Raw genomic sequence first — 144,179 nt, forward strand, 5'->3', positions numbered from 1 at the left:
GTTAGACACAGGTTTGATCCCTGGGTTGGGAAGATCCCCTGGAGTAGGAAATGACAACCCACTCCAGTATTCTTGCCTGGAAAATTCCACAGACAGAGGACCTGATGGGCTACAGTCTGTGGGGTCACAAAGAGTTGGACATGACTGAGCATGCATGCGTACATCACAACAACAATGGCAGTTAGACAAAATAACTTATCATATCCTCCTAAACAAGGGTATTAAAAAATCAATTAAGTAAAATGTTTCTAAGGGATAAGTTAATTCTATTCACCTCTTAGACACACATGTTTTCCAAAATAAAAACAAACAAACAAACAAACAAAAAAAGATGAAACAGTGTATGGGTTATATACGGCAGATATGGAGACAACCTGGCTCCTTGTTGATATTTCTGAGCCACTGAGTCACTCAGCTCTGAAGCTTGTCCTTCTTAAAGATTCACTGTTATATACTACAATAAATTTTCAATTGGTTTGAAAAAAAATTATTTGAGACAAAATTTAGCAAGGATAGAAGTAGTATACTTTAGTCAAACCTGCTGACAAAGCAAACACAAAGTAGAAGGTATCCAGTATCTTCAATAACACCGTCTTAAATTACAAAAGTACATGACTTTAATGAAGTAAAATACTAACTGAGGGGTGACTTTTAACAACCACTTTAGTATTAATTTAAAGCTGAAAGTAAATAAGAGCACTGAACACATGCCAAACAAAATGTAATTAATATGTGGCTTGCATGAGAGGCAACTTGCACAATCACAGATGCAGTGAACATTAAAATATTGAAACACAATGTGTGAAATCAGTTGGTGAATAGTATATAATTATTACAATATGTTAAAATTATTTACTATTTCCGGTGCATACGAGTCATCTAGCACACAGAACTTGTTCTAAAATTCTAGTTTGAAAATTGGAGCACAAATTTTGGAATATATAAATATTTTGTGAGGTGTGGGGTATAGGGATAAGGATGCTGCAGATATTTTAATAATTCCAGATAGGTAGAGATGTCTCTATCTTGAAAAGCTCTTGGATGGAGAGGAAGGCTGTTCCACAGAGCTGAGGAAGGTTTATTGTGCACCTGCTCACACACAAATACAAAGAAATGAGGGGGGTTCAGGATGGGGAACACATGTACACCCATGGTGGATTCAAATCAATGTATGGCAAAACCAATACAATGTTGTAAAATAAATAAATTAATTATTTAAAAAAATACAAAGAAATGCTCAGCATTGTATGGACTCAGACCCTGACTGCAGAGGACCCAAGGATATTGAACGTTTATTATGTACAATGTACGTATGCAGAGACTTCATTAGGTAAGTTTGAAGTTCTTTTCTTATTGGAAAATTGTCCTTTTGTGGTGTTGGCAAGGGTGAGTGCAGGCCCTTGTGACTTATTGTGAGAAGGTCCGTGGAAGGGGAAACAGTACATTATATTCACGTTAACAGGTACACACCTCAACATACCTTGATGACCCTCCTCTCTTTCCCCCTCTTCCTGCAAGATCAAGGAACTTCCTCCATCTTACCAGCTCCCCTTCACTGGCTTGCTCCCTTCTGTGCCCTGAACAGTTAGCTTCAAGGAGAGCCCTTGAATTTTGACTCAGTCTTTCAGTAATGACTGCTTAAACTCTTTGGTACCTATCCCTCTTTTTTTCTTCTTTGTATTACTCTGGTTTAACAACAGATTCTCAGCCAACAACTGCCTCTGTGTGTGGAACCATTTACCGAATCAATCTGTGTAAGGCATGCATCTATCTTACTGCCTTGATAGAATCAGGTTAACAAGAGTCCACCTCCCAGAGTATTGGAAACAAAAGCAAAAATAAACAAATGGAACCTAATTAAACTTAAAAGCTTTTGCACAACAAAGGAAACTATAAGCAAGGTGAAAAGATAGCCCTCAGATTGGGAGAAAATAATAGCAAATGAAGCAACAAAGGATTAATCTCAAAAATATACAAGTAACTCCTGCAGCTCAATTCCAGAAAAGTAAATGACCCAATCAAAAAATGGGCCAAAGAACTAAACAGACATTTCTCCAAAGAAGACATACAGATGGCTAACAAACACATGAAAAGATGCTCAACATCACTCATTATCAGAGAAATGCAAATCAAAACTACAATGAGGTACCATTACACGCCAGTCAGGATGGCTACTATCCAAAAGTCTACAAGCAATCAATGCTGGAGAGGGTGTGGAGAAAAGGGAACCCTCTTACACTGTTGGTGGGAATGCAAACTAGTACAGCTGCTATGGAGAACAGTGTGGAGATTTCTTAAAAAACTGGAAATAGAACTGCCATACTACCCAGCAATACCACTTCTAGGCATACACACCGAGAAAACCAGATCTGAAAGAGACACGTGTACCCCAATGTTCATCAAAGCACTGTTTATAATAGCCAGGACATGGAAGCAACCTAGATGCCCATCAGCAGATGAATGGATAAGAAAGCTGTGGTACATATACACCATGGAATATTACTCAGCCATTATAAAGAATTCATTTGAATCAGTTCTAATGAGATGGATGAAACTGGAGCCCATTATACAGAGTGAAGTAAGCCAGAAAGATAAAGACCAATACAGTATACTAACTCATATATATGGAATTTAGAAAGATCGTAACGATAACCCTATATGCAAAACAGAAAAAGAGATACAGATGTACAGAACAGAATTTTGGACTCTGTGGGAGAAGGCGAGTGTGGGATGTTTCAAGAGAACAGCATCAAAACATGTATATTATTAAGGGTGAAACAGATCACCAGTCCAGGTTGGATGCCTGAGACAAGTGCTCAGAGCTGGTGCACTGGGAAGGCCCAGAGGGATGGGATGGGGAGGGAGAGGGGAGGGGGGATCGGGATGGGGAACACATGTAAATCCATGGCTGATTCATGTCAATGTATGACAAAAACCACTACAATATTGTAAAATAATTAGCCTCCAACTAATAAAAATAAATAGAAAAAAAAAAGTCAAACTCCTGGGTCTAGCAATTAGCTCAGTATATACCCACATACCTCTCATTCTCTCCTGGCTTCCTCCCCATCCGGTTTGTATGTTCTTCACCCTCTCTGTAGGCATGTAAGCAGTGCCCAGGTTAGGAGGTCCTGAGTGACGGTGGAGGGAAAAGGATCATGACAGAGGAGTAAAAGCACGGAGGCAAAGGGAAGACTAAGATGGTGAGCAGTGACTTCAGTGTCCTTTGGGATCTACCAAATAACTTGGTCACTAATGTCATTTAATGGAGAAAGCTTTGAAGGGACTAATATGGCTCCTTATCATATTAGGGCATCTTGATAGTTGTATACACAAAAATATCATATTGACAGAGTCAATTCCTAGGCAGGTTGATAAGTCTGGGGTCCTCGAGGAGGAGAAAGGGGTCTGGAATCTTCAAGGAGAGGAAAGGACAAACTGTGGGGTTTTTTTGTTTTTTTCCTTCTACATTCCTTAATCGCATAAAACATTTTTTTTTCTTTAAACCCAGAACTGATGATTACACAACAAACAACTCAGTTTAAACTCTGTACTAGGGATTATATAGCATCAATGTATCCTGCTTGAGGACAGTTTCTCCTTCCTGAAAACCTTCTGACTAATCCTGATATCTTAGAATGTATCTTATGGGAGTGGGTCTGGTAGGATCTTTCTGTTGTTAAATTCTGATACTGTTATCCTAAAATGTAAATTGTGGAACTGTGTCTGGTAAATTTTCACAAGTTGAGACATTGTTTTGGTTTATTGTAATAACTAATTTAAAAAGTATATAACACCCTTGCTAACAGTAGCAAGGGCAGCACTCTCCGTCCCCCTTCTGATGTCTATCAGAAGCTTTCTCTGTCCCTTTCATACATTAATAAAACTCTGCTACACAAAAGTTCTTGAGTGATCAAGCTGGTCCCTGGTCCTGAAGCTAAATCTTTGGAGATCAAGAATCTGATGCCATTCACCATAAGCTATCAATATCACAACTTCTATAAATCAATAGATGATTGAAAGTTACTACAAAAAATTAGAATAAATTGATTTGTGACACAACTTGTTGTTACACATTAAACTAAAAGTGCAGTCTATTTCTAAAATTATAGTTTAATTCAGTAGCAAGAGTTATGGTTGTTATATCTTGACTCAGATATTTATAGTATTGATTATAAAACATTATAATTTTTATCCATGTACTTAAGTGAGTGTTTACAAAAAGTTTTTTGACTTGGACCTGGATCTGTTCAGTTCAATTGCTCAGTTCTGTCCAATTCTTTGAGACCCCATGGACTGCAACACTCCAGGCTTTCCTGTCCATCAGCTTTCCTGGAGCTTACTCAGATTCATGTCCATCGAATTGGTGATGCCATCCAACCATCTCATCTTCTGTCATCCACTTCTCTTCCTGCCTTCAATCTTCCCCAGCATCAGGATATTTTCCAATGAGTCAGTTCTTCACATCAGGTGGCCAAAGTATTGGAGTTTCAACTTTAGTATCAGTCCTTCCAATGACTATTCAGGACTGATTTCTTTTAGGATGGATTGGTTGGATTTCCTTGCAGTCCATGGGACTCTCAAGAGGCTTCTCCAACACCACAGTTCAAAAGCATCAATTCTTTGGCACTCAGCTTTCTTTATAGTCCAACTCTCCCATCTGTACATGACTACTGGAAAAAGCATAGCATTGACTAGACAGACCTTTGTTGGCAAAGTAGTGTCTCTGCTTTAAATATGCTGTCTAGGTTGGTCATAACTTTTCTTCCAAGGAGCAATTGTCTTTTAACTTCATGGCTGAAGTAACCATCTGCAATGATTTTGGAACCCAAAAAAATGAAGTCTGCCACTGTTTCTATTGTTTCCCCATCTATTTGCCATGAAGTGATGGAACTCAACATTTCTGAATGTTGAGTTTTAAGCCAACTTTTTCACTCTTCTCTTTCACTTTCATAAAGAGGCTCTTTAGTTCTTCTTTGCTTTCTGCCCCAAGGGTTGTGTCATCTGCATGTCTGAGGTCGTTGATATTTCTCCCTGCAATCTTGATTCCAGCTTGTCCTTCATCCAGCCTGGCATTTCTCATGATGTACTTTGCATATAAGTTAAATAAGCAGGGTGATAATATACAGCCTTGATATACTCCTTTCCTTGATTTGGAACCAGTCTATTGTTCCATATCCGGTTCTAACTGTTTCTTCTTGATCTGCATACAGATTTCTCTGGAGGCAGGTCAGGTGGTCTGGTATTCCCATCTCTTTAAGAATTTTCCACAGTTTGTTGTGATACACACAGTCAAAGGTTTTGACGTAGTCAATAAAGCAGAAGTAGATATTTTTCTGGAACTCTCTTGTTTTCTTGATGATCCAGCGGATGTTGGCAATTTGATCTCTGAAACCTCTGACCTTTCTAAATCTAGCTTGAATATCTGAAAGTTCACAGTTCACATACTATTGAACCCTGGCTTGGAGAATTTTGAGCATTACTCTGCTAGTGTGTGAGATGAGTGCAGTTGCCTAGTAGTTTGAATATTCTTTGGCATTGCCTTTCTTTGGGATTGGAATGAAAGCTGACATTTTCCAGTCCTATGGCCACTGCTGAGTTTTTCAAATTTGCTGGCATATTGAGTGCAGCACTTTCACAGTACTATCTTTTAGGATTTGAAATAGCTTAACTGGAACTCCATCACCTCCGCTAGCTTTGTTTGTAGTGATGCTTCCTAAGGTCCATTTGCCTTTGTATTCCAGGATTTCTGGGCTCTAGGTGAGTAATCACACCATCATGGTTATCTGTGCCATGTTCTTTTTTGTATAATTCTTGTTAGGTAGTTAAAATAGGAAACAGGAGTCCAAAATGGCGGTGGCTAAAAGACAAGGAAGGGAGAAGCCCGTGAAAATAGAACAAAGGAAGGTCCAAGGACCTGAGTGAGGATCTCAGGGAGAACAAACAGCACTCCTGGCTACCCCAATTTATGTATAGCAGGCCCAGAGGGGAGGAAAAAACATATAAAAAGAGGAGCCAGAGGGCTCTCTCTGTCTCTCTCTCTCTCTCCCCTACGTGCTGGTTCACGTCTTTGGATTGGCATGCCCTCATGCCTGGAGGATGGATTCTCCTGCCATTTTCTAAATAAAATAGAGCTGTAACACCGATTTGTCTAAGAGCTATAACACGGTCTTTTCGAGACCTGAGAGCTATAACACGGTCTGTCCAAGACCCGAGAGCTGTGACGCACTGAGGGCTTTAATGTCCATCACTTCAAATCTTTGTAGTGACAAGACAGAACTGAGGAGCATACACCCGCCTGACAGTTCTTCTGTGTATTCTTGCCACCTCTTCTTAATATTTTCTGCTTCTGTCAGGTCCATACCATTTCTGTCCTTTATTGAGCCCATCTTTGCATGAAATGTTCCCTTGGTATCTCTAATTTTTTTAAAGAGATCTCTAATCTTTCCCATTCTATTGTTTTCCTCTATTTCTTTGCTTGATCATTGAGGAAGGCTTTCTTATCTCTCCTTGCTATTCTTTGGAACTCTGCATTCAAATGGGTATCTTTCCTTTTCTCCTTTGCCTTTTGCTTCTCTTCACAGCTATTTGTAAGGCCGCCTCAGACAACCATTTTGCCTTTTTGCATTTCTTTTTCTTTTTGAATGGTCTTGATCACTGCCTCCTCTACAGTGTCACGAACCTTCATCCATAGTCATCAGGCACTCTTTCAGATCTAATCCCTGGATCTGTTAACAATTTCTAAAGGCATAGACAAAATTGAAATGGCTAGAAATGTTTCCATTACCGTATATAAATTTGAAATCATTCCAGTAATCTTGGAATGTCCAGGTTAAAAGTGAACTAACATTCTTTATCTAATAAGTTTCTTTATGACTAGTTTCCAATTTACTCTATAAAAGGTGATAATAATTTAGTAATGTATTCTTTATGAAATGGCAGGTATGAGCATCCGTGTATTTATTGATGTCCACTGAATTTATAAAAATGCTTTTCTCAGGACAGAATGTAATCAACAGATCTTAATTTCTTTAGATGATGAAAAAAGATATTTATAAACAAAGAATGGAAGTAATTTGGCACTAGCTTTGTCTTTGTTTACTCTTTTAATATTGTGTCATTTTGTTCTCATTTCTGGCTTATATGGTACATTTTAAAACTGAAAGAGACAGGAAAATAAATTGATATAGCTGTAACCACATATGGAAGGTCAATTATCTAGAGAGTTTTAGGATGGGATGGTACTTGTATTTGTCTGTATCTCAATTTTTCTTTTAACCTCAAAGTTTCATTTCGGTGTACACTCAAGGGAGAGGTCAATTCTTGATTGAATACTTCTCTGAAATAGATTGATCTTAGGTCACCCATTGTTCAAGGATTCCTAGAGAATTTATTTTTGTCTGTTATGAAGTCTTGTTCTGTTTTTATGGTGAAGGCACCACATTTCACCTCACATCAGACACAGGCGAGCTTTCTAGGACTCATTCCTCATGCCATAGATTTTGCTTCTTGCCACCTTTATCTTAAGACTATAAACCCAGCAATCTCCCAATGGACTTTCTGGTAACAGACCACTTCATGTTCCCCATCTCTCACTTAAAGAAAAATTTCAATTTCCTGAACCTTCCCTAAGTTTCAAAAGGCTGCCTCAAGGGTTAATGATTAGAGGAATGAGAACATGCAGAGGCAAAGAACTGCAGTCGGGCCGGAGAAGTGGTAACAATTTAAGCAACACATAAGCCGCACAGCAGAGTCACAAGATCATTAGTCTTTCCCTAAAAAAGCCTAGATAACATTTTGCAATGCACATATCTCAGTTTCTACAAAAACAACACTCCCACCAGATGAAAACTGCTGACCACAGGCACGCTGACCTCAGTCTGGTTAGAACCAGAAGGTTGATGATCAAGATCCCTGAAATATCACTGTTGCCTCAGTTCAGTTCAGTCGCTCAGTCTTGTCCGACTCTTTGCAACCCCATGGACTGCAGTATGCCAGGCTTCCCCATCCATCACCAACTCCTGGAGTTTACTCAAACTCATGTCCATCAAGTCTGTGATGTCAACCAATCATCTCATCCCATGTTGCCCCCTTCTTCTCCCGCCTTCAATCTTTCCCACTGTTACCTTACCATCAACCAATCTGAAAATTAAGCACAAGCTGATCAAACACCCTGATGCCTTTCCCTCACACCATCTTTAAAAACCTTTTCCTGAGTGCCATTGTGGAGTTCAGAACTCTTGAGCATGAGATAACCATTCTACTTGCTTGGTACCTTGCTATAAACACTATTTTCCTTCGTTGCAACCTTGAGTCAGTAGACTGACTTTGCTGCATGTCAAGTGAGTGGATCCAAGAGTGGTTTGGTAATACTAGGATGGGTTATTTGGTCAATGCTGCCATGAGACCTTGCTCCTTTTTTCTAGACCATTTAAATTGTTTGGCATGATTGCATGTTTAGTGTTCAGTCCAACCACCAAAGTGAAGTCAGTGTTTGTGATGTGAAGTTCTCTGCAATAAGCATTTTATATGCATTAACAAACTCATTTAATTCTTTTATGTGGTATTTTAGCAAATGAAGAAACTGAGTAAAGAAGTTAATAGCCCGTTGTGGAACTAAGTGGTGGACTTGGGTTGTCTTTTCCAGAGCCAACAGTCTTAGTCTCCAGTTGACACTGGCTCTGATCCTGAATAGTCAGCTTCAAGGGTTAAGGCCCACTATTCTTGCATTGTATCCCAGTATATAGCACAGGATGTATACTTAGCATTAATCAAGCAGTTGTTAAATGAATCAGTGAATGTTATTTTCACATTTTACTGGGATAAGTACAACCAGTATTAAACATTTTGAGCTCCTAGGTAAAATGCTGTGGAGCAGTCTAAAAAAGATGCTTGCTCCTTGGAAGAAAAGCTATGACCAACTTAGATAGCATATTAAAAAGCAGAGACATTACTTTGCTGACAAAGGTCCATCAGGTCAAAGTTATGGGTTTTCCAGTAGTCATGTATGGATAGGAGAATTGGACCTTAAAGAAAGATGAGCACCAAAGAATTGATGCTTTTGAACTGTGGTGTTGGAGAAGACTCTTGAGAGTCCCATGGACTGCAAGGAGTCAATTGCAACCAGTCAATCCTAAAGGAAATTCATCCTAAATATTTACTGGAAGGACTGATGCTAAAGCTGAAACTCCAATACTTAGGCTACCTGATGTTAAGAACTGACTCACTGGAAAAGATCCCGATGCTGGGAAGATTGAAGGCAGGAGGAGAAGGGAATGATGGAGGATGAGATGGTTGGGTGGCATCACTGGCTTGATGGACATGAGTTTGAGCAAGCTCTGAGTTTTGGTGATGGGCAAGAAGCCTTGCATGTTGCAGTCCACGGGGTTGCAAAGAGTCATACACGACTGAACGACTGAACTGAACTGAGTCTAGAAAAGTAGTTAAGAGTAAAGGATTAAGAATCATGATGCCAGGGATGGTACTTGCATTTTGCAGTCAACAGTCTTGTGATCTTATGTAGTTTGCCTATCTATTAATACATCCAGTGTCTCATATGTAACACTGGCATGAAGACATAAATAGAACTTGAGAGAGTTCTAGAGAGCATATAGAGCTAGAGACATATAGAGCTAGAGACTGTATTAACATACAGTTTAAAACAGAATTTGTCCTCAATTATAGTTAATTATTTATTAATACCATAAAAGTTCATTATTTTTTGAAGTAAAATGCTTAAGCAAAATATTTAAATAGAGTGAGGCTTAGGACTGTCTTTAAATATTGCATGTGTGTATTAGTTATTGAGTCATATCTGACTCTTTGTGATCCCACGGACTGTAGCCCTCCAGGCTCCTCTGTCCATGGAGTTCTCCAGGCAGGAATACTGGAGTGGGTTGTCGTTTCCTCCTCCAAGGGATTTTCCTGACCCATGGATTGAACCTGGTCTCCTGCATTGTGGGCAGATTCTTTACCGTCTGAGCCACCAGGGAAGCCCCCTTTAAATCTTAGAAAAAGCAAAAGCATTTTTTGGTTATCGTAGAAAAATGGAAGTTCCTACCAAAAAAAGTTTGTGGGTATCGAATGCAATCCTTTATCCATTTCATCTGCAGATATTTATTAATCACTTATTATAATTGTAGATATTTTGGTAGTTATTGAAATACTAGTGAGAGAGAAGTGTCACTTATGATTCATACAGTCTAATAAGAAGACAAAATCAGACATAGGACATAAGAAGTACGGGGCAGTGTGAAACCAGTAAATGATTTATTAGATGACTGAAATATATCTGAAAATGCACTGAAACAATAGTATACTTGTATTCATTTCCAGATTCTAACATAGAAAGAAGAAGAATAATTCAAGATAAAGAGCTAGAAGAAGGCAGGGCCTGATTACTGCACTCTTGAAATTCTTGTGGACATTCTTTACATGTCATGAACATTCTTAAATGTTCATCTCTTACTAAAAGATGCTAAATCAGGGAGGAAATTGTGACACATTGAATATGTCAAACTTTCCCTGGCTTTCATGTTAACATTAGGTACATTCCACTAACAGAACAAAAATCTATGCCCCATATAGTTGAATTGACAATGAAGTATAGCTGTGTTTCTCTAAGTTGTCCATTGTCTTTTTTTTTTTTTTTTTTTTGAAAGGTCTAATTTGAATTGAATGCATGCTTTCAGACAATTCTATGAAGATATCTACATGCCTGTACTATTTTCTACACATCCCAAATCTGTCATAGTATTATCTATACCAATGAATGGACCTCCACCAATTCCTCTTTTCCAAGTGCTCAGCATTTCAATCTCCAGTTCTCCAGGCCACATTGCCAGTATGAATTCTCATGTCTGCATTGTAAATCAAGTTTCTCTCTGTATTTTGACCTCTTCTCAATTCAGTGTCCAGTGGTTCAGTGGTTCTATTATTCCTTCTGAATTCTCCCACTGCAAATCCAGTTGTTCTCCTAGATTTGTTACACTGAGCAATTTTGCTCTGCTTCAGTATCTTTTAAATACTTGCATATTCACAACCATCACTGCACTCAGCAAAGGAAGAGCCCTCTTATTTCTAGCACTGGCCCCTTAGAAACTAGTTTAAGTTATGTCACGATTTGTTGTACACACACACTCACACAAAATATTCTGATGTTATTGTTCATTTAGCCAAAATAAATGTATTTTATATAATTATAAAATAAGATTATTTTCTTGTTAATAAAATGACCTTTATTTCATATAATTATTTGGGCTGTTACATTTACATAAGCTTTATATTTTAATCTCAAAGCAGACAGATGACTTTTTGTGTGTATGTAAACTCTTAGGACACTGTAACATAGGTATTTGTGAGAATAGATTTGTTTAAGCTATTATAACAGAAGTGATCAAAAGTAGCTGCAGGGATTGAGCACAGACAACTAGACAGGTACTACTTTGGAGTAGCCTTTGCCTACAATGGGGTAAATAGTCCGACCGATTACACTCTTCTTAATAGTTTATTCTGGACCTAACTATGGATTACAGATTCTTGTTGTTAAGACATTTCAAAGAAGACTTGTTTTAAGTTCAAGAAGTGTTTTGCTGAATTAATATCAGCCCTAGAATATTAAATTAATATCAGCATTAGAATATAAAAAAAGTGCAGGTTTCATCTAGGGAGTCCTGAAAAGAGATACATAGAATTAACTATAAAGCGGATGCCCCATTAATTCAAACAACTATCATTCCAGATACCCAGAGAGACAGAGACAATTATTTTAGAAATATCAAATTTTGAAATTTACTCAACCTACAGTAAAAGCAAAAATGAGAAACTCATTTCCCAGAGGAAGCCCAGAACTTGTGAACATTTTAATTTTTATCACTATCTCTCTATAACAGAAAGAGCATTTTAAACAATGGTAAAGGATTCTGAGCAATCTTACCCTTTGGAAAATAAAAATGCTCATATTGCTCCCATCATCAAGCAAACACAACCCAGAAAGCTTGAATAAGCCCTTTTGCCCTCAGTTGACATATCATTTCCTTCACCTCTAAGCTTTATAATGGTGTAACATTTTAAAATCCATTTCTTAATCTTTCCATTCACTCCTAAGTTTATTATTACTTAAATGTTTTTATCTAAAAATTCCAATAATGAACTTGCTGTCAAATTCAGTAAATAATATTGTTCTTTATGTAACTTATCTCTTTCTGAAAATTTTCATATTAATCTATTTCTTTCTCCTTGAAATTCTCTCTTCCTTATGGTACAACTTTCTTCTGGTCATTCTCTTCATATCTGTAGCTTCTCTTTTTCACTGAATTCCTTATTTTAATTTTCTTTTCACAAATTTTAGTATTTCTATAGAAATCAGTCCTTTGTCAGTTGTTCTCATTCTGCAGCATCCCAAAGTAAATATTAACTCAGCCACTATCCATATTAATCTCCAGATTCTCATTCTTTTCAAGTATATAGACCTTTTCACTTGATGCAATAACATCTGCACCCTAATTTAGGCAACATCAGCCATTTCTCAAAGTATTGATATAATCAGTTCAGTTCAGTTGCTCAGTCATCTCCGACTCTTTGCGACCCCATGAACCTCAGCACGCCAGGCCTCCCTGTCCATCACCAACTCCCGAAGTCCACCCAAACCCATGTCCATTGAGTTGGTGATGCCATCCAGCCATCTCATCCTCTGCCGTCCCCTTCTCTTCCTGTCCTCAATCTTTCCCAGCATCAGGGTTTTTTCAAATGAGTCAGCTCTTCGCATCAGGTGGCCAAAGTATTAAGAGTTTCAGCTTCTACATCAGTCCTTCCAATGAGCTCCCAGGACTGATCTGCTTTAGGATGGACTGGTTGGATCTCCTTGCAGTCCATGGGACTCTCAAGAGTCTTCTCCAACACCACAGTTCAAAAACATCAATTCTTTGGTGCTCAGCTTTCTTTATAGTCCAACTCTCACATCCATAGATAACCACTAGAAAAACCATAGTCTTGACTAGAAGGACTTTGGTGACAAAGCAATGTCTCTGCTTTTTAATATGCTGTCTAGGTTGATTATAACTTTCCTTCCAAGGAGCAAGCGTCTTCTAATTTCATGGCTGCAATCACCATCTGCAGTGATTTTGGAGCCCACAAAAATAAAGTCAGCCACTGTTTCCACTGTTCCCTGATCTATTTGCCATGAAGTGATGAGACCAGATGCCATGATCTTAGTTTCTGAATGTTGAGCTTTAAGCCAACTTTTTCACTCTCCTCTTTCACCTTCATCTAGAGGCTCTTTAGTTCTTCTTCACTTTCTGCCATAAGGGTGGTGTCATCTGTATACCTGAGGTTATTGATATTTCTCCTGGCAATCTTGATTCCAGCTTGTGCTTCCTCCAGCCCAGCGTTTCTCATGATGTACTCTGCATATAAGTTAAATAAGCAGGGTGACAATATACAGCCTTGATATACTCCTTTTCCTATTTGGAACCAGTCTGTTGTTCCATGTCCAGTTCTAACTGTTGTTTTCTGAGCTGCATACAGATTTCTCAAGAGGCAGATCAGGTGGTCTTGTATTCCCATCTCTTTCAGAATTTTCCACAGTTTACTGTGATCCACACAGTCAAAGGCTTTGGCATAGTCAATAAAGCAGAAATAGATGTTTTTCTGGAACTCTCTTGCTTTTTTGATGATCCAGCAGATGTTGGCAATTTGATCTCTGGTTCCTCTGCCTTTTCTAAAACCAGCTTGAACATCTGGAAATTCACGGTTCACGTATTGCCGAAGCCTGGCTTGTAGAATTTTGGGCATTACTCTGCTAGCGTGTGAGATGAGTGCAAATGATATGCTACCACCATTATAGTCAATCCAGGGCATCTTCTATCGAGTCATAAAAGAATTGTTTTGTGAATTGCAAATTAGTTGCTCAAAATTCTTTAGAATTTCATGCTCTTCCAGCAACGTGGCTAACTCTTCTCATCTGTATATATAAAGTCCAGGCTCTTTTTACCAGTTCTGTATAATTTTCTTAATAATAAAATGTTTAACTAATCACATGAAAATGTTCCCTGATTATATAGCATTATTCAGTCTTAAATTGAGAATCTTCTTTAGCATCTGGACCTGAAAAGAGAAATAAGATGTAAATTCTTCAATTTGGGAGTTCTCAATTTACCAGAGTGAAGATGCTAAATTCAGAGTTAATTATAATAAAAAGCAATGAATATTATAATAATAGATGTACATCTAATATATTTAGGAGGAAGACCTATTTCAGACTGATCTGGCTTCTAAGAGGAGAAAAGTCTTAAAGAATTTGAAATATTCAGGTAAAAAAATCAAGATAAAAATGAGATACTTAGGATCACTTTTTTTTTTTATTGCTTTTAAAAGTAGCTACCTATAGCTATATATGTCACTCTCAAAATTTTATCTCTAGCCTAACACTTCCCCTGAGCTATGACTTTTGTGTTATCTACCTTCTCAATATCTCTACACAAGGTTTAATAGTTATCTAATATATATTAATGTCTAATACTTACTAATATCTAGTATTAATCTCTAAAACCAATGGTCCCTCTATGTTCCTATGTCCTCCTTATAATTTTCTCTTTACTCATTCTCTCCCTTCTCAAAATAAATGGGAATCCCATTCTTATAGTTGCATAGGAACAAAACGTTTAAATCACCTTGATTTCTTGTCTTCTCTTGTCCCTATATCCAGTCTACTGGCCCTTTTCTCCATCTGGAAAGTATTTTCCCCACCTTACTGTTTACTGCCTCACCTTCAGATTGTTTGCACAGATGTTCTTGCCGTCTTTTGAAACCTACCATAATTCCTTGCATTTTAAACTGCAAATAGTTTCTAGCCATCTTTGTTCTTCTGTTCCTGCTTTACATACTTTGCAGGACTCTACACATCTTATGGTACATATTTACAACTTGTTTGCTTATTATATATTTTCTCCTACTAAAATGTATTCTATATGAGAGTCAAAGTTCTTGTCTATTCGGTTACCTTCAGTATAGCTAGAGCTTAGGGAGTTCCTTGCACACACTAGGTGTTAAATAAATATTTGGTAATTGAGACAATAAACATGTGAATTCAGTGTTGGAATATATTATAAACAGCTTGAAATTAAATGAACTGTACAAAAGTATTAATATATGCTCATTGTATTCTAAAATAATTAAATCAAATTTATAATGGTCCTGTGATGATAAGTCTTTGGGATCTTGTACTTTTTCATTGGCATAAATGATAAATGGTCTTTATCATCATACTTTTATCATCATATATATCATCATATTTTTGTGCCTTTTAAATGTTTTAAATGGGTACTCTGCTGAACATTTTTACATATCTTCACATTTAATTTTTGCAACCAACCTATGAGATAAAGTAGATTATTTGACTTGATTAAGATTTAGAGTTTAAGAATATGGCTAAATGGGAAGAGTAATTTGAACCCAGGCACTCTTATCCCTGATACATGTTTGAGCTACTTTCCTTTATATGGTTTGATGGATATAAAAGAATAGCTGTAATTAATAGAACTTTTATTTTTTCTTCATAAAATTAAAATATTTTGGATTCTTCCAAAGTCCCAGGCTATAGAAAATATCTTGGTATCCATATATTTTTAAAGACATAAGTAAATCTCCTTTGACATCAGGGAAAATGATAACAAGTTTTATATAACAAAATCCTCTACATTTTTATTATTTGTGCATATTCATTAGAAATATCTGTATATAACATCAATCCTCTTTGTTTTCTTTGTTAATATTATATAAGGATATATTGTTTATCTATTAAAAGACCATTTTCTAATAAGTAAACTATCTCCTTCATTTAATTTTCCTCAGTAATTTGTACGAGTTCTTTGCTACCACATCTGTTATGAATTAAAATGCCTCTGGTCATGTTCAACCTCTAGTTTTTAGTTAAAGAAGTTTTAATGGATTGAATTTAAAAATTACTCTATAAAAATATTCAACATCTCTTTTTCACTTTTTCTTTGTACTTCACCTTCAAAAAACACTTTGATAATCTCTGATGGTAAACTCTGTGTAGGTCTATTTATTTCTAACTTTCTTTCAAAGAGATGAGCTGGTAGTCTCCTCTAACCCAGATTTAATTAAATACAGGTAGAATTTCTAATTTTCCATCAAGTTGGTTTAGCAGTTTATATTCCTCTAGGGCAGTATGGCTTCTTTTTGTTTCTGTTGTTTTTATTTGACAGCTTATGTCAAAATTTATTCTGATTCCAAACAGAAGGAATTTTCTCCTTTATCCAGTGTTCTTAACTATCGAAAGACCCACAATTGACAAGATGCAGCTAATTCTTGCTTCTGATGTTTCTTGTCTTAGACATTTCAGACATCAAAGTTCCCTCCTGAGAAAATTATGTTCAGTCACTATAACCTCTAAGTAAATGTATTTGCCTTCAAATGTGGTGGGATCTTTTTTTTCTTCTTTGTGAACAGCAGATTATTCTCCTTTGTACTAAATTGATATCTGAGGGAAATGAATGTCAGAAATTTGGCCCATACAATATTCCATTTCCTTGTCAATGTCTACCAGGTCTTTTTGGCAGAAACAAAAAGGAATAGAAAGCCACTTTGAATAAAATGTGCTGTATTAATCAAAGGGAAACACCAACACATTAATTTTGCTTCTACACTGTTAAATTATAGTCATGACAAAATATGCACTTAAAACACTGCTTTCTAATAATGACTTCAATAGGGCAAGTGCTTTACCAAAATATCATATACCTCATGTTTGTAATTAAGCTGGCATATTGCAATGAGTTACTCTAAATTATTCATTTATAAGCAGTACAGACTTTATGTAACATCTATTGAGTTTTCCCAAAGAAGAAAAAAATGTGCAGGCAGATGGTGAAGCTTATTTTTGAAGCCAGGGTATGAGTTTTGAATGGCCTAAATGTTCTTTGTTTGTTTGTTTGTTTGTTTTTTGCAGCAATTGGTATTGGCATACAACATATACTCTGGTGGAAGGACAGGTTCATCATCTCCTTGTGGACTAGCTCCATTTTTCCTGAAGCAGGGACAAGTATTGGGGGAAGGAGGATTTTCTTTTCACTTCACTAGTTCTCACTGTTGATTCAGTTTAAGGTATTTTTTGAAGGTTTTAATCCATTGGAAAAGGGGTCATGCTTTCAAGGTAGATAAGAAGGATTGAGAAACCTTGAGGCCAGCACAGGAAACTATCAGCAAAATGCCCTCAACTCACAGATTTCACATAAATTCTGAACATGGGTAATGAATGATTGCACACTTGAATGGAACAGAAAAACTCCCTGAATTGATTCGTCTTCTATTAACTATTTGGTAGCTCTTGAGACACAAAACCACTACAGGTCTTAGTAGCTTAAAACAATACACGTTCAGATTACAATTCTGAGAGTTAGTACTTTGGGCTGGGCTTCTAGGTGGGTCACATGGTCTCCATTTTGCTCACTCATTTTTGTGCACTCACCAGGCCTATTCATCTGAGCCTAATCTAGAATGACCTCCCTCTTCACCCTGGATATTCATCCAACTGGGTGGTTTATTTATCTATTAATTGTATTACCAAGCAAAAACAATAAGCACCAAGGCACAAACATTCTTCAGACTTTGGGTTACATCATATTTGCCAATGTCCCATTGGCCAAAAAAAGCCCTATGGCCAAATCATAGAAATATGAGCACTTCTGTAATCTGTCAGCTAGGCTATAGATTAATTGAATCTATAATCCATTAGCATTTCTATAATCTATCAGCCAGGTCATAGATTAATTTAAACCTTGCTGTTCTCCATGAGAAATATTTATCAGTTCCTTCAAAGATAATCCTATGACTAACTCTAGTCCTCCAAATCCTTTATGTTTGCTTTTCTAACCACTTTTTTTTAAAATATACCATATAGTTATCCTGATGTGCATTCTCTCTTGCTATAATTAGCTAATAAAATTTAATTGGTTTGACAAATGGCATCTTCCTTGTGGTTTTTGATCAGAAGGCTTTATTAGCATATGTTGGACCTTTATCAAGTATTAGACTGATGAACAGAGGAGCCTGGTGGGCTCCTGTCTGTGGGGTTGCAAACAGTAGGACACAACTTAGTGACTAAACAACCACAAAAAATGTGTTAGATGATAGTGTACAAACATACATAAGGATGGTCTCCATTTTTAAGGATTTGATAGTCTACTCAGCAAGACTGTCCTAAAATTTAAACTATGAATAATATGGATAAGATGCTTATGTGGTCCAGAAATATGTGTTTTATAGAAATCATTTTTTCATCCTTAACCAGATAATTTTTAACGAAGATCTCATCCCTTCCTTATGAAGAAAGAGTCAAAAAAAAAAAAAATGGCATGGAATCAAGGAATATTTTTGTCTGTATACTCATAGTATAAATTATTACCTAAGAATCCACAATTTTCCAATTTTAGTGGATCCTCTCCCAAAAGCATTACTAGATCCATATAATACAGTTTAAAGTCTCTCAATGCAGTTAAGAATAGCTAGGAGAAGATACTTTCACATTCCAAGACTAAAAGCTTCTACCATTTTATATCAAGAAACAGCATTTTAAAACATAGTAGATAATCTAATGCTTTAAGTACCACGTTTATTTGCAGAATGTTTATTTTTTTTTTAATATAATCCCTCTAAAGTTAACATTTGGGGATATTAGATAACATTAAATGAAAATGCCACACACATTAAATTCTATTTTCCATTACTAAATACTACTTTATCTACCTCTTTCTTTAAAAAGTATTTTATTTTCATTCATTTTCAGGCCCCAGAAGGAGATACATTGTTCTTTTATTCTAAAACAAAGTCTTTCTTCTTTATCCCTTCTCTCTTGTCTCTGGATTGTCTTGGGTCATGATTCATCAATTAGCTTTTTTTCATTTCTTTGTATTTTTAGCCTTGCCCTACCTGTGAGAACTTTCCCTTTTGTGACACCCCCAACCAAACAAAAGAAAAGAAAACTCAAAAGAACAGACACTTTTAGGTGTTGATGGGCTCAGTTGCTCAGTCATGGCCTGCTCTTTGTGACCCCATGGACTGTAGCTCACCTGGCTCCTCTGTCCATGGAGTTTTCCAGGCAAGATTACTGGTGTGGGTCACCATTTCCTTCTCCATTTAGGTGTTGATATCTTTGATAAATCTTCCCTTGATACCATTTCAAACTGTCATTAGATATTTATTCTCCCTGTGTTTGAAAAAGGCAGTTCTAGTTAGGAACAAGCTTCATACAAATCCTTCTACTACTGCCTATATTTTACATCTTTAAACATACTATTTGAAATTTTAATGCCCTTATTTCATTAAAAACAGCTAAGACACAAAGTTTTAGTCATTTGGCCCTGGTTATCAGAAATCCCATACCACTCTGCATTCTTCACTCTTCTCTTTAATGAGAGGAGAAAGCAGGGGTTGCAGATGGTAGTCAGAGTGAGGATTAGTTTATCCTAGTTTCTAGCAGGAAGGGGTATCTTTTGTTATCTTCTCAGGTGAGTCTTACTCTCCTTCTTATGAGTTAGGTTGCCTTTAAGGGACATGCTACTCTTTTGATTCTTATTTTACAGTACTTTAAATTGTTATCTTGTGTGCATTTTCCCTAAATTACTACCTTATATTAAGCAAAGACTTATACATTATGCTACTTTGTTTTGCTAGTACTTCCCACAGGATCCTAAACCTTTCAGATGACCAGTAACTTTGGTGGTTATTGGTAAGTCAAGAATAGCAACATCCGGGTGTGTGGAGAGTTATGTAGAACAAGGTGTGAAATGGCAGACAGGAATGGGGAAACGGAGTTTGGTAATTTTAATACATCAGCATTTCCTTATTGTACTTTTTAGTTTTGTTCTAGAGATAGACAAAGAGCAAATATTATATTTTAGCACGTCCCTTCCCTTTTTTCCATTTTCTTCTAAATAACTGAGCTGTTTGTAGACAAGCAGTATGCTACATCTTTCTGATTCTTGTAGAAGCAAATCAGAAACATAATGGAGGAAACATGAATTTGAGAAAGGGCTCCTTTTTCTTGAGCTTTCCAGTTCCTTCTAAGCAACCAAAAGTGTTTAACCTTTCTATTGTTTTCAGTTGTGGCAAAGTCAAAGTCAATATAGTATGAATGAATATGGATTTCTTTGATGGAAAAGTGAGGTTATGAGACAAAATAAACAAGATTGTATTCTAAACAAAATACTTTAGTACCTCTAGTTCCATACTCTACGATATGTTCTTAAGCCCTTGGAAAGATTCAGCTGACAATCCAATTTCTATTTCAAAGCAGGCACAATAAAATCCTAAAGTAGAAACTCTGTGACTTGCCTTGATTTGTTCTTTAAAACCAGAATAAGCATGAAAGAAGATGGATCAGTTCAGGTGAAGAAGAATATAAATAATTTTTATTGCAATAATAATAGTATGGTATAATTCAACACAGAGGTAATATCTGATAATATTTCTTGATTTAAAGGACCTGTTTCATTTCATTCAGATACTATTTGGAATTAATTATATATCCTAATCAGGAAACATTTTGAAGTAGTTATAAACTAGTTTAATATGTTAAGTGTTGAAGATAAATGCTGCAATAAGAGTTAAAGTAATAGGTGTATTCAAAAAATACAGTCCATTCAGCATAAAATGTGAATCTATGCATGTATGGCAGAATAGCTGGTGGGTAAATCTGACCTGTTACTAGAAATAGCTGGTTTGAAAGCTAATACCAGAGCTTGGTAATGCTCTTTCCTCAAAGCATAATGCAGATTTATCATGCTTTTCCTTTGGAGTAGATGAAGTGCTGACATAACAATTCATTGTGAAAATCAGTATGTTTAAATCCAAAAGGACAAACTACTTCAGAATCACTTTGCCTCTTTAAAGACAATTTTCAGAACTGCTGTTACCCTAGAACTTTGTCCAAACTATTTCCTCCTCTGAGAGCTCTAAATAAATCTATCCTGTGAGCTTCAATCCTCATCCCCTCCAGTATGTATAGCTTGTTATTAAAAGAGAAAAAATATCTCCTTTTTTACTTAAAACTTGTATATATGTTTACCATAGCTACCTAATTATACTTTCTAATCACCTGTCTAAAGTTACTTTGCATATGACCTCTTTTGGAAAACAGAGAAAAACATTCAGTTGTCTCTGTTCCATGGAGAAAGAGAGATTATTTCCAAAGTTTACACACACACATATGTTAATACAGGCACATACATATTTGCATGCAAGCACATGTGTACGCACACACACACACCCACACATGGTACTTTAAAAGTATTCCCTGCAGAGTTCAAAAGTCTGTTCTGTATTTCTGTGCCTCTTTTTCTGTTTTGCATATAGGGTTATCGTTACCATCTTTCTAAATTCCATATATATGTGTTAGTATGCTGTAATGTTCTTTATCTTTCTGGCTTACTTCACTCTGTATAAGGGGCTCCAGTTTCAAAAGAACAGCATGTATACTATCTATGGTGAAACAGATCACCAGCCCAGGTGGGATGCATGAGACAAGTGCTCGGACCTGGTGCACTGGGAAGACCCAGAGGAATCGGGTGGAGAGGGAGGTGGGAGGGGGGATCGGGATGGGGAATACGTGTAAATCTATGGCTGATTCATATCAATGTATGACAAAAAAAAATAATAATAATAAAAAAAAGCAAAAAAAAAAGAAAGAAAGAAAAAAAATAAAAAAAATAAATAAAAAATAAAAGTATTCCCTGTGACATTGTCCCATGCTCAGCCAGCATTTCATTTCCCTACCCTGAAGCTGGTGACTACAACTTCTTGTCTTGTCTTTATTGTTGTTGTTTAATCCTAAATCATGTCTGACTCTTTTGTGACCCCACTGACTATAGCCCACCAGGCTCCTTTGTCCCTGGGATTTCCCAGGCAAGAATACTGGAGTAAGTTGTCATCCTTCTCCAGGGTATCTTCCCATCCCAGGGACTGAACTCACATCTGTGTTGGCAGGCAGATTCTTTACCACTGATACACCAGGGAAGCCCTTGTCTTGTATTTCAGTTCAGTTCAGTCACTCATTTGTGTCCAACTCTTTGCAACTCCATGGATTAGAGTATGCCAGGCCTCCCTGTCCATAACCAACTCCCACAGCTTGCTTAAACTCATGTTCATCGAGTTGGTGATGCCAGCCAACCATCTCATCCTCTGTTGACCCTTCTCCTACAAACTTTCCCAGCATCAGGGTCTTTTCCAATGAGTCAGTTCTTCATATCAGCTGGCCAACGTGTTAGAGCTTCAGCTTCTGTCCTTCCAATAAATGTTCAGGACTGATTTCCTTTAGAATTGGCTGGCTTGATCTCCATGCAGTCCAAGGGACTCTCAAGAGTCTTCTGCAGCACCACAGTTTGAAATCATCAATTCGTCAGTAGTTAACCTTCTTTAAGGCCCAGCTCTCACATCCATACATGACTACTTGGAAAAGCCATAGCTTTGACTATATGGACCTTTGTAGGCGAAGTAATGTCTTTGCTTTTAAATACTCTGTCTAGGTTTGTCATAGCTTTTCTTGAAGGACCAGGCATCTTTTAATTTATGGCTATAGTCACCATCAATAGTGATTTTGTAGCTCAGAAAATAAAATCTGCCACTATTGCTATTTTTTCCCCATCTGTTTGCCATGAAGTGATGGGACCAGATGCCACGATCTTTGCTTTTTGAATGTTGAGTTTTAAGCCAGCCCTTTCATGCTCTTCTTTCTCCTTCATCAAGAGGCTTTTTAGTTCCTCTTCATTTTCTGCCATTAGGGTGGTATCATCTGCATATCTCAGGTTGTTGATATTTCTCCCCCAATGTGGATTATAGCTTGTGATTCATCCAGCCCTGCATTTTGAATGATGTACTCTGCATATAAGTTAAATAAACAGGGTGATAATATGCATACTTGACATATTCTTAAATGTTAGAAAATAGATATGTGAAAGAAAAGTGAATTTCTTTTAATGAGGAACTTTTGTACTCACAATTAATACCTATTTAACTTTTAATTTTTTTTTGGAAAGATGCCTAAGATTTAGCTGTCTTTAGGATTTTCTATACACTAAAATATCTAGGCACTTCTGGCCTTTGATATTAATGTAAACCTAAATAGCCAAATCAATTTTAAAAATGCATTTTAAGTTTTCCAGCAATTAGACAAAAATCAGTTTTCTTAAATCTCTTAAATCTACTGTTTTAATAATAGCATAAATTTTAATACATTTATTAAAATTTGAAAGTTGGGCATTATTTGTAATCATCCTTGAAGCAACAAGGCACCCAAATGTCTATGAACTAAAATAATTTTTCTTTATTTGTTGGAGGAAGAAGACATTTTTAGTGAAATATTTGATTAGACCATCTGCATTTCTGTTTGAAAGCAATTTTTATGTATGAACTCAAAATCTTTCTTCTCTGTCCATAGTACTGCAGATTGTGCAATGGTTAGATCAATTATCTTTGATTCCCACCTTAGTTGAACATATTATTTTACTCTAAATGCAATATTTTGAAGCTTAAGTAGTGTCACATTCACAAGTATTTTATTTTATATTTAAATTTAACATTTTGACTGTTGAATGTTGGGATAAATTTAACATGAGTGATCTATTATATATAGTTGACAGTTATCTAAAATTTTAAGTTTTATTTAAAGTCTATGCATAAACATCATTATCTAACAAATATTACTTTTCTTGATTAGTGAAATAATCTTGTTATTACTTATTAGAATCACAGTTTTGTTGTCTTAAATTCTAGAGTTTAAGGAAGTCAAATTAGCCTATGTAGTGAGTCTTTTGTTCACAGTTAGTATAATTTTTTCCATTTTTATAGACAGTTCTGTACTGTCAAACCCCAATGGTTATATGATAAAACTGCAATTTTTGATGGATGTTCCACTGTGGGTACAAACCTTGTCATTATGTTAAATAATCTGTGCACATTTTCTTTTCCATCATTTCTTCTTTGAAATTCAAAAATTATTTCAGATATTACGATGTTTCCAAACCATCCGCAGGGATCGCTCTTCTTATTGTCAATACTTTCTGAAAAGGGAAAAGGAAATCATTATGGAAAAGCTTTGCCAGCTGAGTGCTGTTATTTTGTCTTCTATGTAGCAGAACATTGAATCTATCATTTCTAAAACTGTTCTGAGAATTTTATAATTGAAGCACTTAGATTTAAGAGGCATAATTTATTGCCATTTTGTTTGTGATTGCTGTAGTATTTCAAATTCAAAAGTACTTTTCTAATTTCATTTCTGAAGGTTATGTTGACCTTTCCTTTTTGTTGAATAAATAATCCTAAGTTTATCTTTCATTTGGTAAATCTAGTATATGCTATAAAGAAAATTGTTTGCATTTTTTTGGAAAATGTATTAATGTATTGTTGTTTGAGAAAATATATTCTATTTATTAGTTCTTTTAGCATGAGGTACACCATGAAAGAACCACTTCCTATGACCCCTTTTTCCTTAATATATTTTGGTAACTCTTGAAACACTTTCAAGTTTAAACAAGCTAGATTTTAATAAGCTTATGTTGTCTGTACTTGTCTAGATAAAGGTTTAGTTACATACATGGAAACTGTCTTTATGGCTTTGCACAAGTTAACCGCTGATGCACAGATTCACAGAGATATGTGCTTCCAGGTGTACGTTGTTAACATTGTGTGTTCATTGCCACATAACATTATAGACTCAGATGTGCTTGCAATTGTTGATGGACTAGTTCCCTTTCAAGCAAAAAAAAAAAAAAAAGATCAGGTGTAAATCCTATTGTACATTTCTTTTGTTTATGTATAGTCAAGCATTGTAGTTTTTTAAGGACCCACCTGCTAATGCAGGAGACATAAGAGATGTGAGTTCAATCCCTGGATTGGGAAGATTCCCTAGAGGAGGAAATGGTAACTCACTCCAGTATTCTTGCCTGGAAAATCCCATGGACAGAGGAGCCTGGTGGGCTACAGTCCATGGGGTCATAAAGAGCTGGACACAACTGAAGTGACTGAATACATATGCACGTACCTTTTAGCAATTTGCATACAATTTATGAATTAAATTGGATTTACAGATAGCTTCCAAGGGATTAAAGAAACTTCCAAAATGATTTGGCTATCTACTTGTACAGTTTATCATATTCTTCCTTTCATTTTCAGCCTCCTAAACAATACCTTCATAGTTCTAGTCCAGATGGATTTTCTTTGCCACACCTATAAGATTAACTATTACAGGCCCTTAAAATTAGCTCTGATCATGTGATCACACTACCCAGAGCATTAATATTCATCAATGCCTATCATTTAAGGAATTCCATATTCTGATACTGTCTAGCTTTACAAAATTGTAATTCATTTGTTTTCTCTATATTCTCTATACCAGTACCAAAGTGACGGTATCAAAGTGTTTATTACATGTACTTGAGGAGATTAAAAGTTTGCACCATCAGAATGCAAATCAGAATACTTTATAAAGCATTCCCTCTCTCTCTCTCTACACACACACACACACACACACACACACACACACACATATAATGGAAGTTAAACTTCCATTATATTTCCATAGCAAGGTTTTCCTGATAAAGGAAGTAGTGCATTGCTTTACATGCTAAACAAACTCCTTATTTCTTCATGGCAGTTACAGTTCCTGGATCAGTACTACTCCATGGATGACACTTTTATTAATAGTTATTCTGCTTGTACTCTAGATTTATACATGTCTACCCAAGGCTTTTCTAATTCCCCTAGGACAATTCTACCTATATAATTTGGCTTGTTGCTACTTTCTTGTTTAAAAAGGATCTATGTTTTGTTCAAAATGTATGCCTGGTCTAAAATGCCAGTGAGAATTATCTTATTCCCGCTTTGAATGATTTAATCATCCTATAATTTCATAGTTTTCTAAGAACATTGCTAAATTTAGGAGATTTAGAAGGAATTGCCATATTTCTCTGGCTGAAAAATTTCACTTGTTTATATCTGTGAGCATGAGTGAGGCTTAAATTTATGAAAACTTAAAATTGCTATTAGCCAAGAGAGAAATAATTTTCATTACTTGAGTGTGCATGTATGTATTTGTTATTATTGTGGACATGACTGGACAATTATAATATTTTGACATAATAATCCATATAAGGGTATCTCAAGGAAGGAATATAATTATTTATTATTTTCTAATTATATGAAAAAGGTACAAGAATGACTGTCTAAGTCTTAGGGAATATCCAAGGGACACATATGGAGCAGTGTTTAAAGAAATGTTGTCTATGTGCCACAATCATTATTTATTAGAAGATGATATTTTATAATGAACATGGGCATAAATAATTTTGAAAAGTGATTAAAAGTAGATCTTTAAATGTAAAGAAATTTTAGGAAATCCATAACCATTTATTTCAAAAGTAGTTTTCCTTAAATGTATGCACAATTATATAAACATTTAATGTATTCCAGAAATAGTTTGAAGGCATTTTATATCACTTAACTAAATCAATACCTTTACCAAAACCCTGCAAGTTTTACAGATAGTATTAATGTGAAAATGCATGGATTATTAACTGTGAGGCTCCTAGAACAATGTCTGGCCCATATAAAATATTAGTACAGTTATTTCCAAGTCAGAGATGAGTGTTTTTTTTTTTTTTTTCATTTATTTTTATTCGTTGGAGGCTAATTACTTTACAGTATTGCAGTGGTTTTTGCCATACATTGGCATGAATCAGCCATGGATTTACATGTGTTCCCCATCCCGATCCCCCCTCCCACCTCCCTCTCCATCCCATCCCTCTGGGCCTTCCCAGTGCACCAGCCCTGAGCACCCATCTCATGCATCCAACCTGGGCTGGTGATCTGTTTCACCCTTGATAGTATACTTGTTTCAATGCTATTCTCTCTGAACATCCCACCCTCACGTTCTCCCACAGAGTCTAAAAGTCTGTTCTGTACATCTGTGGCTCTTTTTCTGTTTTGCATATAGGGTTATCATTACCATCTTTCTAAATTCCATATATATGCGTTAGTATACTGTATTGGTCTTTATCTTTCTGGCTTACTTCACTCTGTATAATGGGCTCCAGTTTCATCCATCTCATTAGAACTGATTCAAATGCATTCTTTTTAATGGCTGAGTAATATTCCATAGTGTATATGTATCACAGTTTTCTTATCCATTCGTCTGCTGATGGGCATCTAGGTTGCTTCCATGTCCTGGCTATTATAAACAGTGCTTTGATGAACATTGGGGTACACATGTATCTTTCAGATCTGGTTCCTTGGTGTGTATGCCCAGGAGTGGGATTGCTGGGTAGTATGGCAGTTCTATTTCCAGTTTTTTAAGAAATCTCCACACTGTTCTCCATAGCGGCTGTACTAGTTTGCATTCCCACCAACAGTGTAAGAGGGTTCTCTTTTCTCCACACCCTCTCCAGCATTTATTGCTTGTAGACTTTTGGATAGCAGCCATCCTGACTGGCATGTAATGGTACCTCATTGAGGTTTTGATTTGCATTTCTCTGATAATGAGTGATGTTGAGCATCTTTTCATGTGTTTGTTAGCCATCTGTATGTCTTCTTTGGAGAAATGTCTGTTTAGTTGTTTGGCCCATTTTTTGATTGGGTCATTTATTTTTTTGAAATTGAGCTTCAGGAGTTGCTTGTATATTTTTGAGATTAATCCTTTTTCTGTTGCTTTATTTGCTATTATTTTCTCCCATTATGAGGGCTGTCTTTTCACCTTGCTTATAGTTTCCTTTGTTGTGCAAAAGCTTTTAAGTTTAATTAGGTCCCATTTGTTTATTTTTGCTTTTATTTCCAATATTCTGGGAGGTGTGTCATAGAGGATCTTGCTGTGATTTATGTCAGAGAGTGTTTTGCCTATAATATACCATGTTCATGGATTGGAAGAATCAATATTGTGAAAATGAGTATACTATCCAAAGCAATCTATAGATTCAATGCAATCCCTATCAAGCTACCAATGGTATTCTTCACAGAACTAGAGCAAATAATTTCACAATTTGTATGGAAATACAAAAAATCTCAAATAGCCAAAGCAATCTTGTGAAGGAAGAGTGGAACTGGAGGAATCAACCTGCCTGACTTCAGACTCTACTACAAAGCCGCAGTCATTAAGACAGTATGGTACTGGCACAAAGACAGAAATAATAGATCAATGGAACAAAATAGAAAGCCCAGAGATACATCCACGTACCTACAGACACCTTATCTTCGACAAAGGAGGCAAGAATATGCAATGGAAAAAAGACAACCTCTTTAATAAGTGGTGCTGGGAAAACTGGTCAACCACTTGTAAAAGAATGAAACTAGAACACTTTCTAATACCACACACAAAAATAAACTCAAAATGGATTAAATATCTAAATGTAAGACTAGAAACAGAGATGAGTTTGAAACAGTGAGGTTAGTTAATGCTTTAAGTCACAGATAGCTCATGTAAACTTAGCATTAGACCACAAATATTCTAATTTGGGGGCTTCCTTGATAGCTCAGTTGGTAAAGAATCCGCCTGCAATGCAGGAAACCCCAGTTCAATTACTGGGTCAAGAAGATCCACTGGAGAAGGGATAGGCTACCCACTACAATATTCTTGGGTTTCCCTCATGACTCAGCTTGTAAAGAATCTGCTTGCAGTGTGGGAGACCTGGGTTCGATCCCTGGGTTAGGAGAATGCCCTGGAGAAAAGAATGGCTACCAATTCCAGTATTCTGGCTTGGAGAATTCCATAGACTGTACTGTCCTTGGTGTCCCAAAATGTTGGACATGACTGAGTGAATTTCACTTTCATTCTAATTTTTAATTTTTATCCATCTAGCCTAGAATTAACCAATAGTCAATACCTTCCTGTGTAAGGGATGAATAATTAAACAACCATGTACAATAAAACATGTAGGCAAAAGTGTCCTTGAACAGTTTTGATAGAGGTACGCAGCACACGCTGTAAAAAATTCTGAGAATTACCTTCATAGACTTTGGAAAACAGCAGGGATGGCTTCTGGTAGGAAGGACTGTCAAGGGCAAATTTTGAAACAGGAATAAAGTTTAGATAAAGGCTTGATGTTGACAATAATAGAAGAGGTTTTCTCAACAGTATTCATCCTATAACACTGAGCCACTTGATTACCTCATTTTCACTACTCTGTCCACAAACATGCTGGACAAACTTCCACTTCAAGGCCTACGTATTTGTTCTCTTTGCCCAGAAGGTACTTGCCCAAAACAGCCATATGGGTTAAAACTTTATCCATTTCAGATTTTTATTTAAAAATCATATCTGTGAAATATTCTCTGGGTAATCTATTAAAAACTGATTTTCACAAAAATAATACTTTCTCCACTCTTTATTTTTCTTCTTAGTATTTATCACTATTTATTTGCATTGATTATGAGAAAGGCTACTTTATATCTCCTTGTTATTCTTTGGAACTCTGCATTCAGATGATTATATCTTCCCTTTTTTCCTTAGCCTTTAGCTTCTCTTCTTTTCTTAGCTATCTATAAGGAGAGTGGAGGTGATAGAATTCCAGCTGAGCTATTTCAAGTTCTAAAAGATGATGCTATTAAAGTGCTACACTAAATATGCCAGCACATTTGGAAAATTCAGCAGTGGCCACAGGACTGGAAAGGTTAGTTTTCATTCCAATACCAAAGAAAGGCAATGCCAAAGCATATCTGAACTACTGCACAATTGCACTTATCTCACATGCTAGCAAAGTAATGCTCAAAATTCTCCAAATGAGGCTTCAACAGTATAGGAACCAAGAACTTCCAGATGTTCAAGGTGGATTTAGAAAAGGCAGAGGAACCAGAAATCAAATTGCCAATATCCAGTGAATCATAAAAAATGCAAGAGAGTTCCAGAAAAACATCTACTTCTGCTTTATTTACTGCACCAAGGCCTCTGACTGTTTGTATCACAACTGTGGAAAAATCTGAAAGAGATGGGAATACCAGACCACCTTGCCTGCCTCCTGAGAAACGTGTATGCAAGTCCAAAAGCAAGAGTTAGAAGTGGACATGGAACAATGGACTGGTTCAAAATTGGTAAAGGAATATGTCAAGACTATATTGTCACCCTGCTTATTTAATTTATATGCAGATTGTGTGTGAGTTAGTCGTTTAGTCGTGTTGAATTCTGTGCGATCCCATGGACTGTATCCCGCCAGGCTCCTCTGTCCATGTGATTTCCCAGGCAAGAAAGTTGGAGTGCATTGCCATTTCCTTCTGTGGTGCAGTACTCTATATGCAGAGTACATCGTGTGAAATGCTGGGCTGGTGAAACACAAGCTGAAATCAAGATTGCTGGGAGAAATATCAATAACCTCAGATATGCAGATGACGTCACTGTTATGGCAGAAGGCGAAGAGGAAATGAAGAGCCTCTTGATGAAAATGAAAGAGGAGAGTGAAAAAGCTGGCTTAAAACTCAATATTCAAAAATCTAAGATCGTGGCATCCAGTTCCATCACTTCATGGAAAATAGATGGGGAAATAGTGGAAACAGTGGCAGGCTTTCTTTTCTTGAGCTCCAAACCACTGCAGATAGTGACTGCAGCCATGAAATCCAAAGACTCCTGCACCTTGAAAGAAGAGCTGTGACCAATCTAGACAGCATATTAAAAAGCAGAGGTTTTACTTTGCCTACAAAAGTCCGTCTAGTCAAAGCAATGGCTTTTCCCGTAGTCTTGTGTGGATGTGAGAGTTGGGTCATAAAGAAAGCTGAGCGCTGAAGAATCGATGCTTTGGAACTGTGGTGTTGGAGAAGACTCTTGACAGTCCCTTGGACTGCAGGATCAAACCAGTCAATTCTACAAGAAATCTTTCCTGAATATTCACTGGATGGACTGATGCTGAAGCTGAAATTCCAATACTTTGGTCACCTGATACAACGAACTGACTCGTTGGAAAAGACCCTGATGCTGGGAAGATTGAAGGCAGGAGGGAAAGGGGATGACAGAGGATGAGATGGTTGGATGGCATCACCTACTCAATGGACATGAGTTTAAACAGCTCTGGGAGTCCGTGTTGGACAGGGAAGTCTGGCGTGCTGCAGTCCATGAGGTCGCCAAGAGTCGGACATGACTGAATGACTGAACTGACTTAATGTATCATTATGTATTTTAATTTTTTTTTAGCCTCCTCCATTAAAGTGTAAAAGAATAAGGGCAGATATTTTTCTGTCTTCTACAGCAGTATTCCCAGTGAATGATGGATCTGTGTGTGGCTCATGTTGCTTGATAATTAAAATCGTATCAAAGTCTCTCTCTTGTCTGTTTGTGTAGTACTGGGAGTGGGTGGAGATCATTTTAAGCTGGTATGCAAAGACCATGGTCAGGTATGCTGTGCTAAAATGTGTGAACTCTATTGTTTTGGTTATAGATCTGGTGGGCTACAGTTCATGGGGTCACAAAGATTTGGACATGACTGAAATGACTTAGTATGCACACACGTAATATAAATTATATGTGGTATTTTATAACTTACAGAGATAATTTCTTACTCAGTCATAAGGAAACATTTCTCCAGAGCTATGGTGTTGGAGAAGACTCTTGAGAGTCCCTTGGACTGCAAGGAGATCCAACCAGTCCATCCTAAAGGAGATCAGTCCTGGGTGTTCATTGGAAGGACTGATGCTGAAGCTGAAACTCCAATACTTTGGTCACCTCATGCAAAAAGTTGACTCATTGGAAAAGGCCGTGAGACCGGGAGGGATTGGGGGCAGGAGGAGAAGGGGACGACAGAAGATGAGATGGCTGGATGGCATCATCGACTCGATGGGCTTGAGTTTGAGTAAACTCCGGGAGTTTGTGATGGACAGGGAGGCCTGGCGTGCTGCGATTCATGGGGTCCAAAGAGTCGGACACGACTGAGCAACTGAACTGAACTGATCCCTTGTTAGCTGGGCTCCCAGGAAAACATCTGGCTTTCTGCATAGATTGATAGGCATAAGCAGCCCTTGTTGACTACAAAACTTGGCCCACAGCCCTTTCCCAGCCCAATCCCTATTATGAGGGAAGGAGTGAGGGACAGGAGCTCTCCTAACCATTAGCAGAGATATAACAAATAATATCCTATCAAACAACTGCAACATCAAAAGGTAGGTCCCAGTCCTTGGATTGTACACAGGTGGAACTGATGTTGGATTGGCAGAATAGGGCTAGAGCCAAGATTTTACATGTTATGTTTTAGAACTGACCCCTGATGACACCAGAAATGCATTCCCAGATCATGTGGCTTCAAAGCCCCACAGTCAAAAGATGGGACTCCTTTTTAAGCTCTCTAAGTGTGATGTCTGGCCCTACCAGATAGTTGTACAGTGTCTCAAAGGATGACATGTACTGGTGACCTATACATCCGCCCCTGATATTGCTTCCGGGAGGTATCCTAGTTCCAGGCTGTAACAACAGCCCCAGGCTCAGGACTGTTTAGCTATTTGCTCCACTTGACATGTCGCATACCATATGTAATTAAAGATTCATCACTTACTTACTAGAAAAGATGTAAATGCAAGAAAATTTTAGTTAAATCATAATTGAAAAGAATATATCATTTTATGCAAAAAGATAAGGGCAAATAGGGTTTTACACAATGAAAGATTTAGCATCTAGTATATTTTTAAGTAAACGTAAATGTCTGAAAAATACTTCAGCTGAAGTGGAAATATATCTTAAGCTAAAGTATAAATGTATCTTAATCTGATATAAGGAAAAATTTTATAAACATCAGTTCAGTCACTCAGTCATGTCTGACTCTTTGCGACGCCATGGACGGCAGCATGCCAGGCCTCCCTGTCCATCACCAATTCCTGGGGTTTACCTAAACTCATCTCCATTGAGTTGGTGATGCCATCCAACCATCCCATCCTCTGTTGTCCCCTTCTCCTGCCCTCAATCTTTCCCAGCATCAGGGTCTTTTCAAATGAATCAGCTATTCAAATCAGGTGGCCAAAGCATTGGAGTTTCAGCTTCAACACCAGTCCTTCCAATGAACACCCAGGACTGATCTCCTTTAGGATGGACTGGTTGGAACTCCTTGCAGTCCAAGGGACTCTCAAGAGTCTTCTCCAACACCACAGTTCAAGAGCATCAATTCTTCGGTGCTCAGCCATCTTTATAGTCCAACTCTCACATCCATACATGACCACTGGAAAAACCATAGCCTTCACTAGATGGATCTTTATTGACAAAGTTATGTCTCTGCTTTTTAATATGCTGTCTAGGTTGGTCATAACTTTCTTTCCAAGGAGTATGTGTCTTTTAATTTCATGGCTACAGTCACCATCTGCAGTGATTTTGGAGTCCCAAAAACTAAAGTCAGCCACTCTTTCCACTATTTCCCCATCTATTTGCCATCAAGTGACAGGACTAGATGCCATGATCTTAGTTTTCTGAATGTTGAGCTTTAAGCCAACTTTTTCACTCTCCTCTTTCACCTTCATCTAGAGGCTCTTTAGTTCCTCTTCACTTTCTGCCATAACGGTGGTGTTATCTGTATATCTGAGGTTATTGATATTTCTCCCAGCAATCTTGATTCCAACTTGTGCTTCATCCAGCCCAACGTTTCTCATGATGTACTCTGCATACAAGTGAAATAAGCGAGGTGACAATATATAGCCTCGACATACTCCTTTCATGGTTTGGAACCAGTTTGTTGTTCCATGTCCAGTTCTAACTGTTGCTTGCTGAGCTGCATACAGATTTCTCAAGAGGCAGATCAGGTGGTCTGGTATTCCCATCTCTTTCAGAATTTTCCACAAGTTTATTGTGATCCACATAGTCAAACCTTGACATAGTCAATAAAGCAGAAATAGATGTTTTTCTGGAACTCTCTTGCTTTTTTGATGATCCAGCAGATGTTGGCAATTTGATCTCTGGTTCCTCTGCCTTTTCTAAAACCAGCTTGAACATCTGGAAGTTCATGGTTCACGTACTGTCGAAACCTAGCTTGGAGAGTTTTGAGCATTACTTTACTAGCATATGAGATGAGTGCAATTGTGCGGTAGTTTATAAAGATAAATTGGTAGAATTGCTTTAAAATTAAGTATAAATTTTGGGAAATTGATTGAGCCTTGTATTTTTCTAGTACCATTTAATCAGTAATCTTTGCTAAATACATATAATACAAAAAGGTGAATGAGTCAGAAAAAGAATGATGGAGATGAAACAGCCAGGCTTCCCTTAGCTTATGTTCAACAGCAAGCTGGGAAAGACATCATTTTGTACCAATAAATTTAGTTTAACACAGGAACCTATCCACTTGGGAATTCTCTCATCTCTTCCTATACTCATTTAGAAGGAGTACTATGTGGAAATGTCAGTATTTTAAATATTTTTCTCTCAAATCTCACCATGTCTGTTATTTCCACCCAAATTCTCTAAATGTGTTTGAAATGTGTTTCCCAGGCAGGTACTGTCAAGACCCAGTTTTGCATCTGTAGTCATTTTCACTTAGCAACTGGTACAAAGCTAATGTGAAATGGAAAATGCCATCTTTATAAATGCATTCTCACTTAGAAATTTCACATGCTTCATGTGCCCTGTCCCAACAGTGGTTATACTAATCCCATAATGCAAAAATGTCTAGTTAGAACCAATTTGATAAGCAGTCAGTTATCTGCATTAAACATATGTGTTACTATTCATTGTACAAGTAAACCTATTATTTCCAAGAGAAATCAGAGTCATTAGATCATAAAGGCTTACAGAAATGGAACTCTGCTAAGCAAAATTAAGGATTTCTATTTTAGAAGAAAACATACATATCATTTCAAAGTAAATGACACATTAATAGACATAATTAGCACTATAAAGTGTTCAAGTGTCTTGAGAAAATTAATATGAGTATTGAGTTTGAATGTGGTAGATTGCTTCAGAAGCCATCTACATATTCTATTATGAACAGGTTTTAAGCATGTTAATGCTTTAAACAGGATTAGGAAGTAACAGATATTCTTTCAAGTAAGAAACTGGGAAATGAATATAAGGAGAGAATTGAAGTCCACAAATAATCAGAGATTCCTTCTCAACTAAACTTCCTCCTTTTTGATCTTCGTGACCACCTACTGACACATGGCATCAGAAAGTAATTCCTCTTCTGAAACTGAGCTCTATAACCATACCTCACTGCTTCTCAATTTCATGCATGCACATTCATTCAGTATCATGCAGGGATTTACATTTCTCATAGTAAGATTTCAATGGAAGAATACAATTTCAATAATAACTACAGTTTTTACAGCGTTATTCACACTTCCACTGATAGTTAATGGGTACTATTTTAGCATCTTAATTGCTTCCTGAATTAACTGGTTTAAGCTACTTATCCTTATGAGGCTTAAAATAATATTTCATTTTCAGACGATGCAATTGCTGTCCATGGGGCTTTCAGGATAAAGTTCAAACTCATTAGACAAGCTAGTACTTAAGATATTTCAGTATCACTGTTTTCATTTCTGTTGTAATTTCTTCTGTCTTTCAAGTTCCCAAGGCCTACCTATTTCAGTTCTGAAATTCTTATAGATTGAGATTCAGGGTTTTCCTACATCTCTGCCTTACCCTTTCATCTTCATTTGATTTCCTTTTATTCATCCTGAGGATTCAACTCAGCCAAATTTTCCAGTTTTATTTCATTGAAGAACTCGAGTTCTTTCGATGCTCTTTCTTTGTTCTGATTTTGCTTTCTGTTTACCCTGTTAAGACAGTGATCATACCAGTATAATTCCTCATTGACATATTAGTCTCTGCTTCTGTTGTTGTTGCTGCTGTGTAGTCTTTCAGTCATGCCTGACTCTTCGTGACCCCATGGACTGCAGCAGGCCAGGCTTTCCTGTCCTTTCTCAAACTCATGTCCATTGAGTTGGTGATGCCATCCAACCATCTCGTCCTCTGTTGTTCCCTTTTCCGCCTGCCTTCAATTTTTCCCAGCATCAGAGTCTTTTCTAATAAGTTGACTCTTCTCATCAGGTGGCCAAAGTATTGGAGCTTCAGCTTCAGCATCAGTCCTTCCAATGAACATTCAGGACTGATTTCCTTTAGGATCGATTGGTTCGATCTCCTTGCAGATCAAACTTCTAGTCTCTATTTCTATGTTTCAGTATCTCCCAAAACCAGGTGGCTGCTTATCTAACTTTGCACACAGTATTTAACATAGTTCTTGTAGGCATACTGATTTTTTTTTAATGACTTGGTCAATATTACTAGATCAATTATACAAAAATGCCAAATGACGTCAACATAGGGAATCAAGTCAATGGAGTACTCATCTTAAGTCTCCCCTTCTCATTTGAAATAAAGGCATACGGTTCACATCCATGTCAGGCTTATTGATTGATTATTCATTCACTCAATAGTATTAACTGAAAGCCTGCTATGTGCCTGTTACTTTTGTGTGAAGCACTATTTAAACTTGATAAACAGTAATATCCAGTGTTAGCCAACATACTACTCGAGAATGTAAATAATAATGAAAAAGTCAATCAAATAAATAAAGTTGCATATATTGAAGTTTTATATGAGTGAACTGTATGCTGTCAATACAGACTATGATGTGCCAATGATGCATTAATAATGTAAGATTTCCAGGGAAGAATGTTGGTACTGTTCCCATATCTCTGTCAGGAGTTTTCACTGAGTTAATTGCTTTGTGTATTGTTTCCCTATAGGCCTTGCTTTCCTCTGTTAGACTAGACAACAAACTTCCAAGCAAGTTATCCTTAAACTTTACACCACAGTTTTATCCTGTGTTTCACTCCTCAGGATCCAGTTCTTCATCCAGCTGAGCAGGGATTCTATGTCCTTTTATTTATTTTTTTAAGGGATGAAATTTTTAAATATTTTATTTATCTATTTAGCTGTGTCAGTCTTAGTTGCAGCACATGGGATATTCATTGAGTCATGTGGAATCTTTTGTTGTCATGCATGGACTCTCTAGTTGCAGCACATATGGGATCTGAGTTCCCTGGCTGGAGATTGAACCTGCATCCTCTGCATTGCAAGGCAGATTCTTAACCACTAGACCACCAGGGGAGTCCTGTATGTCCTTTTCTTAAAGGACCTGATATCTTCTAAAGCACTTGAAAAGATGTATTAAATTATATATGTTAAAAGAATAATCAACTCACTAAAGTGAAAAAAAAAAAATCCCACAAAACATTGGTAGGTGGTTGGTAGTGAAGGAAGAGATAACCAAGAAAGGCATAAATATGGAATAATTATACTAAAAGTTTGAACTGTTTTTACCCTGTACTATTTCCCAGATATTGTGCCTATTGTATAATCAAAACTCCTCAATAAAGGGGGAAAATGTAGCATTCCCATAGAAAATGTCAGAATTCTTCACTTATTTGGAAAAAGAAATATAAAAAATTTTCAGTAGGCTAGTTAATAAAGCCAGATATTTAGCACAGTATCTCATTAACAGAAAAGATCCCCTGAAGAAGGGAATGGCTACCCACTCCAATATTCTTGCCTTGAAAATTCCATGGACTGAGGAGCCTGGTGGGCTACAGTCCATGGAGTCACAAAGAATCAGACATGACTTAGTGACTAACTCTTTCTTTCACTTTCTCAATTATTCCCTGTTTGTTTCTCCCTGGGTTTGGAAAAATTATTTGATTTTTTTTCAAATATGAACTGAATTATATACTAAACTGAGCCTCTTTACCTAAATGCAAATTATGATTTACTCCCTTCCCCATTTTTGATGTTATTCTAGTACTTTTCTTAAGATTTTCTATAGCAACCAAATCTGTATGCATTCTAGGTCTCCAAATATAACTAGAATTTACAGATATTACGTTAAATGTCATATTAATAGTAAAATATCAATCCAAATTTCCAAGGTAAACATGCCATTGCATGTCAATGATTAACCTTGACAGATTATAATTGGAATTTTTAAAAATTTGATTTACTAATTGTCATGCTAAAATATCAGTAAAATATCAGCAAGCACTTTACGGAACTTTAACTTAAATGGAAACATATTAAACATATTAGACAACACTCAAGTTGTCAAACCAGAGAAATTCTGAATTGGGACATGTGAGATAGTTTCTTTAGTAAAGTTGATTTCTTTAGAAAATATATTTTCCAACTAATCTTGAAAAGAACACTCCCCAAGTGAGGCAAAAAAATTAATAGTGAAAAGGTTATTCTTAATGCAATTGAGTTGACAAATGATCATGTTTCTAAGTTGAAAGGTACAAGAGGTGGCCTATAAAGTGATTTATAAAAACACTCTAAGTAAACCCTACACACACACACACACACATATATATATAGTCCATTTTAATAAAAGACTATTTTTCCCTTTTCCAAAACCTATTGATTTTTCTTAGAGATAGTTTCTGTATGATATTAAGAAAAAGAGGAGGTGTTAGCTTTTGTTGCTTCTAATGCATTGAAAAAATACCAAATGAGAGTTAAAAGTTATAAATTTTTCATCAACATTCACTATAGGACATATGAAGTTCAAGGAAAATGACTTTTTGATTATTATTATAGCAATATAACAATAGTAATATATAATTATATATGCTATAGTATATAATGACATTGTAATTATATTATTATATACTTATATTATATACTTAAGTATTATATACTTCCTTGAGTATCAGGTAGATTTTTAGCAAATACCACTAGCATTTTCAAGTGACATTTGCAATCAAAATTGCCTAATATTTATCTACCTATACTATTTATTTAGAAAGCTGAAAACTATAATATGGTTACACTCTCACTATCTTTCTGTTTAAGGTAGGAAATTCCTCACACTTGTAGAAAATGACTTTTATTGATTTTTTTCCACCTGAAATCTCAGTTTAGTATTTTTTTTTTTAATCTAGTCCAGATTAGGATAATAGAAATGTCAACAATTTAGTCTACTGACTTGATGGGGATTAAAATCAAATTTGCAACTCAGTGACACAGTGACAATCAGTTATTGCTTTATTTTTTTTTTCCATTTATTTTTATTAGTTGGAGGCTAATTACTTTACAGTATTGCAGTGATTTTTGTCATACACTGACATGAATCAGCCATGGATTTACATGTGTTCCCCATCCGATCCCCCCTCCCATCTCCCTCTCCACCCGATTCCTCTGGGTCTTCCCAGTGCACCAGGCCCGAGCACTTGTGTCATGCATCCAGCCTGGGCTGGTGATCTGTTTCACCCTTAATAATATACATGTTTTGATGCTGTTCTCTTGAAACATCCCACCCTCGCCTTCTCCCACAGAGTCTAAAAGTCTGTTCTGTACATCTGTATCTCTTTTTCTGTTTTGCATATAGGGTTATCGTTACCATCTTTCTAAATTCCATATATATGCGTTAGTATACTGTATTGGTCTTTATCTTTCTGGCTTACTTCACTCTGTATGATGGGCTCCAGTTTCATCCCTCTCATTAGAACTGATTCAAATGCATTCTTTTTAATAGCCAAGTAATATTCCTTTGTGGATATGTACCACAGCTTCCTTATCCATTCATCTGCTGATGGACATCTAGGTTGCTTCCATGTCCTGGCTATTATAAACAGTGCTGCGATGAACATTGGGGTGCATCTCTCTCTTTCAGATCTGGTTTCCTCAGTGTGTATGCCCAGAAGTGGGATTGCTGGGTCATATGGCAGTTCTAGTTCCAGTTTTTTAAGAAATCTCCACTCTGTTCTCCATAGTGGCTGTACTAGTTTGCATTCCCACCAACAGTGTAAGAGGGTTCCCTTTTCTCCTCCACACCCTCTCCAGCATTGATTGCTTGTAGACTGGATAGCAGCCATCCTGACTGGCGTGTAATGGTACCTCATTGTGGTTTTGATTTGCATTTCTCTAATAATGAGTGATGTTGAGCATCTTTTCATGTATTTGTTAGCCACCTATATGTCTTCTTTGGAGAAATATCTGTTTAGTTCTTTGGCCCATTTTTTGATTGGGTCATTTATTTTTCTGGAGTTGAGCTGCAGGAGTTGCTTGTATATTTTTGAGATTAATCCTTTGTCTGTTGTTTCATTTGCAGTTATTGCTTTAGAAATTGCCCTTGATGCCAATATGTTTACAGGATGTTATATACTAGGGATCTAAATTCTAAAACCATGTTGTACCAACATCACTACCCTTTTTTTTTTTCTGAATTTTGCAGTCATTCTCTATATTAGATGAATGCCTATGGCTACATTTAGTTTATTATTTTGCAATATATGCTTTATGATCTGCAAGACAGATCTCTGTAATTTACAACAGGCCATCAGCAGCAACTCATGTTCCTTATTTGTCTTTTTCCTGGATGGAATTAAGTTTCATCCACTTACATATAAAAAGGGATTTCTAGCCTCCTGATCTCTGGATCCCTTACCACTGGAGTCCAGTCAACTGAATGGTAATGTGTTATTTTGCAAATGTTTTTCTGGTAGTAAAGATGTAAAACAGTAAGGGATTGTGTAAAAATTACTGATATCACTATGCCTGGGTGTCCAGCATTATGTCTTTCACCAGGAAGATGATAAAAGAGAACAGATTTCTAGGAAAAGTGTTTAATTCACTCTTTGAGTTTCTGAATATGAGTAGGCTATAAGATAAATGGGCCAAGGTTCTTGATAGGCAAGGCGATATGTAGACATGTATCTCAAATAGTGATCTGGGCTGATTAAATGATTTTAAAGACCATTACCTCACAGTAGTGATAGAAGTCATGGAAGCACATTATTCCACATAAGAAAATTCTTTCTGAACATCATCATAAGCATTTTGAGATTGTCAGTGTAAGGTAGAATCTAAAATCTCACCACTGACCAATATTCTAAGGTATTTTTACTCAACAAATCACCGCCAAAGCAGTGGCATAAGACATCCATCCTTTAGGATACCATTCTTCTTGTCAGCAGGCTGGCCTGAGCTCAGCTAGGCTGCTCTGATTATGGCTGTGTTCACTCAAGTGACTACAGTCAGCTACTCGATGGGCTAGAGGCAGAATGATCTGGACTGGTTTCATATGTGATGGATTCTCTGCTTGGTGTGGTTTCTCAACTTCTAGAAGGCTACCTGAGGTATCAGCAATGCAGGTGCAAAGCCCCAAAGAGGGAGATCTAGATTCAGAACTTGTACAACTTCATCACTGCTGTATTCTGTTAGTTAAGGCAACTGATAAAGCCAGTCCAGATTCAAGAAGTGAGGAAACAGACTCTACTTATTGATGGAAGAAACAACTAAATCAAATTGCAAAGGATATAGAAAGATAGTGACATTTTTACAAATAAGCTGTTATAAAAGTGAAAGAATAGAAATACCTGGAAAAGGAATACCAGATAATCATCTGTGCCCTAAAATTGACTAGAAGAATAAATAAAATTAATGAATTAAGAATTCATGTGAAATGGTAATATTATCATGTATTACCATTCTAAACACTGACGCTTTTGCTTCTAATAATGTGCAAAGATAAACCGCTGGTAGATAGCAGAGGTGTTTGTAATCAGTTCCAAAAAAGTGATTTTGAGAATACTTTTCTGCATGCTTCACTTTAAGTACACTTTAAAAATATCCAGTGTTGGGAAGACCCAGAGGGATGGGATGGGGAGGGAGGCGGGAGGGGGGATTGGGATGGGGAACACATGTAAATCCATGGCTGATTCATGTCAATGTATGGCAAAACCCACTACAATATTGTAAAGTAATTAGCCTCCAACTAATAAAAATAAATGAAAAATAAATAAATAAATAAAATAAAAATATCCAGCATATAAATATCCAGTGTATATGTGTACATATATATATATATAAAATTATCACTTGAGAAGAACTATTGGGTGGGGCTTTTTAAATTAATTAAATTATTACTATTTTTTTCTTATGTCAGTCTTAGTTGCAGCACATGGGATCTTTAGTTGTAACATGCAGAATCTTAGTTGCAGCATGTGGAATCTAATTCCCTGACCAGGGATCAAACCTAGGAGGACCACGGATTCTTAGCTACTGGACCAACAGGGAAGTGGGTGGGATTATTTTTATGCTGGGTTGATGTCTGAACTACAGAGACGATTCCTTATAATATTCAGTTACATGAATATTGACAGCCAGAAAAATAAATAAATAAAAGGTTATGTCTGTTCACCTACTCAACCATGGAGCGAAAGTAAAGGAAAAAATTAAAATGAGAAAGGAACTCCGTAGCGAGAAGTATACTGTTCCCAAATGATTTCCAGGAAATGGTTGAATTAAATACAGATGACCACAATGTCAAAAGTGCATGTTGTATACTATACAAGAGGGTTGCAGAGAATATATCATCAAGAAGTAATTTATATCAGCCCCTGATTTTAAGCCACATAAGAGAGATGTATTTTTTTCATTCTTGTGTATCCAGTGCTTAACTGTGTAACTTCTAAATGGTAAATATTTAATAAATATATGTTAAATGAATGAATACATGCAAGAATAACTGAATAGCATAGCTTGTTATGATTAGGGTAATTAAATTTGTAAAATGCCATCAATGTGTTAAAAAGTATATAACCTCCATTGACCAGTGTAGAAATAGTGTAAAATATCTGAATAGGGGATATATTTTTAACCTTTATGATGTAATTGTTTAACAAATTATTCTGATTTAGAGTTATAATTTTCTGATTATATTTATTACCTTACTCACAGTTTCTGTACTTTTTGCCTTTTCATTTCAAGTAGAAAATCTCCTTTCTACTTTTTCGTAAGGTAGAGTTGGTGGCAGTGAATTCCTTGTTTTTGTTTGTTTAAGAAAGACTTTCCCCTTCATATCTGAAAGATAACTTTGCTGGATAGAGGGTTCTTGGAGAATAGATTTTATCTTTCAATGTTTTTAGCATGTCTTTCTGTATTCTCCTCCTCTCCTGTTCTTAGCGTTTCAACTGTAAGTCAGGGTATAGCCTAATTGGGTTTCTCCTGTAAGTTCTGATTCCCCCCACCACTGACTGTTTTTAAAATTCTTTTTGTCATTGACAACTTAAATAGAAAGTGTCTTGGAGGGATCTTTTTGCATTGGGATAATTAGGTATTCTCTTATCTTCATAGACTTGTATATTCAGTCGCTTCCATGTTTGAGTTCTCAGCGGTTATTTCTTTAAATAAACTCTGTTCCCTTCTCCCTCTTTTCTTCCAAGATACCCATTACCTTCATGTTGCCTTTTCTAATGGAGAGAATAGTTCTTGGAGAATTATTTCACTTTTTAAAAATCTTAGTTCTCTTTCCCCTTTTACCCAAATTATATCTAAAGCTTATATTTTTTAAAAAAAATTATTGAGATCTAGTTGATTTACAATGTGGTGGTGGTTTCAGGTGTAGAGCAAAGTGAATCATTTGTGTGTATATATGTGTGTGTGTGTGTGTGTGTGTGTGTGTATCTCCACTCTTTTTTAGATTATTTTCCCATTTAGACCATTACAGAGTATTGAGTAGATTTCTCTGTGCTATACAGTAGGTTCTTATTAGTTACCTACTTTATATTTTATAGTGTATATATATCAATGCCAATTTCCCAGTTTTCACTGACTCTCTCTTCCATATTGTCTGCTCTGTTTGCAATGCTTCCTAATGCTGCTTTTTTTTTTTTAAACTATACTCATAGGGGACTCATGAATGCAAAGCACCATTGGCTATTAGAACTAGGTGATTTGGGGACCCATACCTCATGTGATGGGCTTCCCTGGTAGCTGAGCTGGTAAAGAATCCACCTGCATTGCAGGAGACCCCGGTTCTATTCCTGGGTTGGGAAGATCCCCTGGAGAAGGGATAGGTTATCGACTCCAGTCTTCTTGGGCTTCCCTGGTGGTTCAGATGGTAAAGAATCCACTTGCAATGCAGGAGACCGGGTTCAATCCCTGGGTTGGGAAGGTCCCCTGGAGGAGGGAATGGCAATCTACTCCAGTATTCTTTCTTGGAGAGTTCCCATGGACCAAGGAGCCTGGTGGGCTACGGTCCATGGGGTCATAAAACTTCGGACATAACTGAGCGACTGGGCGCAGCAAGCATCTCAGGTGATAACTTGAAAATTGTGTCTTTGGATGGGTAGTCCAGACCCTTACTTCCTCAGAGAGAAGCTGGGAGTTTGATGTTACCTCCTGATTAAAAGGCACTGTACAAGGAATGGGGTTTTTAGGAAGAATGAGTCTCAGTCTTTCCTGTTTGTTTTGATGCGGTTAGTTTCACAGTTACTCAATATATAGGAGTCACTCCACTAGTTTCTAAATTTCTCTTAAAGGAAGGTGATCCATGTGAACCTGTGTATTTAGTGTGTTCTTAGGAGGAGGGAATGTCAGAAGCCTTCTGTGCCACCATCTTGATCTGAAGTTTTTATAGAAGCTCTTTTAGTTGATTGAGAGAATCTATGAAGCCACCCATAAATACTCCAGAGGAAGGGTGTGTGTGTGTATCTGAACTGTACTTAGACACCTTCAAAATTTAATGACATTAAACTAACATTTTTTACTCATAGTTTATGAGAACTTAGCAAAGGTTTCTAAAATCACATGCTCAATTTGCCACATGCTTTGAGCTATGTTTTGGGGGCATTGTCCTAAATTTATCTTTGCTCAAAACAATTTCTCAATTTTAACACCATTTGATGTCTGTAGAGGATGAGGATTTTTCAAATCATGAAGTCCTGATTTTTTCATGTTTAAATTCCTTCCTTTAGTGTAATCTTCTCTTCTCATATATTATAAGCAATAAGAAGAAAGAAGATAACATTTTCAACACCTTGACCAGAAATTTTCTTCGCAAAATCATTCAGTTCTTTAGGTATTTATTTTCTACTTTCCACAATACTGCAGATTTTATTTATTTCTTTATTGCCAAGAACATTATTGTGGAGGTATGAATAAACATGGGAAGTATTTTTCTGACAAAAATAACTCCACATGGAAATAGAAAGTCATGGAAATAGAAGTTAGTCCTGACATTTCCCAGATCTTCTTTCATACCCCTTCTCCGATCTTAACACATTGGGCTTAACCAAAAGTCTCTGTTAGAGATGCATCTATTCCTTGCAGAGGAAAACAGGTGTTTATCAGGACAGGCCTGCGCCTGTTCCTACCTTTATGAAGCAGTTCCAAAAATAGCATCTTCTGCACTTTGTGGATCCTTCTGAGTTTCTACAGTTTGACTTAAACCCAAGAAGGTTTGAAGTGACTTTGAATATAATTCCAATTTTTCCATCCCCAGATCTTGGAATGCTCCTGGAGAGTATTTTACTACTATTTTCTTCCCCTTACTATTTTGTAAAAAATAGCTATTTAAGGGTTGTATTTTATAGTGAAATTATATCACAACTATATACTAATAATATTATGGCAGTAATACATAAATGCCCCAAACATAATCCTTTCAAATTAATAAATAGTGAAATATCAGTCAAAACATACTATTTACTTGACAATATATGTTAATATTCCAGTGCTCAAATATTTAAGTTGGTGTCAAAAGGAATTAAATCCATAATTTACCCACACAGCTGCGTATGATAGCACAGTCCCGATGCCTTTTAACCAAGTGTTCCTTCAGTAAAGCAAATAACTGTGACTTGTGGTTGCAGTGGAAGGGGCAGCTGTGTAGTACTGCCTGTGAATGAATGTTTTTTTTTTTTTTTTTTAATTACTAGATTATTGTGGCAGCACATGTGTTTCATGTACCCAATCCAGTTTTTATCAGAAATAAAATGTTCCACATCTAACTTGTATTTATTCTTTCTCAATTGGCTCTCAACGTATATAATCCCAGTATACATGTCTGAGTCACACCTTTTACATAACTGGGATGAGAATAAGCACTTTGGGCATTGAATTGATCTTGCTTCTAGTGTTATACATTTGCTTTGTTGGAGGAATCTAGTCTTCTGTTGATGAAGACACTAAGATGAACTAGGTATTCCGTTATAGGTTATCACAATGTCAGAGAATTTATTGTTTTTTACTGTCATTCACTAGCTGAGTAGTGTCCGACTCCTTGTGACCTCATGTACTACAGCACACTCAGTTCCTCTGACCTCCACTGTCTCCCAGAGTTTGCTCAAATTCATTTCCAATGAGTTGATGATGCTGTCCAACAATCTCATCCTCTGCCACCCTCCTCCTTTTGCCTTCAATCCTTCCCAGTATCAGGGCCAGGGAATTAAGAGATCAACAAATAACCACTTTAATGTTTCTATTTTTAGATCCTGAAAATATTTTAAACTTAATAGAAAGAGGTAAATCTGACTGTGAGAATTCAAAAACAGATTATATTTATCAGTTAAAATAATTGATATGTAGCAAATGAAATTACTCTGATTGGACCTACCACAGAAGTTATGCTGCCTACTGGTATAACCTGCTTCTCTCATTTATAAAAGACTAGAAAGAATAAGAATATATCAATTTCAAAAAGAAATTAGATTATTCCTATAAGTATCGGTTCAATAGGATGAGACATTAACTTCACTTAGGAGTAGATTAATTCATCCAAAGAACATTTAATAATTTTTATTAATAATTTACTCAGACAGCTTTTATAGTCATTCATGATGCACATTTCCTCTCTTGTAATCTACAGTTGAATATATCTAAGTAATTTAAACAAATATAACTTATTTTTATTAGTCTAAGATGGTATAAAATACATGCTATCTACTTACTTATGTGCAGGCTAATGAGTTTTATTCACTGAATAAGTAATCAATACTGCATATTCAATTCTGTCCAGCCTTTCTGGTGAAAATTAAGTAGTGCTGTTCAAATTATTTAGTCCTTTTCCTCTCAAAATCTCATTTTCTTTAATAGAAAAACTGTCCATGGGCATGATTTTCACAGCTACCTGGGAGATTATCATCATAAATGATGTGATAGAAGCTTTAGATTGAACCGTAACTCAAAGATAATGTTTTTATTTTATTCTGCAATAGATAATTTGTATCTTGACTCTTTTGGGAGGAGCTGGCTTAATGATCAATGTATTAGTATTGTACACATTTCACTGTTATGCCTTTCTAGTTTTTTAATGTATGAAATTATTAATCATCATTTATATTTTTCAGCAAAGTAATCAATACTAGCTAATGCAGTGTTAAACTTGGAATTAATCACTTTTCAGAGATAGTATCTTTCTCATCTTACAATTTAAATTCTAATGTGAAAGTGAAGTCGCTCAGTCGTGACCGACTCTTTGCAATCCTATGGAGTGTAGCCTACCAGGCTTCTCCATCCACAGGATTTTCCAGGCAAGAGTACTGGAGTGGGTTGCCATTTCCTTCTCCAGGGGATCTTCCCAACCCAGGGATTGAACCTGGGTCTCCCGGATTGTAGGCAGACGCTTTACCATCTGAGCCATGAGGGAAGTCCATATTTGAATGTCATTCCTATTTAACAAGCATATTAAATACTGCTTCTGTATTTATGAAATATTTATTTTGCTTTTCTACCAAATCATTTGAGGAAGCAATGTCTAGAAAACCAACTCTCACAGCCACATCAGTTAAAATCATAAGGTGCTAATAAAGAAAATTTTGGCTGGTTATGAAGACTTTTTTATGTTAGAAGGTATAACACACTGCATATCCACCTGCCAATAATTGCGTAACACTTGCTCAAGGTGCACTTGTAATCCGTGCGCATTTTCTTGTGCAGTTCAAGCAACATGCTAGCTCACATTACTTTTATACATCAAAATTTACTGTACGTGCAGTGTATAACCCACTGTGGAACTTTAGAATAGAAAAAATATATATACAGAATTTTTGAGATGGGTCGTCTTTTCCTGATTCTGTCTTATACATCAAAATTTGCTGTATGTGCAGTGTATAGCCCACTGTGGAACTTTAGAATAGAAAAAATATATATACCTAGAATTTTTGAGATGGGTCGTCTTTTCCTGATTCTGTCGGAATAGCCAGTTTTGTGCTTTTCATTCACTTTCAAGAGAGATTTTTCTACCGTGGTGCAGAACTAATGGTGCTGGGGAGCTTAAGTCTTCATTTAAAGGCCTACAGATGCATTGAATCTTGATCATTAAAATGATTTTTCTTGCTCATATAAAGTAATTTCTGTTCACAGCATTTAGCAGAGTCATTGTCTCAGAGAAGACATTAAAAATATTGCTTTAATAAAATTTAGTTTAAAAAATAGCCAAAACAGAAGAAAAGCAGTAGGCATTTATTTCTGAGAGAGATGGATTTGAGGGGATAAATCTTCAAATATATAGAGGGTTAATAAAATAGAGGTTAGGGTATGTCTTTATAGATAGATAGATAGTATATACCTAGGATTAATGAAAGTCTGCCAGGCTCCTGTGTCCATGGAATTCTCCAGGCAAGAACTCATGCAATGGGTTGCCATTTCCTCCTACAGGGGATCTTACCAAACCAGGGATCAAACAAGCATCTCTTATGTCTCCTGCATTGGCAGGCAGATTTTTTTTTTTTTTTTCTTTTTAACCACTGAGTCACCTGGGAAGCCCTATAGCAAACACAGTGTATCCTACTCACTAAAGTAAAAGGCCATCAAAAGACCATTGCAGTTAGAGGCAGAGCAATATGAGAGAGAAGAATTTAGATTCTGGAGTCTCACTCCCTGGATTCCAAAATGAGCTCTAATTCTTACTAAGTCTCATATTGGACATTAATAGCCTGATATTTCTAGGTGTTAATTTTCTGACAAAAGTTGAATAGTACTTATTTTTATGAGAGTCAAATGATACGATGTTCATAAAATTCTTGGACTTCCCAGGTGGCACTAGTGGTAAAGAGTCCACCTGCCAATACAGGAAACATGTGCTAAATAAAAAATCAATGTTAATAGTTTGACATTAAATATGAATAATATTTACCTCATGGTATCTTCAAATATCAATTTGAGTCACAAAAATTTTCAGTTGAGCTCATTAGAAAATTTAGTGGGATATTTAATAAAATCACTCTACTCCCTTTGTTGAAAAACTTCCTCAAACACTGACCTTTAGTTTGGAGTTAGCATTTAAACATTTAAATATCCATTTATGTATAAGTTTATCCCCCAAGTTTGATAGGTTGAAATTTTATTTCTATTCAGTTCTACCTATTTTATAAATGTTTTTATGATTTATCCTTTAACCTGTGAATTACTTGGAGGTATATAATTAAGTTTTTAAATATTTGAGTGGTTTCTAGATTTCTTGTTTTCATTGACTTTAATTTTTATTCTATTTTAGTAAAAAAAAAAAAAAAAAAACTTTGTACCATTTAATCCTGTAAAAGTTCTTCAAATTTTGCTTTTATGGCTCAATAAATGGTATAAATTAACAACAACATCAACAAAAAAAAAAAACCATGAATTTTCAAAAATGTATATATTTGTAATCAATAGTTGTTGTTGTTCAGTCATCAGTCGTGTTGTACTCTTTGTGACCCCATGGACTGCAACATGCCAGGCTTTCCTGTCATTCACCATCTCCCAGAGCTTGCTCAAACTCATGTCCATTGAGTCAGTGATGCCATCCAACCATCTCATGCTCTGTCATCACTTTCTCATTCTGCCTTCAATCTTTCCCAGCATCAAAGTCTTTTCTAATGAGTCAACTCTTTGCATCAGGTGGCCAAAGTATTGGAGCTTTAGCATCAGTCCTCCCAATGAGTATTCAGGATTGGTTTCCTTTAGGATTGACTGATTTGATCTCCTTGCAGTCCAAGGGACTCTCAAGAGTCTTCTCTAACATGACAGTTCAAAAGCACCAATTCTTTGTCATTCAGCCTTCTTTATGGTTCAACTCTCATAGCTTTTCTTCTGAGGAGCAATTGCTTTTTAATTTCATGGCTGCAGTCACCATCTGCTGTGATTTTAGAGCCCCAGAAAATAAAGCCTGTCGCTGTTTCCAGTGTTTTCCCATCTATTTGCCTTGAACTGATGGGATTGGATGCCATGATCCTGGTTTTTGAATGCTGAGTTTTAAGCCAGCTTTTTCACTCTTCTCTTTCACATTCATCAACCAGTTCTTTAGTTCCTTTTCGTTTTCTGCAGTTAGGGTGGTGTCATCTGCATATCTGAAGTAACTGATAATTCTCCCAGCAATATTGATTCAAGCTTGTGTTTCACTGAGCCCAGCATTCCTCATGATGTACTCTGCATGTAAGTTAAATAAGCAGGGTGACAATACACAGCCTTGATGTACTCGTTTCCCAATTTTGAACCAGTCTGTTGTTTCATGTCCAGTTCTAACTGTTGCTTCTTGATCTTCATACAGGTTTCTAAGGAAGCAGGTAAGGTGGTCTGATATTCCCGTCCCTTCTCTTTTAAGAATTTTCCACAGTTTTTTGTGATCACCACAGTCAGGCTTTAACATAGTCAATGAAGAAGATGCTTCTCTTGCTTCTATGATCCAGCAAATGTTGGCAATTTGATCTCTTGTTCCTCTGCCTTTTCTAAATACAACTTGAACATCTGGAAGTTCATGTACTGTTGAAGCCTGGCTTGGAGAATTTTGAGTGTTACTTTGCTAGTGTGTGAGATGAGTGCAATTGTGCAGTAGTTTGAACATTCTTTGGCATTGCCTTTCTTTGGGATTGGAATAAAACTGAACTTTTCCAGTCCTGTGGCCACTGCTGAATTTTCCAAATTTGCTGGCATATTGAGTGGAGCACTTTAAGAGCATCATCTTTTAGTACTGAAATTGCTCAGCTGGAATTCTATCACCTCCACTAGCTTTGCTCATAGTGATGCTAAGACCCACCTGACTTCAAACTCCAAGATGTCTGGCTTTAAGTGAGTGATTACACAAGTCAATAGTAGTGCTACATTAACTACCAATATGTCGAGTATAGCTGTTAGATGTTTCATATCTCATGACAATTTTGTTTTATTTAGTAGTATTATTTTCTTGTAGAAAGGTATTATATTCTCCATTTATGAATGTGAAATAGTAAGTAGCCCATGTAATTAGTGTAAGGTGAGTGAACAGAAAAAGGGAGCAACCCAGGCAGTCAGGCAAAAAAGGGAAATTTATTAGAGGGAAAAGAGTGTGACACTCCTAAGAAGAACCAGCATCCTCCCTTTCTGACAGGGTCCTTCTTATACCCCACCAATGAAAACTTCTCCAAACGGATGGTCACGTAGTCAGAAAAAATAGATGCCAGTGAGATAACAGGATGCCATTTGGGAAATTTGGTCAGTCTCAAGGATCACTGTGATTTATTCTTTGTTTGCGAGGAGACATCTTATCAGTGAGATCCCATGTGTACCCTATCAATTAGACTTCACATATTTATGTGTTCTTAAGAAATGACCCACGTATTACAAAGGCTATAACTCAGAAACCACCAAAAGTAAGAAATGCATAGGGTCAGGCATGTGGGAAGGAAGGTGGCCCTTCCATCCCTCTCTGCCACAGCCCCAGCCCTTTAAGTGTTTGCCAACCCAGAAGCTCTCTCAGCCCCTTTAGTTAGGGCTTGTTATGGAGATTTGCTTATGTAAGTGTGAAAGATTAAATCAATACCTGTTAGTGATCAGTTCCACCTCCAGCCCCTGTCCATCAACAGAGGATGGAGAGAAGGGCTGAAAACTTCAACCCTCTATCTATATAATTGTTTCCCCCGGCAACCATTCCCCCATCCTGTAGCTACGCAGCAGCCCCCTTCAAGCCCCACTCAGTCATCTCATTAGCATAAGAAGACACATTACTTGAGAAATTCCAAGGGTTTTAGAAGCTGTATGCAAGGAAACAAGGACATAGATGAAATATACATTTCTTTTGTCACAAGGGGACTCTCAGTTACAGCGCTGGATAAGGAACTATGGCTGTGTTCTCCAGGAGGAGGTAAATGCTGTAAATCAGCATCAAATATTTGGTGCTGTTTCTCCCTTAAGTTTAGGAACCAAGGGGCAAAAATGAGAACAGCACCACTTACTATCTGGTTAGTGACTCACTTGCAAATGTGCACTTCTTGTCCTTGCAACCTTAACTCTGCTGGTCTCGGGGTCTTAGTTCCAAAAGGAAGGATGTTTCTGCCAGGAGACACAACAATGATTTATTGAACTGAAAATTAACTGCCACTCAGCCTCTATTGAGCTTCTCATGCCTCCAAATCAATGGGAATAAAGGGAGTATCATGCGGACTTGGATGATTAATTCTGACTACCAAAGGGAAATCAGGCTACTACCCAACAGTAGAACTAAGGAAGAATATAATACAGAAGACCCAAGGTGTCTGTTAGCCTTACTGCATCCTTGATTGCAGATGCACACAGAAGTAAGCAGCAGCTGGAAGCAAGATGTTAGTTTCCTGGACTGAGAGTCCTAACCACTGAACCACAAGGGCCAGTTAGGCTAGAGCCCCTAGTCCTTGCCTGCCTAAGTCAAGAACAAATTCAGAAGGTACTGAGAGGTAAGTTAGTTGAAAAGAAAAGTACATGCAGAAAGGTGCACTGGCAAGCTCAGAGAGAGAATTGCACCTTTGGAAAAATTAAATCCATTATAAGTGGGTAGTTTTCCTTTATCTTCCCTCAGGCAAATCATCTTGCTTTGTCCCTCACTGGTAAGTTGGTCTCAGGACCCTCTTCTGAGGTCCTGCACATGCACTCTTCAGCCAAGATGGATCTCGAAGTGAAGGCTTCTGGGAAAAGCAAGACTCATTTGGCCTGGACTTATCCCCTGACTTTTGATCCCGAGGAGCCTCTCTGTGCATGCATAGCGTCTCTCTTTTCCCAAAAAAGGCAGGAAGTGGGGTTCCCTTAATCCTTTACTAAAACAGGGTTTTGACCTTCTTTATCCTTGCCATGACTATTAACTTGACTATTGCCATGACTATTACCTTGAGATGTATACAAGAGACAAAGACTGGCTCTTTACTCAGTTTCTGTGTTTACTTCCATTCTGGAGAGTAAGAAGGAGGCTGATTGTAAATTCCTCAACTCAAGCCCACCTATATGTTGTCTCAGAAAGTGCAAACAGGAGGCTAGTGGTAAGTATTCAATGTGAGGTCCATTTCTTCCTTCCCAATGAAATATGAATAATAGGCCAGTTATTAATGTCTAACCTAGAGCCCATCTATCTACTGCCTCACTGTGTGATTAAAAACTACAGCACACAATCCGGACTGGACTACCAATGTCCCAGACTCTTCAGGGGTGAAGGTTTGGGTCACCTCACCAGGTGAAGAACTGTGACTAGTTGAAATGCTTCCTTAAGGCAAAGAGAATATGGAATGGCTATTGGAAAAAGTTAGTTATGAATACCAGCTATGACTGTGTTAGGGGAAGCACACTGATTGAAACCGCCCACCCTGGTCAGGTACCATAGTAACCATTTGCATGAGTTGTTTTATGGCAGGAGATCCTGATAAGGAATACGGAACTAATAGGCCACCACCAGCCGGAAGAGTTCGGGAAAGATCGAGAGGAGACACTACCTGTCCGTCCACTTCCCAGAATCCTTCCTGCTAGCATCCATCTTGGCTGAGCGATGCGTGCGCCACCAGGAAAGACTCTGAATTAGAATGATTGGCCAAAGACCACCCGGAAACTAATCCCATCACCATAAAACCCAAGACTGCGAGCCACGCGGCAGAGCAGTTCTCCTGGGTTCCCTTACCCTCCTGCTCTCCACCCGGGTGCCCTTTCCCAATAAAATCTCTTGCTTTGTCAGCACGTGTCTCCTCGGACAATTCTTTTCCGAGTGTTAGACAAGAGCCCAGTTTCAGACCCTGGAAGGGGGTCCCCTTTCCTGCAACAAATGGCGACCACGAAGGGACATCTTCTTCGCTGAGACTGACATCCTGACCACTCGGGGTTCTCAGGGGCCAGCTTGCCTGCCAATGGACCAGACCCAGCGGCCGCAACTGGGACCCTTTTGTCCCTGGTCTCCTCCTGACGCGGACAACTGGCCAGAGTGCCCCGACCGGTAAGGAACAAGAGACTTTATTGACCTCCCTCCTCTTCCCTCTCTCTTTCCTCTCCTTAGCCCTTCCTATCCTTCCTGTTTTTCTAGTCCCCCAGTCCTGGACGCAGGAATCTGGTCGAAGGGCCTCAGCTTAAGCTGAGGATTGGAGACTGATCACCTCCTCTTGGCAGAGAACTCGAATTCTGGTTCTGGTAGGGCCGAGTTCCAGTCCTCCCTTCTCTGGAAGCCCAGGGAAAAGTCCCGTAACGCCTGGGTGTCTGCAGGTGGCAGGAGACGTCTGTAAGGCCACCCCTTTTTCTCTTTCTCTCCCCCACTCCTAGACCTTCTGTCTCGTCCCACTCCTTTTCTCTCAACCTGGCCCTCTTCCCTCTCTTTGAAGACCCAAGTTATTTCCGCTTACTCTGTCTGTCAATACTTGGACCTGAATTTCTGGGTCTTTGTAAGAGATTTTCAGAGAGGCTACGCCCTCTGCTCCCCATCAACTGTGCTTTCTGTTCCTGGGGAGACGATCAGGCGTTAGAAGCCCTCCATCGGGTGCCCTGTTTCTATAAATTCAGCCATTTAATTGTGCATTTGGCTGAGTGCTTCCACGTGGAAGTGATTGACGGGGTTAAGTATAGTCGCACCTGGTCTTGGGTGAAAATTAACACCCTAGATACATCCTTAGGGGTTAATTTACCTTTTGGGACCAGCCCTACAGCCCCATTGATTGTGCTTACTACCGAACATTTCCTTTGGCGCTTATACAATCAGGCCCTTTGGGACCAGGAGAGAGCTTACAATCTCTCTAGAGTCAGATATAGAGGCATCCGCCCCAGTACTGGTCCCTTGGGAACGAGATATAGGCTATACCATCGCTAAAATGGGAAATAAGCCTAGCTTCCCTCTAGACACTCCGCTCGGTTGTCTTTTGGCCAACTGGGAGGGACACCAACTGGGAGGGTTAAAAAAGAAAAAACTTATCAAATACTGTACTCAGTACTGGCCTACTTACTCCCTGGGAGGAGGGGAAAAATGGCCCCAGTCAGGATCACTGGGACACAACACCATTTTACAGCTCAGTCTATACTGCAAACATGTGGGTAAATACAAGGAAGTTCCCTATGTTCAGGCCTTTATGGCCCTCTACCAGGATTCTGAAAAAAAGGGAAAATATAAGCTTGAGGACTTCGATAAATGCTCTTCCAAAATCCTTTTAGCAAGGCCTGAAACAGAAGATCCCCTTGACCTTCTCTTGACCTCCCCTGCTTCAGCAGAGAGGCCACGAGGAAGGGAGGGTCAGACACGCCCGGAAGTCAGGAGCCCGGGCCCGGAAGACATGAGATCAGAAGGGGAGTCACTCCCAGTCGCCTCGGCTCCTCCTCCATATGTCCCCTCCCCCATGGGGTTACGATCAGGAAGTAAGCTTTGTCCTCTACAGAAGGAAAGGTCATCCTCAGACAAAATCTGCCCCCTAAGAGAGGTACCAGATGGGGAGGGGGGAACTATGCACGTTCATGTTCCGTTCTCTATGCAAGACATTACCCAATGCAAGGAACAATTGGGTTCATATTCCGAGAACCCCCAAAAATTTAAGGATAAATTTGAGCGTCTTAGCCTTAACTTCTCCCTCACCTGGAGGGATATAATGGTCATCCTCACCCGGTGTTGTAATGATGAGAAAAAGCTCGAATCCTAGATCAGGCTAGAAAAGTGGCTGATGAAAGACAGCGAGTAGATGTCAGTCTGGCCCCTGCCGAAGAGGCAATTCCCTCGACAGAGCCAGACTGAGATCCTAATACAAGGGCAGAAAAAGAATCCTTAAGACACCTCATTACTTGCCTACTACAGGGAATGACCCAGGGTGTGCGAAAGGTTGTTAATTATAATAAGATAAAAGAGGTTACACAGGGAGAAAATGAAAATCCAGCTCTTTTCTTGGGCAGACTCACAGAAGCCTTTAAAAACTTTACCGAGACAGATTTAACAAGTATGGAAGGACGAGTCCTGTTGGCCCATTCCTTCATAACCCAGGCAGCCCCAGACATAAGGAGAAAATTACAAAAACTAGGAAAAGGACCAGAGACCCCAATTTCCGATTTGATGGAGGAGGCAAATAGGGTGTTTTTGAACAGGGACCGGGAGGAGGAGGCAAGAAGGGAGCAAAAAGAAGTCCGAAAAGATAGGAGAATAGAGAGGCAGACCCAGGCCTTGGCCCAACAACAGGCTAAAATCCTGGCCTTGATTCATCCTGCCACTATGCGAGAGTCCCGGGGAGAGCAAGGAAGAAAAAAAGATCTTAACAATCCACCGCGGCTGAGCCGCACCCAATGTGCCTACTGCAGAGAAGATGGACATTGGAAAAGGGAGTGTCCATATCGCCCTAAGGGAAGGCGTATGGCGACCCCTACACCTGCTCCCTCTGTGTTAGTTCTGGGCGACCAGGACTGACGGTGCCCAGCGGCTCGAGAAACCCCCGCGAATGGTGAGATCCAGATCACTCCTCTCGACCCTTGGGTGACTCTACAAATAGAAGGTAAGGATGTGAACTTTCTTCTAGACACGGGGGCTGCCTTCTCCGTTCTTCCTTTCCGATTAGGACCTTTAGACTCCCAGACTAAAATGGTGATAGGGGTAGATGAAAAACCCCAAAGCCGAAATTTTACTAAGCCCCTCCATTGTAAGGTGGGAAATTGGCAAGAAACCCACCCCTTCTTATACATCCCTGGTTGCCCTGCTCCCCTACTGGGGAGAGACCTTCTTTGCCGCCTCCAAACCAAAGTGACTTGGGGAAAGGTAGAAGTCGATAATTTTCTTTGCCTAGTGTCTAAATATTTACAGTCAGAGGTAAAAAAGGAAAAGTCTGTCCCTTTCCTAGATGAGGTCAATCCCCAGGTGTGGGATGTCTCCAGCCCTGGTTTAGCCATAAATGTTCCACCGGTAAAGATTTCTCTGAGGCCAAATGCTCCCTACCCCTGGAAAAGACAATATCCCTTAAAACCAGAAGCTCTTAAGGGTCTTAGACCGTTAGTTAACAAATACCGAGATACTGGAATTCTAATCAGCTGTGAGTCCCCCTGCAATACTCCAATCTTGCCCGTTAAAAAACCAGATGGATCTTATCGATTCGTCCAGGATCTAAGAGCTGTTAATGAAGCTGTGGTTCCCATCCACCCCATAGTCCCAAACCCGTATACCCTCCTATCCCAAGTCCCAGAAAAAGCCAAGTACTTCTCAGTCTTGGATCTTAAAGATGCTTTCTTTTGCATTCCTCTCCATCCTGAATCCCAAAAACTCTTTGCTTTTGAGTGGCGGGACTTGAAAACGAGGGAAACCATACAACTCTGCTGGACTCGACTACCACAAGGGTTTAGGGATAGCCCTCATATCTTTGGGACTTCCTTGGGGAGAAAACTAAGGAAATTAACTTTAACGAACAGTAGTCTAATACAATATGTGGATGACTTGCTCATAGCTAGTCCAGATTTTACCAGCTCTCAAATGGACACTATTAAAACTCTAAATTTCCTATATAAAAAGGGTTATCGAGTATCCCCCAAGAAGGCTCAGATTAGCTTAACCCAAGTAAAATACCTTAGATTTATAATTACAGAGGGAAAAAAAATGCTTGACCCCGAGAAGAAATCCCTCATCTTAAATACCCCGTACCCCCAAACAAAAAAACAGCTTAGGGGATTTTTAAAAATGACCGGGTTTTGCAGGATCTGGATTCCTAATTATGGCAATCTGGCCAAACCCCTATATGAAAAGTTAAGGGAGAAAGAGAAAGAGCCACTCGACTGGGATGAGACCTGCAAGGTGGCCTTTAATGCCCTAAAAGAGTCCATCACTACAGCCCCAGCTTTAGGCCTCCCAAACCTGGAGAAGCCTTTTAGACTCTATGTTTCTGAAAGGATAGAAACTGCTCTTGGGATGTTAGGGCAGATGATGGGGCCCGTATTACAACCCGTGGCTTATCTCTCAAAACAACTAGATGAGGTGGCCAGAGGGTGGCCCACTTGCCTCCGGGCAGTAGCAGCCACCGCTCTTACGATTAAGGAGGCATCTAGGCTGACCCTGGGTCAGCCCACCACAGTGTATACGCCTCACCAGGTGCAAGCAGTCTTGAAAACTAAAGGAGACAGGTAGATGACAGGGGGAAGGATCACCCAATACCAAGCCCTCCTCCTTGACACTCCAGAAATAAGGTTGAGGGTCTGCCAGACTTTAAATCCAGCAACCTTACTGCCAGATCCCCCTACTTCCCCTCTGGATCACCAATGCATACAAATCATAGACGAGTTATACTCTTCTCGCCCAGACCTATCAGAGACACCTTTATCTGACCCAGAGGAAAACTGGTACACATATGGCAGCAGTTTTGTAAAAAAAGGAGAGAGGAAAGCAGGATATGCAGTAGTGAGCCTAGAAAAAACTAAAGAAAGTGGATCTCTTCCCCCAGACACCTCAGCCCAGAAAGCTGAACTTTTTGCCCTGACAAGAGCTTTGGAGTTAGGAGAAGGAAAGAGGATTAATGTGTATACGGACTCTAAGTATGCTTTCCTCATTCTGCATGCCCATGCAGCAATTTGGAAAGAAAGAGGGATGCTCAGTGCCCGAAGCTCTCCTATTAAACACAAAGAGCTCATTCTCAGGCTCCTGGAGGCAGTCAAACTTCCTGCAAAATTAGCTGTCATCCACTGCAAGAGTCACCAAAAGGGGCAAGAAAAAGAGGCCCAGGAAAATAGGAAAGCTGATCAAGAGGCAAAACGAGCTGCCAAGAAAGCTACCTCTGCCACTGCTATCTGCCCCCTTTTCCCCAAGGAAACCCTGACTCCAGATTATACCCCAGAGGAACATTCCCGATATGCTGAGCGGGGGTGGGAGATTGGGTCACATGGGTGGTTTCAGACTGATCAGGCCCAAATAATACTCCCTGATTCTCAGGTTTGGAAAATTACTAACTCCTTACATAAGAGCACCCATTTTGGAAGAGATAATCTAGAAATCTTGCTTAAGTCTATTCTCTACCATCCCCAGTTAGCTAAGGTTGTTAGACAGGTCACACAGAATTGTGATACCTGTCTAAGAAATAATCCAAAAACCAGACCCTTGCCACCTCCTCTAATTAAACCTGTCCAACATAGGGGATCATACCCAGGAGAGGACTGGCAAGTAGATTTTACAGCCATGCCAAAGACCCAAGGGTTTTCTTATTTGCTAGTCTTTATTGACACATTCACAGGATGAATCGAAGCGTTCCCTACTAAGACAGAGAGAGCTACAGAAGTCTGTAAGGCTCTGCTGAAGGAGATAGTGCCTAGGTTTGGGCTGCCTCGGTCACTTCAGAGTGACAATGGGCCCTCATTTACAGCCACGATATCCCCAAACCTAGCCGCATGCTTAGGCATAAAATACCGGCTCCACTCATCCTGGAGGCCTCAAGCTTCAGAAAAGGTAGAGAGAGACTTCTGCTCTGCTAGGCAGGCCTACGCCCCAACACAGCAGGAAGAAGTTACAGAAGAAAGAGACCTCCGCCCCAATTCCCAAGAAGCATCTTGAGTATGAAGTCTCTCAGGGGGGAGTTGTTAGGGGAAGCACACTGATTGAAACCGCCCATCCTGGTCAGGTACCATAGTAACCATTTGCATGAGCTGTTTTATGGCAGGAGATCCTGATAAGGAATACGGAACTAATAGGCCACCACCAGCCGGAAGAGTTCGGGAAAGATCGAGAGGAGACACTACCTGTCCGTCCACTTCCCAGAATCCCTCCTGCTAGCATCCATCTTGGCTGAGCGATGCGTGCGCCACCAGGAAAGACTCTGAATTAGAATGATTGGCCAAAGACCACCCGGAAACTAATCCCATCACCATAAAACCCAAGACTGCGAGCCATGCGGCAGAGCAGTTCTCCTGGGTTCCCTTACCCTCCTGCTCTCCACCCGGGTGCCCTTTCCCAATAAAATCTCTTGCTTTGTCAGCACGTGTCTCCTCGGACAATTCTTTTCCGAGTGTTAGACAAGAGCCCAGTTTCAGACCCTGGAAGGGGGTCCCCTTTCCTGCAACAACTACATGGCCAGTTACAGAAACAAGGAATGTAATTGTCATGAAGAAGTCCTCCTAAATTTGTCTAGAATATGTTCATTCCAATGCAAAAGAAGAGCAGTGCCAAGCAATGTTCTAACTACTGTGCAATCGCACTCATTTCACATGCTAGCAAGGTAATGCTCAAAATCTTTCAAGCTAGACTTCAACAGTTCATAAACCAAGAACTTCCAGATGTAAAAGCTAGGTTTAGAAAAAGCAGAGGAACCAGAGATCAAATTGCCAACACACAATGGATCATAGAAAAAGAAAGGGAATTCCAGGGGAAAAAAACACCTATTTCTGCTTCATTGACTATTCAAAAGCCTTTGACTGTGTGAATCACAACAAACTGTGGAAAATTCTTAAAGAGATGGGACTACCAGACCACCTTACCTGCCTCCTGAGAAGCCTGTATGCAAGTCAGGAGGCAACAGTTAGAACTGGACATGGAACAATGAACTGATTCAAAATTGGGAAAGGAGTATGTCAAGTCTTTATATTGTCATCCTGCTTATTTAACTTACATGCAGAGAATATGTCATGAGAAATGCTGGGCTTGATGAATCACAAGCTGGAATCAAGATTACTGAGAGAAATGTCAATAACCTCAGATATGCAGATGATAACACCCTAATGGCAGGAAGCAGAGAGGGACTAAAGAGCCTCTTGATGAAAGTGAAAGAGGAGAGTGAAAAAGATGGCTTGAAAATCAACAGTCAAAAAATGAAGATACTGAAATTTAGTCCCATCACTTCATGGCAAATAATGGGGGGAAAGTGGAAGCAGTAACAGATTTTCTTTTGTCAGGTTCCAAAATCACTGCTCCTTGGATGAATGCTATCATAAAAGTAGACAGCATATTAAAAAGCAGAGACATTACTTTGCCAACAAAATATAGTCAAAGCTATTGTTTTTCCAGTAGTCATGTATGGATGTTAGAGTTGGACTGGAAAGAAGGCTGAGTGCTGAAGAACTGATGTTTTCAAACTGTGATGCTGGAGAAGATTCTTGAGAGTTGCTTGGACTGCCAGGAGATCAAACCAGTCAATCCTAAAGGAAATCAACCCTGAATATTCACTGGGAGGACTGATACTGAAGCTCTAATACTTTGGCCACCTGATGCAAAGGACCAACTTACTGGAAAAGACCCTGATTCTGGGAAAGATTGAGGGCAGGAGGAAAAGAGGTGACAGAGAATGAGATGGTGGGATAGTATCATCAACTCAATGGACATGAGCTTGAGCAAACTCAGGGAGATAGTGAAGAACAGGGAAGCCTGCATGTTGCAGTTCATAGCACCACAGGGAGTCAGATATGATTTAGCAGTTAAACAACAAAAACAAATATGTATGGAAAATTATTTTTCTTATCCCCTTATCATGTAACATAAAATATATTGACTTTATATATAGTACTTAAGTTTTGGGATGTCAGAGAGGCAACCTCAGTTAAGAACTTTGTCTCTTATTCTGGGGAAGAGCAAAATCATTTTTAGTTGTACGCAGGATAGTTGTATCATGTCAGGTGGAAGTATGACCTTGTCATTATTTTTATTTGGAGATTAAATACACTTTAAGGAGATGTATATGGGTGCCAAGTTGTCAAGGGATATACTTGTGATGGTTAATTTTGTGTGTCAAGTTGACTGGTCCGTACATTGCTTAGCTACTTGGTCAAACATTATTCTGGATTTTTTTGTGAGAGTGTTCTCAGATGAGATTAACATTAAAAAAAAAAGTTAAAACCTATTAAAGAGGGATGATAAATAGCTGACATTAAGGATGCAGTCAAGCTCTATAGTAAGTAAGGTCTTCAAATACTTAAACAACGCAATTGCTATTTTGGAAAGAATGGTTTTAACAAAAGAAGTTTTTAGATCAATGTTAGGAGTTTGAATTGTTGTGTTTGTTGGAACTCTCCATGAAATGTCTTGCACTGAGCAGGATTTAAGAAATATTGGCCCATGTCATCTCACTAAGATAAAGAGAAAGCCATGGTTCAAATTTCCCCTGTTGGTAACTTTTAATCTCCAAAAAATTTAGATCATTCAGTTATCCCCCAAATCTTGAGATTTAAATCAGAATTTGAGTAAAGCCTGAACCCACCATAATGTGGGTAAACCTCATCCAATCAGCTGAAGCCCTGAATAGGACAAAAAACCAGCATCCTGAACATTAAAGAAAATTCTCCCAAGAGACTGGTGATGACTGCAAGAGATGAAGGATGTGAAAAGGTACAAGCTTCTAGTCATAAAAAGGTAAGGGGTGTACAGCATGGTAACTATAGTTAATAATACTTTATTGCATATTTGAAAGTTGCACATAGAGTAAATATTAAAAGTCCTCATCATAAGAAAAAAAATTGAAACATCCATATGTTTATGAATGTTAACTAGACTTATTGTGATGATAATTTCACAATATATAAATACAAATATTGAATCACTATGTTGGGCACTTGAAAGTAATATAATGTTGTATGTCAATTATACCTCACTGAAATAAAAGAAAAAATTCTCCAGTAGATTGGATTTCCTTAAGCTTTTCCTGATTATCCAGTAAACTGGCTAGAAAGAAGACAATACATATGCATGCATGGCTGTAGAACTGATACTATCTCAATCTAGGGCATGGGGTAGGCATTTTATATGTGTTAGGGGCACTGACCTTCCATGCAGTGGAAAATTCACATATAACTTTACAGTTGGCCCTCTATACCTACAGTTTCACATCCTCAGATTCAATCATTTATGGACAGCGTAGTACTGTACAAAGTATTTATAGAAAATATCTGCATATAAGTGGACCCACACAGTCTAAATCTGTGTTGTTCAAGGTTGATTGCATATTAATATCTCTTATCAAAGTAACTAATTTGCCATAAACATCTTGTTTATCTTAAAACATCAGTTTTATTATTCTTTTTTTTTCTCTCTGAAGTGGGCCATGCATTTCATGCTTAGGAAAGAAAAGTACATATCTTTGTTAATGTATCATTTACTGAAAAAAGAAAAAAAAGTTTAAAATCTATTCTCAATAAAGAAAAAAATGATGAAGTTAATTCTTTGGGCATATTTCATTAATGAAATCAACCCAGTATTCCTTTTATCATAATCCATTATTATATCTTTTCAGTTGCCTTTTACAAAATTCTGTCAGAAATGATGATTTTTACTCAAGACAATTTTCTCCTAGTAGTGAAATTTCCCATTTATGATGTTTTCATGGGCAATCTTGTTAATTCCTTTTCAAAATATTTTCTTATAGATATAATCTTTTGAAATTTTTACAGCTAATCATTTACATGTTAATAATGTAAGTAATTATAATAAAAGCTTATGCTAACCTTTCCTAAAATAGTAAAAAATCTATGGTTGGATGTTTAGGCTATTTCAGAGTAGATTAACTTTTTAGATAAACAAACTGATAAACTTTTGCAGTGACCCCTGAAGCAGCATAGTATACTCTGGCATCAAATTTTTAAGTGGATTTGCATTTGTTGAAATGAATACCAAAGGAACAATATATGGGATATCAATTAAAGGGAAATAAATATTTCAAGATAATTTATAATTATGGAATATATAATTTTTCATCCATCCATTTGCTTTGAATTTTTCATCCATTTGCTTTCCAGTGTAAGAACATTGACTTTGCAAGTTTTTTAGGTAGTAGAAAAGAGTGTTTCTTGGGGGGAGGGTTGTTTTTTCTTTTTGCAACACTGAGGAAAATAGAGCAATTTAGAAAAGGCTGTACAAGCAGTAGTCTACAGTTACATGAACTTGGAAAAACCACCTCAAATATCTGAATCTCTGCTTCTTCACACATAACATGAAAATAATTATGCCTACCCAGCAGATTGTTCTAAAGTTTAATAATAAATCATATGCATATCTGCACCATGTCTGTAAACTTGGTTTATATTTAGCATGTAATTTCACACTATGAAGTGCAACTCTACAAATCCTCAAAAGAGAGTGAAATATGACTAGAGATAAACAATAAAATACTCCATGTTCCTTCAATACATATCTAACCTCTCTGTTTAGTTAAGCAGTAGAGGGACCATGTAAAATCAACCACTTAAATTTATGTGTTTCACCTATCAAGGAGTTACATGTTGCCTAATATTGAGACAAATATTTAAAATTTTATGAAAAATTCTATCTGAAATACTGTGAAAAATGTATAAGTAACCTTTTTCCAACTTGGAATAGTAAGATTTAGAGAAAGTTACTGTTAGTAGCTTTTGTGTGTTTATGATACACTAAGGTAGCCAAATTTCAGTAAGAAAAACTAAGGCCCGTAAGCAAAGAGAAGGCAAAGGTGAGAGATGGATATGGAATTCCACCAACATCTGACACATTGGTTCTAGTGTTATCACAGACCCAAGTATATCACTGGGATATATTATGCTTTTACATTTCTTTGGCTCCTCAGGTCACACTAGTGGTAAAGAACCCACCTGCCAATGCAGGAGATTTAAGAGATGCGGGTACAATCCCTGAGTTGGGAAGATCCCCTGGAGGAGGGAGCATCAACCCACTCCAGTATTCTTGCCTGGAGAATCCCACGGACAAAGGAGCCTGATGGGCTACCACCCACAGGATCACAAAGAGTTGGACATGACTGAAGTGACTTACCTTGGCACAAGTAACAAATTATTTTTCTCAAAGCTATGAATGCTAAGGAGGATGTATGATCTTATATATTGCTCTACTGAATGGATCGATAACTCACACACATACACACTCACACACAAATGTTTATTTTCCTCTATTGAAAGTACAGACATCAGAAACATATTACAGATTTGACATTTAGGGATATGCATGGAAAAGCAGATGCTGGATGTTTCCCTGTCAAGTCCAAACCATGCAAATTTCTAAGATGTTAGTTCTGTTGTGTTTTTGTTTTTGGTTCTCAATTATTTGCCTTTATAGTAGTTGATAAGGAAATCTCACACTGAATTTCAAAGCACTCCAAGTTGGAGACATCTCTTCTTTACTATATCTCCAAAACATTAACACAATACATGGCAAATATTAAGATTTCAGAATATATTTACTGCAAACATAGTGAATACTGATATGTGGTGTGGAAAGGTGTTAATGCATCAATGGATAGGCAATGTAGGATAGGCTATATGGGATCAAAAACTAGATTGGAAATTTGATTATCCTTCCTATTCCCAGAATGTTTGAATAAATGCATTGTGATCTATGTCTTTCTAGAGTAACCTCAATGGTAAAAAATGTATGGTTGTCTCAACTCCTACTGTTAATTGGTTACAAAGATGTTAGCAGTCTTTACCCTAAGATGAATAATCCTCAAAAAAATCAAGCTTGTTGGTGATCTCTCTTCTTTCATTACCAAGGAATATCTGATGTGTAACACTAAGCCTCAGGATAGCATATAGAGAATCCCCTGGTGGTGGTGGTTTAGTTCCCTAGGTAAGCTTTAATGTCTAGTTAAAAGAACTCCTGGGCATCTTGGTAAACAGTTCATCAGCGATTAAGTCACACTAACAGATGTTATGTAATTATTCCTTGGGGCAAAGCGCATGTGGAACTAATACATGCTAACCTAATTTTTTTTTTTAATTTTGAAAATATAACTATATATTTTACATTATTACAAACAATGAACACCTGTCATGGAAATGTGCAAAATTCCTCAACATATCATCATTTTCACTAATGAGGTAACACATGTCATGTAAGTAAATATTAAATATGAAATTCACTCTCATTTAATTGTCTTAGCTCAAATGTTTCAAGTAAGTGGTGAATATGCAAGATTTCCATTACATAATTTCAAATTTCACTTTTTAGTACATTGTTCATTTGAGGTTTTCTTAAATTCTGAACTGATTTTGAGATCTCCGTCAAGTTCTGAAATGTTCCCTTATTACTGAAGTTCAAACTCTTATTTTTCAACCCACATCTTTATTTTTCCTCTTAGTTGTTTTCTATCAACACTACAAAATACAGATGACTTCATCTAATATCTGTATTAATCCAGTAAAGTTGATTATCATCTCATTCTTTTCTTTTACAGTTTTGCAAATTAATGGAGTCTGCCTCTAAAATAAACTTTTCATGTCTTATATCACTTTTGGAATGTGGTAGAAAATACTAAATTTATAAATTCTTAGCTATATACAGAAAAAATTATAATTTTCAAAATGTTGGCCTTTTCTCTAAGGACTCAGTGAAAAACTGTCTTAGTAGAGAGATCCATGTGAACACAAGTAACACTTTTGAACTGTGATGTTGGAGAAAACTCTTGAGAATCCCTTAGACTGCAAGGAGATCCAACCAGTCCATCCTAAAGGAGATCAGTCCTGGGTGTTCATTGGAAGGACTGATGTTGAAGCTGAAACTCCAATGCTTTGGTCACCTGATGCGAAGAGCTGACTCATTTGAAAAGACCCTGATGCTGGGAAAGATTGAAGACAGGAGGAGAAGGGGACGACAGAGGAAGTGATGGTTGGATGGCATCACTGACTCAATGGACATGGGTTTGGGTGGACTCCGGGAGTTGGTGATGAACAGGGAGGCCTGGCGTGCTGCAGTTCATGGGGTTGCAAAGAGTTGGACACAACTGAGCAACTGAATTGAACTGAACTGAATCTCTCATAAATGATTTTGAGCTTCCCAATACCTATTTTTTCTTTAATTTTTACTTGTTTTCCAAAAAATACATATAATATGTCTTGACTTTTATATTATCTTGCCAGATTGCCTGAGAATTATTTAGCTGATTGGTCTTATTTTGGCAGTTTCTTAAATTTATCTTTTGGGCACCCATTGGTCATCATCAAAATTTCATTAAATCCAAATGTCAGAGTTGGCTGCGTATTTAGAGTAAGAAAGAGATGATGTGAATCTGAAGAATATATCAGTTTGTACTTTGTGTGAAGGAGAAGGTAAAAATTAAAAACATTCACCCAGGCAAATGCAGCTCTGAGTTCAACTGATTATTGTTGAAAGGCATATCTACAAAGCTTTAAGGGTATTTTGTATCACTTTTTTAAGGTAGAGGAAGAACTTTATCTTGTGATTTAGGATACTTACTCTGTTTATCTCTGTCTTAATGCCAGAAAGTGAGACCTTCTCTACACATTTCAGTATTATTTACATGGGGAATACAGAACAGTGCATAGGTAAATAACTTATTTAGAATTGTTATCACAAATATACACAGCTCAAAGTACACCAACTACATTCTCCTTGTTCATCCATTGTAAACACATTGAAACAAACTTTTATAACTCACAGAGGTAGTGAATGGATTAGAATATTAAAACAATATAGTGAAAAATCAAACATTTGTGTGAACTTGACTTTCTTGAAAGAATAAAAATATATAAATTTTTTGAGATAGGACATGATGAAGACTTTACTATATTACCATCCTATCCCTGGAATACATCAGGAAAAATAATCATTAAGAAAGGAGTACTCCTTGTGATGGACTTTTAGGTAAGATATTTAAGCTGCATGTCATAGATTGTACATGTTCTATCTGTCCAACAAAGTTCTGACAAGCACAGGATGAAATAATATCTTTAAATGTAGATATTTTACTTTAGATGTATTAAGAAGTATCAGGATATATTTATTGATCTAACATAGAATTCATAGCCATACTACCTTGAAATACTGTTTAGTATCATTATGGTTCTCTAGACCTTGTCCCTGTTAGGTGTCTTACCAACTCTTCCCCGTACCCTCAGCCCCTCCATACATACTGACTTGGCTTCCTTAGGATCTCTTAGATTAAACTTAAGGTTTAAGTCCTGATACTCAAGTTTTATTTATTTTGAAATTTTACAGAAATCATTGACAACAAAGCCTCTGAGTTACTAAGTGCTTCGGTAATTGTATAGACCCAGCTAAATACACTCATACGTGACCTTTTCAAAAATCAGTGGTTCCCCCAACACTAACTCAGCCCCAGTCCTTTTCCCTCATCACCTGAATGACTTCAGAGATGATTTTTTAAATTGGCATTTGTCTGATTCTTCTGTTGATCAAAAAATAATAATTTTTCTAGATAAAAAGGAGTTAAACATATCTAACAGAAAGCTTTATATTGTGATTAGAAAGACTGTAAATTCCTTTGGAAGTTGGAAAAACTATCCTGTTTTGAGAAAAAAGAAGACAAAAATTATCTTTTTTTTTTAAGCAGGGTAGAATAATTCTTAACAGGGAAACAGTGTTTTTATATTTAAACTGTTATCTGGAAATTACTTCATTTTCTAAATTATTTTGTTGTATGGCAAATTGTACTGTAATAGAATGAGATTATTATTGCCTGTGCTTAGAATGAGCTGTGGGGTGTTCATGGAACTCAGTGTAATTAAAAATTCTGTTAAACTTACAACTTTTTGTATGTGAAGTCAGGTTGTAAATTTGTAGAAAATGATACTGAAAAGTTTGCTAAATACTATATTAAAATTTGTTGAGTCCTCGTAAGATAGTATAGTATAGGTAGGTTATTTTTTTTCAGTTATTTTGAAAAGCTATTTCAGTGATTCTAAATTACCTGTAAGAGTAACAGAGGCCAGTAAAACTTTGAAGAAATGATGATGATGCTTAGTGAAGATGCTAGCTCTTCAGGATAGGCAAGCCATTCATCAGCAAACAGAAAGGGCAGAGGTTAATTAAACCTCTGGTTTAGAAAAAATAAATAAATAAAAGTTATTTACAGTGTTAATTTAGTCACCTAGGTTATCTCTTTTGGTACTGGTAGTAAATTCTCAGTCAGATGCTCAAAGGAGTCAGAATTATAGTGTCAGGGATAACACTTACTCATTTATTAAAATGGAACTAAAATAAAATTCCCTGCTGCTGTAGCATTCTAATTAGTAATCCAAAAGAATCTTGTGAAGAGTAAAATGACTTCTTCTCCATTCAACTCTTTCCTATTTGTAAGCAAAAAGTTGACCACCAAGGTAAAAATACAATAAAAAATTAATTTCTGCTGCCCATGTTTACTGGAATAGCATTAGAATGAACTAAAAATGAAGATTTATTTTTTTCCTTTAAATTGCAGTAAAGAATTTCTGTATGTACTAGCACAAGCAGATTGGGACAGAACCAAAAATTAATCAAAAGCTCTTATGTCTATGAGAAAAAACTATTTCTCATCTTTGTCTTTAAACCAATGAAAACTCATGGAAGTATAGAATTAAAACCATCTAGATCAGCCACCAACCCTGACAAGTGTGAAATGCCTGTGAATCCTTTACAATAGCTGCAATCACTGTGGTTCTGTAGTCAGCTATCATTCTTACAAAGGTTGCAGTCTTCTGTTTAGCAAGTTTTTTCTAAGGTGCTTTTTTAAAAAATATTTGTCTACTTACATTTACCAACTTTTGACCTAAATTCTACTCCAGAAGACAGAATAAAGTGAGCCTTCCAACTAGACAAAAATAATTATAGTATGAAATGAAGAGCTATTTCAGAAACATATTGAGTGTCAAAATACCAGTAGAAATATTTTTTCAGTAACCTATGATCCACATTTATGAAATTACATAAAGTGCATCTTTCTGATCTAATCCAATTGATTTTTTAAAATTTTTGGATCTTATCTTGGAGATAAGATCCATGAGCCCTTGGAGCTCATGGAACAGATAAATAAATTGAAAATAAATTAACAGTATTCAATTATGTGAACATAGCATACTTTGTATAACAACACTTTTATTTTTGAGTATTTTAAAGATATACTGTTGATGCAAATGAACACCTTTTGCCATCCAGTCATTCACATTTCTCTCACTATAATCTATACATAAATTCTACAAAAAAGAAAATAACTCAAGGAAAATTAGGGGTATTTTGATGTAGACCACCAAATTAATTTCTAGCATATAAATTGTGAACAGAAACAATTTATGTTCTAATGCTATTTTACTACTGCCTATATTGGATGAGGCTGTCCATTGTTTTCATCCCTAATAACAACTTTTAATTGAAAATTTTCTTTTTTTTTTTGAAATAGAAGATGTTATACTTTTATTTATGTTTTTCCTTCCATTATTCTTAAGCTGGAATATATATGTGACTTTATACACACACACAAATATCATAAAATGACACTTGGTACACCAACATTAGAATGTAAGCTTGATGACAGCAAGGAATTAGTCTCTCTTGTTCTTCCTCTATCTGTGGAAAATATAGTTGTGCTTCATGTTGCACATAGATATTAAGAAATGTTTAAATAATGAAGGAGGAAAACAAAGCTTGAGTAATGAACTTATTCGCTTAAAAAGTTAAAATGATCATTAAGAAATCAATAATGCAGAAGTGGACTTGTTATGATTAGCAATATTCTCTCAATTAGAAATACCCCTTAATCAAATGAACTAGCCATCTGTACATGTGATGTGTTAAATTATGATAAAAATATAATGAGTTTGTTTATTCCAAAGGCATAAATCACAGTATGAACATTGCTACATCAAGTAGTATTAACTCACATTTGGGGACAGTGCCAGAGAAAAGAAACAAAGGCTGAACTGTTAGCAAAATGGCCCCTTGTATGTTTGAAGAGGTGAACCAATTTGAATTAATCATTCTGTTTGCCATCAGTAGTTTGGCAAACAACTCCACTGTTCTTGCACAGAAAACTCCATGGACAGAGGAGCCTGGCCAGCTACAGGCAAAGGATCACAAACAGTAGGAAACGACTGAGCAACTGAGCATGCGTGCGTGTACACCAGTGCAAGCGGGCACACACACACACACACACACACACACACACACACAAACAGAACCAAAAATACTTGTTGGAAAACAAAAAATTCAGATTCTAGACCACAAAGCACGCCTGCAAAATATATATTGGACTGAAGTGTCAGAAATATGCTCGCCGCTACCATACACATAGATGACTTGAAAACTAGGTAGCGGTGTGCTTTATTGATTACACCAAAGCCTTTGACTGTGTAAATCACAAGCTGCGGAAAATTCTCCAAGAGATGGGAATAACAGACTACCTTACCTGCCTCCTGAGAAATCTGTATGCAGGTCAAGAAGCAACAGGTAGAACCTGATATGAAACAACAGACCGGTTTCAGATAGGGAAAGGAGTACGTTAAGGCTGTATATCGTCACCCCGATTACTTAACTTATATGTGGGGTACATCATGTGAAATGGCTGGCTGGCTGAAGCACAAGCTGGAATCAAGATTGCCAGGAGAAATATCAATAACCTCAGATATGCAAGGATGAAGGCAATGGCAACCCAGTCCAGAGCTCTTGCCTGGGAAATCCCGTGGACGGAAGAGCCTGTTGGGCTGCCCTCTGTGGGGCGTACAGAGTCGGACACGACTGACACTACTTAGCAGCAGCAACAGGAGCAGATATACAGATGACACCCTCTTTATAGCAGAAAGCAAAGAAATAAAGAGTCACATGATAAAAGAGGATTGTGAAAAAGCTAGCTTAAAACTCAACTTTCAAAAAACTTTAAGATGGCATCCATCTCAACAGTTCAGTCCAGTTCAGTTCAGTCATTGGCTCTTGTCCGACTCTTTGTGACCCCATGGACTGCAGCAGGCCAGGCCTCCCTGTCCATCGCCAACATCCAGAATGTACTCAAACTCATGGCCATTGAGTCGGTGATGCCAACCAACCATCTCATTCTCTGTCGTCCCCTTCTCCTCCTGCCTTCAATATTTCCCAGTATCAGGCTCTTTTCAAATGAGTCAGTTCTTTGCATCAGTTCAGTTCATCTCAGTCACTCAGTCTTGTCCGACTCTTTGTGACCCCATCAACTGCAGCACGCCAGGCCTCCCTGTCTACCACCAACTCCCTGAGTGCACCCAAATCCATGTCCATTAAGTCGGTGATGCCATCCAACCATCACATCCTATGTTGTCTCCTTCTCCTCCCACTCTCATTCTTTCCCAGCATCGCGGTCTTTTCAAATGTCAGTTCTTCACAGCAGGTGGCCAAAGTATTGGAAATTCAGGTTCAAAATCAAACCTTCCAATGAATGTTCAGGACTGATTTCATTTAGGATGGACTGGTTTGATCTCCTTGCAGTCCAAGGGACTCTCAAGAGTCGTCTCCAACACCACAGTTCAAAAGCATCTATTCTTCAGCGCTCAACTTTCTTTATAATCCAACTCTCAAATGCATACATGATTACTGGAAAAATCATAGCTTTGACTAGATAGACCTTGTTGGCAAAGTAATGTCTCTGCTTTTTAATATGTTGCCTAGGTTGGTCATAACTTTTCCAAGGAGCAAGTGTCTCTTAATTTCATGGCTTCAATCACCATCTGCAGTGATTTTGGAGCCCCCCAAAATGAAGTCTGTCACTGTTTCAATCGTTTCCCCATCTATTTGCCATGAAGTGATGGGATCAGATGCCATGATCTTAGTTTTCAGAATACTGAGTTTTAAGTCAACTTTTTCACTCTCTCTTCCACTTTGATCAAGAGGCTCTTTGGTTTTTCTTTGCTATCTGCCATAAGGATGGTGTTATCTGTGTACTTGAGGTTATTGATATTTCTCTCAGAAATCTTGATTCCAGCTTTTGCTTCATCTAACCCAGTATTTTACAGCCTTGATGTACTCCTTTCCCTATTTGGAAACAGTCCTTTGTTGTATGTCCAGTTCTAACTGTTGCTTCCTGACATGCATACAGATTTCTCAAGAGGCAGGTCAGGTGGTCTGGTATTCCCATCTCTTTCAGAATTTTCCAGGGTTTATTGTGATCCACACAGTCAAAGATTTTGGCATAGTCAATAAAGCAGAAGTTTTATTGGAACTCCTTTTGAACTAAGATGTTTTTCTGCAACTCATTTGCTTTTTTGATAATCCAATAGATTTTAGCAATTTGATCTGTGGTGGATTTTCTAAATCAGCTTGAACATCTGGAAGTTCACAGTTCATGTATTGTTGAAACCTGGCTTGGAGAATTGTGAGCATTACTTTACTAGTATGTGAGGTGAGTTCAATTGGGCAGTAGTTTGAGTACTCTTTGACATTGCCTTTCTTTGGGATTGGAATGAAAACTGACCTTTTCCAGTCCTATGGCCACTGCTGACTTTTCCAAATTTGCTGGCATATTGACTGCAGCACTTTCACAGCATCATCTTTTAGGATTTGAAATAGCTCAACTGGAATTCCATTGTCTCCATTAGTTCTGTTCATAGTGATGTTTCCTAAGGCCCACTTGACGTCCCATTCCAGGATGTCTGGCTCTAGGTGAGTTATCATGCTGTCATGATTATCTGCATCGTGAAGATCTTTTTTGTATAGTTCTTCTGTGTATTCTTGCCACCTATTCTTAATATCTTCTTCTTCTGTTAGGTCCATACTATTCTGTCCTTTATTGAGCCCATCTTTGCATGAAATATTCCCTTGGTATCTCTAATTTTCTTAAAGAGATCTCTAGTCTTTCCTATTCTATGGTTTTCCTCTATTTTTTTCATTGATAACTGGGGAAGACTTTCTTATGTCTCCTTGCTATTCTTTGGAACTCTGCATTCAGATAGGCATATCTTTCCTTTTCTCTATTGCCTTTCACTTCTTCTCTTTTCACAGCTGTTTTTAAGGCCTCCTCCGATAACCTTTTTGCATTTCTTTTTCTTGGGTATGGCCTTGATCCTTGCCTCCTGTACAATGCCATGAACCTCCATCCATTTCTTTTGGCACTCTGTCTATAAGATCTAATCTTTTGAATCTATTTGTCACTCCCACTGTATAGTCATAAGGGGTTTGATTTAGGTCATACCTGAATGGTCTAGTGGTTTTCCCTACTTTCTTCAGTTTAAGTCTAAGTTGGCAATAAAGAGTTCATGGTCTCAGCTATAGTCAGCTCCTGGTCTTGTTTCTGCTGACTATATAGAACTTCTCCATCTTTGGTTGCAAAGAATATAATCACTCTGATTTCAGTATTGACCATCTGTTGATGTCCAGGTGTAGAGTCTTCTCTTGTGTTTCTGGAAGAGGGCGTTTGCTATGAACAGTACATTTTCTTGGCAAAACTCTATTAGCCTTTGCCCTGCTTTATTCTGTACTCCAAAGCCAAATTTGCCTGTTACTCCGGGTATCTCTTGACTTCCTATTTTTGCATTCCAGCCCCCTATAATGAAAAGGGTATCTTTTGGGGTATTAGTTCTAGAAGGTCTTATAGGTCTTCATAGAACACTTCAACTTCAGCTTCTTCAGCATTACTGGTCAGGGTATAGACTTGGATTACTGTGATATTGAATGACTTGCCTGGGAAACAGAGATCACTCTGTCGTTTTTGAGACTGCATCCAAGTACTGCATTTCGGACTCTTTTGTTGACCATGAGGGCTTCTTCTTTTCTTCTAAGGGATTCTTGCTCACAATAGTAGATATAATGGTCATCTGAATTAAATTCACCTATTACAGTCTACTTTATTTTGCTAATTCCTACAATGTCAATGTTCACTCTTAGCATCTCCTGTTTGACCACTTGCAATTTACCTTGAATCATGGACCTAACATTCCTGGTTACAATACAATATTGCTCTTTACAGCATCAAACTTTACTTCCATCACCAGTCACATCCACAGGTGGGTGTTGTTTTTGCTTTGACTCTATCTCTTCATTCTTTCTGGAGTTATTTATCCACTGATCTCTACTGATTTCTCCAGTAGCATATTGGGTACCTACTGACCCAGTGAGTTCATCTTTCAGTGTCCTATCTTTTTGCATTTTCATAATGTTTATGGGGTTCTCAAGGCAAGAATACTGAAGTGGTTTCCCATTCCCTTCTCCAGTGGGCCACGTTTTGTCAGAACTCTACACCATGACATGTCCATCTTGGGTCGCCCTACATGGCATGGCTCACAGTTTCATTGAGTTACACAACAAATAAAATAAAACTACAAAACATAGTTTTGGAAGGTTTAGCCACAGCAATCAGAGAAGAAAAGGGAATAAAAGGAATCCAGATTTTAAAAGAAGTAGTAAAACTCTGTTTGCAGATGCCATGATCCTCTACATAGAAAAATGCTAAAGACACCACCAGAAAATTACTAGAGCTAATCAATAAATATAGTAAACTTGCAGGATATAAAACTAACACACAGAAATCCCTTGCATTCCTATACACTAACAATGAGAAACCAGAAAGACAAATTAAGGAAACAATTCTATTCACCACTGTAATGAAATAATAAAATACTTAGGAATAAATCTACTTAAAGAAAAGACCTATATATAGAAAACTATAAAACACTGATAAAGAAATCAAAGAGGACACAAATAGATGGAGAAATATACCATGTTCGTGGATCAGAAGAATCAATACAGTGAAAATGAGTATACTACAAAAAGCAATCTATAGATTCAATGCAATCCTTATCAAGCTACTAATGGTATTTTTCAGAGAACTAGAACAAATAATTTCAGAATTTTTATGGAAATACAAAATAACCTTGAATAGCCAATGAAATCTTGAGAAACAAGAATGAAACTAGAGGAATCAACCTGCCTGAGTTCAGACTATACTACAAAGCCACAGCCATCAAGACAGTATGGTACTGGCACAAAGACAGAAGTATAGATCAATGGAACAAACTAGAAAGCCCAGAGATAAATCCACACACTTATGGACACCTTATCTTTGACAAAGGAGGCAAAAATATACAATGGAAAAAAGACAACCTCTTTAACAAGTGGTTCTGGGAAAACTGGTCAACCACTTGTAAAAAATGAAACTAGAACACTTTCTGACACCATACACAAAAATAAACTCAAATGGATTAAAGATCTAAATGTAAGGCCAGAAACTACAAAACTCCTATAGGAAAACAAAGGCAAAACACTCTCTGACATAAACCACAGCAGGATCATCTATGACCCACCTCCCAGAGTAATGGAAATAAAAACAAAAATAAACAAATGGGACCTAATTAAACTTAAAAGTTTTTGCACAATGAAGGAAACTATAAACAAGGTGAAATGAAAGTCTTAAGAATGGGAGTGAATAATAGCAAATGAAGCAACTGACAATGAATTAAATCTCAAAAATATACAAGCATCTCATGCAGCTCAATTCCTGAAAAATAAATGACCCAATCAAAAATGGGCGAAAGAACTAAACAGACGTTTCTCCAATGAAGACATACAGATGGCTATCAAATACATGAAAAGATGCTCAACATCACTCATTATCAGAGAAATGCAAATCAAAACCACAATGAGGTGCTATCTCATGCCAGTCAGAATGGCTACTATCAAAAATTCTACAAGCAATAAATGCTGGAGAGGGTGTGGGGAAAAGGGAACCCTCTTACACTGTTGGTGGGAATGCAAACTAGTACAGCCACTATGGAGAACAGTGTGGAGATTCCTTATAAAGCTGGAAATAGAACTGACATATGGCCCAGCAATCCCACTGTGGAGCATACCCACCGAGGAAACCAGAATTGAAAGAGACTCATGTACCCCAATGTTCATTGCAGCACTGTTTACAGTAGCTAGGACATGGAAGCAACCTAGATGTCCATCAGCAGATGAATGGATAAGAAAGCTGTGATACATATCCACAATGGAATATTACTTGGCTATTAAAGAGAATGCATTTGAATCAGTTCTAATGAGGTGGATGAAACTGGAGCCTATTATACAGAGTGAAGTAAGTCAGAAAGAAAACACCAATACAGTAAATAAATGCATATATATGGAATTTAGAAAGATGGTAACAATGACCCTATACATGAGACAGCAAAAGAGACACAGATGTAAAGAACAGACTTCTGTGGGAGAAGGCAAGGGTGGGATGATTTGAGAGATAACATTGAAACTTGTGTTACCATATGAGAAATAGATTGCCAGTCCAGGTTCAGTGCATGAGGACAGGACTCTCAGGGCCAGTGCACTGGGACGACCCAGTGAGGGATGGGATGGGGAGGGGGGTGGGAGGGGTTTCAGATTGGGGAATACATGTACTCCCATGGCTGATTTATGTCAATGTATGGCAAAAACCACTACAATATTGTAAAGTAATTAGCCTCCAAATAAAATTAATTAATTTACAAAAAAATAAACTTGTTCTGCTCTTTAGTAGCAAATATATTTTATAGCTGAGATTAATAAAAGAGTTCAGTGACTGATAAATCTGTTGAAGACTGAAATCTAACAGCCATTCAGTCAACTCAAATGTTAGTGCTAGTAAACAAAAGGGCACAGATGTTCCAAAGACAATGAAAAAATTCAATGTGTATTTTTATTATTAACATTATTATTAAGGCAATACATATTTAAATTATTCACATTGAATTATGGGTGTACCTGACATTTGAGGAATTAAAGAATTTCTAACTAAAGAAGGATGCCACATGAAGTCAAATACAGGAAGCCATGGGAAAGTACTCCGAGAGGTAATGTCTCCATGTTAGGGATGAGGAATACTTTCCATTCTGTTCTCTCTTCACATCCATTTGTTCACCTGACCCTTGCGAGCTTCAAGAACTTGAGTGTGATAAGGGAATAAGTTGGTTCTATTTTGAAGTGTACTTTGGGGAGCCAAGGCACCATGCCAATTGAAGAACTCTCTCCAGTGTCTATTGACTCCTGAGGTGGCCAGGTGCTCTTGCTAAAGCTTCTGGCAACTCCTGCTTTTCACATTTTTTTTTTCTCTCTTACACATCATTTCATCACAAACTGAAGGGGAAACAATGGAAACAGTGACAGACTTTATTTTTGGAGGGCTCCAAATCATTGCAGATGGTGGCTGCAGCCTTGAAAGTAAAAGATGCTGCTCCTTGGAAGAAAAGATATGACCATTTTAGACAGCATATTAAAAAACAGAGACATTACTTTGCCTACAAAGGTCCATTATCATCAAAGCTATGGTTTTTTCAGTAGTCATATGTGGATGTGAGAGTTGGACTATAAAGAAAGCTGAGTGCTGAAGAATTGATGCTTTTGAAGTGTGGTTTTGGAGAAGACTCTTGAGAGTCCCTTGGACTGCAAGGAGATCAAACCAGTCCATCCTAAAGGAAATCAGTCCTGAATAGTCATTGGAAGGACTGATGCTGATGCAATACTTTGGCTACCTAATGGAAAGAACTGACTCATTTGAAAAGACCCTGATGCTGGGAAAGACTGAAGGCAGGAGGAGAAGAGGATGACAGAGAATGAGATGGTTGAATGACATCACTGACTCAATGAACATGAGTTTGAGCAAGCTCTGGGAGTTGGTGATAGACAGGGAAGCCTGGAATGCTGCAGTCCATAGGGTCGCAAAGAGTGGACATGACTGAGTGAACTTAACTGATGTCACTAAAGAAGATTTTACAAATAAGAACAAAGTTAATTTGAAAAAAAAAAAAAAGTGTACCATCTATAATTTACCTCATATAAAATAAAGCCAGTTTCCCTAAGTAATAAAAGACACGTGGTACCCCCAGGAGGGGTGAGGCACTATTTCCAGTCATACAGAGTAACATAAGTAACTGTGGTGGTTTGGTCACTAAGTCATATCCACTTCTTTGTGACCCCACCAAGCTCCCCTGTCTATGGGATCTTCTAGGCAAGAATACTGGTGTGGGTTGCTGTTTCCTTCTCCAGGGGATCTTTCCAACCCAAAGGTTGAACCCACATCTCCTGCATTGCAGGAAGATTCTTTAACAACTGAGTTACCAGGTGTAACTAGAGTCCAATATATAACAGAGCTGCAAAATGTGTGGGGTTCCCACGGTTTGGTGGATACCTCTTCATTCATAGACCAAGATAGATGAGCTAAGCAAAGATAGATGCAGGACTGGACCTGTATCTCTGAACATGACTAATGACAGTGTTAACAGGAAGGGAAAATTTGAATTTTCAGAAAATTTTCATGACCTTAGGAGTAGATCCCAGCTTGGTACAAAAGGGCAGCACTTGTTGAATACCTAGCAGGTCTGTAGGGGTAAGAAGATTGGAAGATTAGAATCATGGTGCCTAAGAAACTTCTCAAATTACATATACTTACACAGCACCCATATCTCTAGGGCACAGTGATCTCAAACATTTTGTGCGTAAGAGTCAGAGGAGAACCTATAAAAATGCAGAGTTCTAGAAATTTTCTTTTAGTTAGTCTGGGGTGGGCTTCTGAGTTTTATCACATGAAGTAAAGTGTGTTCCAGGCACAGCTGTAAGATTTCTGAGCCCTCATGGAGCCTATATTCTAGCAGGAGGTAAGGTAGAACTCTGAAGAATAAACAAATTATGTATTGTTAAAAGTTAATACAGACTATGAAAAAATAACTATAACATGGAAAACTGGAGCTTGAAAATCAAAGCAGTAAAAGCTACAGTAAGAAATGTGGTTATGGTAGATGCTGAAAAGTGATATTTGAGCAATTTGAATAACAGTCAAGTATGGCAAATGTAAGTGGTCATGGAAGACTCTCTTTGTGGAGTTGGGAAGGGAGAATCTTTATTTTTAACCAGGAAATTCTCATAAGCTTATCCACCCTCCTCTCAGCATTTGCCTGCTGACCTCAGAACTCCAAGGATGTTATTTAATGAGACAGTGGACCAATGAATAAGTTTATTACAAAAGATAGTGTGAACATTCCTTACAAAAGTGTTTCATATAGAGATTAGAAAGAAATTTTCAAAAAAGATTTTCAAATCCATAGTGAAATATAATGTATAAATTTAAAATGTATTTAAGAGATTGAGAAAAATAATTGGAGAAAAGATAATTCAACATATAATCAGGTAGAAGAAAATAAAATTTTATTAACAAATCAAAAAATATCTAGAAAGCAGAATTGAAGGGTAGTGTAGAAACCAAAATTGAGATGCTTTCAAAGACATTGAAAAAAGGGAGAATGAAATGAAAATATGAAATATATGATATATAGTACATATAATATGCTAAAACTAATTTATATACACTATGACTAATGTGTGTGTGTGTGTGTGTGTGTGTGTGTGTGCATGTGTTAGCTGCTCAGTCATGTTTAACTCTTTGTGACCCCATGGACTGTAGTCTGCCAGGCTCCTCTGTCCATGACATTCTCCAGGCAAGAATCTTGTAGTGGGTAGCTGTTCCCTTCTCCAGGAGATCTTCCTTACCCAGGGATTTAACCCAAGTCCCCTGCATTGCAGGCAAATTGTTTTACCACTGAGCCACCAGGGAATGTAATAATATACAACTTTTAAAGTTTTACAATAATTTATTACATTTAAAACTACAAATATGTTTTTAAAAACACATACAACCTACAAAATAATTAACATGTGTAAGATTGCAAATCTCAAAAATTAATTACTTCATAGTTTTATTGATGGGTTAAAATAAGCTTGTTAGAGCAACTAGAATAAAATACTAGTAAAACAAATACAAGAATAAGATGCTTGGAAAATCCAGAACAACCAAGTGAAACTAATATAAAGTATGTTTTGTTATAGTATGTATTTGTTAATTTTTTAAAGTAGTTTAATTAAATTCTAGTAATAAGCAGTTAAAATCATAATGACAGGCAGTCTTATTAATTCACAAGTAAACAGTAGCTAGGATTAAATTGATTAAGAATTTCTGTGATCTAGTTAGATATATACATACATACATACGTGTATATATATGCATAAATATATAGACAAATTTGGTACAGTTCTATTTTTCTATTAAATTTATGTTTATTCTTAAAATATGTTTATGTGTTTTTTCTAGATGTATATAGGCATTGCTTTGTTATATTGTATATATATCTTTGAATTAATAAACTGAATGTCTATTTTTACAAGCAGGAAATTTCAAATAACCCATATGTTCCCAGAAAAAGAAGGGAACCAACCATAAACATGAATTATTAATGAATACCAGAAATAAACAACAAATAGTACTCAGACCAATGTTTCAGAATGATAGGTTACACTACCAGAGTTCTCCAGAAGAAAGCTAACTGAACTCCAACTCAAGTATTCTGAGACACCTCGACTTCTGAAAGGGCAGATCCTATTACTTCTTTTATTATTCTGTATGGAAGATTAGTAGGGTTCTGGCAAAAAATAAATGGCAAATACAGACTGGTAATAGACTTTAGTAAAGACACTACAAATGTATAAACAATTTAAGAAATTAACAAAGGAGGGTGATAATCCAATATTAATAGGAAAGCTCTGTGAGATAGAATTGTAATCAAATAATTCTGTTTGTAGTCAAACTGTCAGTCATCTATAAAGGCAGCATTAAACATTTCAGGACAAAATTCTTAAAAATACATCACATAAAATATAGGAAGAAGCCTTACGTATGCTATATAAAACTAGATTTGTTAAAAATATTCAAGGATGAATATGCCACAAACAATATAACTAATTTCACCCCAAATCTAAGAAATTTATATTCAAACAAAAAGTGAATTGCTATTAATTTAACAAGAATATTTATAGAAGTTCTAAAATATTGGTCATGATATTGTTTGAAAAACTCTTACTACAATTGCATAAAATATTATATATGTTATATAAAGTTTTTAAAACATTTATTTTTAAATATTGTATTATAATATGCCCTCATGTTACTTTTCAATATATTATATACTCATATTTTTCTCTTTAATATAATTATTTGTCTCACTGTTCATTAAATATTTTAGCCATTCCTATGACCTCATAATATTATTTATATTCTTGGGTTTCTGAGTGTTATATTCTGCTTCCTAAGTTTCGTTATTATAGAGATCCTTATTCATTAAAAAATAATGGCTGCATATATAGAAAATTTGAAAGAACATATGCCTACAGGATTATGCATTTAAAATATTTTTCTCTATGGTGTTTGTATATTTAAAAATTATTTTTCAGTGTGTGTATTTTATTCCAAACTCTTTTTAAAAGCATTTACAAATTCTAATAATTATACTACTTTAATAATTATACCTAATGGTGTTTGTAAAATAAAGTGTCTGTAAAAGAAAATCTATTTAATAAGTACTCAGATATTTCATTCCACTTTTTTTAAAAAACCCTCTATGGGTGCTTGCATGGGAGAAAGATTTATACTGTAGCTTACAAACTCCTTTACCTCTGTATTGTTTTATTTGAGGATGTGATATAATTTTAGTAACTCAGGCAAGGTGAATTTGGTGAAATTCCAAAATGTAAATGCAAGATTTTTCTCATGTATTGATAGCAATGCTCCTTCACCTCTGTTAGGGGAGTCAGGCATTTATTGGCCAAATTTTCCACGTAAAAACACAGCTTTTCATCTTATGGATCTCAGTAGTAAGGTCTCTCCCTTTTCACGTTACTGTAACAGAATTACCCCAGATGCCAGGTCCATGTGCCAATTACATTAGTTTACTCTTGTTTATGAGTTTCTTATGTTTGGAAACTGTTCATTTATTCAACTCATAAGACTGATGAATTAAATCTGTGATTACACCCTTATAACTTGAAAATCTTCTCATTTCTAAACTTACAGTGATATTACTAATTAAATTTTATGATACATTGTAGCTTCAGAAATCCTAAGATACATAACACACACACAAAAAAAAACTTAGATAATGTTAAAAACAATAAAAATTACAAATCTAGTTCTGCAGAATTATAGTCCTAAATCAAGTGATAGTAAGTAAATTAATTTTCATTGTAATCCCAAAATATAATTCCTTTTTCTTTCTTTAGACATTAATAAAAACATATATTGCCCTCTGAAAACTAGAAACCTCTGTACATTGGTAAAATGAGGTGGTTGGTTGTGACCAGTTCTAACTGGACAGGGCTCTGTTGTTTAACATTTGCCATTATGATTGGCATTAATAGGTTCCTTGGCTGGCAGCACTGTCAGACAAAGGAAAAATTGTGTGAGACAGATGCATGAACTTCCATTCCTCCACAGAACTGAGCATTTGTATCCAGGAATTGGAAATGTAAGTGAAGCACAGGAAGGCGTCACCTAAGTATTTAATACTGTGCTGGTCCTATAACTAGAGAATCAATTTTCTGTTAGTCTTCTCACTTGAGACTTCCAAGTTTCTTTTTGAAAACTGCACAATATTAAGGTTGCTTTCCAGTGTATGAGAACAATATCTCTCTAGTGCAATGACAGATGTCTCAAGTTAGGCTGTGATAAATACTGATGGGAATGCTATTTCATTAAATAAAAATTCAGGATTGTTGCAGTATGTATCATTTTAAAAACACAAGCATTTAGCCTAAGTAAAAATCACAGTTAGAGGTGATAACTGTGCCCTGTATATAAGCAATATAAGCACTCTTTATCCTCTTGTAATATTTTTCTAGAAAACGGAAAATACACTTTCAGTCATTCTGAATGCAGGTAGTTTGCTATTTTGGTCAGTGCCTTCCTCTATTTCTCTCTGGGAAATTATCTCTCTGGCCCTATCTTTTTCCCCTTGATTTAAGCTGAATCATGAAAACTTTATGGAAAGTTAAAACAGGGTGAGAAAGACTAACAATGACTAAATGATACTGTTGTCCATGTTGTAACTATTGGCCATGGCATTTGAGCTGGAGGATATAAACCAGGTGAGAAAATTAAACTAAGGAGGAATTGATGGACTGCAGTTTCAAGGAGATCAAAGAATGAGAAGAATCTGGAATGATGGGAGGTACTGATCAGAAAATTCAATTCAAAAATGAAATTATAGTGGAAAAACATAATAATGAACAGAGGTGTTCAAGGAACTGAAAGGAGCTAAAATGACCAGAAATGTCAAGAATACCAGAATGGTCAAGTCAGTAATGAATGCATAAAGATTTACTTGAGATATTGCCAAGTCAAGAGGAAGAAGATTCATAAATTATTATTGAAGGTAGAGCTGAGAAAACAATAAAGCTGTAAGGTGATAACTCCATTTAATACATTTCAATAATCAATATATTTAGATATAGATACATTGTATTGTAGATGTAAAAAAAAATCATTTTTTAAAAACTTTCCATAAAGTACAGAGCTTCTTGTTTATCCTTCAAGGTAAACTAAATTTCTGCCTCAGAGCTCTTGCCACTTTCTTTTTCTTGCACAATCTCCCATCTCCTCTGTAATTTTACATCATTCAATTTCACTCTAAAACACCCTCACATTCTACAAGATTCCCCCCCATAAACTCTACTGTATTCATGTTTTTACTCTCCCCTCCATCCTGGAGAAGAAAATGCCAACCCACTCCAATATTCTTGCCTGGAAAATCCCATGGACAGAGAAGCCTGACAGGCTACAATTCATGGGGTCACTGAGTCAGACACCCTTGACTTCAGGATTTTTCCACTTACATGTGTTTTGTTAATTGCTTAAACTGCATCTGTTAACTTTTTTCATTAATTCTCTTCATATTCAGTCTCTCAAACCATAAGGCAGAGCTTTGTCCTTTTTCCCTCCAGGATCATTTAATTTTTTGTGTAAGGTGAATATTCGAGAGATGCTTGAATATTCAGGTCTATGCAACTTCCAGAAAAATTGAACCTTTATGAAGAACTCACAAAGAGAATCATATGAGCTACAAAATGCTACTCATTAGATTGAAATTTCTCAATCAAGGATCATTATATTATTTTATGAAGTCACAAGCTAGAAATACAGGATCTGTTTAATTCTCTGTCTTCTGCTCCTCTCTACTTAAGAAGGAGCTTTTATTTTGGTTTTTGTATCCACAGTAGCTAAGACAGTGCCTAACTAATAGAAGTTATTTAATAAGTGCTAAATAAACTAGCAAATAAGTATATTTTACACTAAGATTTTCAAGAATTTCTGGGCAATGCAGGATTAAAATATATACATTTTAGTGTTCACATTTTTCTGTTTTCTTATTTACTGATATAAGACAATAAATAAATAATGGCTACAGTACTAAATTTAGTAGTATGTATGTACTATTTTATTAAGTATTTTGTAGTAGATGATTTTATTTGTAACTTCCCTTTTTGCAAAAGAAAACAAAAATTCAGCTCAGTTCAGTTCAGTCACTCAGTCATGTCCAACTCTTTGTGACCCCATGGACTGCAGCACACCAGAGTTCCCTGTCGTTCACCAACTCCTGGAGCTTGCTCAAACTCATGTCCATGGAGTCAGTGATGCCATCCAACCATCTCATCTTCTGTCATCCCCTTCTCCTGCCTTCAATCTTTCCCAGCAACAGGGTCTTTTCCAATGAGTCAGTGCTTCACATCAGGTGGCCAAAGTATTGGAGCTTCAGCTTCAACATCAGCCCTTCCAATGAATATTCAGGACTTATTGCTTTTAGGATTGACTGGTTTGATCTCCTTGCTGTCCAAGGGACTCTCAAGAGTCTTCTCCAATACCACAGTTCAAAAGCATCAATTCTTCCGCACTCAGTTTTCATTATAGTCCAACTCTACCATCCTTGCATGATAACTGGAAAAACCATAGCTTTGACTAGATCGACCTTTGTTGGCAGAGTAATGTCTCTGCTTTTTAATATTTTGTCTAGGTTGGTCATGGCTTTTCTTCCAAGGAAGAAGCATCTTTTAATTTCATGACTGTAGTCACCATCCGTGGTGATTTTGGAGCCCCCAAAATAAAGTCTGTCACTGTTTCCATTGTTTCCCCATCTATTTGCCATGAAGTGATGGGACCGGATGTCATGATCTTTGTTTTCTGGACATTGAATTTTAAGCCTACTTTTTCACTCTCCTCTTTCACTTTCATCAAAAGGCTCTTTAGTTCTTCTTCACTTTCTGCCATAAGGGTGGTGTCATCTGCATATCTGAGGTTATTGATATTTCTCCTGGCAATCTTGATTCCAGCTTGTGTTTCATCCAGCCCAGCATTTTGTACAATGTACCCTGTGTATAAGTTAAATAAGCAGGGAGACTGATGTACTCCTTTCCCAATTTGGAAACAAACAAAATATGCATACCACTTATTAAGAGCAATAAAAAATATGCAAACAAAAATTGCATACCATTTATTAAGAGAAGCTGTATTGCATCATGTTTCAGAGCATGGATTAGGGGCCAAGTGGCTTGAGTTGGAAGAATTACCGAATCAAAGTTGGATGCTTCTCACCAATGCACAGTAAAACCAATCTACTGATGCAGGGCTGTGGTGAAGGAAAGGACAGTATTTATGAATGGCATCTAACATGGGACAAATGAGGAGAATGCTCAATGGCTGTGGCTTTCAGAGAAGGTTTTTTTTTTTTTTTTTTTTTTGATGATTTTTGTTGATTGTGTTTTAATTGAAGTACAGTTGATTTCCAGTGTTATGTATGAAAAGGGCTTTTACAGGCAAGGTGAAGGAGAGGGTTGCAGCATGTGTGATCAGGTCATGGACATTCTTCTGATTGATTGGTGGTGAGCTAACCATGTAGTCTCTTGGTAGTCAACATCACCAACCTTCTGAATCCAACTGGTCTGGGGTCTATGTACTCATGCTCACATGCAGTTAACTCCTTCCATCTGTGCAGCTTTCAGTAGCTGCAAAACAACTCAAGAATATGACTCATGGTGTTATTTATAGCCCTTCAGGAGAAAGTAAAAGTCCTTCATTTTATGGCTAAACTCTTATTATCTGTATCTTACTTGACTGTTTTTCCTTTATTTCTGCATTTTCTCACTTCCCTGTTTAAATTTGCCCTTTGTGGAAGACCTAGGAGGCCAAACCCTTTCTTTGAACAAGAGGTGGAGGACACAAGGGTTCTGTTCCTGGGAAAGCCCCACAGGGTCCTGCTTGGCTTCAGTGTATATAAAATGCTTAAAACAGTACCTGGAACACAGTCTGTGGTTGCATAAATATTAACTATTTTCCTTATTTATATTATAAAGTAGCATCTGAACATGAGAACATGAAATTGGAAAAGAGAAATAAAGCTAAAAGTAAAATAACTGATAAAATAAAAATCTCATGCACATACTTTTGTCCCTCCAAGAAAATCAAGACCAAGTAACGAGAATGTTAAAGAAATACTGAAGTGTGACTTTTTTTTCTACCTTATCTAGCCTAAGTCAATGGTCTCATTTGGTAATATAGCTTAAATGTATATACTAATTGCACAAATCATTGAGTTATATGTCTATCCTTGTGCCTTTGCCTGTTTTATGCCAGTTTCCCAATCTGTAAATGGAATGAAAGTAACAGTACTTACCTAATAGGAGTTTAGGAGTTTAATTTAAAAATTAAATAAGACAATTATACAGTGTGAAGTGCAACTTTTCTGTTATTATTATCATCATCATCCTTATTTGTGGCTTAGAATATATAAAGAAACAGACACTAAACTAAGATAATCTAGCACTTTGTATAAACCATTGCAATGATTATGGATAATAAAAGTGTATGTAATATGATCTTCATTAATTAAATTTTCTGTGTTAAGTGTTATTTCCTCATTTCTTCCTCAGAGAATTTATTGAAAATTGCTAGTCATGTACATAAATAAATAAACATCAAGACTGTGCAGTGAGTAAAATAATACAAATATATTTGTGAAAAAGACAGAGCCACTGGCTATATGAAGTGTAGGAAAGATTTTGGAATGTAGTGAAATATGTTTTGAAGATTCAACATTATCCTTATTCTGAGACACAGCGACTCTAATAGCATGAGACCCATGTGTGAATAATAGCTTGAAATAGTGCAGACTGACAAAGCATTTGATCTCATGGATCATACCAAGTTAATGCTCGTTAGTCTATTTTACTATTTTGGGTAAAAATATTTTAAAATTGTGAAACATTTTACAAATCCTGAGTGGTTTAATAACTATATTGAATATATTAAATATCCTTAGGTAGAGAGCAATTTTCTTTTGCCAAAGGGAAAATTAAAAGCCTACAGAAGCCATGTAATATATATGGTTAGGATTTTGAAGAGAAAGTGAAGTTCAGATTCACCTAAATTACTTTGATTTAATAATTCATGTCTGTTTGGAATTTGTTCAACTGCCTTGGACTTAATGGTGTTTTGTAAATGCTAACCTCACCCTGACATGAATTAAGAGAACTTAAAAGTAAATATACTTCTCTGTGTGATATAAGAAAAAATAGGAAGCTGTCATAGAAGGCAGAGATCATGGGAAAACTATTGTGGATCTTAGGACTTCCATGTATTTTTTTTCTCTTGGTAAATGTTTACTAAATGAGGAGAGTGACTTTTAAGAACTGTTATTTATTGTGGTATAACTCATATAATTTTATGTTAGTTTCCTATGTACAACATAATGATTTGATATTTACATATATTGCAAAACAATCACCTCAATAAATCTAGTTAACATCCATCAATATACACTGTCAAAAATTTTTTCTCTTGTGATGAGGACTTTAAGATCTACTTTCTTAGCAACTTTCAGATACATAATATAATATTAACTATAGTCACTATGCTGTACATTAAATTCCCATGACCATTCAATTTTATAATTGGAAATTTGTAACTTTTGACTCCCTTCAAAAAACCATCATTCCCCATATGACTTAGATTAGACTCAGAGATGCTCCTATGACAAAGCCAGAGACAGACTCTCCAAATTCTCATTCTTTGCCTCATGAATAATTAGCTGAATTGTTTGTCCCTACTGATCAACTGTTACCAATCTTTGGTTAAGATTCTCCCCTACTGTGACTCTACTTCTGTTTTATAAATAAGTTCATTTATTCTTCTTTTAGATTCTACTGGTAACTGAAATTGTAGAATGCAGACTTACAGTTACCAGGGGGTAAAGAAATTGAATAGCTGGGATTGACATATACACATGCAAACTCCAATCCTTTGGCCACCTGGTGCAAAGAACTGACTCATTTGAAAAGACTCTGATGCTGGGAAAGATTGAAGGCAGGAGGAGAAGGGGACGACAGAGGATGAGACAGTTAAACGGTGTCACTGACTCAATGAACATGAGTTTGAGTAAACTCCGGGGGTTGGTGATGGACAGGGAGGCCTGGCGTGCTGCAGTCCACGGGGTCACAAAGAGTTGGACACAACTGAGCAACTGAACTGAACTGAACTGACATGTATAACAGACAACTAATTAAGAACCTACTGTATAGCGCAGGAAACTCTACTCAATAAAAATAATGGCTTATATGGGAAAAGAATTTTTTTAAAAGTGGATATATGTATAACTGGCTCACTTTGCTCTATACCCAAAACTAACACACCATTGTACATCAACTATACTCCAATAAGTTTTTTAAAGTTAAAATAGAGTCTCATCTTCCCCAGATCCCTGAACTTTGACCCAACCTCAGCCTGAAAAAGCATACCACCTCACCTTTCTGGAAAATAGACTGACCTCGGGGTAAAGCATTCTGTTCAAACATACTACACTTGCTTATCCTACTTCCCCATACCCGATCTGTATAGCCTAGGTTGTGCTCTGTCACTTCAGTTGTGTCCAGTTCTTTGCAACCCCGTGGACCTTAGCCTGCCAGGTTCCTCTGTCCATGGGATTTTCCCACCAAGACTACTAGACTGGTTTGCCATCCCCTCTTCCAGAGGATCTTCCTGGCCCAGAGATGGAATGAACCCACATCTCCCACATTGCAGATTCTTTACCAGTGGGCCACCAGGAAAGCCTAGGTTACTCCTTCATATATATATGTATATGTATATATACATATACATATATATATTTATATAAAAGACTCTTGACCACTCCTTTGAGATGCTTGAAAGTTCTTCCTATTGTAATCATCCCTTTCTTCTTCAACCTCCCCTATGGCAGTAGTCCCTTTCTTCCCTCTTGCAATAATGCTTTCAAATAAAGTCTTTCCTTACCCAAGTCCAGAGTTGTTTTTCACTGACAATAGAAAAGTGAAAACTAAAATAGGGAAACCATGTGGAGAGGCAAAGCAATTATAGACAATATTAAGGTAGGTTTTCATGATTGCTTTGCTAAACTAAGAACCAGAAAACCTGAAGTCATTTCCTAACTCCCTTTCTTAACATTTGATCTGACCTTGGGCAAGCCATAACATTTTTGAGACTTGAATTTCTTTCCTGATAAAGCGAGAATCACAATGCTTACCTCCAGGGATATTGCACACAAAAAAAATTGAATGTAATAATGCATATGAAAGTGATTGATAAATTGTGAAATCCCTTCCTTGTATTTATTACTTATAAATGGCTCTCCTCCACTTGTTGTTGATTGCTCAAAATAGTTCCTATCTTATAATGGTTTAAAGAATGGTTTAAAATGCCTTTAAGATGATCAATTGTGATCTTGCCTACAGGGCAAAATAAAAAGTGAATAGAGAATAATAAAATTCAGCCAGAAATGACTCCCCATAAGCTCTGTTGATTTTTAACTCGACCATAAGCATTTTCTGAAAAAAAACCTTCAAGCAACAGAGGCAGAATTATCTAAAGGGCAGTCAACACTAGACTAGAGAACACAATATAAAGAAAATGAAATTTATATGACTCCAAAATATTACATAGCATTATTTTTGAAATAAAAAGTTTAAGACAGGTTTTAAATAATGAAGATACTTCCTGTCACAAAATCACCATGAAGCTAGACTGTTTTTGATTGAAGCTTAGCAAAGAACTTTCTTGGGACTATAGAATCAATCTTGCCATAGGAAGGTCTTTTTCTAATTACTAATCTTTAAGATAAAAAACTTTTAAATTTACTCTATCTGGTACAGAGAGGTAGAAATTTGAGTCTATTTTTGGACCCTCAAAGTACCTTCTTAAAGTTTAATCCTTGAGGTTGCACTTCTTTTTTTTGGTTTCTCTTAAGGAAGATCATCTCCCTACATGAGTATATTTATTTTTGTGTTTTTTGAAATAGAAAAGCATTTTTAAAATTTATATTGTTTTCCCATTTCTAATATTATAAACAATATGGAACTGATCATTTTGGAGCTAAATCCACTTATTTGAATTAATTTTATTAGGGTATTTTTAAACATATATAATTTTTCATATAAGAGAAAGTATGCTATTTGCATTTCAGATTTGTATGTTTTACTAGCCTCTTCAGGAGCTTAATATACTAATTATTATATTTAATATATTTGTTTCTATACTGAGTAATAACATCAAGGACTTTTATAAATTTAATTTTATGTCATACATATGTTTTCAGTCTGAGCAGTAAGAAATTTCATTTAAGTTATGAATCTTCATTAAACTGTAGAGCAGTCCCATTGTTCTCAACTCTGCCATTGGCATGCCTAGCTTTTATTTTAGTTCTGGTCCTTAGAAATGTTAGCCATATATGTTTTTGCTTTGTTTTGTTTTTATATATTTTCTCAAACTAGTCACTTTGCAGAATAAACACAAATAAAATATTTTTAAACACTAAAGCAGCAATGTTACTCTAAGGTTTTCTTTCAGAGACAATGGAACATCTGAGTAAGATCCATTGAGATTGCAAAAAGCTAGATATATTGTACTGAGTCCTCATTCTGTAATTTTTTTAGCATAAAAATCCCTTGAGTTTCAGTTTCCTTATTTATAAAGTGAAGTGTACAAAGTATTCTATAAAATCTCTTAAAAATCCAGCTTCCTAAGATCTAGTTAAGTTGATCCTAAGATCATTAAGGGTATTATGAATTTGAGCTTTTCTTTTCTTTTTCTTTTTTTTTTTTTTTTCAGTGTTACAGCTCTATTTTATTTAGAAGATAGCAGGAGAATCCATCCTCGAAGAAGAGAAGAGACAGGAGGAGCGCACCAGCGTGCGGGGTGGGGAATCGGGTGGGTAGAGAGAGAGAGAAAGAGGGTACTTTTCTTTGTTGAAGTTTTTCTACTAAATAAACTTGATTTCTCAAATATGACACAGTAGTATTTACTGAGTATTCCTCATGTATGAACAAGTGTAAATAAAAACTATAACCTATCAGAGCACACGTTTTAGTGTAAGACATTGGATTTTGCAAATGAATAAACCCAACCTTCACCTCTAGGTTCCTTCTTTGATCTTTCCTTCATTATTCCACCATAATATCTACTACCCACATGTCCTGATATATTTTCCTGAGTTTTTCCAACCTAAGTGTAAGTGAAATGCATGGTTTTATAGTGTATCATTGACTCCTGAAAACAATAAAGTATACTTAAATACTTGTGTAATTGTGCTGACCACCATATAGAACTTACTGCAGCCACATTTTCTTTGGTTTGGTTTTACAATCATAAAGTAACTATGCTTTCAAAAGAAAGACACTCCAAGTATTTTATTCTTTTTGTTGCAATGGTGAATGGTATTGTTTCCTTAATTTCTCTTTCTGTTTTTTCATTGTTAGTATATAGGAATGCAAGGGATTTCTGTGTGTTAATTTTATATCCTGCAACTTTACTATATTCATTGATTAGCTCTAGTAATTTTCTGGTAGAGTCTTTAGGGTTTTCTATATAGAGGATCATGTCATCTGCAAACAGTGAGAGTTTTACTTCTTCTTTTCCTATCTGGATTCCTTTTACTTCTTTTTCTGCTCTGATTGCTGTGGCCAGAACTTCCAACACTATGTTGAATAGTAGTGGTGAGAGTGGGCACCCTTGTCTTGTTCCTGATTTCAGGGGAAATGCCTTCAGTTTTTCACCATTGAGGGTGATGCTTGCTGTGGGTTTGTCATATATAGCTTTTATTATGTTGAGGTATGTTCCTTCTATTCCTGCTTTTTGGAGAGTTTTAATCATAAATGAGTGTTGAATTTTGTCAAAGGCTTTCTCTGCATCTACTGAGATAATCATATGGTTTTTATCTTTCAATTTGTTAATGTGGTGTATTACATTGATTGATTTGTGGATATTAAAGAATCCTTGCATCCCTGGGATAAAGCCCACTTGGTCATGGTGTATGATTTTTTTAATATGTTGTTGGATTCTGTTTGCTAGAATTTTGTTAAGGATTTTTGCATCTATGTTCATCAGTGATATTGGCCTGTATACATAGAAAACTATAAAACACTGATGAAAGAAATCAAAGAGGACACAAACAGATGGAGAAACATACCGTGTTCATGGATTGGAAGAATTAATATTGTCAAAATGGCTATTCTACCCAAAGCAGTCTATAGATTCAATGCAATCCCTACCAAGCTACCAACGATATTTTTCACAGAACTAGACCAAAGAATTTCACAATTTGTATGGAAATACAAAAAACCTCGAATAGCCAAAGTAATCTTGAGAAAGAAGAATGGAACTGGAGGAATCAACCTGCCTGACTTCAGACTCTACTACAAAGCCACAGTCATCAAGACAGTATGGTACTGGCACAAAGACAGAAATAGAGATCAATGGAACAGAATAGAAAGCCCAGAGATAAATCCACGAACCTATGGACACCTTATCTTTGACAAAGGAGGCAAGGATATACAATGGAAAAAAGACAACCTCTTTAACAAGTGGTGCTGGGAAAACTGGTCAACCACTTGTAAAAGAATGAAACTAGAACACTTTCTAACACCATACACAAAAATAAACTCAAAATGGATTAAAGATCTAAATGTAAGACCAGAAACTATAAAACTCCTAGAGGAGAACATAGGCAAAACACTCTCCGACATAAATCACATCAAGATCCTCTATGACCCACCTCCCAGAATATTGGAAATAAAAGCAAAACTAAACAAATGGGACCTAATGAAATTTAAAAGCTTTTGCACTACAAAGGAAACTATAAGTAAGGTGAAAAGACAGCCCTCAGATTGGGAGAAAATAATAGCAAATGAAGAAACAGACAAAGGATTAATCTCAAAAATATACAAGCAACTCCTGCAGCTCAATTCCAGAAAAATAAATGACCCAATCAAAAAATGGGCCAAAGAACTAAACAGACATTTCTCCAAAGAAGACATACAGATGGCTAACAAACACATGAAAAGATGCTCAACATCACTCATTATTAGAGAAATGCAAATCAAAACCACAATGAGGTACCATTACACGCCAGTCAGGATGGCTGCTATCCAAAAGTCTACAAGCAATAAATGCTGGAGAGGGTGTGGAGAAAAGGGAACCCTCTTACACTGTTGGTGGGAATGCAAACTAGTACAGCCGCTATGGAAAACAGTGTGGAGATTTCTTAAAAAACTGGAAATAGAACTGCCATATGACCCAGCAATCCCACTTCTGGGCATACACACTGAGGAAACCAGATCTGAAAGAGACACGTGCACCCCAATGTTCATCGCAGCACTGTTTATAATAGCCAGGACATGGAAGCAACCTAGATGCCCATCAGCAGATGAATGGATAAGGAAGCTGTGGTACATATACACCATGGAATATTACTCAGCCATGAAAAAGAATTCATTTGAACCAGTCCTAATGAGATGGATGAAGCTGGAGCCCCTTATACAGAGTGAAGTAAGCCAGAAAGATAAAGAACATTACAGCATACTGACACATGTATATGGAATTTAGAAAGGTGATAACGATAACCCTATATGCAGAACAGAAAAAGAGACACAGAAATACAGAACAGACTTTTGAACTTTGTGGGAGAATGTGAGGGTGGGATATTTCAAAAGAACAGCATGTATACTATCTATGGTGAAACAGATCACCAGCCCAGGTGGGATGCATGAGACAAGTGCTCTGGCCTGGTGCACTGGAAAGACCCAGAGGAATCGGGTGGAGAGGGAGGTGGGAGGGGGGATCGGGATTGGGAATACATGTAAATCCATGGCTGATTCATATCAATGTATGACAAAACCCACTGGAAAAAATAATAATAATAATAATATAAAATAAATAAAAAAGACTAAGATCTAAAAAAAAATAAAATAAAATAAAATAAAAAAAAGAAAGACACTCCATTGAAATAATGCCTCGTGCAGCAGACCTTTCAAACGAAACCTTTCATGTCACAGAGTGAACTGCGAGAGCTCAAATCCTACATTTTGCTTTCCTTTGATACCAACAGTGCTTCACTCAACTTGTTTACTCTCTGAGTCTCTCTTTATTACAAAACACAGATAATGAACTTTTCTTTGTGTGAGTCAAAGGATTATTCTCACATCAAGGAACAACTTTGTATAAAACTACGTTGTGAACTATAAAATACAAGAGGTCTTCTTCAAACTGAAATGTCACCTTTTGGGGTGTCTCTTCTTAAATAGCTGTCATATAGACATGACTTACCTCTATCATACAAGGCTCATAAACACTGTGAATACTTACAATTTCTGATTTTCGAACTTGCAAGTGGAAATGCACATTTTCTGCATCTAAAACTTGCTGTTCAACAGTCATGTTTCTATTTTCCTGTCACTTCTGTTTTTGTTTGTTCTCACCCAAAGCTATTATAAAGTTTTATTAAATGTATTTCATCAACAATATATCTGAGAGTGACCTTGGTATGGCTGCAAAACTTTGAATATTTTAAAATATATAATATTTTGACATAGAAGATCATCTCCAAAGCTCCCTGGAAGTTTCCACTTCTCTTGTAGACCAAATAAATCTGAGTCTTCTTGCTCTAACCCACAGGCCTATCTTAGAAACATATAAATTATTCTTCCCAAAACACTGAAGATTAATAGAAAAACCAGAATTAATTCTTGATCCAAGGATACGGCTATAAAATAAGATGAAAAAACCCATGTAGAGTGAAAATTACCTTTTCTTGGTGCCTATTTGTCTAAATAGTTTCTAGATTTCCATTTGGGTAGAACAACCCTAAATGATAGATGTATAAAGCCATGAAATCACAGTATGGCATGCTGTGTGGTGTACTAGTGAGCTGGGAACAAGAATATTTCCATAGGTCTCAAATCATCTCACTCTAAGGAATGCATTTCCGTCAGTCAGAACATCATCCAAGTTGCCTATTCAGTTTAAACTTTCATTATTCTGGCTTTTGCTTTACATCTAATTTTGCCTCAGTCACTTGCCTCAACTCATAATTGCCCCATCTCTTCTCTTTCAAATAGTTTTTTCTTCTTGATTTATCCTTGCCTTCAGTTTGAAAATACATCTACCATCTGCCCTCTTGGGCTCCCCTGGTGGCTCAAAAGTAAAGAATCTGCCCACAATGCAGGAGATCTGGGTTCGATCCCTGGGTAGGGAAGATCCCCTGGAGGAGGGCATGGCAACCCACTCCAGTATTCTTGCCACAGAATCCCCATGAACAGAGGAGCCTGGCAGGTTACAGTCCATGGGGTCACAAAGAGTTAGACATGACTGAGCAACTTTCACTTCACTTAATCTGCCATTTTTCTTTCATTTCTCTCTTCTCCCAATACCCAGATCATGATAACTACTTGTCTGAGGGTAGAGCAGTAGAGATGCTATTTACCTCTTGGAAGCTGAGAAAGTATACCTTTTCTACTTAAAAGAACTTTCCTCCTGGATACTTTCTTGTCTCATTTTACAGAAGCCATTTTCAAGTTTCTATTAAACGGTACCAGCTGGAGTAACAAATTTCCCCTTGTGATAAAATGTCTAGCACTTACCAAGTGGGAGTTTTACCTATTTCATGTCTAAAACATACAAAGTGTAAAATCATCTCACTAGTCTATGATGATTATGGTATGAAGACTCATTGCATTGACTAGATAACTTCATCTAGGGAAGAGAATGTATGATAGATATTGGTTATATTAGTTTACTAGGGCTGTCATTAACAAAATACCATAAATTGAATGACAATTTTTTTTTCACAGTTCTGAAGTTTAGACATATGAAATCAAGGTGATGGTCAGGCTGATTCTTTCTGAGAACCATGAAGAAGTATCTATTCCATGTGTGTCCTCTAGCTTCTGATGATTTGCTGGTGACTTTTGGCATTCCTTGACATATAGAAGCATCACCCCCATCTTTGGTTCATCTTTACACAGTGTTCTTCTTGTGTATATCTGCCTCCAATTTTCCCCTTTTGGTAAGGACAACAGTCCTGTTGGAATAGACATCTACCCAACACCAGTATGACTGCTTCTTAACTATATCTGCAATGACTTTATTTCTAAATAAGTTCACACTCTGAAGTACTGGAAGTCAAGACTTACACATACAATTGGGGGATGCAGACAAAATTCAAACCCTAGCTCTGGTATTTTTGTCAATTACTTTCTTATCACTGAATACATTTTTTTAAATTCTTATTTGAAAAACTGAAAAATAACTCTGAATAATATTGGCAGAGAGAAATTCATTGAAAGGATAACGAGTACTTGAAGGAATTGTCAGGAAGTTTCAGGAAAGCATGCACAGATACATGGCTGAAGCAAGAAGTCTAAGAAGGAGACAGAAGAAACTCTATGAAGACAGCACCAGAGACAATATCAGGTCGTGTGATAGTTAAGTAGGGGACACACCTTCAGCTGCCACTGAATGCTGAAGCCCTGCGCCTCCCAGCACCGCATTGCTCAGTTTTGATAGCTTACACTGCTGCCTTTTGAAACCGGAACAACTGCCTTGCTCCTGCTTCTTTACGTCCCTGGCTTCCCATCAGAATTTTTGATTCAGTGAATTGATGGCCAAGTCTAGATGTTGTATCTATGCCTTGGCCTTCTGAGAAAAGCATTTCATCTCCTATAGTAGGAGCTGGGCTCTCCTCTCAACAAAACACACATATTGGGGAATTCTGGAAATGTGTAAATAGGCTTCAAATGTTGGACAGCCTGAGACTGTAAATGTCCTCAGTAAGGTGCTATTATATTTCTTTGCCATCTTGAGAGTACAGTTAATATAAATAACAGTATGAGACAAGTGCTCGGGGCTGGTGCGCTGGGAAGACCCAGAGGGATCTGGTGGAGAGGGAGGTGGGAGGGGGGATCGGGATGGGAAACACATGTAAATCCACAGCTGATTCATGTCAATGTATGGCAAAAACCACTACAATCTTGTAAAGTAATTAGTAATTAGCCTCCAGCTAATAAAAATAAATGAAATAAATAAATAAATAACAGTAAAAAAAAAAAAAAAAAGATCATCTGTGGAGCAAGGAGTTAGAGGAGTTGAAGCTTGTTGTCATTATGACAAATAATAGTGAAACAAACATCAATAAACATTCAAAGTGGGGAGATTTTCCTATGACCCTAAGCCAAGCATTGAAATGAGGGCTAGGACTTAAATAAGCAGATGAAGAGGCAGGATGTCTGATAAAAGATATGACATTGAGGGAAGAATGGATAGGACGTCTTTGGGGTAAAAATGATGCACAATTTTGTTGAAGGGAAACATTTGTATAACTATGGAATGGTATTAGTTTCTCCATTTGGCCAGGTCATTTATGGCCTGTTATGTCAGAATAAAGGGTTTGAATGTTATTCTGAAGAGAATGAAGTATTGTTTAAGAGAAGGGAGAGTCCTTTTTAGGAACAGTATTCTAGCAAATGATATGTTGCAGAGGAGAGTTTTGCAGGCATGAAACAAGTTAGCAGAAAATGCAACAGTGATGAAAAATAACTTCAATTGATGTAGCATTTTGGAAATATAGCAAAATGGTCAAATCTGTGAAATTTTATAAAAAGAAAGTAATAGAACTTGGTAGAGAAATAAAACACTGGAGAGATATATACATCTCTAAGGTTTTAAGACTTGTGACTACATGAAATGTAGTTTCTTTGGCACATACAAGAAATAAGATGGGGAAAATGGCCTGCCGTCAAATATTGATATCTTTTAAATGCTGTGTTTAAAATAGTAGCAAAATATTCCAAAGAATAGTATGTGCAAATAAAAGCATGGAATGCAGAAGAGATGAAGCTGAAGACATAAGTTTGAAAGACATTTATTGAGACATAAAAACAATCCAAACAACTTTACTCTAAGGAAGAAACAGTGCAAAGAAACAGCCTGAAAATATCTAAAGCTCATGCATCTAAAGCCAAGCTGTGTTAGTTTGATATTATTCATGAATTCTTTTTTTATTAGAGTGTCAGTTCAGTTCAGTCATGCAGTCGTTTCTGACTCTTTGCGACCCCATGAATCGCAGCACACCAGGCCTCCCTGTCCATCACCAACTCCTGGAGTCCACCCAAACCCATGTCCATCGAGTCAGTGATGCCAGCCAACCATCTCATCCTCTGTCATCCCCTTCTCCTCCTGCCCTCAATCTTTCCCAGCATCAGGGTCTTTTCAAATGAGTCAGCTCTTCTCATCAGGTGGCCAAAGTATTGGAGTTTCAGCTTCAACATCAGTCCTTCCAATGAACACCCAGGACTGATCTGCTTTAGGATGGACTGATCGAATCTCCTTGCAGTCCAAGGGACTATCAAGAGTCTTCTCCAACACCACAGTTCAAGAGCATCAATTCTTCGGTGCTCAGCTTTCTCTATAGTCCAACTCTCACATCTATACATGACCACAGGAAAAACCATAGCCTTGACTAGACGGATCTTTGTTGACAAAGCAATGTCTCTGCTTTTTAACATGCTGTCTAGGTTGGTCATAATTTTCTTTCCAAGGAGTAAGCATCTTTTAATTTCATGGCTGCAGTCACCATCTGCAGTGATTTTGGAGACCAGAAAAATGGTGACGGGACCAGATGCCATGATCTTAGTTTTCTGAATGTTGAGCTTTAAGCCAACTTTTTCACTCTCCTCTTTCACTTTCATCAGGAGCCTCTTTAGTTCCTCTTCACTCTCTGCCTTAAGGGTGGTGTCATCTGCATATCTGAGTTTATTGATATTTCTCCTGGCAATCTTGATTCCAGCTTGTGCTTCCTCCAGCCCTGTGTTTCTCATGATGTACTCTGCATATAAGTTAAATAAGCAGAGTGACAGTATACAGCCTTGACGTACTCCTTTACCAATTTGGAAACAGTTGTTGTTCCATGTCCAGTTCTAACTGTTATATTAGAGTATAGTTTTTTAAAATGTAGAGACAGCAATGTGAACCTGCTATATGTATATACGTATCCCCTCTTTTTTGGATTTCCTTATCATTTACATCACTGCTGAGTACTGAGCAGGGTTCCCTGTGCTGTAGAGTAGGTTCTTACTGCTTATCCATTTTATACATAGTGTCAATGCTGTATATATGTGAATCCAATCTCACAGTTCATCCCACCACCACCCTTCCTCTTTGGCATTAATACTGTTGTTCTCTATATCTGTGTATTCATGAACTCTTATAACTTGAGTTGTACAAAATGAATCATTACCCAAGGTAATGATCAATTATTATATTATATATCATTTATTCTATTGAAATTCTATGAATTATTTTTATGCATTATATATGACATGTTTATTAAGTAGTACATTACAGTCTCAAAGAATTTAGGATGACATTATCTAACTTCACTGTCTACATATATGTTGATATAACTTTAATTATGGAATATAATTAAAATTAAGGCCATGGTTCAAACCTTCAATATCAATTGCCATGATATAAATTATATTAATATTTTATCACTAACCATCTTCAATCTAATTCATATCTGGTCAGCACATGAAATATGTAATAATTCTCTGTATTTTCCATGCTAAAAATAAGTGCTTTTAATTAGACAGTGTAACCATTAAACTCACATTAGAAAAACAGAAACACGGGAAATAGAGAATCATGAAATCAGAATATATTTGTATCTCAATTTAAATTTTTCTGTGATAAGGACTGTGGAAAATTACGTTTGCTTATTAGTGTTCATTATTCTGAATCCAAGTAGCAAATCAGACTAAACTAGTCTGGTCAAGTGCAAGTCTGAAACAGTCCATGGCTCTTACTTCATAATGTTGTAGCCACACGTTCCAGAAAAAAACTCACTCAGAAGGACAATGCAGATAGTGGAGTGCAGTTTATTATACCTGCGGGCCCAAGGCAGAGAGTCTCCTCTTAGCCAAGGACCGTGACCAGTTTTTGTGAAAACCTTATATACCCTAAGTGTACGTGCTCAAACCCACCTCCCCAAATTATCTGAAACCAGTCTGAACAAAGGAAAAGAAAGATACCGTCAAAGTTAACCCATGATTTGTATGCCTTAAACCCATGTTCCGTATGCCTTAAGCCTAGGTAGTTAAAAGTGGACAAGTATCAATAGGCCTGTGATCATACCCCCAATTAGCATAATAGAATTTATTGTTATGTTTGCTTACACAGATGATTAAGGTATTCTTTTAGGTGACAGAGAGTCTAGGTACAAGCCCTGGGACTCTTCCCCCTGCCCTGGGGGGGGGGCGGAGGTTTGGGGGGGGTCTGTTTTTCCAGTTGGTATGTCATTTCCATAGATACTGAGCCTATAGCTCAAAGTCCACAGTCTGGCCCAAGATGGAGTCCTGCTTTCAAGATGGAGCCTGTTCTGTCTGTTTCCTCCTTCAATAATAATAGTGGTGAGCTGAAAACAAATCCTACTTTGGCCACCTGATGCGAAGAACTGACACATTGGAAAAGATCCTGATGCTAGGAAAGATTGAAAGCAGGAGGAGAAGGGGATGACAGAGGATGAGATGGTTGGATAGCATTACCACCTCAGTGAACATGAGTTTGAGAAAACTCAAGGAGTTGGTGATGGACAGGGAAGCCTGGCATTCTGTAGCCCACAGGGATGCAAAGAATTGTACATGACTGAATGACTGAACTGAGCTGAGTCTGGCCAAGTGCAAGTCCATGACTCTTCATAATAGCAGTGGTGAATTGAAAACAAATACTGACTGATATAAATTACAGATAAACCTCATACACCAAAAATTAAGTTGCTTACTTTTTGTCTTGCTTTACAAAACTTTGGACAAGATTGAACTCAGATCTCCCCCATTGAAGGCAGATTCTTTACCACTAGCACCACCTAGCCACAGGACATGGCAAAAACTGGTTAGAACCAACTAGTTCCAAGATGGCAGAAAGTCTGACTTCCAGTAGACCTTGTGGCTCAGTATATACTCATTGTATTGCATGAGCATATGCTAAATGACATACCGTTGGGCTTCCCAGGTGGCGCAGTGCTAAAAGAATCTGCCTGCTAGGCAGGAGACACAGAAGATACAGATTTGATCCCTGGTTTGGGAAGATCCCCTGGAGTAGGAAATGACAACCTACTCCGGTGTTCTTGCCTGGAAAATTCCATGGCAGAGGAGCCTGACAGGCTACAGTCCATAGAGTCACAATGAGTTGGACACAGCTGAGCAACTCAGCATACATGCAAATGGCACACGCACCAGCGCCTGGTTTGAGGCTAACCATAAGAGGCCAAAAAGTATGTCGTGGCCCAATTCCTGGAAATTTCCACCCCTTCCCCACAAAAATTGGAAGAATGTTCCCACTCACTAGCCTATGAAATTACGCAGCCCATAAAAATTAACCATGTCAAATTTTAAGGCCTCTTGCCCCTTCTGAGATGGCCCCTTGTGAAGTAAATTTCTCCCAAGCCCTCTCTCTCTCCCTCTCTCTCACCCTGACTCATATTCTGAGATGGCATGCGGTCTACATGTGGAGTGTGTTTCTCTCGAAATAAATCTACTTCTTACTGATCACTTCTCTCTGAATTATTTTGTGATGAGGCAGATGCACCCACAGCACGATCACCTGACTCCAACTCCTTTTTTTTTATTTTTTATTTTAACTCTCCTAGTAAAAATTCTAGAGCTGTTACTATGAAGTATTGCCTTCTTCATGAAATGCATATTTCTCTGCTTTCAGCAACACCACAAACTTCTGATTTTCTAGGACATGCATGTCTACTCTTTCACAGACACTTCAGCTTAACATCCCTTTCACCTAGCGTCTAAATACTGTTCTTTAGAACTTGAAACTAAGTCTTTCCTCTCATCTGTATTCTTTTTCTAGGTGATTATATCCATTCCTTGGTTTTCTTCCAGTCATTTGCTGATTATTTACATGTATAGAACTATTTGTTGAATTCTATAATTAATATCAACTTCTTATTCCCCTATTTGCCAAACAGAAAAAGGGGCACAGATGTACAGAGCAGACTTTTGGACTCTGTGGGAGAAGGCGAGGGTGGGATGTTCTGAGAGAACAGCATTGAAACAAGTATACTATCAACTGTGAAACAGATCACCAGCCCAGGTTGGATGCATGAGACAAGTGCTCAGGGCTGGTGCACTGGGAAGACCCAGAGGGATGGGATGGAGAGGGAGACGGGAGGAGGGATCGGGATGGGGAACACATGTAAATCCATGACTGATTCATGTCAATGTATGGCAAAAACCACTACAATACTGTAAAGTAATTAGCCTCCAACTAATAAAAATAAATGAAAAAAAATAATAATATTCCTCTCTTAAACTGCACATCCGTTTTCATTTACAATTTCCAAATTTTAGCTGGTTTTTTTTTTTTTTTTTTTCTTAAAACTTATTTCCTTCCCAGATTTGTTATACCAGTAAATGTCGATTCTCAGTTCGGTTCAGCTCAGTCACCCTTTCGTGTCCGACTCTTTGCGACCCCATGAACCACAGCACGCCAGGTCTTCCTGTCCATCACCAACTCCCAGAGTTCACCCAAACCCATATCCATTGAGTCGGTGATGCCATCCAATCAGCACATCCTCTGTCATCCCCTTCTCCTCCTGCTTTCAATTTTTCACAGCATCAGGGTCTTTTCAAATGAGTCAACTCTTCTCATCAGGTGGCCAAAGTACTGGAGTTTCAGCTTCAATATCAGTCCTTCCAATTAACACCCAGGACTGATCTGCTTTAGGATGGACGGGTTGGATCTCCTTGAAGTCCAAGGGACTCTCAAGAGTCTTCCCCAACACCACAGTTCAAAAGCATCAATTCTTCGGTGCTCAGCTTTCTTTATAGTCCAACTCTCACGTCCATACATGACTACTGGAAACACAATAGCCTTGACTAGATGGATCTTTGTTGACAAAGCAATGTCTCTGCTTTTTAACATGCTGTCTAGGTTGGTCATAACTTTCCTTCCAAGGAGTGTCTTTTAATTTCATGGCTGCAGTCACCATCTGCAGTGATTTTGGAGCCCAGAAAAATAAAGCCAGTCACTGTTTCCACTGTTTCCCCATCTATTTCCCATGAAGTGATGGGACCAGATGCCATGATCTTAGTTTTCTGAATGTTGAGCTTTAAGCCAACTTTTTCACTGTCCTCTTTCACTTTCATCAAGAGGCTCTTTAGTTCTTGTTCACTGTTCACTTTCTGCCATAACGGTGGTGTTATCTGTATATCTGAGGTTATTGATATTTCTCCCAGCAATCTTGATTCCAGCTTGTGCTTCCTCCAGGCCAGCATTACTCTGCATATAAGTTAAATAAGCAGGGTAACAATATACAGCCTTGACAAGATATCTCCTTTAACTCAGGTGCCATCTTTTTACTTTCTATAAAAGACCTTCCCCAACTATTTCAAATTATCTCTCATAAACTTGTGTATTTCTTGCCATACTTGCTACAAATTATATGTCTACTTGTTCTTTTAATCATTTTGTGTCTCTTTTTTACTACTTTAACTATACACCTACTTTAACTATACACTACTTTATTCACTACTTTTCATACATATAGCAATGAAAATGCTTACAAACTTCCCTCCTGTTATCTGCATATATTTATGTCTTTAATTCGTAGGTGACAAATCTAAAATTTAGGAGTGTATATATTCTTAATACAATTAACTTGAGAAATCCTTCTTGAATTCCAAAGGCAGAGATTAAAAAAATCACCTCAGGTGATTACATGTCAAACAGAAAGCTCTACTAATCAGTACATTATAATTCGATCTGTCATTTCTCTGTTAAGAATCCATTAATTTCAAAGTATGATTCTTTTGCAAAAAGATCAACACATATCTTTCCCTCCCACTTAATTTCTACCATCACCATAAGTATGAGTGAAAGTTACGTTTTTTAGAAAAACTCAGGTAAAATATGATTTCTTATGGCCTCTTATATAAAAATGATGTCACTGAAGTATTAAAAGTTAGACATGAATCATATGCTTATTAACTTGAAAAGCATACGTGTAGTTTCACTGTCATATTTCAAAAATTATTTATGATAAAACTTATACTAAATTTTCCCATAAAAACAACAAAATATTTCAATCAAAGAAACAGTAAAGGTGTAATTCTCTTGATATACTAATTGCTAATTCTGAGCACTGTCATTTTAAAAATCAGTTCACTACTATCATATTTCACATTACACATCATTTGGAACTGAATTGATACACTCTGTCTACATGACAAAACTCAAAGTAATATGTTAATGTTAGTCTGAATAATTATCTCATATAAGATGGGTCATAAGCATCATTTATGAGTTAATATTAAATAAATCAAAATGAATATATTATGTAAAATGATAAAGAATACTACTGTCATGATTTTAGTGAGTTTATTGTTGAGCAGAATAGGAGGAGAGGAGAGGAGAGGACTTACTTGCTGTTGCTTCAACAAAAAATGCGGAAAGAATGCTTTCATTAATTATTGGAAAAATGATGGGGGAAGTTTGTTGCTTCTCTTTAGAGAAAATTACATCAAATGCTTGTTTTGACAGGACCAAATAATTATTGAAATGTCTAACATCTGTAAAATGCCATGATTATAAAGGATATTTCATCTAAATCTGAGTAGCTATCTCATTGCTCCCCTCTGATATGTTTTATTTATTTCATTTGCTGACTGACATCAGAAAAAATAAGATAAAAATTCAAGTCATGATATGAATGTTTCCTTTTCTCTTTCTTAATGACCCACATTCTCTCACTTGAATAGTGTCTCTTTCTACGCCCCAAGTAATTTCTTAGACATAAGACATCATAATTCTACTTATTCTCTTAAATACATATTTGAATTCACTTTTTTTCTTCATCCTTGTATACAGTCAACTGGTTTACAATTAGTTATGTACCATAAAATCTCCCTCAGTTTAATTCATAAATTAATTTAATAATTCATGGTATCAGCACAATACTTCATGTAGAGGTTTAAAAAATTTAAGGAATAGCCCTTATCTTCCAACAATTGAATGTACAGTGATTCTACTGAAAGAATAAAGGGTACAGAAAAGGAGAATAATGAAAGTGTTACAATAGATGCAAGGAGGGTTAGGAAGATTTTAGGAAAGGTCCACAGAAATGATATTTTAGGTGTGTCTGGAATGATTCTTTTTCTAAACAAGAAAAGGAACAGTTACAGTGAATAGAATGAAACATGTATAAACTTCAGAATTGTTAGAGTTTGATCAGGTACAGAAATATTAATTAATGAAGCAGATAAGAAGCATATGTGAAAAAAATATCCCCCAGAGGAGAGCATACACAACAGCCTTGCCTTTTCCTATTGTATGGATTATCATAAGATGATTTTAATTGGCCTGTTCACATTTTCTGCTATTTATATCCACATTCATGTAGTTTATCATAAAATAATTTTATGAGACTTCTCATATCTCCCTCTGCTATGACAAGTACATCTTTTACATATGCTAAAGCAATTATTATTTTATTAAATTGCCTTTCTGTTTCCAGTCACATAATATAGAACCTAAATTTGTAACAGAAGATAAATACAAAATCCACTTTATTCTTGATTATTCTATATAGACATTTGGAACAGTGCAAGACCCTATCAACAAGGTTTGCAGATAAGTTTAGTTCAACATTATAGATTACCTTTAATTTAATTCCACAGGTGAAACCATACTATCATAAACATAAATAACCTTACCTTTATATGCACTGTTAAAAATATGACATGTTCTAGGTTACCAATTACTGGGAAAAAAATCTCCAATGATAAAATTTAAACTTCAGTATTGTTATTCAGGGGCTTCCCTGATGTCTCAGAAGTAAAGAATCTGCCTGCAATGCAGGAGACAAAGGAGACATAAGTTTGATCCCCGAGTCAGAAAGAACCTCTGGAAGAGGAAATGCAGCCCACTCCAGTATTCTTGCCTAAGAAATCCCATGGACAGAGGAGCTTGGCAAACAACAGCCCATGGGGTCACAAAAGATTGGAAACAACTCAGCAACTGAGCACACTCACACACATTGTTATTCTAAATATAAGCCTTTTTTTTAGCTTAGTAAATTAGGATTTTCAGAGACGCTGGCCCACATTTCTGAATTCATGTCATTCCTGAATTTATTCTTGATTGTTAAAAGGCGGAGATTTATGAAATGCACACATACATTTCAAATTAAGGTAAACATCGGATTGTTTCTCAAACTAGCATGGCTAGATGACATGTAGTGTGGTTTTAGGGAAACAATATTAACGTAGACTATATCTATACTTTTTATTATTTACAAAGTGTTAATCAGTTAATCTTAAACTCATTTTTCACTATTAATTAACTGACTAGTTTTTTTCTCCCTTATTAATTGACTCTAATTCTGATATATTCTTTATTCTTAACAAATCTGAGATTGGGTGAATTATTTGTTTATCTATCTCTCTACCCATCTATCTATGTATTTATTTTTTGGCAGATTCTTACATTGCTTATTGTGGCTCCATGATTTTATTACTATATGTTAATTTCATTTCAAATTCAGTAAAACCTGACCACTTCCTTATGTCTGTCCTGACTTCTCTCATTTTGTAACATTTTTATTGAGTACCTATTTGTGTGAGTGTATGTGTGCTTGTGTCTGACTCTGCAACCTTATGGATGGTAGGAATCCAGTGGACCCCCGGGCTCCTGTGTTCATGAAATTTTCCAAGCAAGAATAGTGGACTCGGTTGCCAGTTCCTCCTCCAGGGCTCTTCCCAACCCACGGATCGAATTGAGGTCTCTTGTGTCTCCTGCATTGGCAGGCAGATTCTTTACCATTGTGCCACCTGGAAGCCCCACTGAGTCCCTATGTTCACTATATCATGCCTACTAAATTCAAAGAACCTTAGAGGGAAAAGTGGTTAGTAGAAAGTGTTCCCTATTGTCAAAAAGAATCTGAAAAGAGAGAAGTATTTAAGGCATTACTCTGGGGAATAATGAGATTTTTTTTTTTTTTTCAATAAGATATTGGAGAAGAATGGCCCACAAACTTCAATAGCTCTGTACAAAAAAAAAAAAAAAAAAAGCCTCTTTACTGGCTTTTGCAACCTGACCCACTAATATAGGTTTGAAAATGAAAGCTCATTGACACTCTCTAGACCAGTTACATGATCCCTTAGCAGGCTCTGGATAGATTATTTTAGGTTTCTCTGCATCAGTTGTATTGTTCATTGCTTTTGGAACTCCAGCTGAAACTAAAGCTGAAGTAGTCTTTTAAAAAATCCAGTTACTTTAGGAAAAATAAATGAAAAACTAGAAAGCTATTGTGTAAGTGCTTTAATATTTGTATCATCTTCACGTTGTATATCTAAAGTCAGATAATACAAAAAGTAACAGAGGCAGAAGTGATTGTATATGTATGTTTATTGTAATATAAAAATTAAAATTCTTTGTGGCTTTTGCTAGGTCTCTGTAGCTGCAGGACTGTGAAAGCATAATTGCTTAGTTCTCCCTAAATTTTATTAAGTATGTATGTGGGCTGGTGGCTCAGATGGTAAAGAATCTGCCAGCAATGCAGGAGACCTGGCTTCGATTCCTGGGTCGGGAAGATCTCCTGGATAAGGGAATGGCTACCCACTCCAGTATTCTTACCTGGAGAATTCCATAGACAGTGGAGCCTTGTGGGCTACATTCCATGGGGTCATCATGAGTTGGACATGACTTGAGCAACATGACATGACGCACGCGAGCGTGCACGCACACACACACACATACACACATACACACACACACACACACACACACACACAAACACACGTTCTTGATGAAGCTAGAAATGATAAGTCTGTGATGGCCCTAATTGTTTACATGTGTCATTTTTCACTGCCAAGAAAAATAAAAGTGAAGATTAGATTATTCTATATAAATTTTGCCAATGATAGTGGTGTTAAGGGGCATAATGGAAGGAAAAGACAATATATACATGTGTGTATATATATGTATGTATATGCATATCCTATTGGTTCTGTTTCATTAAACCTAACTTCCTTAGTTAATGGGGGGGAAAAAAATAGGCTTCCCAGGTGGCTCAGTGGTAAAGGATCTGCCTGCCAATGCAGGAGACACAGGAGACACAAATCCGATCCTTGGATTGGGAAGTTTCCCTGGAGGAGGAAATTTCAACCCATTCCAGTATTCTTGCCTAGGAAATGCCAAGGACAGAGGAGCCTGGCCAGCTACAGTCCATGGGATTGCAAACAGTCAGACACAACCAAGTGACTGAGCATGCACACACACACACACGTGCACATACATATGGAGATTTATTATAAGTATAGGCTCATTAGTGGAAAACCAGGAAAGCCAATGGTATAATTAAGTTTAGGTCCAAAGGCCTGAAAATGGTGGGAAGAGTGGGGGCCAATGGCGTAAATGCCTGTTTTAAGTCCCAATAGTTCAAGAACCCAGGGCAGGAGATGAATGTCCCAGCTCACTCAGAGAGAGAGAAAGAGAGAGAGTTTGCTGTGTTATTTTGTTTTTTGTTTTTGTTTTTTTCAAATTTTTGTTCTATTCAAGTCCTTGATGGATTGGATGATGCTCACCCTTCTTAATGAATGTGATCTTTACTCAGGTTACTGATTCAAATACTAATCTCTTTCAGAGACACCCTTACTACCCAGAAATGAAATAATGTTTTACCAGCTACTGGGCATCCCTTAGCCCAGCCAGGTTAAATGTAAAATTAACCATGACAGGGACAGATACATAGTGGGGGGGTGGGGGGGGTGGGGGGGGGAAGCTGAAGGAAAAAAGGACTTACTAGTTTAGGAGAATAAGGAGGACCAAGAAATTTGTTATTGTACCTGTCTTTTGTGTTATTTCCAATTCCTCTGTATAATGAAGGAGCTAAGTTTAAAAAAAAAAATAGAGTTTGATACTTAAGGCTTATTCTGTTCGTTTCTTTCAAAGTAGTAGACTTCATGGAATTTGCCACTTTAAGAATACAGAGGTTTAACATTTCCTATGTTTAATAAAAAATGAATGATTCTTCCTTTTGATGACTGACAAAGATAAGGCTAAATGAAAGTGATTATTAAGATTCTTTTAATCATTCTAGAGAAGTGATCCCTGTAATAACTTTCTACTGCTACATTTATTAAAACCATCATATGTTTTCCTTTCAGAATCTTAATGTATTTGGTTATATTAATAAATGGACTGTTAATACTGTTCAGGTATTTTTAAGATGAGTCCAGCTGATGACATTATACATATATGCACTACTGAATTCATTTTTTTCTAATATTTATATAGATAACCATATGTTTACAAGTCAGTTTGTCTAAATTTTTTTTAATTTTCATATTTTCTTTATATGATTTTGTTCTTAAAATTGTGGTTTAGTTGATAAGTTGTATCTGACCCTGGCAAACCCATGGACTGTAGCCTGCCAGGCTCTTCTGTCCACGGGATTCTCCAGGCAAGAATACTGAAGTGGGTTGCTATTTCCTTCTCCAGGGGATCTTTATGACCCAGGAATCAAACTGAGATCTCCTGCATTGCAGGCAGATTCTTTACTGACTGAACTCTAAGGGAAGTCCCCATAGGGCTTAATGTGTTATACATTATGTAGTGAATAAGGTAGCAATTCTTCATTTTCTCTACTCCAGAATATTTTGTAAATGATTGCATATCTCATCCTTGATTTTTTTAAGTAAATGTATATCTTTGTATACATTTATGGGACATTTTCTGTTTTTTTTTTCATACAATAAAAATAATGCATAGTATTTTTATTGTCAGGTATATATATATATGTTTTATATTTGTATATATATATTTCTATGTGTATATATCTCATATGTATGAAAGAAACTGTCAGAAAACATTCAAAGGTCACATTATTTAAAATAAGCTTAAACAAATGAGAGAATTTCAAATTGCACAGAAGAGAACAAAATTTTACCTTGTCTACCAATCTTGATAAAATACCAGACTCTCGACGAGAATAATGGATTTGTATTTGAAGGCATACCAAGTATAGAATGCGCTTTCTTGGTGACTCAGTGGTAAAGAATCCACCTGCTAATGCAGGAGAATTGGGTTCAGTCCCTGGGTTGGGAAGATGCCATGGAGAAGAAAAGGGCAACCCCCTCCATTATTCTTGCCTGGGAAATCCCATGGACAGAGGAGCCTGACGGGCTACATTTAGTGACTAACCAGCAGGAGCAGCAAAGTATAGAATAAGGAAAAAGAAACACTGGGGGGGGGAATATACTTTTTCTACTTTGCTTATCTACATAAATAACCCCCCTCCCATTTTTGTCTATATCTCCAGTTTAGTTCAATTCTAAGCCAGAAAATCTGTCTGTTCCAATGAATCATTTTTCCTTAAGTATGTTTTTCGTGGAGTTCAGGGTTAGCTTTATGTTAACTAAATAACAATGAAGATTAAAAGCCTCTTTACCTAAAAAGTTATAGAATAGTCTCTGCTAACAAAACAATCCGAACTTGCATTCTACATTTTGTTGTACTATTTTCTGTCACATCTCTATTGTTTTAAGTCCTATCTATCTTGAAAAAAATAGCATGCATTCTTCATACATATGTAGTTTTATTTACCAGAATAATTTGGATTTAAAGGTCTTAATTTAAGGAACCAAAGTAAATTGAAAATCTGACTGTCTTGCCATTTCTTTTATCTGCAAACACTGTCAAGAGACAGAAGTATTCTATTTTCAGCATTTATTCCTGAACTGACTTTGATAGTCTCTGCTCCCACATGTAAAACACAATTGCAGTTCTTAGAAACTACATTAACACTAATCTCACTAATTACATTAGAATTATTTTTATGCTTTTGTTTAAGATGCAAATGCAGAATTCAACAAGATGCCATCGCCCTTGAGAAATAGCAAAAGCATGACTTGTCTTGTGGCTGTACTTTTAATTTCAAGGGGTCACTTTAAGAGATGGCCTGACAAAAAGTGCTTGTAAAGTTCTCTAAGTTTAAATTGTAATGATCTAAAAATATAATGTCTCCCATAGTTCTCTGAGAGCCATTTTTGATATATTTCATTGTGATAGTTTATTTTTGGAGTACAAGCAAAATCATTTATTTTTGAGTTGAAAATGGGATGTGCTATTGACATTCTTTTTTTAATTATATTTTATTAATAGTTTTTTGGGGGGAATAAACTTTTCTCATAAATAAATGTACCTAGTGCTCTTCGTTTATGGTTTTGAAAGTAAATACAAATCAAGAACATATAGTATTTTAGCTATTTTTACTGCTATAACTTCACTTCACTTAAATAATTTTATTGGTCCATGAAATGTAAGATATAATTCATGATGCACATATGACTAATTTCATCTCTGCTCTTATTTTCAATCCCGAAAATAAGTAAAATATACTTCTTCAAACTTCTAATTTCATAATTGCTTCTTTTTTTCCTGAAGTTATGAACTTGCTGATTCTGTAAGTTTTTTAACTACACAAATGTGTCACCAATGTCCAAGGTCAGGAGCGGCAGCTGAGCTTCGCTGGGCTGGCCCTGTGGTGATACCCCACGTCCAAGGTCAGAGAAACCCCAGTAAGATGGTAGGCACTGGAGCGGCTATAAGGAGATACCCCACATCCAAGGGCAAAGGAGAAGCTCCAGCAAGACGGTAGGAGGGGTGAATCTGCATTAGAATCAAACCCCATTCCTGCCAGAGACCCTCAGAGGGCTCAAACAAATCTTGTGTGCACCAGGACCCAGGGACCCCACAGAGACTGAGGCAGAACAGTGTTTGAGCATCTCCTGTGAGGTACAGATCGGCAGTGGTCTGCTGCAGGGACAGGGACTCTGGGTGTGGGTATGGCATAAGTCCTCTTGGAGGAGGTCACCATTAACCCCACTACAGAACTGCCAGAACTTACACAGGACTGGGAGACAGAAACTTGGAGGGCACAACAGAACCTTGTCCACCAGGACCCAGGAGAAAGGACAGTGACGCCACAGGAGCATGTCCTGGAATTGCCTGTGGGGGTCAGGGTGTCCCCATGAAGGCGTGGGTAGTGGTGGCCTGCTGCAGAGTTGAGGGCATGGACTGTAGCAATACATGCATGGGATCTTTTGAGGGAGGTAACCATTATCTTCATACCTGTTCAGGTATGACCTAAATCATCCCTAATGATTATACTGTGGAAGTGAGAAATAGACTTAAGGGACTAGATCTGATAGACAGAGTGCCTGATGAACTATGGACTGAGGTTCGTGACATTGTACAGGAGACAGGGATCAAGACCATCCCCATGGAAAAGAAATGCGAAAAGGCAAAATGGTTGTCTGAGGAGGCATTACAAAGAGCTGTGAAAAGAAGAGAAGCAAAAAGCAAAGGAGAAAAGGAAAGATATTCCCATTTGAATACAGAGTTCCAAAGAATAGCAGGAGAGATAAGAAAGCCTTCCTCAGTGATCAATGCAAAGAAATCGAGGAAAACAATAGAATGGAAAACCTAGACATCTCCTCAAGAAAATTAGAGATACCAAGGGAACATTTCATGCAAAGATGGGCTCAATAAAGGACAGAAGTTGTATGGACCTAACAGAAGCATAAGATATTAAGAAGAGATGGCAAGAATACATAGAACTGTACAAAAAAGATCTTCATGACCCAAATAATCATGATGGTGTGATCACTCACCTAGAGCCAGACATCCTGGAATGTGAAGTCAAGTGGGCCTTAGGAAGCATCACTATGAACAAAGCTAGTGGGGGTGATGGAATTCCAGTTGGGCCATTTCAAATCCTAAAAGATGATGCTGTGAAAGTGATGCACTCAATATGCCAGCAAAATTGGAAAACTCAACAGTGGCCACAGGACTAGAAAAGGTCAATTTTACATTCCAATCCCTAGGAATGGCAATGCCGAAGAATGCTCAAACTACTGCACAATTGCACTCATCTCACATGCTAGCAAAGTAATGCTCAAAATTCTCCAAGCCAGGCTTCAGCAATATGTGAACTTCCAGATGTTCAAGCTGGTTTTAGAAAAGGCAGAAGAACCAGAGATCAAATTGCCAACATCCACTGGATCCCTGAAAAAACGTGAGAGTTCCAGAAAAATATCTATTTCTGCTTTATTGACTATGCCAAAGCCTTTGACTGTGTGGATCACAATAAACTGTGGAAAATTTTGAAAGAGATGGGAATACCAGACCACTTACCTGACTGGAGAAATCTGTATGCTGGTCAGGAAGCAATAGTTAAAACTGGACATGGAACAACAGACTGGTTCCAAATAGGAAAAGGAGTGTATCAAGGCTGTATATTGTCACCCTGCTTATTTAACTTATATGCAGAGTACATCATGAGAAACGCTAGGCTGGCTGAATCACAAACTGGAATCAAGATGGCTGGGATAAATATCGATAACTTCAGATATGCAGATGACACAACCCTTATGGCAGAAAGTGAAGAACTAAAAAGCCTCTTGATGAAAGTGAAAGAGGGTGAAAAAGTTGGCTTAAAGCTCAACATTCAGAAAACTAAGATCATGGCATCTGGTCCCATCACTTCAAGGCAAATAGATGGAGAAACAGTGGAAATAGTGGCAGACTTTTTTGGAGGGGGGTGCTCAAAATCACTGCAGATGGTGATTGCCGCCATGAAATTAAAAGACGCTTGCTCCTTGGAAGAAAAGTTATGACCAACCTAGACAGCATATTAAAAAGCAGAGCCATTACTTTGCCAACAAAGGTCCGTCTAGTCAAGGCTATGGTTTTTCAGTAGTCATGTATGTTTGTGAGAGTTGGACTATAGAGAAAGCTGAGCGCTGAAGAATTGATGCTTTTGAACTGTGGTATTGGAGAAGACTCTTGAGAGTCCCTCGGACTGCAAGATCAAACCAGGTTATCCTAAATGAAATCCGTCCTGGGTGTTAATTGGAAGGACTGATATTGAAGCTGAAACTCCAATACTTTGGCCACCTGATGCAAAGAACTGACTCATTTGAAAAGACCCTGATGCTGGGAAAGATTGAATGCAGGAGGAGAAGGGGACAACAGAGGATGAGATGGTTGGATGGCGTCACCAACTCAAAGTACATGCATTTGGGTAAACTCCGGGTTTTGTTGATGGACAGGGAGTTTTGTTGGCTGCATTCCATGGGGTTGCAAAGAGTTGGACATGACTGAGTGTCTGAACTGAAATGTATCCATTGCTAACTATATTTAGAGTACAAGGAACATCATACATCATATTTCATTGTCTTAAACCTATCTTGATCTTCTCTATAATATCACTTCCTGGTGGTCCTGATTCCATCCGTTTCCAAGTGTATCTTTCTTTTGCTCTAGTAAGAAAACTGCTTCCATTGAAATGCAGGAAATGTCATGGGTCATGTGTCTTTAAAAATTTCAGAAACCTGAATGGACCTCCCCTTCTTCCTTCCCCAGCCTGGGAGATATTCATCCAGACTCCCAACTTCCTTGGCTCTAAGCGCACTGCCGTCACCTGCATCCCCACAGCCATTGATGGGAACTTCCATTTTACATGTTCTTTTTTCGGCATATGCTGATGAGCTTGCTGGAACCCAACATCACTAGTTATTTCCGAAACATGGATTATTTTCTGCTTATTAGACCTCACAGCAGATGGTAGGGGAAAAAATGTTATTTTTGTACCTTGTTTCAACTAAATTCAATCCGTGTGATGAGATCTGGCATTTTTGTTTGAATCTTTGATGGTTATTATCATGATAATATGATTCCCTGAGCATCCTGAAAATGGATGTGATTCATAACAGTGGCAATAACCCCAGAACTGGCTTGTATGGAATCTGAAGACCATTGTCAAAATTATAAGTTTAAATAGACAAAATTGATAAATTATTTCATTCTCTTTGTTTATATTAGCTGCTTGTATCTGTACTTTTGCTATATCCATATATTTAACTTTACCATCAAATAAAAATCTTTTCTATGTCCACAAGTCCATTCTCTATATCTGCATCCCTATTCCTTCCCTGAAAATAAGTTCACCAATACCATTTTCTACATTCCATATATACATGTTAATATACAATATTTGCTTTTCTCTTTCTGACTCACTTCACTTTGTATAACAGGGTCTAGGTTCATCCACCTTGCTAGAGCTGACTCCCTTTTTTTTTTAATGGCTGGGTAATATTTCAATGTATATATGTACCACATCTTCTTTATCCATTCATCTATAGATGGATATGTGTGTGTGTGTGTGTGTGTGTGTGTGTGTACACTGTCGTTTGTAAGATAGATAGCTGGTGAAGAGTTGATATATAACACAGAGAGCCCAGCCTGATTCTCGGTGATGACTTAGAGGGGTGGGGTGGGGGAGAGCAGGGAGGTTCCAAACCGAAGGAAGATATGTATAATTACAGCTGATTTGCATTGTTGTATGGCAAAACTAACACAACACTGTAAAGAAATTTTCTTCCAATTAAAAAATAAATTTTGAAAAGGTCTTTGCTACTAAAACCAGGTAAAGCAAAATATCTCTAACCAACATGGCATTTTAAATGATTAGTCTTCATATAGCTCTAAATAACTAGAAATTTCTCTTCTGTGCTGCTGCTTCCTCCTCTTTCTCTTCATCTTCTTTCTTATATGCAGGTAAGTTTGTTTGCCACGAGTAAAACTCATATTCATTCTCCTGAATTTACCAGTGTTGATGATTTTGGAAATATTTTCTATACAATCTAGATTAAGACAATTTATATTTACAAACAAACCCCAGAAGAAGACAAGTTATACATGTAATATAAAATATATCTGATAATTATGTTTAGTGATACCAATGTTGCTTTGAGATATATCATTTCTCAGTAAAACACCAATTTTATTTCACTATAGGCAATTCAGCCCTATTCACTCTGATGAATTGAAAATACTCACCTTTTTACTTCATGGTGAAATTAAAGATATCCTTATTACTAATAGATTATGAAAATGAAAAATTTAGGCTCTTTATTTTAAAAAAGATAGTGGTAGAGTAGCAGCCATCTCACTTTTCATGTGAATGGAAAACAAACCCACATCAACAACATCTCTTGGTTTTTAATTTTTATAATTCTCTAAGATTGTTATTGTTGAAACAGTTAAGTCAATTGTGGATCAAAAAGAAAAACATATACTTCAAGTCATAATATAATAAAATTGCTGGTCAAATGTATGTCTCAGTAAACATTCTAGATTTTTCTCACAGCTGAATAATGTTTCATTGTGTGTGTGTGTGTGCGTGTGTGTGTGTGTGTGTGTGCGCGCTCATCTTCAGTCACTCAGTTGTGTCCAACTTTTTGAGACCCCATGGACTCTAGCCTACAAGGCTCCCCTGATTATGGGATTTTCTAGGCAAGAATACTAGAGTGGTTTGTCGTTTCCTCCTCCAGGGGATCTTCCTGACCCAAGAATCGAACCCCTGTCTCCTGCGTCTTTTGCATTGCAGGTGTTTACCCCTGCACCACATGGCACATCCTCTTTATTCATTCACCTGCTGTTTGTTTGGAACAATACAGATGAACCTTGAGCACAGCATGCTTAGTGAGACAAGTCAGACAGAGGAAGATAACAACTGTATGGCATCATTCATTTGTGGAATTAAAAAAGCAAAACTTGCAAAAACAGAGTAAAATGGTTGTTATGAGGGGAGGAGGGGTGGAAGATAGGATAGATGTTTAAAGGTACAAACTTGCAATGCGTGCTGAATAATATAACACACAGTATAGTGAGTATGGGCAGCAATATTGTACTATAATCATCAAACTTGCTAAGAGACTAGAATTTAATTATTCCAACTACTAAAAAAATTATATAACATGATTCGAGTGCTAATTATCACTACAAAATCACATTAAAATATTTAAATATATCAAATAAATGTATTTTAGACCTTAAATTTACAAGCTATTGCACATGAATTATATTTCAATTAAAAAGTGCTAGATTTTTGTGACTTCAAATATTGAGAGTTTAAAAAAATACTGACTATAAAGAAACTGTAGAATCTTCAAATTAAACTGACTATGAACTTTTGTTTAGTCTTCATAATTCTGGCAACTTGAGTAATATAGTTAACATGTCTACATTAACCTATCTGAATTTATAAAATGATGATAGCTGCACCTGCTTCATAGAAGTGTTCTGAGAAATAAATCAACATATCACTAAATTGGATTTTTTTTTCCATATTATTTCTCTTAGGAATTCAAGACACAATAGCCTTTATAGTAATGGTTATTGTGATCTTTAATGATCATTACTCCAAATGAAAATAAAAATGCTGAGTTAAAACAATAAATATAAGAAGTATAGTCCCAATATTTCTTTTTCTTTCTACCTCTTTTGGTTCTTTGTATATTAAAAGATGAAGTTGACACTCCTTTGCTTAAAGTATAAGACTTTTCACGATCTGGCCACATTTCACCCTTGAAACCTGCAAGCCCTTCACGACCTTACCCTACTTCCAGTCATTTTACATTCTCAATTAATGTCTCAAAATTCCCTGGACTGTCTCAGATATACAATTCCCTTTTGCCATAAGTCATCTTTTCAAAATGCTGTTTAATCTTTAAGCATTTTTAAGGAACCTCCACTATTCCCATTCTTTAAATCATATCTTTGTTAACTGACCACAAATATTGTAATGATAACTCTGTAACAGCATGTGATATACTGAATTATGAGATTTCTATTTACATATCTGCATCTAGATTGTGAAACTTCCTGAAACCATTATTATTTACTAATTATCTTTGTATCTGGAATGGCTAGCATAGCAAGAGGTTAATAATATGCATTGATCACTCTCTTGACTTTTATAAAGTGAAAGTGTACAATGAAATATATAGTAATAGCTTATCACTGATAATTAAAAATATGCTGTTGATAAAATACATGTGAGTATCTTAGATCACATACCTAGATGATCAGTGTACCTAGGTACACTGGGACTGGAGGTGGTTGGTGTGAGATGGTAGTGGTGAAACAGATTATAGAATACTTTTAAGGACTTGTCCTGATCAACTCTAGTCCAGAAAATATGACCAGTTTTTACTTTACTACAAAGAAATAAAGTGTCTTTCAAGTGCTTAATCACTCAGTCATGTCTGACTCTTTGTAACTTCATGAACAGTATAGCCCGCCAGGATACTCTGTTCATGGGATTCTCCAGGCAAGAATACTGGAGTGTGTTACCATTTCCTTCTCCAATCTTTGAGAAGTACAATTTAATTCTAGAGTATGTTAAGATATTTTTATACTATCTAAACGCATATTTAAAGAGATCCAGAGGAGACTAATCTCATAAAAATAGAAAATCATGGCTTTCTCAAAATTTTACCATAGAAGAATTTTCATATATAATTTCATAATTATAGAGCCAATCACTGTGGATGCCTGTCTTTTCTAAAGTGAAAGAAATGTACATTTTATAATCAATTGTGTTTTTAACCACTTGTGAAAAGAAAATTTGCAACTTGTATTTCAAAAGAAAAACATATAACCTAAATTTGAATTTCAAAAATTGCTATGTCCTTTAGACCAAACAGCAGTGTCTAGATGATTGGAGGTTAGTCTCATCTCTGTGACTATATTTCATAATACCTTCAAAAAAACACTCATCCAATCTTGTGGAAACAATCTTGATTTTGTTTTGTTTCAATTATGTTTTTATTAAAAATCAGTATAAAATGCATTATCTTTGCTTATCACTCAACAAATAATTAAATTAGAATTAGAATTGAAATAGAACTGAATTAAATTCTAATTGAATTGAATTAGAAATAGAATGTGCTGACATCTCTGCATGTGATACAAATGCATTTAGGAAAAGCTATGGAGCCTAAATTATGGAATATACGGTATAATGTAACTATGCTGAATACTTTTCAATGGCTCATCCAGATCTTTCTCCAGTCTTCTCTCATCCTGCCCTGTGCCCCAAGAGGCTGACCTTTATTGGCTGCAGCGAAGTTTCTCTTGCTCTGACAGCTGTTGGATTTGCCCAATGGGAGGCAGTTTCGTGAGTGTGTGATATTTCTTTCCTCAGCTCCACCACTGATGTGTTTTCTACAAAGATTGATTTGAATGACATGATTGTGCTACACTAGAGTACTGCTCAACTTTCGGCATTAGCTAATTCAAAAGCATCAAAGGTGATGATTATGTATACATGTTTCTTATGGGTATGCATGTTGTTGTTCAGTTGCTAAGTTCTGTCCAACTCTTTGCAAACCCAAGAATTGCAGCACAGCAGGCTTCCCTCTCCTTCACCATCTCCCAGAGTTTGCTCAAACTCATATCCATTAAATTAGTGGTGCCACTGCCCTCTTCTCCTCTTGCCCTCAATCTTTCCCAGCATCAAGGTCCTTTCCAAATGGTCAGTTCTTTGCATCAGGTGGCCAGAGCATTGGAGTTTCAAATTCAGAATCAGTCCTTCCAATGAATATTTAGAGTTATTTCCTTAGAATTGACTGGTTTGATCTCTTTGCTATCCAAGGACTCTCAAAGGTCTTTTACAGCAACACAATTTGAAAGCATCAGTTCTTCGGTGCCTTCTTTATGGTCCAACTCTCACATCCATAGATGACTACAGGGAAAACCATGGCTTTGACTAGATGGGCCTTTGTTGGCAAAGTGATGTCTCTGTTTTTTAGTATGCTGTCTAGGTTTGTCATAGAATTTCTGCCAAGGAGCAAGTGTCTTTTAATGTCATGGCTGCAGTCACCATTTGTAGTTATTTTGGAACCCAAGAAAATAAAGTCTGCCACTGTTTCCACTGTTTCCCCATCTATTTGCCATGAAGTGATGGGATGCCATGAGCTTTGTTTTTTGAATGTTGAGATTTAAGCCAACTTTTTCATTCTTCTCTTTCACCTTCATCAACAGATTCTTTATTTCCTCTTCCCTTTCTGCCATTAAAGTGGTATCATCTACATATCTGAGATTTTTTATATTTCTCCTGGCAATCTTAATTCCAGTTTGTGATTTATCCAGCCCAGCATTTCTCATGATGTACTCTGCATATAAGTTAAATAAGCAGGGTTACAATATACAGCCTTGATGTACTTCTTTTCCTATTTAGAATCAGTCTGTTGTTTCATGTCCAGTTCTAACTATTGCTTCCTGACCTGCATACAGATTTCTCAAGAGGCAGGTAAGTGGTCTGGTATTCCCATCTCTTGAAGAATTTTTGACAGTTTGTTGTGATCCACACAAAGGCTTTGGCATAGTCAATAAAGCAAAAGTAGGTGTTTCTCTGGAACTCTCTTGCTTTTTTGATGATCCAATGGATGTTGGCAATTTGATCTCTGGTTCCTCTGCCTTTTCTAAAACCAGCTTGAACATCTGGAAATTCATGGTTCACATACTGTTGAAGCCTGGCTTGGAGAATTTTGAGCATTACTTTACTAGTGTCTGAGATGAGTGCAATTGTGCAGTAGTTTGAGCATTCTTTGGCATTGCCTTTCTTTGGGATTGGAATAAAACTGACCTTTTCCAGTCCTGTGGTGAGTTTTCCAATTTTGCTGGCATATTGAATGCAGCACTGTCACAGCATCATCTTTTATGATTTGAAATAGTCCAACTGGAATTCCATCACCTCCACTAGCTTTGTTTGTAGTGATGCTTCCTAAGGCCAACTTGACTTCACATTCCAGGATGTCTGGCTCTAGGTGAGTGATCACACCATCGTGATTATCTGGGTCGTGAAGATCTTTTTTGTGTAATTCTTCTGTGTATTCTTGCCACCTCTTCTTAATATCTTCTGCTTCTGTTAAATCCATACCATTTCTGTCCTGTATTGTGCCCATCTTTGCATGAAATGTTCCCTTGGTATCTAATTTTCTTGAAGAGATCTCTAGTCTTTCCCATTCTATTGTTTTCCTCTATTTCTTTACATTGATCACTGAGAAGTTGTATATATTATAAAGTTATATAAATTATAACATAATTTTGTGTTTTTGCAAATTATAGCAAAGATGTTTACAAGTAAATTAGCACTTTTGCAATCATGATATATCAAGAATATAAAAAAAGTATTTTAGAAAAAAAAAAAAGTATTTTAGGTCGACATCTTTTTGTAATAAGTAAGCATTAGCTTATTCTTATATCTTTATATAAATGCATCCTAGACAACTTGAGTATAATCAAAATTTTTCTTGATTAATAATCAAATATCATATTATTGAATTATTCTTTAAAGCAATTCCATTAAGCTGATCTCTGTACATTTTAACACTGCATACATTAAAATACTGGCTCAGCTCAATTAATCCAAGTATTAAAGTGAAAGTCAAAGTCACTCAGTTGTGTCCAACTCTTTGCGACTCCGTTGACTGTATGTCAACTGAATTCTCTAGGCCAGAATGCTGGAGTGGGTAACCTTTCCCTTCTCCGGGGGATCTTCCCAACCCGCGGATCAAACCCAGGTCTTCTGCATTGTGGGCGGATTCTTTACCAGCTGAGCCACAAGCCCAAGCATATTGATGTGGGCAGCCTAGTCTTTCTCCAGGGCCTCTTCCTGACCCAGGAATAGAACTGGGGTCCCCTGAATTGCAGGCAGATTCTTACCTGCTGAGCTAAATAGCAATTCAAGTATTACTATTTATGATAAAATTTTTACATTTTATGTTTCCATTAGATTACTAAATTTATTTATCAAAAACCTTTCTAATATGGCATTGTTGTTGATATTTGTGATTATCATTGCTTCTTTTCTTTCTTTCTTTCTTTTTTTACTTTACTCAATATAATTCATTTCAGATTCTATAAATTATGTTTCTAATATACATTTCATCATACAGTACCCAGAATCATACAATTCTAATGGTTTCCTATCCTCTATCAACTCCAATTTGCACACATTTCCTGATATACATGGCCCTCAGTTATCTGGCTGGTCTACAACTTGTATCCCTTTTGCTGTTTCCATACCCACTTCTTTCCCTGAGTAGAATGACATACTGATCATTACTCCCATTCTCTTGCCTGTTGCTCCCCACTTCCAATATTAAATCTTATTTCTCTACTGAATTTCAAGTCCCACCACATATCCTCTAAATAATCAAGACAACTTCAATTTAACAGTTGGACAATCAAAACTTCCAAATATGTTCAAAGGGAGTTTGAAAAAACTTAAAGAGTAATAATATATATACTTTGTATTGGTATAGGATAAATATAGCAAAATATCAAAATCCCCATAAGAAAAGGAGAAATCATTTTGTTGGTTCCTAAAATAGAGGCCATCACAATAAGCATAGATTTAAATGTAATTATCTGGTGGTGTTTTACATCCATTAACGTACCATATGAGATGATTTCATCTTTTCACTGCTTTGTAGGCTCAAAGAAGGCGGGGAATAAGAGTACTTCCTATATTTGTTTTACTGATATGATGCAGAGTCTATAACAGGAGGTCAATCAATATTCATTGAATCATTGACTAGTTGAGAGCACCATCAAATCTACTTCATGGTGTGTGACCGCAGCTTTTATTTTGTTTAATTCACAGATCTGTTGATATTTTGATCCATTTCATTAAAATGTATCAGCTGTGGTTTCAGCACGCCATGCTCAGGATGATTTCAAGTTGCCAGAACTGCTCCATGTAATATTTTAAGTTGTGTGAATCAAAAGCTTACTATTGCACCCAAGACCAAAAACCATATCACACATGGTCACTAAATGAACTGAAGCATGCATATGTCCAAGAGCCAGGAAATAATGGAAATTTGTAGGCAGAATAGGATTAAAGATTAAAGGAGGAAATTTCCCTGGTCTTTAATTGGGCAGGTGCCTAGTCTCAATGAGTGATTTTTATTTTTCCTATTTCCGTAGTAAATAGGAACACATTAGCCACAGTAGATACCTCAATCTTTGTCCATTTTTAGGTTAGTGAATACAGAAGATCAGTCTGTGCTGAAGTGTCTTAAAATTCATATTCTGAAAATTTAGAGTTATACTGTGATTTTTATTCCATGTATGGCTCCTAAACCATTCTCGTCTGTTACAGAATAGGTTCCATGGACCCAGATGGTGTAAAGCTCAGAAGCTCTAGCAGATTGGCAAGCCTCATCCAGTTTTGAAATCCAAAGTTTTTATTTGTCTATTAAATAAATTTTTTCTTAGTTATAGCAGCAGCAAATGCTTAACAAAAGATATTTTGAAAATTTATAAAAAAGATTTAAAAATTTCTTGTAAAGTCTAATAACAGTATCTTTAAATAAAGTTTAGTTTACATTTTGAGTAACATGAGCAAAAGAAATAAAAGTAATTATTTTACATAAAAAATTACTAATAAGAAATATTATTTCCAAATAGTTTCCAGTAACTTTAAACTTGAAAGATTAAGATAAAGCTTCTGAAGAAAGTGTGATTATTATTGTTGTTTTTGTTCAGTCGCTCAGTTGTGTCCAACTCTCTGTGACTTCATGAACTGCAGTACGGCAGGCTTCCCTGTCCTTCAGCATCTCCTGGACTACAGTCAAATTCATGTCCATTGAGTCAGTGATGCCATGGATCCATCTCATCTTTTGTTGTCCCCTTCTCCTCCTGCTTTCAATCTTTCCCAGCATGAAGTTGTTTTCCATAGAGTCAGCTATTTGCATCATGGGCTAATGTATTGGAGCTTCAGCTTTAGCATCAATCCTTAAAATGAATATTCAGCATTTCCTAATGGAAATAAAACATGAATGATACTAAAGGTTGATTTCCTTTAGGACTGACTGGTTTGATCTCCTTGCAGTCCAAAGGAGTCTCAAGAATCTTTTCCAGCACCATAGTTCAAAAGCATCACCTTTTTGGCACTCAGCCTTTTTTATTGTCTAGCTCTCATGACTACTGGAAAAAACCATAGCTTTGACTATATGGACCATTGTAGGCAAAGTAATGTCTCTGCTTTTTAATATGCTGTCTAGGTTCGTCATTGTTTTTCTTCCAAAGAGCAAGCATCTTTTAATATTGTGACTGCAGTCACCATCTGCTGTGATTTTGGAGTCCAAGAAAATAAAGTCTGTCACTGTTTCTACTGTTTTGCCATCTATTTGCCTTGAAGAGATGGGACTGGATGCCATGAGCTTCATTTTTTGAATGTTGAGTTTAAAGCCAGCTTTTCCACTCTCCTCTTCACCTTCATCAAGAGGCTCTTTAATTCCTCTTCCCTTTCTGCCATAAGGGTGGTGTCATCTGCATATCTGAGGCTACTGATATTTCTCCCAGCAATCTTGATTCCAGCATGTGTTTCATTCATGATGTACTCTGCATATGAAGCTTTAGCATAGTCAATGAAGCAGATGTTTTTCTGGAATTCTCCAGCTATTTCTGTGATGCAATGGATGTTGGACATTTGATCCGGTTCCTGTGCCCTTTCTAAATCCAGCTTGTACATGTGGAAGTTCTTAGTTCTCATGCTGTTGAACCCTTGCTTGAAGGATTTTGAGCATTTCTTTGCTAGCATGTGAAATGAGTGCAGTTGTGTGGTAGTTTGAACATTCTTTGGCATTGCCCTTTTTTCTTACTTGTTTTTAATTGTAATACATTTCTATTCCCAGAAACATAAGGTATTATATCATAAAAGAAATATAATACCATCATCTTTTAAAAAAGAAAATAATAAATACCAGTAAAATAATAATAGAGACGTCTAAAATAGCATTAATACATTTATATACAAATCATTTGAGCATAGTTTCATACAAAAAGAACAAATCATCATCTGAATATTTGTAATACACCACATGGAAAAATATTTTTCTTAACTTCATGAGCGTTTCTTAATAAAAACATTTCATTAACTGTAAAGGTGGAATGATTATAAAATTGACAGGTCTTCAGAGATGTCTTTAATAGCTACAGTACCTCAAAGAGTAGGGATATGTTTTCATTTTCCTGGCACAGTGAAGTTTTGAAAAGTCTCTCTGGCCTTGATTTTAATGCAACCTGTGATGTAAAGAATCAACTGAAGCTATCTTATTTTCCTAGAGAATTATGATTCCAAAAGGGTGAAATTAACAAAAATTCCTATATGCAAACAGGAAAAAAATAGCAGAATAATACACGCAGTTACATTTTAAATGACAATATGTATAAATCTGAATTCAGTTTGAAACAAATCCAAATGCAATCTCCTTTCCAGTATTATCTCATCATATACATGTCATCATTAAAGAAGTGTATATGCCAGCAAGTAAAGAATCTGCCTGCAATGCAGGAGACAAAGGAGACCTAGGTTTGATCCCTGAGTCAGAAAGAACCTCTGGAAGAGGAAATGGCAGCCCACTCCAATCACTGGGAGCACAATAATACAAACAAAGGGTGCATCACCCTACAAATTCAAAGAGTATATAATTATTTTTATTGTATCTTAAAAATGAAATGTGCATAAAAATTCCCTGAGGGACTTATTTAAAATGGAGAATTTTGAGTCCTTTGTTCACTGATTAAATTTAAAGTATTATGGAGTTGTTCCTATCATTTTGTATTCATTCCTTACTTACCATTATATAGAACATATTCTTGTTTGGTAACAATGAGGAAATAACTCTAAGATCCTGCTTAGTTCAAGGACAAAGTTGTGAGCAGTGGGCCTTCGAGGTGTAACAGAACCTCTAGAATAACTGAGGAATTTGAGGGAAATGTGTCTCCCCCTTAAGTATAAGCACAGCGTAGTGGGTTGAATGGTCCTCAAAGACCTGTCCATGTCCATCCCTTGGAGACAGAGAATGTGACTTTATTCGGGGAAAGGGTCTTTTCAGTGGTGATTAAATTAAGGATATAAAAATGAAATAATCCTGGAATATACAGGCTAAATTCAGTGACAAGTATCTTCGTAAATGACACACAGAGGGGAAACAGAGAGAGTGAGAAAGCCATATGAAAATGGAGACCTTACGGGATATTGAAGCAACCAGGAGCTGGAAGACATAAGGGAGATTCTCTGTGAAAGCCTACTTTAGGAGCAGGACCTTGCCAACATCTGGATTTCAGATTCCCAGCTTCTAGAACTGGGCTAAAATATTCCTGCTGTTTTAGACCATCATTTGTCATCCTTTGAAACAGCAGATCTAGCAAACCAATAGAAGCAATCTGATTAGATTTTGTTTCCTAAAGATCCTAATAGCAGATTCTAGATGAGCATCAATATAACTAGTGAGAAAGATGGTCTTAACTTTCTCTCAGTTTGATTGTAATCTTTAGATAGGATACATCCTACTCTCGACCCCTGAAATTCTCTGTCTCATAATTTATTTTAGAAAACTTGTAATTATGGACCTTTTCATTGCCCCTTGGATATCAGTTCAGTTAGGTTCAGTTCAGTCACTCAGTCATGTCCAACACTTTGCAACCCCATGAATCGCGGCATGCCAGGCTTCCCTGTCCATCACCAACTCCCGGAGTTTACTCAAACGCATGTCCTTTGAGTCGGTTATGCCATCCAACCATCTCACCCTCTGTCGTCGTCTTCTCCTGCCACCTTCAATCTTTCCCAGCATCAGGGTCTTTTCAAATGTCAGTTCTTCACAGCAGGTGGCCAAAGTATTGGAAATTCAACATCAAAATCAGTACTTCCAATGAATATTCAGGACTGATTTCATTTAGGATGGACTGGTTTGATCTCCTTGCAGTCCAAGGGACTCTCAAGAGTATTCTCCAACACTACAGTTCAAAAGCATCTATTCTTCAGTGCTCAGCTTTCTTTATAATCCAACTCTCAAATCCATACATGACTCCTGGAAAAATCATAGCCTTGACTAGATGGACTTTTGTTGGCAAAGTAATGTCTCTGCTTTTTAATATGCTGTCTAGGTTGATCATAACTTTCCTTCCAAGGAGTATGTGTCTTTTAATTTCATGGCTGTAGTCACCATCTGCAGTGATTTTGAAGCCTGAAAAAATAAATTCTGTCACTGTTTCCACTGTTTCCCCATCTATTTTTCCATGAAGTGATGGGACTGGATGCCATACTCTCAGTTTTCTGAATGTTGAACTTTAAGCCAACTTTTTCACTTTCCTCTTTTACTTTCAGCAAGAGGCTCTTTAGTTTTTCTTCACTTTCTGCCATAAGGGTGGTATCATCTGCATATCTGAGGTTGTTGATATTTCACCTGGCAATCTTGATTATAGCTCATGCTTCATCCAGCCCAGCGTTTCTCATAATGCACTCTGATAATATATCAGGGTGAAAATATACAGCCTTGATGTACTCCTTTCCCACTTTGGAACCAGTCTGTTGTTCCACATCTAGTTCAAACTGTTGCTTCCTGACCTGTATATAGATTTCTAAAGAGGCAGGTCAGGTGGTCTGGTATTCCCATCTCTTGAAGAATTTTCCACAGTTTGTTGTGATCCACACAGTCAAAGTTTTTGGCATAGTCAATAAAGCATAAGTAGATGTTTTTTCTGGAACTCTTGTGCTTTTTTGATGATCCAACAGATGTTGGCAATTTGAAATCTGGTTCCTCTGCCTGTTGTAAAGCCAGCTTGGACATCTGGAAGTTCATGATTCACATACTGTTGAAGCCTGGCTTGGAGAATTTTGAGCATTACTTTCCTAGTGTGTGAGTGCAATTGTGCAGTAGTTTGAACATTCATTGTCATTTACTTTCTTTGGGATTGGAATGAAAACTGACCTTTTCCAGTCCTGTGGCCACGGCTGAGTTTTCCAAATTTGCTGGCATATTGAGTGCAGCACTTCCACAGCATCATCTTTTATGATTTGAAAGAGCTCAACTGGAATTCCATCACCTCCACTAGCTTTGTTCATAGTGATGCTTCCAAAGGCCCAGTTGACTTCCTGTTCCAGGATGTCTGGCTCTAGGTGAGTTATCACACTGTCATGGTTATCTGGTTTGTGAAGATCTTTTTTGTACAGTTCTTCTGTGTATTCTTGCCATCTCTTCTTAATTTCTTCAGCTTCTTTTAGGTCCATACAATTTTTGTCCTTTATTGTACCCATTTTTGCATAAAATATTCCCTTAGTATCTTTAATTTTCTTGAAGAGATCTCTAGACTTTCCCATTTTATTATATCCTCTATTTCTTTGCATTGATTACTGAGGAAGGCTTTCTTATCTCTCCTTGCTGTTCTTTGGAACTCTGCATTCAAATGGGTATATCTTTCCTTTTCTCCCTTGCCTTTCACTTATCTTCTTTTTTCAACTATTTGTAATGCCTCTTCAGACAATCATTTTTCCTTTTTGCATTTCTTTTTCTTGGGGGTAGTCTTGATCACTGCCTCCTGTACAATGTCATAAACTCCAACCATAGTTCTTCAGGAACTCCATCGAATTTAATACCTTGAATCTATTTGTCATTTCCACTGTACAGTTGTAAGGGATTTCATTTAGGTCATACCTGAATGGTCTACTGATTTTCCCTACTTCTTTAATTTAAGTCTGAATTTGGCAATAAGGGGTTCATGACCTGAGCCACAGTTAGCTCCCGGTCTTGTTTTTGCTGACTGTATACAGCTTCTCCATCCTTGGCTGCAAAGAATATAATCAGTCTGATTTTGGTATTGACCATCTGGTGATGTCCATGTGTAGAGTCTTTTCTTGTGTTCTTGGAAGAGGGTTTGCTATGACCAGTGTATTCTCTTGGCAAAAACTCTGTTAGCCTTGTCCTGGTTCATTTTGTACTCCAAGGCCAAATTTGCCTGTTACTCCAGGTATCTCTTGGCTTCCTACTTTTGCTTTCCTTGGGTATATGAATCTTTTAATAAGTTTTTTTGCCAATTTTACAACCCATGGATGTCTTTCTGAAGAACCTGGAAGCTATCTGTTTGAAACTTAATTTTCAGAGAATTACCCCATGTTCAGTGGAAGGGTAGGAGAGTAACTTGGAAAGATGGTGAGTGCCTTGCCCCAACTTTCAAAAATGCCCCCTCTCATAAAGCTATGGAAAATTGCATGTTCTTTGGCAAACACAAATGGGCTTACCTCCTTGGGTACTGTCCCCCTAGCTTTTCCCACCTTTAAAACCCCTACTTGTCTTTGCTTCAGCAGAGTTGAGTTCAGAGTTCTGACATCTCTCTCCTACTGATTGCTTTAACAAATGTTATCCTTGCCTGTTTAATTTTGTTTGGTACAATTTTTGCTTTGCCATCAGGAAGATTTATTCTTGTCCTATTGGCATATCTAATGGCAAGCATTTAAGAATGTTACCTCTGGGAATTCAGACTAGAAGTCTTGTCCAACCTTAAACAGAAAACAATTCCAAATCAAACTCTAGAACTTTAGTGAAACATGAGTTCTGGTATCATTTTGCCTGTAGCAGAACTCATCATTCAATAATAGACAAGATCAGAGCTGGAAATGAGGGATTCAGAGCAAGGTTTGTGTATCTGGAGATAACAGGAAGAACCAGTAAATGTAATTACAGGACCCTGGGCTCGATTTTCTATATTGTGTGAGAAGGCAAAAACTCAGAGACTGGGGGAAAAGAGGATGTGGCTTGAAATTTGAATTGGGCTTGCAGCCACTTGCATACTTATTCTCTGCCTTACATAGTGTCTCACGTACGTTGATCTCAGCTCAAATGTAGCTCTGTCTTCATTCATGGCCAAGAAGGTAGCTGAGAAGCTTTCATGACAGGTAGGCTGATAAACCTCTTTTAACTTAAAAACCAGGAAAGGCATCACTCTCAGATCTTTATTCTGCTTGTATATGTGTGTGTGTGTGTGATTTACCGTACTGAAAAACTGATTCTGAACAGACAATAGATTTCCCTTTATTATGGAATATGGGATAAGGGACTTGAGACAAAACAAAATGCCAAGTTATATTTTCTTGAGCAAAGATGTAATGATAAGGCAAACTCAACAGGATCATAGTTTTAAAAGTATCAGCTCGATGTGGATTTTTTTCATTTGTTTACTTTAGAAAAGAAGAAATGCATTAATTCAAAGGAATTAGATTAGCTAAAAATTATTATTGTTACCTCGGGCAAAATATAAAAGAAATTCAGTAAGGAAATGGAGTTGATGATTATGGAATCGGAGGCAGTGAAGAGGCCATAGACTTAAGAGATCATCTAATGACTGAACTGCATGTTAAGTGTTAGATATTAGTTGCCCAGTCAATGTCTTCCTCAGTGATCAATGTAAAGACATAGAGGAAAACGATAGAATGGGAAAGACTAGATAGAAATCGCTTCATGAAAATTAGAGATACCGTGGGAACATATGATGCAAAGATGGGGCATGATAAAGGACAGAAATGGTATGTACCTAAAAGAAGCAGAAGATATTAAGAAGAGGTGGCAAGAATACACAGAAGAACTATACAAAAGAGAACTTCATGACACAGATAACCATGAGTGTGCTCACTCTCCTAGAGCCAGATATCCTGGAATGGGAAGTCAAGTGGGCTTTAGGAAGCATCACTGTGAACAAAGCTAGTGGCGGTGATTAAATTCCAGTTGAGCTATTTCAAATCCTAAAAGATGATGCTGTGAAAGTGCTGCACTCAATATGCCAGCAAATTTGGAAAATTCAGCAGCGGCCGCAGTACTGGAAAGCTTCAGTTTACATTCCAATCCCAAAGAAAGGCAATGCCAAAGAATGTTCAAACTACCACACAATTGCACTCATCTTACATGATAATAAAGTAATGCTCAAAATTCTCCAAGCCAGGCTTCAACAGTCTGTGAAACAAGAACTTCCAGATGTTCAAGCTGGTTTTAGAAAAGGCAGAGGAAACAGAAATCAAATTGCCAACATCCACTGAATCATCGAAAAAGCAAGAGAGTTTCAGAAAAAAACATCTACTTATGCTTTAGTGACTGTGTCAAAGCCTTTGACTGTGTGGATCACAACAAACAGTGGAAAATTCTTAGAGTGATGGGAATACCAGACCACCTTACCTGCCTCCTGAGAAATCTGTATGCTGGTCAGGAAGCAACAGTTAGAGCCAGACATAGAACAAAAGACTGGTTCCAAATTAGGAAAGGAATAGTTCAAGGCTGTATGTTCTCACCCTGCATGTTTAATTTCTATGCAGAGAAACCATGCAAAATGCTGTGCTGGATGAAACAAAAGCTGGATTCAAGATTTCTGTGAGAAATATCAACAACCTCAGATATGCAGATGACACCACCCTTATGGCAGAAAGTGAAGAGGAACCATAGAGTCTCTTGATGACGGTGAAAGAGGAGAGTGAACCAGCTGGCTTGATACTCAACATTCAAAAAACTAAGATCATGGCATCTGGTCCCATCACTTCATGGCAAATAGATGGAGAAACAATGGAAACAGTGACAGACTTTATTTTCTTGGGCTCCAAAATCACTGCAGATGGTGATTGCAGCCATGAAATTAAAAGATGCTTGCTCCTTGGAAGAAACACTATGACCAATCTAGGTAGCATGTTAAAAAGCAGAAAGATTACTTTGCTGACAAAGGTCTGTCTCGTCAAAGCTATGGTTTTTCTAGTAGTCATTTATGGATGTGAGAGTTGGACCATAAAGAAAGCTGAGCATCCAAGAATTGATTCTTTTGAACTATGACATTGGAGAAGAATTTTGACTGTCCTTTGGACTGCAAGGAGATCAAACCAGTCAATCCTAAATGAAATCAGTCCTGAATATTCATTGGAGGGACTGATGCTGAAGCTGAAGCTCCAGTACTTTGGCCACCTGATGTGAAGAACTGACTCATTGGTAAAGACCCCAATGCTGGGAACGATTGAAGGCAGGAGGAGAAGGGAATGACAGAGGACAAGAGGTTGGATGGCATCACCGACTCAATGCACATGAGTTTAAGCAAGCTCCAGGTGTTGGTGATGGACAAGGAAGCCTGGTGTGCTGCAGTCCATGGGGTTGAAAAGAGTCAGTGATGCCTTAGTGACTAATTGAACTGAGACTGGTTGAGGGGAAGTATTGAGAAATTTTTCCAATAAAATGCTACCTCATCTGTTGATTAACATGTCATATAACTTTTTTTCTAAAACCACCCACAATACATTATTTATTATTCTCTTTTTTTTTTTTTGTCAAGCAGAAATTCAAAGCAACTTTCTGTATCAATCTAAGAATAGAATTAGTTAAACTATATGGATTTTTCTTGTCATTTTTTACTTGTCTAGAACCTTGATACTCAACAGGTGTGATCCATGAACCCATAATATCACCAACATCTGGAAGCTTAACATAATAATAAAATTTCATGTCCTTCCCCAAATCTCCTGAGTTAATATCTGCCTATTAACATAAACCCCTGAGTGATTTGTATGCACATTAAATTTTAAGAAGCACTATGATAGAGGTCCTTCCTAGATTTTATTCCTTAAATTCTATAATTCAAAAGTTTGAATCATTTTTGGTGGGGAGGGGAGTGAAATGTAAAATACCCTTTAGATAACGTGGGCTTCCCTGGTGGCTTAGCAGTAAAGAACCTGCCTAGCAATGTAGAAGACATGAGTTTGATCTCTGGTTTGGGAAGGTCCCCAGGCAAAGGAAATGGCAACCCACTCCAGTATTCTTGCCTGGGAAGTCTCATGGTCGGAGGAGCCTGGCAGGCTACAGTCAATGGGATCTTGAAGAGTCGGACACAGCTTAGCGATTAAACAGTAACTGCCTAACATAAACATTTTAAAAATAGTACTTCATCATATGTGTATATTCCTAATAACCCAAAATAATCACAGTTTCTTACTTGGAGCATCATAGCTCATCAGATAATGAGTTAAACATTCAAGCTGTAATCCTAATTTTCACCTCCCTCTAAAACAGGTTTTCATATGTCTAATTAATAAAGTTGAAGAAAACCAGTAAAGCCTTGAAGGAGATGACTAAGCCTGGAAATTGAACACCTGATTGCTACCTCATAGGTTCCAGCCTGTGATGGACAGACTGGCCCAGATTACTATTCAGAAGCCAAACCCTACAGCTGTGAATGCCTTCAGTTCAATCTAACTTGTCAACCACAGATTGCTTTTTTTTTTAACAAACTCATTATCAATCTTACATAATATGTTGCTAAATCATTCCTTGCACCATTACTGATTAAAATTTGCCACTTTGATGTGCATAGATTATTTATCATTAGTCTTGATGGGAAGGTTTGAACATAGTCTCATATGGTTCTACCCTGAGAAATGTCTAATTGCATAATTATTAAAATGGGCATCTTGCCATGAGAATACCAAAATTACTGCAAGACCCCAAGCACAGCCTTATACCCGAAACACTACACACACACACACACACACACACACACACACACACTGATTAGAATTCAATATATTTACCAAATTATATGTGTAACAGATGCACTTTATACACACTATGTAAGCTTGTTCTAAAAAGCTAGGATTAAATTTGTTACATTTCTATATTTAAACTGTAAGACATTTCCATTTTAAATGCACAGAGGAAATAAAAGGAATAACTGAGGAATAGAAAAATATTTCAAATTTTGACATTTAATCTTATTAGTAGAATAAGATTGGTAATAAAAATTATTGAGCACTCTGCCTTAAGTTTTTGGTAGGAATTTAAACATTTCTATGTTAATTTTAGAATATAATCCTTTTATTTGTATGATTTTTAAGTTTTCTACAGTTGTTTACTATCTCGATACTCTAAATATGATAAATCTTTTGCATTATCTGATTTAATGCATATAAGAATTTATTGTATATCAGGCTATCTTCAAAATGTATTCAGAATTCATTTATTTCTCAAACTTTACTATTATGACCCTAATCCAAGCACTTGTAACCTCCACTTAGTGAAGTGAAGTCGCTCAGTCGTGTCCAACTCTTTGCGACCCCGTGGACTGTAGCCCACCAGGCTCCTCTATCCATGGGATTCTCCAGGCAAGAATCCTGGAGTGGGTTGCCATTTCCTTCTCCAGGGGATCTTCCCGACCCAGGGGTCGAACCCAGATCTCCCGCATTGCAGGCAGACGTTTTAATCTCTGAGCGACCAGAGAAGCCTAAAACCACGTTCATAAACCTATGCTCCGCCCTCTAGGGTCCAAAACCCTTGAAGTCGAAAGGCAGCATTTGCCTTGAGGCACCTTCCTTAGTTTACAATGTAAAGGCAAAGCCTTCTTATCACATTTAGGGTAATATTCAAATTATTTACCATAGCTTTGTGTGTATAAAATTTAGTAATGGCTGTTCCACCATCTTCACCCTAATTTGTTTGCTCAGTCCAAATCGACCATATTTCTATTCCTTGAATAGTCCAAGTTTAGTGTGAACTTTGAGTATTTACACTTGCTGCTTTTTCTGGCTTACATTTACTTCCAGACCTTTCCCCTACATTTCCTTTAAGTTTCTGTTCAACTGTTATCTCTCTAAAAAATGCCTTATCCAACTACTTTCAAATGCCTCCCACCAATCTTAATCCCTTTACATTACTTTACTTTTCACCATGTGGTAACTAAAATTGTAATACAGATTTGTTTAAATATATGGTAATTTTCTCTCTATCTTTAGAAAATGTAACTCCATGAGGGCAGGAATCTTCCTCTTTTGTTCTTTCAGTGGCTAAAAACACTGTTACATATGCAATCATGTATGTATGCATTTAACACTTAAGATACTGTAGGATAGTATCTGTTAGTTCTGCCACAGACAAATTGTATGATTCTGGGCAATATTTATTAAATGCTCCATTCTATAGGAGACTTTAGCTAAAATTGTTTCTCTTCAAAAGAGGGATTAATATAGGCTCTTCCTGAACTTGATTAAATTAGCAGGATTATAATAACACTTCTGCGAAACTTGGTTATAAGGGTTAAATGAGATCGAATAGTGATTTTCCCTTTTCTTAGAGAACAGTTGGAGCCCTATTAAAAGCTTTTCAGTCTTTTTCCTTCCTGGTTGCCTAGAAATCTTGTTAGCATCAGGGGTCACATTTTTCTTCTCTTTTTTCTCCCACAACACTTATATCAGACAATGAATTGATATTTAATGATCTTGCCGTTACTGGAAAGAGTTTCAAACTTTACTGGGATTGAAACCCGGAGTAAATGGCATTGCTGCTAATTACAAGTCATAAATTAGCACTTTAAAAGTCTGTTTTCTCATCTCAAGGCACATGTTTTGATGCTTCTTTCCGAGTGACTGCCCCTTAGGTGTTCAATGAAAAAAAACCTGAAATTAGTGCAGATTCCCTTGAAACCGAATCAACAGGATATATTTATCAAAGAATTCACTTTGCACATATTCAAGTTTATTCACATATATAACTCAATCATTTGGTTATCCCGCAACTTTAAATAGGATCCTAAAATAATTACAGCACAAAATTCAAGTCTCAGATAATGAACAAGGTGTCAAGTTTACTCTAGGGCTATGACTATTTCATTTTCCAATTAAGACTGTAACAGCTCCATTAATGATCACATTGTGTCTCTGACTGATGCTCTGAAAACTTTTAATTTAAAAGGCAAGTCCTATGACAATTTTGTTTGTATGGTGTATATAAAGAGACTAGTGTTTACAGATTTGAATATAATCCTCAAATTCTATCACTATAATTTATATTAATACTTGTTAATGCTTTGTTTATATAGTGATTAAGAATTTTTCAAAAGTTTATATTATGTCATATTATCTTACAGAAACTCACTGAACAGAAAGAGGCTATTATCTTCATTTTGCAATGGGAAGACAAGTCCAACAAAGATTCAAGTGGTCACACTGTAAATTGTAAAACCAAACTTAGAATGTAAGTTCACTCTCCTTACTTCAGTCTCTTTTCTTCATTGTTAAACTCTATTCTACTAACTGTGTGCAGCTGTAAGAGAGATATTTTTTTCTAAACATAATGAAGCTAGTAGTTCCAGTTATAATATGAATTTTTTTAAAATAGAGACTGATGTAAAATAGGAGGCAAAAATCATAGGGAGATTAGCAGAGTATAGGTACCACAGCAAATCTTGAATACTTTATAAGGGAGGGAGCTGGTGAGAATAGGACAAAAAGACTTCAAGGAATGAAAGGATTGCATGGGGCACACCCTTCATTCCTATGAACAGAGGTTCAGGCATTGCAGATGGAGTTGTCTTATCTAGAGATCTGGGAGCCCTGTGTTGCTCTGTCCCTCAGTCCAGTCATGTACAGCTCTTTAGGACCCCCTGGACTGTAGCCCACCAGGCTCCTCTGTCCTTGGGATTCCCCAAGCGAGAATCCTGGAGTGGGTTGCCATTTCCTACTCCAGGAGATCTTCCCTACCCAGGGATCCGGCAGCTTGTGCATCGGCAGGCAGATTCTCCACCCCTGAGCCACCTGGGAAGCAGCCTGGGGAGGACTAGGTCTTCCTTTCCCCATAAAGAATCTGCTGTATGTTTACCAGCAGGCGAGGTGAATCCATAGACTCACATGTGATATTTTAAGGAGGATACTTAGATCTATGTAGAAGAAAACACCAGTGTACCTCTTTGTCCATGAGATTATGAGCAATCTGAAGAGTCCTATAAATAGTTATTTCCACAGGAACTAATGCATAATAAGCACTCAACGAATACTGGTTAAATGAATAAATGTGATGGGAAATACAAATGAAAAGAGGAAGATGACAGAAAGACAAATAATAGAGCACAGAAACCTCTAACTTCCCAATTCCCCCCCTCTGGTTGATATAAAAGAAGAATAATTGCTAGTGAAAGTTTTTCCACAAATTATCTTTATAAAATAATGAGATTCTCTGAGTCACATATAGAAATAATTAATTATAATCACATTGAGTAGAGTGCTCTTCTCTTTTTCATATTTCTGACTCATAATTTCTTAAGAGTTTGTGAAGAAGTTACCCACAGCCTGGAATATTCTGTACAACAAATCCACAATCAGTCTTTACTTTGTATGTCGTTGTTGTTCAGTCACTAAGTCATGTCCAGCTCTCTGCAACTCCATGAGCTGCAACAGGCCAGCCTTCCCTGTCCTTCACCATCTCCCAGAGTTTGCTAAAATTCATGTCCATTGAGTCAGTGATGCTATCTAACCGTCTCTGTAGAGCAGCAACTTTTAAAATGTATGAGAACTAAACAATTCTGCAGTGTTGCTCTAATTAAGCCTTTATTTTATTGTAAGCTTCTGCAGTAGAAAAGGTTCCAATTAAATTTCATTTAGGAGCAAGTCAATTCATTTAAACAAAAGTAGTTTCTTTGTTCTTATTTTGAGAGTTCAGCAAAAAACATTCCCAATACTCGTTCTAAATTGGCAACCTCAAAATAAAAAATCCCTTGCCTATGTTTCTAACACAATATGCTACTACATTTAAATTTTCTCTTCATGTATAACGTGGAAAATATAACAAAGTGCAAATAAAATAAAAAGTAGTGATTACCAACATAGAGAAATATTGAAAGTGGACTTTTAATTAAATCTTGACAAAGCATTATACCATTTATTTATGTTTAAAAGTATATATTATTTATAATCATTCACATGGTTAGTAAAATTATAAATACTTGAGAGATTAGATGCTCAAATACATTAAGATATTAGTCACTTCTGTAGAATAAGAGAGGGGAATAGGAAGTCTGTATTTGCAGAGGCATAGATCTTCAGCAATCTTAGATGCTTTATAGATTAAAACAAATTAATCTTTAGCATATATGCATAAAGTTTCTATTTGTGATATATAACACAAATGGGTTTCCCTGAGTTTGTTGCTCTTTATTTTATGCTCTTTGACATTGTTCATAATTATTAAAATAGCTAAGTTAACTAATATAAAAATATTTTGGCCAGATGACATTTTAAGTGCAAGCATCTCCCTGCCTTCTTGTATTAGGTTCTCCAAAGAAAAAGAATCAATAGTCTGTCTGTAGTTATGTAAGAAAGAAGTCAATAAGAACTATTGGTTTATGATTTTATGGAGGTTGAGAAGTCCCATGAACTGCCATCTGCAAGCTGGAGAACCGGGAGAGCTGATGTGTATTGCAGTCCAAATCCAAAGGCCAGAAAACCAGGAGCCCAAATGTCTAAGAGAAGATAGAGGTCCTAGCTCAAACAGAGCAGAGTCACCCTTCTTCCACCTTTTTGTCCTGTTTAAGCCCTCAATGGATTGGATAATGACCGCTTGATTGATGACAGTGATCTTTACTCAGTCTACAAATTCAAATGCTAAGTTCTTCCAGAAACACTCTCACAGACACACCTAGAAATAGTTTTTATATTATAGATATAATGTTTATATATAAATAATATTTACACAGAGAGTAACAGCTCTCTGAGCATCCCTTTGCCCTATGAAGTTGATACATAAAATTAACCCTCACATTTATTAAGCAATGTTCTTTTAGATGGGTAAAAAATATACAAATAATAATAAAACACTATTTCAATAATGTAAGATATGTAAATATAAATGTAAATAAATAATATATTGCATAGAGGAAATTATATGCCTGGAAGAAAGTTTACTAAATAAATGACAGAGATCATTTTAATAAAAAAGTAACAAACCATTTGAAGGTTTGGGGCTTCAAAGAGGCAGAAAAAATATTGGGAAAAAGATTTTTAATATTAAAAATTGGGAGGACACCAATTTTATAAATGTTTAAACATCTAATTATGTCAGAAATAGATTTACTTCTGGCAACATTAAAATAAAGTATAGATTACTTTCTTTTCTTAAAAATCATCAAAAGAGTATGTAACAGTAAAAATATAGGACACCTTGGATAGGTAACCAAAATTTCAGTATAGGAAGATCCTGAGATCACTTCCTTCCAAAGGAACAGCAAAATTACAACTATTTACCAACCAACTATCAATGAGAACAACATGAAGACTAGCAGAAAAGATAATCTATAACTAAGGATCTACAAGAGCACCCACAACAAGACAAGTGGGTGGGGTGGAAACAGTAAAAGCAAGACCCACACTCCTCGGTAGGCAAACCAAAAATGGGGAGAGAATCACAATTACAGAGCTACTCCCCAAGGAGGGAGGGGTCTAAGCTCCCCTTGAGCTCCCCAACCCAAGGGTACTGCACTGGGAAGATGAACCCCTAGAATATTGTTTTCAAGGCCAGAAGGGCTTGATTTCAGGAGCACCAGAGGGCAGTGGGAAACAGAGACTCTCTACCTAAAGGGAGCACCCAGAATCTCACATTCTCAGAGACCCAGGGCAGAGGAAATAAACTGAAAAGAGCCTGGGTCAGACCCATTTCTTGATCTTGGAGAGCCTCCCCGAGGTGTGTAAAACAAACGGGAGTATCCTGGGGGCATAGGCACTGGTAGCAACTGTTTTGGGTAGCTGTTTCTACCACGAGCTCACTGGTGCTGGAAATGCCATTTTGGAATCCTTCTAGCTTATTAGCACCAGGACTCAGATTGACCCAATAGCCACTCAGTCCCAGACCTGGGACACCCCAGGCCAAGCAGCCCGCTGGGTGGGGACACAGACGCAACCATGAGCAGGCCGGTGACAGGTGTCCTTCTGATTCTCTGAGTCCCACTGGGTCCTGGCCTTGCCCATCAGAGGGCCCAGGGTCTGGTCCTACCCACAAGTGGACAAACAACTGCTCTGGAACAGCTCAGGCCCCTTGGAGAAAGTCAATGCACGACATAGTTCTGTCTATTAATGGACTGGAACTAGTTCTTGGACCCAGCCTCATTCACCAGAAGGCAGACACCAGCCCCAGAATCCACCTGGCCCCAGCCTTGCCTACCAGGAGTCTGATACCTGCTGTGGCACCCCATGGAATTCAATCACACCTGTGCTTCAGGAATTCACAGTGGAGCTGGGTGACCATTGTGGATGCATTTTCAGACATTTTCCTGTATTACTGAGAACTTGAAATTTCTTAACTCTATCAGACTCAAGGACACCAGCAGCCATTCTCGAAATAACATCTGCTAGCACCTACCAGCTGCAAATATATGGTCTCAAGTTCTCCACTTACAACCATGCTGCCATTTCAGGCCCCAGCAAATCCTTGCTTACATATCCTTGACTCTTGCCAGCTTTAATTATAATTCTTGATGGCATATATTTTGCAGTTTTTGCCTTTATAAGCCTTCCCATTTTGTAGTCCAGTGAAAAACAACTCAGATGCTTCTCACATCTGTGTCTCCCAGCCTATAGTTTTTACTGTAGTTCAAATAAAGCACTTTTCTATTCCTATTATAGATTTAGTGATTATTTCCATCAATAGAGATATTTTGAGTAATTAGAAAAAATCTCCATCAGTTCAGTTCACTCAGTCGTGTCCAACTCTTTGCGACCCCATGAATCGCAGCACGCCAGGCCTCCCTGTCCATCACAAACTCCCAGAGTTTACTCAAACTGATGCCCATCGAGTCTGTGATACCATCCAGACATCTCATCCTCTGCCATCCCCTTCTCCTCCTGCCCCCAATCCCTCCAAGCATCAGGGTCTTTTCCAATGAGTCAACTCTTCACATGAGGTGGCCAAAGTATTGGAGTTTCAGCTTCAGCATCAGTCCTTCCAATGAACACCCAGGACTTAGCTCCTTTAGGATGGACTGGTTGGATCTCCTTGCAGTCCAAGGGACTCTCAAGAGTCTTCTCCAACACCACAGTTCAAAAGCATCAATTCTTTGGCACTCAGCTTTCTTCAGAGTCCAACTCTCACATCCATACATGACCACCGGAAAAACCATAGCCTTGACCAGACAGACCTTTGTTGGCAAAGTAATGTCTCTGCTTTTTAATATCTAGGTTGGTCATAACTTTCCTTCCAAGGAGTAAGCGTCTTTTAATTTCATGGCTGCAATCACCATCTGCAGTGATTTTGGAGCCCAAAAAAATAAAGTCTGACACTGTTTCCACTGTTTCCCCATATATTTCCCATGAGGTAATGGGGCCAGATGCCATGATCTTAGTTTATATTTCTATGATATTTTGTAATAAAATGGTACTTCTACATCAGATAGCATGTTTTCTATTGGAGGTAAATATTTCACTTACAGAATTTTTCTAAATATTAAATGACCTCATGTTCATAAAATTACCTACCAGATAAGAGATATGTATTAAAAATAGTGATAGCAGTAAAATATTTTGACCAGTTTGTGTTGGTGATGGACAGGGTGAAGGACATGCTACAGTCCTTGGGGCTGCAAAGAGTTGGTCACAACTGAGTGACTGAACTGAACTGATTTAGACCAACTGCTTACAGAGACTTATGTTCCAACCCAAACTCTGCATCTTTCTACTGTATTACCTAGGGTTACTATTTTAATCCCTCTCATATTTATTGTCCCACTGGTAAAATGAATATAACAACAGAATCCATCTTATAGGCTTTGTTATTGTTGTTGCTTAGTCACTAAGTCATATCCAACTCTTTTTTGACCCTATAGACTGTTAGCCCACCAGGCTCCTCTGTCCATGGGAGTTCCCAGACAAGAATACTGGAGTGGATCACCATTTCCTTCTCCAGGAGCTCTTCTTGACCCAGGAATTGAACCTGCATTGGCAGGTGGGTTCTTTACCACTGAGGGAAGCCCCTTGTAGGGTTTGGTGGAGTTTAAATAAAATAATTCTCTTACAACAGTGCTTGACTTGGCTGAAGTGCTTAATAAGCAGCAACTGTTTCTTTCAAGTGATACAGGTAAGAAATAAACTCAATATTCCACAAACTATGTAGTTCACCTCAAGAGAAACAAAAATCATTGTAAATTATTTTGTGGCATTTTATGAGGCACTACCAACTCATCAAATCGCTAACCCTATAATAGACGAAATTATGTTAATTTAAGTCCACTTCAATCTAATTGTCTATCCACATTAGATCATTTCTGATACAACATTCCTTTTACTTCTAGTCATTGGATATGTTCATTCACACAAACCATATTTCTCTCAAAGATGCCATGAATGAATGCAAACTTTTTGAAGGGAAGGACTTGTTGCCTTTGGTTATTTTGCAGTCAGGTAAGAAGAAATTGCCAAAATGGAAAGTTAAGTTATGTATACAGCAAAATGTTATTTACTTTGCAGAAAACACTAGAAAATCATTTATTAAAGCAAATTTAATACCCATTCATAGATTGACATTTTTCACATGTATGCACTCACATACACATTTGTAAGTCAGGAAATGTGTAGCAGTGTATATTGGATCTGTTGTTGCTGAACTGCAGTTGAGAAATTTAGTGTTTTCCTGAAGCAGGATTGCACCTTTTTGTTGTTATTTCTGTTGTTTGATTTTTTTTCTCTCTTTCTCCTTGAGACTGATGCTGAAGCTGAAACTCCAATACTTTGGCCACCTCATGCGAAGAGTTGACTCATTGGAAAAGACCCTGATGCTGGGAGGGATTGGGGGCAGGAGGAGAAGGGGACGACAGAGGATGAGATGGTTGGATGGCATCACCGACTCGGTAGACATGAGTTTGAGTAAACTCCAGGAGTTGTTGATGGACAGGGAGGCCTGGTGTGCTGTGATTCATGGGGTCACAAAGAGTCGGACACAACTAAGCGACTGAACTGAGCTCAACTGAACTCTAATTTTTAATATGCTATCTGTAACTCACTAAATTGATTTCAAAAACTAACAATGTATCAGGCTGTGTATTAACAATCCTGAGGTCTAGATGTGTCAGTGTGTTTAAGAGGTTTCTAACTAAGAGGTGTGTCTACAGCCTAGAAACTATCTTGGAATCTGGATATTCACTTATTTGTTCATTCCTCATGGACATTTACTTAACACCTCTAAGTGCTCATGTCCAGAAAACACGGATAGAGCATCAAATAAAATGTAGAATGTTTTTCTCCTTATGTAACAATAGTATCTTTCCTACTTTATTCACAAAGAACTCAATATTGGTGTTATAAATATATCAATTATACCTCAGTAAATCTGTGGGAAAAAAAGAAAATAAAGTTAAAACAATTTAAATGTAAGACTGAGATAATTCAAGTTACTTTCCTAATTAGAGGAAAATGGGAAGAGTGTCAAACCATCTCTAATATATTTCACTTGTGGTGGAAGAGACACAAGAACTTGAATTTTCTCTTTTGGAGAAAAGCAGCTAGAATGTAACCTATGCTGGGAAAGAAGACAGTGTTGGGCACCTAATTCTTCTTGGGTCAGAGAATCAGAATCATTAGTAGGGCCTCCAGGCAGATGGGGGATCCACTTAATGACCTCTTTTGTTTCCTTAGCTGAACCTTGAGATATGTTAGGTGTGATGTTCACAGTTTGCCTAAAGCTGTTAATCTGCTTAGTTAGCATTTAGCACGATAGAGTGCATATAGTAAGAATAAGGTTTCATTAGAGTTTTATTTATTGTAAACTATAGCTCTGAAAAATGTTATCTTAATCCATTGTTCATACCATGTAATTTACAACTTTAACAATTTGAAGGGGATCATGGTAAGCACTGTTACAGATGCTCTAGTGTATATCCTCAACTGTTAATACATAGCATAGTATAAAGATGATGATAAATACCAAAAATACTACTGCTATTTCCACCTATTACTGCTACCACTA

The sequence above is a fragment of the Dama dama genome, chromosome 17 (genome assembly GCF_033118175.1).
Source record: "Dama dama isolate Ldn47 chromosome 17, ASM3311817v1, whole genome shotgun sequence".
Classification (NCBI taxonomy): domain Eukaryota; kingdom Metazoa; phylum Chordata; class Mammalia; order Artiodactyla; family Cervidae; genus Dama; species Dama dama.